We start from the raw sequence: 123,694 nt of genomic DNA, 5'->3' as shown, positions 1-123,694 counted from the left end.
ACATAAGGTATGGTAGAGATGCCCTCTTGTTTGCAAGGCTTTATGCCCTAATGAAACGAAAGGCTCGAAATAGTTGCCTTAATGACGAGTGTTCAACGTATGAACTGTTCCTTTATTTTTATTGGTTTTTGGAAGCGGCAAGACTGGTTTTAAAACAAGGTCCTTTACCTTATTTGGCGTTATAATAAAACATTTGAGGATTTGAGATTAAATTTACTTTCAGACAGTTTCAGACAGTTTAGGTTGTTGATTAAAGTTAGATAGTTTTCCGTAGATGAATAATTGGACTTAAATGATTAGTTGATTTGGTCGAAGTGTAATATTTCATTGGCAGATCCTTTTCTAGTTGTAACGTACGACAAGACTACTGACGGACGCGACAGGTCGGCAGTTAGTTTTCATCTTTTGTTCTCTAGTATTTTTTTATTTCCTTTCAATTTGGAATACATCATAGATTTCTTTTGTATAGATCTCCGATTAGTTACATTTTCTTATTTAATTAACTAATAATTTAATTTATTCCGGGCCTTTTTACTTTGAATTACAATTTCAGATTTTCTTTATTCAGTGTTAAATTTAGATTACCGTAACTGTGCAAGTCATCCAAGTTCTTACTACTCACACCAACACTAATTTTCTAAGCTTAACAACTTTTCCTAAGACACCAACTTTTTGAAAGGTCACCAGTACCCAGTAACAACGTTCTAGCAGGATTCTTACAGAGTTCTCACAGAGCTGGATATTCTTACAACATTCTAGCAGAAATGTTCCACCGTTCTAGCAGGATTCTGGCAGAACCAGTTCTGCTAGAATATTTCGTGACTGGGTAGAAGTTACCCAGTCACGGCGTTCTCACAGAATTCTAGCAGAGCGAAAATATTCTTACTAGAACTATGCCATCATCCTGCTAGAACTTTGCAAGAATTCTCAGAGAATTCTAGCTCAAATGCAATAACCGGTTCTAGCAGGAGCCGGCGAAATCAAACGGTTCTGTTAGAATCTTGCTAGAATTTTGCTAGAACTATTCTGACAGGCCTCCTGCTAGAATTCTGTAAGAATTTTGCTAGAATGTGATGGCAGAGATTTCTGTTAGAATCCTGCTAGATTTTTGCTAGATTTTTTAAGCAGAAAAAACCAAATAAATTTTTAGTAATTATCTCGGTAATTATATTTTTATTCAACATCGTTTTTTGTTATCACTCTTTTCACTTAGGGACTATCCATAAACCACGTGGACACTTTAGGGGGGGGGGGGTATGGCGATTGTCCACGCTCCATACGAAAAAGATTTTTTTTGTATGGACAATTGTCCACGAGGGGGGGGGGCGGGGGTTGAGATTACCAAAAAAAGTGTCCACGTGGTTTGTGGATGGACCCTTAACAAAATACACAGTACAAATCACGGTATTTTCCTTAAGTGCGATCCTTGAAGGTTCACTACTGGCTCCCATCGGTTCCGAGTGCGTGGCCATGCATCGGCGAGGGAATCAACCGACATACACCTGGGATGCTTGCGTCATAACCGAACAACCGCATTTTTGTATTTGTGCATGATCTGCGGAGAATCCATGGATTTCAGCCATCTTTGAAGATCCCTGGGCAACCAAATAAAAAGAACATAAGATTTAATGAAAACATTTCTGCGACTCGCCGCAATAGAACTATATTATAATTATTATAATAATAATTATTATAATTATATATAGAAGACGAAACCAAGCATGATCTCCAAAAAGTTGCACTTTTTTTAAATTTTGTTTGCACCAACTTACCAGAATCGCGAGAATACCTTGCTCATCCCAGGTTTTGGAAAGAAAGAAAGAAAGAAAGGAAAACACGCGGTTTTGGCGAAAATTTTGTTCGCAACCAACAGGATGGCGAAAAAATGTCTTGTCAGAACATTCCAGCAAAATTCTAGCAGAATTCTTACAGATTTCACTCTGCTAGAACATTCTAGTAAATTTCTAACAAAATTCTGACAGGCCTGCTAGAATCATTCTAGCAGGATTCTAGCAAACTATTTCTGCCAGAAAATCTCGTGACCGGGTAGAGCTGGGTTGACACCCTGTAGGTGTGTCACCCTGCATATCAATAATTTTAAATAAAAGCCTCTTTCATATACAACAACTTTTCCTCAGACATCATTTTGCTAGGTTGCTTTCTTATTACGTTAAAAAATAAGATTTCGAAATATGTAACGAAGTGTGAACGAAGTACTGGCAGTGTTGGCAAGAAATATCATTTTCAGCACTTATTTTGAAATGCCTCTTTTAAAAACTCTGTATCTTTTTTCAGAAGCAAGATAGAAGAACAGACAAACAGACGTGACACTCGAGTTCCGAACCATCGTCCTCCAGAAACCGAGCCAAAACCGATTGTTTCAAATGCAATTTAGCTTCGGCATCCACTCGCCCGGCGCTGATGGCGCTGCTGTAGAGACAGCTCGCCCGCCTTTTCTCAGTATGCGTGATGTGTTTATGTTTTGGCAAAGCTGAGCGTGAGCACGTGCGAGGCAGCAAATAAAAACAAAAATGTTGATGGGATTCTGGAGTGCTTCGAGAACCCGGATACAGGCTGACAAAATTGCGGGAAAGATTGGGACAGTATCGGCCATGGCCAGATGAGCGGATTACTAGGGAGGACGTATCTCTTACCCAAGTGCTAACCCGGTAATGCAAAACATCAAATGTGTCCACAATGTCGATGTGACCTGCTCAACTGGTGTTGGACTAAGTCGGGAATTACGAGTTTGAAGCATTGTTGAGCAGTTTCCGCGGATGTCACAGCAAAGCCGTGCTTGGCCCCTTTCCGTTTATTGCCAATATTCTTCGCTCATACCTCTTCCAGGTTGAGCAGATGATCGCGGAAAACTGCGACATTGTTCCGGTGGCTGCCGGAGATCACATTGTCCGACTTTTCCGACCACGAGAATGTTGTCTCCAAGACGATTGCAGTGGTAAAATCCTGAATGGAAGCCTCCTCCCGGAGCACGGTGGCGGTTGCGGATTTAGATGCGATCTAATATTTTGTGGCCACCTCTAGCAATATCGTGCGCACGAGATGGGCAAATTAGCTTTGGAACAATAGACGAATCCAGTTTGAAATGGCCGCTAGGTGGCCAATGGTGTTAGAAATGACAGCTTCCATGTATTTGAATATGGGAGCTCAGGAAAACTCAATTTTTAAGCAATAAAAGGATTATTTATGATAAAAGTATTGATGGATTAGGTGCACAAAATGTGTCTAGAATATTATTAAAATAAAAACCGTTCGAAAAATTTGCAATCGAGATAAGTACACCACTCGATTCAGCAGGAATTTTGGGCACCAAAAATATATAATTTTCATATGTTAAGTAATATATTTTAAAAGAAAATTAACAATAAGTATGAAAATCGAGACATTTAGTATGGGAGCTGTCAAATCTCTCACCATCAAAAAGCAGCGTTGAGCTTTCACTGGATTTGTCTATTTGGTTAGGATTTTTTGTCTTCTGGTTGGTCAAAAACAAAAACATCATTTCGATGGTGGCATTTGCTAGCACGTGGCTCGATTGTCTCACACATACAGTGACAGGTATATGACAGTACGTTTCTAAGTATAGGGTATGTTTAAGCTCTGTTTCGGCTGTTGCTCACCAGACAGCGCTGGCGTTACCGTGATTTGATGGATTTATTGAAGACGATGGATTTTGAAAATAATTTGTATGAAGAGTCTCGTCTGTTTGTCTGTGATAGAACCATACTTTCTTCGGCAAAGTATTAGAGGACATTCAGGGCTATACTTCTACGGTGATTGTTTTTAAATTGAGTGAAAAATTAAAATGATAAAAATAAAGACTTTGCCAACTTTGAAGAAGAGTGACAAAAACTTAAAATAAAATTTGTACCAGCCTTAGTTTCGGAGCAAAGTTTCCACCTCAATATTGCTGTTCGTATACAAAACCGGCTGCGTTTGTCTGTGACGTGGCGTCGCGACGCTTTGCTTCTCTTTCAAACTGCCGCTCGAGGGAGTCCCCGCATTACCGCCAAAGCTACCGCGTGTGAGCGAGACGGACAACATAGCGTGCGCTGTGCGCTAGAACGAGATGCAACGCATCTGTCAAGCCCACCTTGCTGCGCGTTACACAAACCTTGCCTCGTCCAACATCATCGCTGCGCGCGTCAAGATGTAAAGGTGGTGAAGGGTTTTTTTGGGGGAAATGTTATTTTTATTATATTTTGACATGAATTTTGGGGGAAATGTGAGATCTTTTCTCTAAGATTGTTCAAAACAATATTGTTCGATAATTTTTTGATATCAAACTTGCTTCTTCGAAAATTTTAACATGTTATTGACACGTTCGTTTTCACCTTTTGTTCTTGTCGCGCGACACGCAATCCTCGAAAAGCGCCGCGCAGGAGAACCCCGCAACTGTCAAAAAACGAAACTGAAAAGTCGCAGCAGTCCGTCAAGTCAGCGCGAGCACAAAAAAAAAAGAAAAGAAGTGACGAAAGCGAAACCGGGGCGTGAAAATTGATTTTTCGTGTGGCCGCTGTCAAACTCTCGCCGAAAAAGCAAGGACGGTTCCCCGTCGCGGATTAACGTCGTGAAACACCCGGATTGTGTGCGTGTGTGGTTCCTGAAGGAACGAAGGAAAAAGGAGCTTGCATACACGCACCGTTGAAGGGAAAAACTAAGAAGAAGAAGAAGTTCCCTGAAAAGAGTGAGCCAGGAATCCGAATTTTTGCCAGCAGCAGCAGCAGCAGTGTTTATTGTGTGTGTGTGCGTACGTGTGAGTGTGTGTATGTGTGAACGGTGAGCTCTTGTGTGCGGAGTTCGAGTGTTTTATCGATCCGTTCGGAAAAGAAAGGTTTTTAGCCCCGCACTCGGCCCGCGGAGCAGGACCCAGATTGAGGCCGTTTCCCGTGGGGAAGGCACACGAAGAAGATCCGGACCAGGGCCGGCAGGAAACGCGAACAAAACGCTAGCAACTTCCGACAGGGTCACCCTCGCCAGGACCAACGCTAAAAAGGGGAAAACGCAAATCAAAGCAAAATGTCCAAACAATTGCTGATCATCGAGCCAGCGCACGAGCTCAAATTCGTGGGTAAGTTCCAAAAACTGGAAGAAATTTCCATTTCCAACAGCCCACCATATTAGAGCTTCGTACGTGGACACACAATCGTGTGAGTGTGGAATTGTGTGAGTGTTACACGTTCCGTCCGACCGACCTCCGTCGAACCACCCTCCTCTCACCCTCCGGCCATTGCATTATTTATCAATCGGTCAAAATTTCACCCAACACTGCTGCCTGGGTACAAGTGCAATGTCTGTCGTAACGTAATAGATGCCACAATAGAAACGTGTGTGCAGTTTCGTGACTGAGGCGGTCTTTTAAAAGAGTCTTTTATTTGATACAAATATAAACCCTGGAATTTTAGAAGGGGGAAAGGGGAGATACATTTTGCATGAAATGCGTAGCAAGATTAAACTTCTCGTAAAGGGACATAAACATTCCTTCCCGGGATAGTGGAAAAAAAGGGAGATCGACTCCTGCATACTGATGCAGCGTCTTGCCCAGTGGCAGGTGTTGAAATGAGCAATATTGTTGGCCACACCATGTAGGAAAAGGGGAGACAGCGACTTGAGTTTTTTTTTAAAGTTTCAAATAACTTTGAATACTTTTTACTTCTGAAACTTTTTGTAAAACGGATTACTCAATTACAGCTCAGGTGTTTGTGTGTTCTCAGCAACGACATTTTATTTAAGTCTTGCTAACGTGTATCAAGCCTTGAGGCTCACAATGCTCACAACTAAAACTTCTCTAAAAGTTAATTTTTCAAACTGTTTTGAAGGCTGTACATTCGTCATATTATTCATTTCAATTTAAGGTTTTTTTTTCTATGTTTACAGTTACTGTAACGATTCAGAAATGTATTTGTTGTTCGAACTTTCGTGTTCCAACCCTCAAACCAACCTCGTTTCAACTATTCATCTTTGCGGTTAATTTTACGTAGTAGGCCTGGCGGCTTTAGAGTTTGGGATGTTTCAATGCGCTACCGCAAATAGAAGTGGGGTAAAGCGAGCATTGAAATTTAAGGCCCAACAACATTGAAAACGAAATTCTATACTCATTATTGCATTTGAAACGACTTTTGGAGCACTTAAAAATGTGTCATAAAGATCCGGAATTGTTTTTACTTTTTCTCATATCTTTTGCAAATACCTATTGTTAAAAATTGATATTTTTCAAATCCCAATATATTTGTGCACCAGTCTCCAACCCATAATCCCTTTGGTCGGGTATAAATAACACTTTTGAATTGATAGGGCTTTTTTTTTTCTTAACTTATTTTTATTAGGTCCTTTTAGGTGCTGTGACCAGGTTGGGACCGAGGATCAATAAAAAAATATATAATAACAAAAAAAAAACTCCTTAAATTCCATACTTGGAGATCATGTAACTGACGTTACTTGGTCCAAACGGGTCTTGCAGGTCTTGAACCTGCCGATGTACTCGGAGAAAATCCCCCACAGCTCGAATTGATAGGGCTGTCCGATCTTAAATTCAGGATTTTTAATTACTTTTTAATTGTTTTATAGCATAACTTTTGAAGTACTTAACTTCATAATTTTCAATACAATTTTCGTATCGACCTATCCGTCCGCAAGACGGATCGAATGAGTCCAAAACGGACACAATCGGTTAGTAGCCAGTGCCGAGATAATCGAGTGCATTTATTTCGATCCTGAAGGAGATATATGGCTAGGACAAACAAACTCGCAAACAAACAAACTTTTTGACAGTTTGCCTGCTTTGTTTGTTTGCAGAAACGTCAGCCTGCGAGTTTTCCGCAAAAAAAAAGTGAGTTTATAGTCTAATACCTCCTTGAGTACATATTTCTACGGGAAGGCGGGTATAAGAGATCATATTAAGAAGTTCATTTCTCGAGTGATTTTATAACCTTTCCTCAGTGAGGTGAAGAAGGCAAAAAGCGCAGGTGGTTATGATACAGACATAACCATTATGACAAAGAAGGTGGTTGGTACCTTCCTCACATTAATAAAGTCAATACATTCAGTAAAAATAGCAACATTCCCTCTTAACATGTTTAAAAAAATCAACTTTATTACTTATTTCTTTTGATAGGGTTCGCAGACCTTCACTATTTCTGACTCATCGGCAAGGTCAGATAAAAAACCTATCCAACGATAGTTCGCATGGAAGATTCAGACAATATTTCCATCACAATATCTGAAATCTGACCTCCAAAAAGTGCATAAATAACACATAAGTGCTGATAACTACATTTGAATGGTCTTTCGATTATCTAACTAACGATAGGTCGCATGATGGACCCGGAAATCATTTTTATTGAAATATCTGAAATCTGGCCTCCAAAAAGTGTATAAATAACACTTAAGTGCTGATAACTTTTGATGAGGTTGTCAGATCTTCAATGTTTTGGCCTCATTGGAAAGATCCTTTCTGAAAATGTATAACATGATAGGTTTTCTTGCAAAAATCACCCTTTTTTAATCTTCCGTACATACGCAAAAATCGTTTTTTTAGCATAACTTTTGAAGTACTTAATTAAACTTGCTGATTTTGAATAGAGACCTATGGGACCCCAAGACGGATCGAATGAGACCAATACGGTCAAAATCCGTTCATCCAGTCCGGAGATAATCGAGTGACATTTTTTTGTCCACCCACCTACACACATCCACACAGACATTTGCTAAGAACATGATTCTGAGTCGATATGTATACTTGAAGGTGGGTCTACGAGGTCAAATTAATAAGTTCATTTTTCGAGTGATTTTATTGCCTTTCCTCAGTAAGGTGAGGAAGGCAAAAATGTAGAGAGAGTGTGTAAGCAAAATCCTTAACAAACAAGTAAATCTGCAGAAATTTCAAGGGTTGGTATGAACACAAACTTAACCTATTTTCGAAATCAACCGATAAACATATGATTCGATAAATGTCACTCCAATGGAACATCCCTTGGGGCACCTGCAACTCCAAACTACCAATACACTCAACCCCCGGTAGTTCGCAATTCGCAATTCGCAATTTTCAGTGTAAGAACGGGCCTTGACCTATCTTATGCACTAGGTTCCCAACGAACACGCACTGCCCTTACACCTACATCTCACCCTTGCTCTGAGTCAGTACGAGCAGCACGCTAGAACACGCTTTGAGTGTTCGTGTCAGGCATGCACACCTTCTTTTCCGGTTACGCATTTTAACTCGGCCGGGGGTGGTACATTACGTAGGGTTTGATGTAAGTATAAGCGCCTAACCATTTATAGTGTGCCTAACAACTTTCATTAAAGCAAAAACTGTTTTATTTTTAGTTTGAATTCAAAAACTAGTTGTTATTTACTGTGTTTTGTTTTCTCCTGAAATCTTTCCTAGTGTTGAGTCGTGTTTATATGTTGCTATTTCTTTTGTCGCGGTGTTTTGTTACAATTTTTGGTCCTAAGCATTTTATAAAAGTTTTTCAAAAGTACAATAGTAATATTTGTGTTAATTCTTTGATCACTCCAAAAAATGAGTAAGGGCTCGAACCTCATTTGTTTGAAGAAAAGGGTAAAGATTGAAAACAATGGACAGTGAAAGAAATATACTATTTGAAGAATCAATAGTAAAAGAAAGATAGTAATTTATGAAGTAGATAAAGAAATTAACAATAATTAATAAATAGAGGTAAAAAACAAGCTTAGATTGTATTGAGGGCAATTTATAGGCCCAAATTTGAATATTGGCCCAAAATGAATATTGAATTATTCAAATAGACAAATAAAGAAAAGGCACATGATAAACAAAATTTACTGCCAAATTAAGGATTGATTGATTGATTGATTGATTGATTGATTGATTGATTGGTTGGGAAGGGGGAAAGCAGGGAAAGCAGAAAGTATGTTACAGCAGTATCAATTGGTAAAATAGAGTGAAAAAGCGTTGAGAAATAAGAGAATCAAATGAGTAAAATCGAAATGGAGGATAGTAAACAGAGCCGCGTTAGAAAATCAGTGAAACAAAATAAACAGAAGATAGGTGGTAGATGAAATGGAAAGAAGAGAAACCCCGTTGTGCGATGTTTCAGGTACATCCACAGCAGTTGACTCAACATACTGCGAATCAAAACAATACCGTCTACAATCACAAATTACTTCCCTTTCCCACATTGTCGCGCCCCTTTCTTTTAGCCGTCTCGACTTTGACCCACGGTGGTCAAAGGTTTACGATCCGTTTCCACAGGCCACCAGCTAGGTCATCATGAAAACCAAGCCAACGTGGAGGTAAGAAAATAGGACACTTGCAAGGAACCAGAGCTATACTGTCTTGATCAAGTATGATCTAACAGGACTACGGACGTAGTCAGTGACGCTCCTTCCAGGATGTTCCTCGCCTGAGCGTCAACTGAAGAGGTATCATCAGCATCATTCGCACTTGGCCTGCAATACACTCAACCCCCGGTAGTTGGTCACTTTTTCGTTTGACACTTTTTTAGTTTGTACCTGTCACTTTCTACACGGTGCTCACGTATACTATCAAAACAAATGTTTGGTAGTTTGTGTGTGAACTCCGTGTAAAAGGGGTGTCAAACTACAAAGTGACCCCGTTCGTATGACAACAGTTGGTGTCAAATTATCGGCGTTTGAGTGTTTATCGGGAGTTTTTTTTTTTGAAAAGGTCCTATCAACCAAATTTTCATTTTTTGCTTTTTGGGTGTTTTTGAATATCCCTGACTCAAGGCGGTTCTAAAAACACCCAAAAAGCAAAAATCGAAAATTTGGTTTATAGGACCTTTTCAAAAAAAACTCCAGATATGTTTGTTCCAAATTAATTTCAGTTTTTTGGGTCCACTGAAAACCAGGGTTGCCAGAGCAAATTTGAAAAAAAAATGATTTTTTTTTTGCCTTGAGGTCGAATTTTCATTTCCAACAAAATAAATATTTACTGAATTTTCGAATTTAAATTAAACTGTTCATTTCAATCAAAAAGTTAATCAAAATTGGCAGAAAATGAATAATCCGTCATAATCTGCCAAAATGTTGCACAGGTAATAATTAACCCTCTGCTGCCGAAATATTGTTTTAGGATTTTTTTTTATTTGTTTTACCCCTGTTCAGGAGGTTCTACGAGAAATTTTACTCTTGTTTTATGTTTTCTTGTTTGATTTTTAGTTTTTTTTAAATCTGCATTTATCTTGTTTGGTTTAGTTTGGTTTAGTATGTGGCTTATTCTACCCAGCTCGTATAACTACTTTTTGCCTTTTTTCGTGTTTTTACAGCCAGTTTTTAAATGTAAGCTTGTTTTTTACACTTTCTACTATAGAGTAGTATCATTATCGTTCTGCGTACAGTCACATTCTGGGACAGTACAAACATTACGGAATACTTAATTTTACGTGAAATAAACAAAAGTTATTTTTTGTTTCGAGCGTAATTTTTTTCAGTGATTAGTGTTAATTGTGGTAGCGCGCACGCCTTGCAGGATTATTCGTGTTTCGAGCGTCATTTTCTCCAGTGTTTTTCGTGCTTTAATAAAGATAACATTAATTGTTTTGTGATTTTTAAATCCCTTCCTATATCATCGTTGGTCAGAAGGCACGGTGTCGGGTAAATTGTGCAATTATTTTGCAAATAATGTGTTAAATTTTCACGGTAAAAAACTGATTTGTATAGAATCGTTTATCGAAAGACACACTGACATTTAGGATATACCAATAGTACGCTGGCCACGGGGACGCCCAGACTCGTTTTTGCATTTCCATCTCTTCCATTTTCGCCGTATCGCTGTTAAGATTCGATTGTGAGTAGCGGGACCTCGCGGTTACTCTGCATCGGTTTTTTCGTAGCCTTTTATTTGTTATGTTATTTTTCATAAGTCCTTCTTTTATCATCGTGGATCGGAAGGCACGCCGCCGGTTTAGTTCGTTTAAATTTCTGTTTTAATTTCATCAAAATCGTTTACGCAGTGTCCTGTTTTCTTTGCGTTCAAAATCGTTAATCGTAATAATTTATTCCAACTGTCAATTTTTGTATTAACTCATCAAACTATCCTTTTTTGAAGAGTAAAGCGTCTTTTATATAGTATTTTTGAAATTTGCTCGCGTTATTAGTTCAGTCCATACACAGAAAAAAAATCATGATAATATTACATCTGGGAAAGGGTATGTCTTGTATGTCAGAAAAAAGGTGTAATTATGCCTCTGGAAATGTGTAATTTTACCACCTTTTTTCCGCAGAACTTCCACAAACACAGCAATCACAAATGCACAAATGAAATCATGATGATTGCTAAAATAAAACTTAAGGCGCCACCACCACTACCTTCACCACAGTATCGGTGACGTTTGTCCCGAAAAAAAAACGAAGGTTGATGACGCCGTGCCAGACCGCGACAGCACGCGAGAAAGGCCAAAAAGTGAAAACAAAACATCAATTTCACAGACCTAGGATCTATTTTTACGATCATATTTTTGCACAGCCAACCCGATGCGGCACAGACAACGAGACCTTAATATCAAAATAATTAAAAAAAAGGCTTTGATTTTTGAAATGGCAGTTTTATTTTCTCATTGAGTTACAAAGGTTTATGTCGTTTTGTTTAGTTCTTCAGTCTGTAAAGGAACGTCTGGCGCTTTTCCGGTGATAGAACCAGAAAACCAGAAACCAAAATTTTTAAAGTATCCTCTACAACTATCTCAACCGCTTATCATAACCAATATAAATCATCGAAATGATTCGAAGATTGAAATCTGGCCTGAATCAAGTTCATTGTACACGGTTTCACTGCACAGCAACGTCGACGTCGTCGTGCTATCTTGACGCACCTGCCATTTTGACGTTCCGAGATAAACGCGTTTTAATGTTTGACCTTGAATAAACAAAAACGAAAGCACGCAATGTAAACAATGACAAACACGTTTTGTTTGGCTGACCATTCTGTGCATTGTCCCGAAGTTTGGTTGAAGTTTGTTGCTGGAGTCCCGAGTTATAATTACAAATGTTTACGGTAGTCTAACTTGTACGTGCGTCAAACGCGTTCTGACCTGAAATCCCTTTGGCCAGTTATCGCACTTACATCAATTTTCAGGGAGTGACAAGATAGCACGACAAAATCGAAACTTCTTTCATATATAATGCGCCAACAATGCACGGAGTATTTTTTTTGGTTTTTATTGAATATCTCAGGATTGAAATCGCTGAGCAGCACAAAATGCACGTGCGACTAGTTAGCACGACGGCGATGAAGTGTTGTAAAGTTTTACGCGTTTTCCTCAGCGAACCTGCAAATATGTTGTGCACTTGTTCGTCTTCGCTGGTTGTGGCCCACATTCTGAGCATTGCTGAATATCTTTTTCGTTATCTTGCGAGCTTGCAACCGTAGGTTGTTTGGCCTAACTTTCTGCTTCTCATTTTAAAACTTAATTTAAATTTTAAACTAAAAGAAAAATAAAACTTAATTTAATGGAAAAATAAACCCTGGGATTGGATTCTACAAAGTTTCAGGCTTCTAAAACCAACTTCTTTTACAAACGTGTAAAATCCACATTTGACGCAAGTGAAGTATTAACTGTAATAAACCGAAAACAATGTAAATTTGGAAGCTGTCATTTTGGAAGGTTGAATATTACCTCTTTTATGATGTAATTTTACCTCAATTTAGACTGAATAAGTGGCATTACACCAGAAAACAGGTAAAAATACACATTTCAAGAGGTAAAATTACACCTTTTTCTGACATACAAGATGTACCTTTTCCCAAATGTAATATTACCATGATTCTTTTTTTTGTGTATCATGAGTTTTGAGGGGGTTAGTAAAGGGGTATGAGGTCAGGATTCACGAGTGGCAGTGATGTGACCATGAGCATTTTGTTTATCGGTTGAAAAATTGAAATCATAGGCAGCCGGCTACGGAAAGATAAATAATTGATTATTAAAAAAATCTTTCTAATCGAACGCGTGCCAACCGAGCAGTAGTGCTACACAGTAAAAAATAATGTAAATTGGTGGTGGCGCCTTAAGTTTTATTTTAGCAATCATCATGATTTCATTTGTGCATTTGTGATTGCTGTGTTTGTGGAAGTTCTGCGGAAGAAAGGTTTGGCCAGCTGACCAAAAAGGGAAAAATGTCTAAGATTAAATTTATTTTAAAAAGTCTTTAGGAAAACCTAATTCATTCTTAATCAGCGAAAACAATACCACTTTAGATAATTTGCAAACCCCCAGCTTAAAATGACTCAGCCAAAAAAACCAACAAAACTCCCCACCGACGGGTTCGTGATATAAAAGTGATACCTTCGAGTCGGCCCAATAACTACGCCACGGATGACGCAATAAAGTAATTTATTTAGCGGTGGTGGTGGGTGCACTTGGGAATTATATGTTTTGCTCGCGGAGAGAGCGACGAGAGCCTTCAGGCACACGCAACCATTTGGAATTTCTTTCGATTCTAGTGCCGAAACTGTCGTTTTACAATATGTTTCAAGTAGTCGCGCGATGACCGGCTAACGTAACTAATCGTAATCTTTTTTCTATGCCAGTCTTCTTTTTTTTGGGGGTTGGTGGCTTATCATGAAATTGGTCGTTGCCATGCCAAGGGTGACAACTCTTTTAGAATATTATTTAAATTTTCGGAACAAATTGTTATTCCTTATTTTGTAATGGATGTTTGAAGTTCCGTTTTGAATGCACAGTCCAGACAACATTAAAACACTGATTTAAGTGCTAAAAAGTTCAACTTTTCAACACCTGTATCGAAAAGAAACACTGTTCGAAATCATCATAAAAAATATGTATTAATTTTTTTTAACAATGTAGATTTTGAAGTAAGGAAAAATTCAATAAAAATTGAAATAAAAATTTAAAAAATAATATGATACGCAAGCTAGTAAAAATCGCAAATCTAAAGATTCTAAGAATTGTAGTACAGTTCGTTCTCCATTCTCCGAAGTCCACGCCAAAACTTGCGCTTCGGATAATCGAATCACGAAATTGTTATTTTATATTTTCAAAATTTAGGTCACTAACTCATGACTAAATCATGACTAAATCATGACTCGATGTAATCTACAATGGAGCAGTTCTCTCAGATTTCGGTAATTCGATTTTTTTTTGTATTTTTTAATCCGACTGAAACTTTTTTGGTGGCTTCGGTATGCCCAAAGAAGCCATTCTGCATCATTAGTTTGTCCATATAATTTTCCATACAAATTTCGCAGCTGTCCATATAAAAATGATGTATGAAAATTCAAAAATCTGTATCTTTTGAAGGAATTTTTTGATCGATTTGGTGTCTTCGGCAAAGTTGTAGGTATGGATACGGACTACACTGGAAAAAAATGATACACGGTAAAAACAATCGGTGATTTTTTTATTTAACTTTTTAGCACTAAAACTTGATTTGCAAAAAAAAAACACTATTTTTATTTTTTTTTATTTTTTGATATATTTTAGAGGACATAAAATGCCAACTTTTCAGAAATTTCCAGGTTGTGCAAAAAATCATTGACCGAGTTATGAATTTTTTAATCAATACTTATTTTTTAAAATCAAATTTGCAATCAAAAAGTACTTTAGTAAAATTTTGATAAAGTGCACCGTTTTCAGGTTAAATCCATATTTAGGTGACTTTTTTGAAAATAGTCGCAGTTTTTCATTTATTTTAAATAAGTGCACATGTTTGCACACTTTTGAAAATTTTTTTTTTGAAAAGCTGAGAAAATTCTCTATATTTTGCTTCTTCGGACTTTGTTGATACGATCTTTAGTTGCTGAGACATTGCAATGCAAAGGTTTAAAAACAGGAAAATTGATGTTTTCTAAGTCTCACTCAAACAACCCACCATTTTTTATTGTCGATATCTCAGCAAGTAATGGTCCGATTTTCAATATTAATTTATGAAACATTTGTGAAATTTTCCGATTTTTTCGAAAACATTATTTTCAAAATTTTCAAATCAAGACTAACATTTCAAAAGGGCCAAACATTCAATATTACGCCCTTTTATCCTAGTCCTATATAAGCCATTTTTGTGTATATGGAGCTATTGTACTCGAAAATGACATTTGAGAAGGGCGTAAATTATTTAGATATTTTTGTATTCTGTAATTTAAAAATGACTGTATCTCGAAGCCGTTGCATCGTACCAAAAAGTGGTCAAAGACAAACTTGTAGGAAATTGGACGGGCTTTCTGAGAAAAAAAATACACTGATAGAAAAATACACGCCACAATTTTTATGTTTAAAAGAAGTTATGATTTTTTTTTCATTCAAAAATTTTGAGGAAATAGCCTAAAATGTTGCAAAAAGACTCACGAAAAATGCAGGATGGTATGTCTTTCCTAAAAAAATCATTTACTAAAACTTTTTTTTAAGTGACCTAAACGTCTAAATTAAAAAAAAAAACGATAGTTGGGAATCGATTCTCCAGACAATTTTACATAAATGTCTTCATATTGACCATTGTCCTAAGTCCAATCCTTGCGAAGTTACAGCGGTTTTAAAAATAAAAATGTTGAAAAAACTGCTTTTTTGGTGGTTTTTGGCATTTTCTATATGACAGACTTGGTTTTTCAGTCTCGTAAATATTTTTACCGGAAAGCTCCTCCAATTTCCCATAAGTTTGCCTTTGACAGCTTTTCAATTTGACTCGTTTTAATATTTACGTAAGATGATTTACTATCCAGATTTCTACCACACTGAAAAAATATTCTGTTTTCAGTTATGAGCAATGTAATTAAGCTTATATATATAAGCCCATGCATCCGATTGAAAAGCTGTCAAAGGCAAACTTTTGGGAAATTTGACGAGCTTTCCGGAAAAATATTTTCGAAACTGAAAAATCAAGTCTGTCATTTAGAAAGAGCCAAAAACCACCAAAATAGTAGTTAATGCAACAAGTTGCAAAAAAAAAGATTTTTTCAGCACGAGTCGTACATTTATCCAACGAGGTTCATCGAGTTGGATAAATACGACGAGTGCTGAAAAAATCAAGTTTTGCAACGAGTTCCATACAACATTTTTTGCATTTCTGAAAAACACCCATTGAGTGAAATTATAAGTCGAATTTTCATGTATTTTGTCTATAAAACGTTTAAATCAAAAAAATGTTGAAAAGTGTTACTTTTCGAAACAAGTACTGAAAAGTTCAACTTTTCATAAAAACATAAAAATTGAAAAATCCCATAGAAGTGGCGTGTATTTTTTTTTCAGTTTATTTTTTGACCACTTTTTGGTACGATGCAACGGCTTCGAGATACAGTCATTTTTAAATTACAGAATACAAAAATATCTAAATAATTTACGCCCTTCTCAAATGTCATTTTCGAGTACAATTGGCTCCATATACACAAAAATGGCTTATATAGGCCTAGGATAACATGTCTACAAAGTTTCATTGTAATCGGAGAGGGTCGGGTACAAAAGTACCAGAAAAATACCTGATTTGAGCTGGAATTGCTCTTTAAGAATTTAAGAATTTAAGAATTTAAGAATTTAAGAATTTAAGAATTTAAGAATTTAAGAATTTAAGAATTTAAGAATTTAAGAATTTAAGAATTTAAGAATTTAAGAATTTAAGAATTTAAGAATTTAAGAATTTAAGAATTTAAGAATTTAAGAATTTAAGAATTTAAGAATTTAAGAATTTAAGAATTTAAGAATTTAAGAATTTAAGAATTTAAGAATTTAAGAATTTAAGAATTTAAGAATTTAAGAATTTAAGAATTTAAGAATTTAAGAATTTAAGAATTTAAGAATTTAAGAATTTAAGAATTTAAGAATTTAAGAATTTAAGAATTTAAGAATTTAAGAATTTAAGAATTTAAGAATTTAAGAATTTAAGAATTTAAGAATTTAAGAATTTAAGAATTTAAGAATTTAAGAATTTAAGAATTTAAGAATTTAAGAATTTAAGAATTTAAGAATTTAAGAATTTAAGAATTTAAGAATTTAAGAATTTAAGAATTTAAGAATTTAAGAATTTAAGAATTTAAAATTTAAGAATTTAAGAATTTAAGAATTTAAGAATTTAAGAATTTAAGAATTTAAGAATTTAAGAATTTAAGAATTTAAGAATTTAAGAATTTAAGAATTTAAGAATTTAAGAATTTAAGAATTTAAGAATTTAAGAATTTAAGAATTTAAGAATTTAAGAATTTAAGAATTTAAGAATTTAAGAATTTAAGAATTTAAGAATTTAAGAATTTAAGAATTTAAGAATTTAAGAATTTAAGAATTTAAGAATTTAAGAATTTAAGAATTTAAGAATTTAAGAATTTAAGAATTTAAGAATTTAAGAATTTAAGAATTTAAGAATTTAAGAATTTAAGAATTTAAGAATTTAAGAATTTAAGAATTTAAGAATTTAAGAATTTAAGAATTTAAGAATTTAAGAATTTAAGAATTTAAGAATTTAAGAATTTAAGAATTTAAGAATTTAAGAATTTAAGAATTTAAGAATTTAGGAATTTAAGAATTTAAGAATTTAAGAATTTAAGAATTTAAGAATTTAAGAATTTAAGAATTTAAGAATTTAAGAATTTAAGAATTTAAGAATTTAAGAATTTAAGAATTTAAGAATTTAAGAATTTAAGAATTTAAGAATTTAAGAATTTAAGAATTTAAGAATTTAAGAATTTAAGAATTTAAGAATTTAAGAATTTAAGAATTTAAGAATTTAAGAATTTAAGAATTTAAGAATTTAAGAATTTAAGAATTTAAGAATTTAAGAATTTAAATTTAAGAATTTAAGAATTTAAGAATTTAAGAATTTAAGAATTTAAGAATTTAAGAATTTAAGAATTTAAGAATTTAAGAATTTAAGAATTTAAGAATTTAAGAATTTAAGAATTTAAGAATTTAAGAATTTAAGAATTTAAGAATTTAAGAATTTAAGAATTTAAGAATTTAAGAATTTAAGAATTTAAGAATTTAGGAATTTAAGAATTTAAGAATTTAAGAATTTAAGAATTTAAGAATTTAAGAATTTAAGAATTTAAGAATTTAAGAATTTAAGAATTTAAGAATTTAAGAATTTAAGAATTTAAGAATTTAAGAATTTAAGAATTTAAGAATTTAAGAATTTAAGAATTTAAGAATTTAAGAATTTAAGAATTTAAGAATTTAAGAATTTAAGAATATAAGAATTTTAGAATTTTAGAATTTTAGAATTTTTTTTTTTAATTCTAAAATTTTAGAATTTTAGAATTTTAGAATTTTAGAATTTTAGAATTTTAGAATTTTAGAATTTTAGAATTTTAGAATTTAAGAATTTAAAAATTAAGAATTTTAGAATTTTGGAATTGAAGGATTTAAGAATTACAAAAAATAAGAATAAAAAAAATCAAAAATTTGAGAATTTCTGAATGTCAGTTTTTTTTCATTTTTTTTTTTGATATTCAGATTTTTGATTTTTTTTTGTATTAAAATTTTGGAATTTTGGAACTTCTTAATTAGAGTTTTAATTTTCTTGATTTTTATTGAAATGCACGGGCTCAAAACAAACTGTTAACTGATTCTTGAAAAATTCAATTCGAAAGTTTTTTTTCTGATTTTTTGTTGCGACGTTTTATTTTTTCTAACCGTTACTTTATCTAACTTAATCGAATAAAAAAACATCCTGGAAAGTATACTGCAAAAAAAAATGCACCCGAAAAAACTTTAAAATGTATGACAAACAGAGCGACCACAATCTACAAGGGGAGGAAGGAGGCGTGGACATACCGTCCAAATGCATCGATTCTTTGAAAATTTGAAGAAGCACAAAATGGGCTCATGTTTCCACCCTGATCCCGATTTTAGTGCGCTTTTTTCGCGCAAAAAAAAGTACGAAGTCTCCTTCACTTTAATCAGGACTTTGTGTAATCTCATTTCAAATTTATGTGAGCTTCTTGTGATGGTGGTTGATGGTTGATGGTGGGTATCAATAGCTTCTGCCTTCCTATTTGCCAGCCCGCAGGTCCTCTATTAATGATGGTAAAGAATAAGAAGAGGCAAACAGAAAGATAGCGAAATATCGAAACCCGATGAGACGCTGTGACGACCTACGCGAATAAGAATAGGTGTGAGTGTGATGAAAATTGGAGGGAAACCATATCGATAAAGTTCGACTTTTTTTTTCTCTTTTTCGTATTTGCTTGTATGCAAGACTTGTGTTCTTGTTGGCCCTCAAGTTGATCCGCTTGATTGACGGGATGAAGGGTGGGGGAAGGTTCGATGTTGTGAGATGACTCTTGCTAATAATTTCCCTTGTCCAGATTATGACAACTAATACCAAATCCCCCTTTTCTTTCCAGGTCCATTCTGCACAGCGGTTTCGTCGTTTATGCGATTAACCAACCCGACCGAGCATGTCATCCTGTTTAAAATCAAAACCACGGCGCCTAAAAAGTACTGCGTACGTCCCAACTGTGGCATTCTGGAACCGAAAGACACTATTGAAATTACCAGTAAGTAGTCTTTTGAAATACTGTCCCGAAATAGAATTTGACGAGTTGATTCTGTTTTGCAGTCGTGTTGCAGCCGTTCATCTTCGAGGCGGCCGAAAAGAACAAGCACAAGTTCATGGTGCAGTCGATGATCATGCCGGAGGGGGACGTCCAGATCGACAGCGTCTGGAAGGACTGCAACCCGCAGAACCTGATGGACTCGAAGCTGCGGTGCGTGTTCGAGCTGCCCGAGGAGAAAGAGATGACGCTGTCGGAGATGGCCGAGCTGGGCGGGGCGAACAAGCGGGAAGCCACAGGTAAGACGCTGGGTGTCTTTCGATGCTGGGTTGAAACTGAGGTCGAGAAGGTCCCGGATTAGACCTACCAAATTTGTTGATTTTCAAGTAGATTCATCCATCAGTTTCGGTAATTCGGAAAGTGGAACTACAAGTCTCTCAACTTCAACAACTTCTTCAAAACACGACATCAAGATTGTCTTCGGCGACTTAAACGCTCAAGCTGGTCAAGAGGAGACGAGCGCCCACCAGCAGACGAATGAGAGCGGCCTACGACTCATCGGTTTCGCCACCTCCCGAAACATGGCCTCCTCTACAAGTACACCTGGAGATCACACAGATCGACCATGTTCTCATCGATGGTCGGCACTTCTCGGGCAGAATCAACGTCAGAACCCATCGTGGCGCGGACAGCGTCTTAACAAATCGCTGTCTCGAGGTGAATTCCCAGACGCATGAAAGAGAACCTTGGTGATTCCCAACCGAAAGATTCCTAAATCGAAGAATCCGGAAGACCATAGACTTATCAACATGTTGCCACTGTACGAGAAGGCCATGGAGACAATCGTAAAGGAACATTTGACGGCGTTCATTGATCGGACTGGTGTGCTGCTGAAGGAACAATCGGAACCATAACTCCTGAAGAACCTGTTTGCCGATGACACAGTTTTGTTAGTGATTGGTGACAGCTTCGATGAGTGCTTTGACACCATGGACGAAGAGCTAGTAGGACTCACGGACTTGTTGAAATGGAAGAAGCTGCAGCTGAACATCGCGAGGACGAAGTTTACGATGGAGAAGATGTCCATGAGCATGACACTAGAAGTGCTGACGATCTCAGATTGCAGAGCTGGAAAAAGGCATGCACGAAGAACTCGCTTTTTTTTACAACGGATTTAAACTCTGCAACCAGCTTCCAGAGAATGCAAAGACGACAAGTAACATCATGCGAGTTTGAACGAAGCTGCAAGGAGTTTGTACGGCAACGGCCGTTGGAGTAGAGGTGACCCACGATGGTAGTGTGACGAAGAGCGCGTTATGAACGGTTGGTCATCTTCATTATCGGTACGCTTTCGCATGGAATCACTCCGGGAGCAGCATATGATAAACCTGATCAAAAGTAATGCGATTTTGGGTGCGGTTTAACCCCTTGTGCTCATATGCTTGTGGAATAGCAAATGGTTCCAGTACGCGGAAGTGGAGTAAGATTACCGGACACTCTCGAAACACTTACGAAGAATTATCGAAAGAAATCTGCTCGTAAACCTTCCACGCTACAAAGACTGTGTATGGGTAAGACGTGGGCCATCCAAGGAAAACAGTGAGAGAAGTTCATATCGACAAGCAGAAACACAATAGAGCGGCTGGTAAGGATGGTATCGGAGCCAAACTCATTAAGACTGGTCCAAATTCGGGCTTTTTCGGGGCTACCCCCTGAAATCAAAACACGACCCATCACTAGGCTAAATTCTAAATTTGAGCTCATTCTGACCACGGAAATCCAATCGCATGAAGTTTGTATGGGATTTTTTTTTTCAAAATGTATGGAGAAAAGCAACTGTTTCAGTTTTTTGCCTGTGGAGGGCGCAATAGTCGTCCAATCATTATCAATTCGCAGATGTAGGACCTTCATTAAATTTAGAACAATTTTCCCGAAGACACCATATTTTAAAGGTTTGTTGCTAAAAGTAATCAGCTTCCGAAAATAACCATTTTTGAGCCATTTTGGAATTTAGCCTAGTCAATCTTTGATTGCAGGGGGTAGCCCCGAGGAAGCCCGAATTTGGACCCGGTTTCGTGGAAGGAAAATCGACGACGGACCAAATCTTTTTGCTACGCCAAATCCTCCAAAAATGTCGCGAATACCAGATTCCGACACACACCACCTGTTCATTGATTTCAAAGCCTCATACGATCCGGTCGCTCGCGAAGAGCTATGTAAGATCATGCACGAGAATGGCTTTCCCGATCTCTGTTTCGACATGGACATGGTAGGCAGAACGTTCGAGGAGGTGCCTAGAAGTAACGCTGAATTGAGGCTGGAAGCGGAGAAGGTTGGATGTGGCGAAGACGAAGTATCTGCTGGCAGGAGGAACCGAGTCCCTTAGAGCAGTTCTCTCAGATCGTCGGTCATTCGATTTTTGCCTTCCTCACCTTACTGAGGAAAAGCTATAAAATCACTCGAAAAACGAAATTCTTAATTTGACCTCCTAGACCCACCTTCATGTATACTTATCGATTCAGAATGACATTCTGAGCAAATGTCTGTGTGTGTGGTGGGATGTTGATCACAAAAAATTGCACTGGATTATCTCGGCACTGGCTGAACCGATTTGGACTGTATTGGTCTCATTCGATCCGTCTTGGGGTCCCATAAGTCGCTATTAAAAATTATAAAGTTTAGTAAAGTACTTAAGTTATGCAAAAAAAAAAACAATTCTAACAAAAGTCCGGAAGATTGTAAAAAGGGTGGTTTTTGTAAGGAACCCCGTCATATGGTGCACATTTTTAGAAAGGTATTCGAAAGACCTTTTCAACAAGTTCAAAAGATTGAATATCTGACAACCCCATCAAAAGTTATGCGCACTTAAGTGTTTTGCATGCACTTTTTAGAGGCCGGATCTCATATATTTCGATGAAAACGTTGTTCGAATCTATCATGCGACCTGTCGATGGATAGGTGATCAAAAGACCTTTCCAACGAGTTGAAAAGATTAAAGATCTGACAACCCTATCAAAAATTATAAGCACAAGAAAAAGAAAAAAAGGAAGAATTTAATAATTAAAAAATTTAAAAATTTAACCTTCCTGGGGTGTAAAGAAAAACTTACGTTAAAGGTGTTAAGGGGTCTATAGAGCAATTCTCTACGAAATCGGTCTTTTTTCTTCAATTTTATTTTTTGTATTTTTTAATCCGACTGAAACTTTTTTGGTGCCTTCGGTATGCCCAAAGAAGCCATTTTGCATCATTAGTTTGTCCATATAATTTTCCAAACAAATTTCGCAGCTGTCCATACAAAAATGATGTATGAAAATTCAAAAATCTATATCTTTTGAAGGAATTTTTTGATCGATTTGGTGTCTTCGGCAAAGTTGTAGGTATGGATACGGACAACACTGGAAAAAAATGATACGCGGTAAAAAAAAATTGGTGATTTTTTTTATTTAACTTGTTATCACTAAAATTTGATTTGCAAAAAAACACTATTTTTATTTTTTTTTATTTTTTGATATGTTTTAGAGGACATAAAATGCCAACTTTTCAGAAATTTCCAGGTTGTCCAAAAAACATTGACCGAGTTATGAATTTTTTAATCAATACTGATTTTTTCAAAAAATCGAAATATTGGTCGCAAAATTTTTTCAACTTCATTTTTCGATGTAAAATCAAATTTGCAATCAAAAAGTACTTTAGTAAAATTTTGATAAAGTGCACCGTTTTTAAGTTAAATCCATATTTAGGTGAATTTTTTGAAAATAGTCGCAGTTTTTCATTTTTTTAAATTAGTGCACATGAGAAAATTCTCTATAATTTGCTTCTTCAGACTTTGTTGATACGACCTTTAGTTGCTGAAATATTGCATCGAAAAGGTTTAAAAACAGGAAAATTGATGTTTTCTAAGTCTCACCCAAACAGCCCACCATTTTTTAATGTCGATATCTCAGCAACTAATGGTCCGATTTTCAATGTTAATATATGAAACATATCAAAACATATAAAAAAATTAAAAAAATTAAAAATAGTGTATTTTTGCAAATCAAATTTTAGTGATAAAAAGTTAAATAAAAAAATCACCAAATTTTTTAACCGTGTATCATTTTTTTCCAGTGTAGTCCGTATCCATACCTACAACTTTGCCGAAGACACCAAATCGATCAAAAAATTCCTTCAAAAGATACAGATTTTTGAATTTTCATACATCATTTTTATATGGACAGCTGCGAAATTTGTATGGAAAATTATATGGACAAACTAATGATGCAAAATGGCTTCTTTGGGCATACCGAAGGTACCAAAAAAGTTTCAGTCGGATTAAAAAATACAAAAAAAAATCGAATGACCGAAATCCTAGAGAACTGTTCTATATGACCCCGGAATTGGGTCCTAAAATGAAGCTTAGATTGCTGATATTATTGTTAACAGCGATAAAGTTTATTTTTCTGAGTACAATGACACTTTGTACGACCACAAAGAGTTTAAAATGGATTTATAAATCAATTTTGAAAAATTAACCTCGCGGTCCTTTTTGACAGAAAAGCTCCTACTTGACAGCTCGTCCAGTTGATCCATCGATAAAATGTTGTCTAGTCAAAAAAATTTTTTGCATTAAAATGAAAAAAAGTGATCAGAAATGGTTTTTAATCGTGTTTTTTACCGTTGTACATAAAAATGGACATAGGGCTTTAGTACCCAATTGAAAACGCTGGCAAAAATCCATTTTGCAACCGATTTTCGTTCTTTTGTTGGACGCAAATGAAAGGTATGGATGTCTAGAAAGGCACCTGTGCTATGCGAACCTGATTTGGCCACTTTGGTTCCTGGGAATCGATTCTAAAGGAACAAATTTTCCAGCAAACCGGCTCTCCGGAGTTTTATTATATTTAGCTATGGATTAATGCATAATAAACTATATATAACATCTAAAAATACGAGTCCTACGTCCCGGAACAGGTTGCATGCCATTTGGCTCATATCTGGCCACTTCGGATCCGGTTGCGGATACCCTAGAAGTGGCCAAATGGTTTTTTTTTTTTGGGTTTAGAACCACTGCGACCATTGAGTTGATCTATTGCGGTAAATGGCTATTTTGGTAAAAGCCTATCGTGCGACATATCAAACTTCATGAAATTACAAGCCATGCACACTGCAACCAGCCAAAATCCAACTGGACCTTATCTGGCCACTCCGGAACCGGTTCCGGATACCCTGGAAGTGGCCAAATGGATAATTTGGTAAAAGCCTATCGTGCGGCATATCAAACTTCATGGAATTACAAGCCACGCACACTGGAACCAGCAAAATGCCAAATGGACCATATCTGGCCACTCCGGAACCGGTTCCAGATACCCTGGAAGAGGCCAGATTGCTATTTTGGTAAAAACCTATCGTGCGACATATCAAACGTCATGGAATTACAAGCCATGTACACTGCACAGTGGTCCAGATCACAAAATTAAGTGGAAAATGGATTTTCCGAAAAATGGTTAAGTTTTGGAGCTTTGGTGTCTTCAGAAGAGTTGTTGCATATGGAAAGGCGCAACTTTTGGTTTGGTTGAAAATTAGGGTGGTTCACGATTAGGGTGATTTTGGAAATCTAACTTTACAGGAATATTTTTGGGAATTTTTTTCGTCTTCTAGAAAGTTGACGGGCTTGCCAATCCAAGCAACTTTGTCGAAGACACCAAAATTTTATCTCGTAATCTACGCCTTCTACGACCAAATTTATAGAAAGCATCTGAGCAAACCTTCAAAAATCAGTTTTTTTAACCTGGCAATTCAGGGTTTAGTTTTAGAGAAAAGTGGTATTCGGGGCACTTTTAGAGCTCTAAAAAACAAACATTTTTATTATCCAACAAGTCAATTTGGACTTAAGGGTCAAAAGTTACAGCGATTTTAAGGTAAAAAAGATGCAAATTTAAAACTTAAATATCTCGAAATGGCGCAAGCCAAATTTTAAGCACTAGGTTGCATTTGAAAGAGGAGATCTAGCACTACAAACGCTGAAAAAATCTCAGGGGTGTTTTTCTTTAAACTCGAGATATCTTCATTTGAAAAAGTCTAATTTTCAAGGGAAATCCTTATGGGACCATCCTAACGAATTTCGAAAATTGTCCAAATATTTGTTTTTCCATGTAATTTTGCCCGCTGAATCTGAATCTGCCCTCAGAATTGACCCAAAGTGTCGAAAAATCGATTTTTGGTCATATTTTGGGTTTAAATGATAATTTTACGTGGAAACACAAAATATGACCAAAAATCGATTTTTCGACACTTTGGGTCAATTCTGAGGGCAGATTCAGATTCAGCGGGCAAAATTACATGGAAAAACAAATATTTGGACAATTTTCGAAATTCGTTAGGGTGGTCCCATAAGGATTTCCCTTGAAAATTAGACTTTTTCAAATGAAGATATCTCGAGTTTAAAGAAAAACACCCCTGAGATTTTTTCAGCGTTTGTAGTGCTAGATCTCCTCTTTCAAATGCAACCTAGTGCTTAAAATTTGGCTTGCGCCATTTCGAGATATTTAAGTTTTAAATTTGCATCTTTTTTACCTTAAAATCGCTGTAACTTTTGACCCTTAAGTCCAAATTGACTTGTTGGATAATAAAAATGTTTGTTTTTTAGAGCTCTAAAAGTGCCCCGAATACCACTTTTCTCTAAAACTAAACCCTGAATTGCCAGGTTAAAAAAACTGATTTTTGAAGGTTTGCTCAGATGCTTTCTATAAATTTGGTCGTAGAAGGCGTAGATTACGAGATAAAATTTTGGTGTCTTCGACAAAGTTGCTTGGATTGGCAAGCCCGTCAACTTTCTAGAAGACGAAAAAAATTCCCAAAAATATTCCTGTAAAGTTAGATTTCCAAAATCACCCTAATCGTGAACCACCCTAATTTTCAACCAAACCAAAAGTTGCGCCTTTCCATATGCAACAACTCTTCTGAAGACACCAAAGCTCCAAAACTTAACCATTTTTCGGAAAATACATTTTCCACTTAATTTTGCGATCTGGACCACTGTGCACTGAAACCAACAAAAAGCCAACTGGATTGCAGATTTTGTCGCACGATAGGCTTTTACAAAAATATCAATCTCTCCACTTCCAGGATATCCGGAACTGGTTTTGGAGTGGCCAGATATGGTCCAGTTGGCTTTTTGCTGGTTGCAGTGTGCATGGCTTGTAATTTAATGAAGTTTGATATGTCGCACGATAGGCTTTTACCAAATTATCCATTTGGCCACTTCCAGGGCATCCGGAACCGGTTCCGGAGTGGCCAAATATGGTCCAATTGGCTTTTCGCTGGTTCCAGTGTGCATGGCTTGTAATTCCATAATTTAAGAATTTATGAATATAAGAATTTAAGAATTTGATTTTCTATTATTTTCTACTCCCTGATTTTTTGGCATATTTTTTGAGGGTGCAGTTAAAATTTCTATAGCCTTTTTATTTTTTTAAATCGATCATGAATTGCAGAAGGCGATACATTTGTGTTTTTTAAGATTATAATGTGGAATTGTCTCAGATTAGGTTTTAATTTGTCGGTTTCTCAGTAAAGCGGTGCGCTAGTTTTCAAAAAATTACTTTTTTTGAAACAATTGTATTTTTTTGGCTAAAATTGGTATAGAACGGTTAACGGCTAACAAATGTATTTGAAATCATTTCTAAAATTACCCAAAACTTATCGAATTTATAAGCATTTTTGTAAATGTAAAGCAGTCAACAAATGACCATTTTGAAAAGTGTTTCAGTTTATATTCGCTAAATCCTGATCTACAATGGCAAATTGCAGAATTTTGCTTTTGAAAACTTGATGATTGTTTTCGCAAGAGTTTGCGTAAGTTTGATTGTAGATGAAGTGTTTTGGAAAAAGTACAATGGATTTGTTTTTGGGACAACATGCACAGATAGAAATCTTATGAGCAAATCCTTACAATCACTCACCGATGCCTTCGTGCTCTTGTACTAAAAGAGCATCATTACCGGTGCGTTGCGGAAATTGTTGCTATTTTATTAACCCGTAACGCTTCTATTTTAGTTTAGTCACCCGGTCCCACACCGGTCGTTGCTAAATTGGGTTAGCAATTTACTACCCGGCAACCTTACCGGTGGCTGCTGTATGGCAGTTTCATGAAAATGATTCGAAATCATTGTTTGAAGATAACATAAAAGCTTTCACACATTAAATTATATGTTTTTATTGAAACAAAAAAAAACCATACTACAAAAACAGAAGGCGCCTTCCAGAACCACTTTGGATGCTTGTTGGCCAAATGGCCAGTCAACATGGAATCGGAATACCAGAAAAAGGGCCAACTTGATTATTTTTATGAAAACTTGTCATGTTGGATATTAAACTTTATGGAATTGAAAGATATGTAAATCTACGGTCATTCAGATGTTTGCTGACCCATTCTGGCCAATCTGGAACCGGTTACCGATGGCCCCTTGGGGACACTTTCGGAACATGAGAGAAACCCTATAATCCGACATTTCAAACTTCATGAAATTGAAAGATATGTCAATCTACGGTCATGCCGTTGTTCACTGACCCATTCTGGCCAATCTGGAACAGGTTACCGATGGCCCCTTGGGGACACTTCCGGAATATGAGAGAAATCCTATCATCCGACATATCAAACTTCATGAAATTGATAGTTATGTCAATCTACGGTCATGCCGTTGTTCACTAATCCATTCTGTCCATTCTGGAACCGGTTACCGGTGGCCTCTTGGGGACACTTCCAGAATATGAGAGAAATCCTATTATCCGACATATCATATTTTTTGGGAGAGATAGGGAAGAAGAAGAAAAAAGAAGAAAGCGGCATGACCGTAGATTGACATATCTTTCAATTTCATGAAGTTTGATACGTCGGATAATAGGATTTCTCTCATATTCTGGAAGTTTCCCAAAGGGGCCACTGGTAACCGGTTCAGGATTGGCCAAGATTGGTCAGCGATTAACGGCATGACCAAAGATTGGCATATCTATCAATTTCATGAAGTTTGATATGTCGGATAGTGGGGTTTCTCTCATATTCCGAGAGTGTCCCCAAGGGGCCACCGGTAACCGGTTACAGAATGGCCAGAATGGGTCAGCGAACAACAGCACGACCGTAAATTGACATATCTTTCAATTTCATAAAGTTTGATATGTCGATGTTTATTGACATATCTATCAATTTCATGAAGTTTGATATGTTAGATGATAGGGTTTCTCTCATATTCCGGAAGTATCCCCAAGGGGCCACCGGGAACCGGTTCCAAAATGGCCAGAATGGGTTAGCGAACAACGACATGACCGTAGATTGACATATCTATCAATTTCATGAAGTTTGATATGTCGGATGATAGGGTTTCTCTCATATTCCGGAAGTGTCCCCAAGGGGCCACCGGTAAACGGTTCCAGATTGGCCAGGATGGCTCAGCTAATAACGGCATTACCAAAGATGGACAAATCTTTCAATTTCATGGAGTTTGAAGTGCAACATGATGGGTTTTCACCAAAAAAGTCAAGTTAGTCGTTCATCGGGTACCCGGGAACCGGTTCCAGGTTACCCGGAAGTGGCCACTAACACTCCAGAGTGGTTCTGGCAATCGTGTATTGTATTTTTAGTAAGTTTTATGGATCAATTTCAACTATTGTGAGAGTATTTGTATAACATATATGTGTAAAACATTAAAACATGAACTTTTCGGATGTTCCGGATTTCCAGAACCGGTAGGTCACCTGGCCCTGATATTAATATTTGTGGTCAAAGTACAGGTAAATATCTGTCTAATGCAACCCGGAGCATCCTGATTGGTTGAAATTTGCCTGAGATACAGGTCGTCAAAGTTGGGGTCTCAAAAAGGTCTTTTTTCGGATGTAGCCGATTCCCGTGGCCACCGGTATCCAAATCCGGTTTTCCATGTCGGTTTCGAAAAGGGGACGTCCTAAGCTTTCATTTGTGACCAAAAGAACCGGAATCGGTCAAAAACTGGATTTATGACGATTTTTTAAAGTTTGGGGTCGAAAAGAACCCCAATACCTTATGTGGGAACCAGCAAAAACTTTCAGAAAGCCTAGAAGCATCCTCTCTGATGTAAAGGGAACTCCTTCCGGATGTTTTTGCCGGCTCTGACTGTCGGAAGTCCAAACAGCATCCTCCCTCTTGCGCAGGGAACTCTTTCCGGATGGTTACGAAACCAGCAAACATCATCCGGAAGGAGTTCCCTGCGCATGAGATGATGCTGCCGGATTTTTTTTTGCCAGCTCCGTGACCATCCGGAAGGAGTTCCCTGCACAAGAAGAAGGACGCTGTTTGGCCTTCCGAGTATTCAGAAAAATGGGAAAACCATTCTCATGAGCAGTCAATCCTTCAGTAGCCGGTTCCGTGGCCAGTAAACCAGGAATCCAGGCCATTTTTCACGATACTTACCGGATTTTCTATTGCCGCAATCCATCTCCTTCTTAATTTTTGCGCGCTTTGGTCTCTTCGACCGACAAAAGACGAAAAAAACACATAAACAACATTCGAACATAAAAACTGAACAAACTGTGTTTTGAACTTTGACAGTTCCAAGTTTTATTTGCGTTGCTAGCGCGTTGCTAGATTTGGTAACTCGCTCCCAACCGACGCGTTACGTTTTAGTTTAGCAATCCCTGTTAGACTGAAGTCCCGCGGTCGTGCGATTCGAAGCGTTATCTGCTCGAAGTCGATTGAGTCCTGCCATTTTCGAGCGTTTGTCGTGCGTTTTGATCGAATGTCAGAGAGGTGACATCTAGTGCGTGCAAAATTCTCAGCAGGCGTTGAAAAAAATAATGACAGATACGTTTTTATTGCGGATTCCAAGTCCAGTGAAAAATGGTGAATTGTACGTTGTGAAAAAGTTACAAAGTGAAAATTGTGTCCACAATCAGGAGCATGGCGGGACTTACCAGACATATAAATGAAAGAGGTACATTCCGATTATGCCTTTCATGCCACTTCAGTAAAATGAACCTGTTTCAGATAAAAATGAAAAATGCTGGCTCTGCCGCATGGGATCAACAACGGCCGCTGAGAACGAACCAAAGACGAGTTGCGAGCCCGGCAAGTGAACACCAAGAAACACAAAAGCCACCCCTGCTGAAATATTTTGGGATTGGCCAAATCAAATCTTATTAGAAAACTACTAAATGTGAACAACAATTGTTTAAACCTTGACAAGGATAATAAACAGTACGAGTTTGCTAATGGAATTTCTTTTAGTTGCATCAAATCAACCAAAAAATCCGAAACGAGAGCACCCGATAGTGGCAGGACAATCTAAACAACAAAGGCGCCCGAAAACGGCCCGACAACGGCCCGTCAACGTCGATTTTCTCAAACGTCGATTTCGACGATCGTCGGACAAAGTGTTGCATATACGCACGAAAAGGGCCCGAATTCCGTCGGACAAACCGTCGGAATTCGGTCCGTTTTGTCGAGCCGTCCGGCGGTTTTCGGGCCGTTGTCGGCCCGGTCCGTCTGTCAGGGTACTAACACGCGTTACAAAACCCTAAAACCGGCCTAATACTCACGCTGGTAAGGTTGCTCTAAGCTTACTGATTTTCCTAGAGAGCACTGTGTGGTATAGAAAAAATGTTGTCGATTTAGGAAAAAAAATGCATCTAAATCCAGAAAATTGTGAACACAAGATTTTCAAATTTCTACTAACACCATCCCTCTTTTAACCTTCGCTTCCAGACCCAGCCGTCCCCGACGACACACCAAAGAAAAACGTCTCCGGCGGCGGTGGCGGTTCCAACACATCCGACCAGTTGCTGCAGTCTAGCGGGGAAAAGGACAAATCATCCGGTGGAGGCGGCGCCGGCGGCATCGTGGAAGGAGGACCGTCTGATGCGCGGAAGATGCTCGAGGAGGCCGCCACCAACCTGCGCCACGAGAATCTGATCTTGAAGGTGGGTGGAACCTCGAATCGATCGATTGCGGTGTGGTGTGGAGTTTAATTTTGGTTTTTTTTTTCGCCGCACAGGAATCGCTTCTTCGCTTGCAGCTGGAGAAGGAAAACATCCGAAAGGAGTTTGCGGCGGAGTCCAAGTCGGCGTCGTCGCCCGGCGGAGCGTCGTCCGGCGAGTACGCGAACGTGTACAGACCGCCGGCGCTCGCCCAGCAGCAGCAGATCCCGATCATGTACGTCGCGGCGGCGATCGCGCTCGCCATCTTTGGCTTCATCCTGGGCAAGTTTGTGCTCTGAACGCTCGACGACGGCAATGGCGGCACCGGTGGCGGCAGCAACAATAGCAGCGGCGGCAATGATAATAAGCTCTAAACACACACACACAGACAGACAGACACACTTTAGACCGACCGACAAACAGCGGAAGCTGCTTTACGTTGACGTACTGTTTCAATCTGCATGGAGAAAGATGAAAAAAAACGAGGTTAAATTTTACAAACTAAGACGTGGTGGGGTGCGCGGTGGGGAGAATTCAAGGGACAAACACACACACACACACATTTTACTAATTAAACAAAAAAGAACATGTTAAAACTGAAGAATACCAATAAATAAGCTCTGTATGGTTCATAAACAAAAGAAGCAAACACAAAATATATACAAAAAAAAAAAACAATTGAGAATCAGTGTCACTCTCGGTGAAGAAACTCACAAACTCACTTTCGTGGAAGAAATAAAAATCATTGGAAAATAAACCTAGCATTCAAACTATTGGAGAAAAGAATCTGCTCTGGCAGCAGATTCCACGAAGCGAAGCCCACAAACAACATCAACAACAGTTGTTGCTAAAGAAAAACAAAAAAAACAAGAAGAAAGCAAAATTGTATTTATCCTAAGAACAACAAACAACCTAGAATTATGTTCGCTAGCGAGAGAGAGAGAGTGGAGAGGCAGGACGGAAGCGCATGATGTTACAGGAAATGAACAATTATTAGTTATCAATCTTCTTCTTGTTGCTGGTTCTAGTGAAAAACTGAAAGAGAGAAAAAAAAGTAAAAATAATACGCGAGACAGAGAGCAATCTTTCTTTACCATTAAATTCATTTTTAAAATGCCTAGCAAAAAGAGTAAAAAAAACTAATTCAAACACACGCAGTACGAAAATAAGGGGAAAAACCAAGTAAACTGTCGCTCGTAGAGGAATAGATTATTATTATTAACAAAAAAAATATATATATAATTCAACAAACACACACACACACACACACACTCGTAAGAATTCAATAACAAAAGAAAAATTGAGGCCCTCTCGAAACCAGGACGCGAAGAGTGGCGGTCGCGGCAGCGACCAGCAAAAATCAACCACACAGATTATTGAGAAAACAGAAAAGTAAACAACAAAAAAAAAATCAAGATTCATGTTCGATTGTGTCCCGTAGCAAGAGAGGAGGAAGAGAAACAGAAAGGGAGAGCAAATCCTAGCGAATAAGCATTAAACCGTAGAACAATGAATAAAGCAAACAAAACAAAAACAAAAAAGTACCCGTATTTGTTATGTTTATAGTTTTGACTAAAAAAAAGGTAAAAAGAACGCAAAATAGAGAAGCGAAAGAGAAATAAGTTCCCCCCGGAATGTTCCTTCCAGTTCGGTTCCGGAACGAAAGCATCATTAACAAACAATAACTATTGCTAACACATTCTTACACATTTGTTCTAAATTGTCTTGATCAAATTGCGATTTTGGGTTGAAGAAAACACGCGAAACCATGTTTGAAAAAAGAGCAACATTTTAACAATTTTCTCAAATTTCAAACGTAAAAAACCGCTTTGCGCAACTAGGAAAAAAAATGGAATTCAATCACTCAAAATTTGTAATTGTTTCGTAGAAAAAAAATCGATTGAAAATTCAACAAATTATATTTCTACCCACCACTTCTGCTAGTTATTTTCTTCTTATTTCCCCCCTCTCTTAGAAGATGTGTTACAAACAACAAACTAAAAAACCAGCGAAAAAATATGGTGTAGGTGTGCTGCTTAACGAAAACAAAATAATGAATGCAAACGAAGATTTTTCTTTCGGTTCTTCTCGGTTTCGGTTGTTGGAGCTTTCTCTTGTAGACTTGTAATATCGTAACGTGCATTGCAAACCTAACCCTACACTAACAGAAAAAAAAAACAAACAAAACATGCTGACACACACACACACACACATGCGTACATAGGACACAACCAGTGGTTATTTTGTTTTCTTTTTATCTCGTAAATAAATTATTATTTCCAACTCATACGGAAAAACGTGTTTTTTTACCGTTCCGGTGGTTAATCACGCCCGAAAGTGTCGTCCGTAAATAAGTTCCTCTTCTTTGGTGCGTTTTTTTTTTTATTTTTTCAACTGAAACTTCCAAACAACACGAACTTCTCACCAATTTGCGTCAAACTTTGTTCTAAGAAATTATTCTGTGGTTCCCGATCACGAATCCGAGGCCCATTCTTCGATATCTCGTGACGGAGTGGCATTTATTTTTTCCGACATTCAAAAAAAAAAAAGGCGTGGTCTTGGATAATTTGCGGTCTTTTTTTACTTCCCCGTCCAACGGAAGGCGTGATCAGACAAATCTCGTCTCGAAAAATGCCTCGACTGGGATCGTACCCTGGTCAACTGGGGTGAGAGGCAACCTCGCTTACCCCTACACCATCGGTTCTTGCTTTTATATTAGTTTTAAGTTTGCATCTAAAAACACTTTACACAAGTTGGTAGCATTTCTGAGTGTCAATAATTTTAAAGGGAATTTTGGCGAAGAATTCAAGAATGTACGAAAAATCCTGCTTCCGGACAACATTAATTATGATTTTGATTTTTATGCTATAATTGTGATTAAAATTTGTATTTCCTACATGATAGATAGGATTGATTCCAGATTAGGCCGTCCCAAAAAAAAAAAAAAAAATGAAAAGTTGTCAAATCTTTGGTGCTCACCCCTAGAATGATAGATTAGGATGTCAGGAACAATGTTTTCATACAACAAAAAATTCCCAAAAATGGTTTACAACTCGCGCGCGGAGCTTGAATGAAAAAAGTGCATTTTTCGAGTATTTTTCAGAAATGCGAGTAACAATCATACTAAAGTCATTCAAATTTGGTCGCCTTGGGCTTCAAGTTATACAGTAGTTGTTCGGTAACTGGGCTGAGAACGTAGCCCAGTCACCGAATGTTGCTCGTTAACTGGGCTGAACAGAAAATAACGAGGGGACCACCGATGCATAATATTTTCCAGATGAAATATAAAAATAAAAGTTACTCAAATTTATTTACAATGCTTACTTTTCATTTTTCTTTAATTGTAACTTGAAATGGAACAAAAGTTTGAAAAAAGTTTTTTTTATTTATTGAATATGATTTTTGTATCCATTAACCCCTCGGTCATTTTGGTTTGTTTTGGTTTTTTGACGTTTGTCTGCTTTTTAACTGGGCTACGGCCCAGTTATCGAGCGCCCAGTTAAAAAGCAGCCCAGTTAAACAACGCCCAGTTACCGAACAACTACTGTAGTTTAATGTCCCCTGAACAAATTCCTGTACAGACATAGTCCATCAAAGCTTGTGTTTGGGCATGGCATGGCGTTTTAGGGTGAAAAAATTGTATTTTTTAGCCAAAAAAAATTCAAAAATCACTCCTTAAAACGAGCCAAAAAAGCAGCCATAACTAATGCATTCAGCTTATAGGAAATTTTACGGAGATCATTTTGATTTTTTTAACATTCAATTTATGTCCACGCAAAGCCGAGATATTTGCATTTTAGTGAACAAAAAGTGTCGAATTTTCAAAATTCTTAGTATATAAGCGTTTTTAGCATAAAACATTGGCTACTATGATTACAAACGTGAAGGCATATATTTTGGAAATTTTTATTTTGCTCGCTCAAAAACGATATTTGTTAATAATATGTCATGAAAAAAACATGAGATTTTCTCACAATGTGACGTAAACGACATGTTTATAAGTACTGCTCTGTGCTCTTCTCGATGTGAACAAATAAAGCTCTAACGGGTAACTTTTTTTTGAAAAAATAAGTTTTTTTATAGATGAATTTGTTTCATTCGAATAAACATACATAAAAAAATCACGTTCACAGCTTGGAGATATGACTTTAATAAAATTAATTTTGATTTATGATTATTTGTCGTTTACGTCACATTGTGAGAAAATCTCATGTTTTTTCATGAAATGTTATTAACAAATATCGTTTTTGAGCGAGCAAAATAAAAATTTCCTTCTCGTTTGTAATCATAGTAGCCAATGGTTTATGCTAAAAACGCTTATATACCAAGAATTTTGAAAGTTCTACACTTTTTATTCACTAAAATGCAAATATCTCGGCTTTGCGTGGACATAAATTGAATGTCGAAAAAAGCCAGGGCCCCGGCGATGGCCTGATATGACCTACCGAACAACATTGGCAATATGGCGTCGTTTGTTTACAAACAATGAGATTGTTTGTGGACGAACCGAAAAATTTACTTTTTTGTAAAAAATTCTATATCCATTGTGCAATAACATTAAGTCTTACAAAACAGACAAAGTTTCGTTAAATTCTAGACCAAAATTTATTTTATTATTATTTTTCAATTTAAACCTATTTTTTCGCGATTCGGATCAATATTGCCCATCAAATCATCGTGGCTTTAGTGTATCTTTAGTTTTCACACCGATTCACTGTAGATTCGTGTTTAAATTTTGAAATTTAGCATAAATTAAAATAAGTTGCAAAATTCCCAACTTCAGCCATGTGCAACAACTTCCACATCACTCATGCGGGAAACCGATAATGGGGTAATTCATGCGTTCCAAACTGTCAAAATTCCAAAACGTCATTGCCAATCTTCGGTTCGCTGCTTTTGATCGTGTTTGAAGTTTCGGGCCGAGACTCTGGTTACTCGCATTTCTGAAAAATACTCGAAAAATGCACTTTTTTCATTCAAGCTCCGCGCGCGAGTTGTAAACCATTTTTGGGAATTTTTTGTTGTATGAAAACATTGTTCCTGACATCCTAATCTATCATTCTAGGGGTGAGCACCAAAGATTTGACAACTTTTCATTTTTTTTGGGACGGCCTATTCCAGATGGATACAATTGATTCGAGATATTTTTCGCAAAATAATGATTAAAAATATATACTAAAATATTAACTTGTTCAGGCCGTTGCAAATATTTTTCAAAGCTTTTGTTCTCTCGAAAACATAAAATTTTCGTCAATATATACTGTAGTATACTTAGAAATTTAGAAACTTATGATTGCAAAACAACTGGACAGATGTGTAATGCAATTTAAAACTCTCTTTTTTATTCACATGTTGACACCGTTGCCTACAATTTCAATTTTTTAACTTTTTTTTATTTCTTTGTCTTACCTCGACTTTGGTCAGAGTCTAAGGACATATAATTCAAAAAATATTTGCAACGGACTTATTCTTTTATTATTTTTGTTTTAATGAAAATAATGTATTGAAAAATAAGTACTACCTTGATTTGAACAAGGGGTTGGAAACTCTTAGATCTATAATTATTATGTTAACCAGTATATCAAAATATATGTTAGTATACTTATTATTTCCTTTAGCAATCGCAAGTATACTTACCAATATACTGAGAGTATCTTAATATACTAACAGTTTATTGCTGTTCGGTAAGTATACTAACAAGTATACTGGAATATCGTTAGTATACTCAGTATTTTTAAGTAATATTAGAGTTTCCAGCCCCTGGGATTTGAATAAATATTTTACATTCTGTGTTTTTAACATCGAGTTTAAAATAGTTACTAACCTGATTATTCATTCCGTTATTTAAGCATTGTAAGCATTGCAGTTTTTCGGCGTCCTATCTCGCCCAGCAAAATGAAGTCGATAAAGTAGTCGGTTTCGATGAGAAAAAGTGGAAAACGTGGTCTAAAAAATAGCGACGCCATCCCCCTATTGCCTTGGCGAGATTCCTACTAGAAACTAGGTGTTCGAAGGCTTGATTGTTGAGACAATTTGCAAACCTCTTTTTACACTTTAGCTTCCATCCACCCCGGGATTCGAACTAACGACCTTTGGATTGTGAGTCCATCTGCCTTCCAGCGACTCCACCGAGGCAGGACCCAGGGAGACGACTCCTACACCTGGACTGAGCTAACGACCTAATCTTCAGGTTAATCCGGAGCCAATATTTACTTCCCTTTCGGCGGAAGGCGTGGTCAGACAAATGGAGCCTAACATCACTGACGAACTGACGTGCCACGTGCCACCAAGAGCTCAAATTTGACCGCACATTCCCATCTTCCTTCTCACTCACCCTCAGCGATCAGCGATTGTCAAACACACGGTTTGACAGATGCGCTGCTGCTGCTGCTGAGAAGCTCTCTGAAGCAACATGTAAAAAGGGCGGAAATTATTCTTGATCTATTTTATTTTTGCAAAATCTTGGAAAAACGTATTTATTTCACAAATTATCCAATGTTAAATGATAGTTATGGTTAATTATTGTGTTGCCTTTTATGAATTATCAGTGTTAATGATGATTTAAGAATTTCAGTAGCATAATCAATCTCATTCAAATCAGCTCTTTTCACTTGTTGTTCCTGCATTTTTCGCAGCACGGGAACAGCTGCGGTGGCTAAATGACAAACTCGAATTTTGACATTCACTCAAAAAGAGAAAAGTAGGAAGAAAGAGAAGAAGCATTTGGTCAGAAATGAACGAGAAATTTGTTCCTGGTGGCACGTCAGTTCGTCAGTGCTAACATTTCAAAAGGGCACAAAACTTTTGTAAACAATAATGTATCCCTTTCACTCAAATGACAGTTTGCATAAGGTGTGAGAGGGATACACTCTTGTTTACAAAAGTTTTGTGCCCTAATGAAATGGAAAGCACGAAATTTCGTCTCGAAAAATGCATCCGGGACCGTCTGGGATCGAACCCAGGCCGACTGGGTGAGAGGCAATCACGCTTACCCCTACACCACGATTCCCGGCGGGCTGTAGTACCAGGTGCCTTTTTAACGAAGTTGGTTGAGACCAAAGCATTAAAAAAATTTAAATTAAATATAAATATTTTAAAATTTAAATCTGAATTTCTATAGAATCAAAAAGAAAATCCAAAAATTTAAATAAAAAATCAAGATTTTAATTTTTCTATTTCTAGAATTTATAACCCGCTACAACACATCCCAGCCTCTACCCAGTCAACTCAATCGGAATTCTGAAACGGAATTCAATTCGAATCGTTTACGTATTCCGTTTCAAACGCAACAACCGGTACGTACACGGAATCGGTTGTTGCTTTTGAAACGGAATACGTAAACGATTCGAATTGAATTCCGTTTCAGAATTCCGATTGAGTTAACTGAGTAGACGGGCTTCTACCTATGCAATCGCCAAAAATTCATTTTTGAATCAATTTTTGTTCTTTGAAAAGCACTGAGCAATTCTCTTCGAAATCGGTCTTTTTTCTTCAATTTTAATTTTTGTATTTTTTAATCCGACTGAAACTTATTTGGTGCCTTCGGTATGCCCAAAGAAGCCATTTTGCATCATTAGTTTGTCCACATAATTTTCCATACAAATTTGACAGCTGTCCATACAAAAATTATATGTGAAAATTCAAAAATCTGTATCTTTTGAAGGAATTTTTTGATCGAGTTGGTGTCTTCGGCAAAGTTGTAGGTATGGATGCGGACCACACTGGAAAAAAATAATACACGGTAAAAAAATTTGGTGATTTTTTTTATTGAACTTTTTATCACTAAAACTTGATTTGCAAAAAAAACACTATTTTTATTTTTTGATATGTTTTTGAGGACATAATATGCCAAATTTTCAGAAATTTCTAGGTTGTGCAAAAAATCATTGACCGAGTTATGAATTTTTAATCAATACTGATTTTTTCAAAATATCGAAATTTTGGTGGCAAAAATTTTTCAGCTTCATTTTTCGATGTAAAATTGAATTTGCAATCAAAAAGTACTTTAGTGAAATTTTGATAAAGTGCACCTTTTTCATGTTAAATCCATATTTAAGTGACTTTTTTGAAAAAAGTCGCAGTTTTTCATTTTTTAAAATTAGTGTGCATATGTTTGCCCACTTTTGAAAAAAATTTCAAAAAAGCCAAACATTCAATATTACGCCATTTTCAAATGTTATTCTTGGTTTAAAATTTTTGAAAATATTGTTTTCGAAAAGATCGAAAAATTTCACAAATGTTTCATATTTCAACATTGAAAATCGGACCATTAGTTGCTGAGATATCGACATTGAAAAATGGTGGGCTGTTTGGGTGAGACTTAGAAAACATCAGTTTTCCTGTTTTTAAACCTTTGCATTGCAATATACCAGCAACTAAAGGTCGTATCAACAGTGTCCCAAGAAGCAAAATATAGAGAATTTTCTCAGCTTTTCAAAAATATTTTTTTCAAAAGTGGGCAAACATGTGCACTAATCTTAAAAAATGAAAAACTGCGAGTCAAAAAAGTCACTTAAATATGGATTTAACATGAAAAAGGTGCACTTTATCAAAATTTCACTAAAGTACTTTTTGATTGCAAATTCAATTTTACATCGAAAAATGAAGCTGAAAAATTTTTGCCACCAAAATTTCGATATTTTGAAAAAATCAGTATTGATTAAAAATTCATAACTCGGTCAATGACTTTTTTGCACAACCTAGAAATTTCTAAAAAGTTGGCATTTTATGTCCTCTAAAACATATCAAAAAATAAAAAAAAATTAAAAATAGTGTTTTTTTGCAAATCAAGTTTTAGTGATAAAAAGTTAAATAAAAAAATCACCATTTTTTTACCGTGTATTATTTTTTTCCAGTGTGGTCCGCATCCATACCTACAACTTTGCCGAAGACACCAAATCGATCAAAAAATTCCTTCAAAAGATACAGATTTTTGAATTTTCATACATCATTTTTGTATGGCCAGCTGCCAAATTTGTATGGAAAATTATATGGACAAACTAATGATGCAAAATGGCTTCTTTGGGCATACCGAAGGCACCAAAAAAGTTTCAGTCGGATTAAAAAATACAAAAAAAATCGAACGACCGAAATCCTAGAGAACTGCTCACTGTAAAGAAGAAATCAGAGAATGAAAAAAAATAGGGTTGGATGTTTTACTGTGGGGGATGAAAAGAGAGAATGCGTAACGTGATTTTCGAATGATTCCACTTACTTACATCAAAAAAGTAGAAGGTGGTTCAAGCACAAGCGTGACTTTTCGCTTGCACTTGAATATGTTGCTGTGCGATTATTTTCAAGTTTGCTTGAGAAAAAGAATTGCGTCAGAGGTCGGTAAAGTTTTGCGAAGTCGGTTTGGAACAAAATATAAGCAAGAACTCAAGAAGTGCAGTGCACATTATTATATTTTTTTATTTTTCAAAAAAATAAAAAAATATAATAATTGAAATTACTAGCCTAGGTTTCATCATTTCCCGGGCAGACGGTAATAACAAAATTAATAATATTTCAATAACAAATCCTGTTAAAATAACGAAAAGTGTTATTATTTCACAAAAAATCAAATCAAACCATCCACATTAACGACCCCCGGGTTTTTTGTGGTCTCTATTGCAAGTTTCTGCTCGAACCTAGGAGTCCGAAGGCTCGAATGGGGAGAACACCCAAACCTCTTTTTACTCCAAGGAACCTTCCACCCCAGTGTTTGAACTGACGACCTTTGGATTGCGAGTCCAACCGCCGACTGCGAGTAGGCTTGGTTTGGTGTGTTGTTTGTACTTATGGCATGGAGACGACTCCTACACCTGGAATAACTTAACGGCCTAACAACCAAGGCCGGGACCGACATTTTACTTCCTCATCCGATGGAAGGTTGCAGCAGATGGGAATCGAACCCAGAATCATCCGCTTACAAAGCGGACAGCGTAACCATTCGGCCACGCACTTATCCTGAACTTCAATTTCAATAAGAAAAAATAATAACAGTTTCTGATAAAATAACAAAATTTGGTATTGAAGTGATATTATACTGAAAATGTTTAATAACACGTTAATAAGAGGAAATGTCATACATTTCAAAAACTCTCCTAATAACAAGATTTGTTATTCGTTTGGTATTCTGACTTAGAAATAAAATTACCATAAATCGCACAAATGGAAAAGTTTTGAAGTGTCCATTACACAATCTGTTATTATTTGTCCTTTTGTTAAATATGTTTAGATCTTTGGTATAATTTTGACCATTTTTTTTTTAAATATGTTTAGATCTTTGGAAAAAATATTAAAAAGTTGTTTTTTTTTTAATTATTTGATATACCCTCTAAGAGACTTTGCTGATATTGGCTAGAACTATGGGATAATTTTGACCATTTTCGTCGGGGTCATTATTTTAGCCATAAAATGGGGTCCTTAAGCTAAAATTATTCTAAAAAGTTGAAATTTTGAAAGTTGATTTTTTTAATTATTTGATATACCCCCTAAGGGACTTTACTGAAATTGGCTAGAACTATGGAATAATTTTGACCAATTTAATCGTGGTCATTTAAATTTCGTGGTCGGGGTCATTTAAATCGTGGTTTTCTAAATTTCTCTTTTTTAAACTATTTAATAAATTTTTATTGAGAAATAATTTCAAAACGTGTTTTTATCGTTGAACATAACAATTTACATGGGTCTTTAGGACTCTATTCATTCGATTTTTTCAACCTCAACGCCACTTCCCGTTACTTTGACCGTTTCTTGATTCGAAATTAATCCGGACTTGCATTCTTTCTTGTTCTACTGTACTGCCGTTCTACGCATAATTGTCCCATGTTCGAAAAAGTACAACTGAGAAAAACGCGATTGAAATTTTTCGATCGATTTTTGCGTTTCTACGCATAATTGTCCCGTGGGTCCCTTTTAGCTCTATATGTCCCTAATCACCCCGGTTATCGTTTTATCATCCTTATCCTCTTGCTATACAAAAGATAAACAAGATAAATTGCTTCGTAAAACTAATGATTTCGTGATAGAAAATACTTGGTGGGACAATTATGCGTAGAAGTACAACGATGGGACAAACAGACTTGGTGTTGTTTTTAATGAGTTTACGAACAAAGTACTAGATTTTATGTGTTTTTCTGAATGTTTACGTCAAACTGAACTTAAAAATGATAAAAAGTCAGAATCGTCCAAAAATGACATGGGACAATTATGCGTAGAACGGCAGTGTAGAAAAAAAAAAATCAAAACCACCACAATTTCACTAATAACAGTTTATTCACTTTAAATCATTAATCCCATGCCGGTTGCTGTTGACAGATCGTCGCGTTCTGTGATTTTGTTGTTGTTGTTTCAATTTCATTCCATCAACAGCGCACACACATAGATACATATATAGAGAATATATCAGAAATACTTAACAATTTATTGGATGGGTTGACCAAATAGACACTTCACGTTTCTTCTCGTTTTTTTTTCAGTTACGCTCGTATATATATTAAGAATCATGTTCAAGGTTTTGGATTTAAAGATTGAGAAAGAAAAATATTTTAAAAATACATACACATTTGATAAGGCTCGGCGTAAATTAAAGAAAGAAAAAAAAAACGAAGAAAATATCTTTTAAGTGGTTGTCAGTTTCGGCCGTACATTTACAAAACGCATTCAAAGTGCTTGTTTTTTTTTAATAATCACTGAAGAAAGCAGCACAACTTGGTGACAAACAGTTTGTTTTGTTTTATTGTTAAAGGAAAAGCCATGCATGCACGTGTGTGGTGCCATTTCGTAGAGCGATTAACCTTCCTGACCAAAGTCCTCCGTGAATTTGTCCAACTTTTTCATGTCCTCCTCGTTGACGGTCGGTTTGGTGCTGGTCAGCGACTTCAGGATGTCACTCTGAAAATTGGAAGGTGGTTTTGTTAGAGAGAGGTCTTGCCGGGAAGTCACACTAAACTCTTACCATCGTAACCGGCGGCACGCTCAGCTTGTCCCCGGGCACCTCCATCCAGGTCATTTCGATGGCACCCGATTCGCCCGGACTGCACGGCACCAGCAGATCGTCCACGGTCTGCTCCTTGTCCGCCGGAGAGGGGCCACTGATTCGCTTAAAGTGCGTCGCCGACTGGACCTTGCGCACCGGCTGCATCAGCGCGTCCCGGACCACGATCGAAATATCCGCCCCGGAGTACCCGTCCGTCTTGCCCGCCAACGTGCGGATGTTGTCCTCCGTCAGGCAGTGCGCCGTGTTGCCCAGGTGAATCTTAAACATGACCAACCGGGCGTGCTCGTCCGGCAGTGGGATGTAGATTCGCTTCTCGAAACGTCGCCGAATGGCCGAGTCCAAGATCCACGGCGTATTGGTCGCCCCCAACACCAGGATGCCCTCGGTGTCCGTGCCGACGCCCTGCATCTGCACCAGGAACTCCGTCTTGATGCGGCGCGCACTTTCGCTCTCGTTGTCCGACCGGGACGAGCACAGGGAGTCGACCTCGTCGATGAAGATGATGCTCGGCTTGTGGGCCCGGGCCAGCTCGAACAGATTTTTGACCAACTTTTCCGACTCGCCGAGCCACTTCGACACCAGATCCGAGCTGGACACGGAGAAGAAGGTCGAGTTGTTTGCTTCGGTGGCGACGGCCTTCGCCAGGTAGGATTTGCCCGTGCCGGGAGGCTGGAAAGGGGGAAGATGGGTTTGAGTGATGAGTTTGAGAAGAGCCATTGTAGCTCTGAAGTTTTACGGGAACGATCGACTCTGAATGTTGAAAGGAAGACATAGCTGCCAAAATGACGTAAACGCCACGAGACACTGGATTAGGCACACCATAGATAGCTGTTTCTTCAACAAGTGATTATAATAGGTCAAATGACTAAGTGCCGCTGAATTTTCGATAATTCTAGCTAATAAATTGCATATTTCGGGGCTATTTTTGCAAATGAATAGGTCTTATGATTACGCATGATTGCTCCGGACCCCATAACATCCCCATAAGCGTCCATACCTTTGATAGGTTTATTAGATCTTCAATATTCTAGGCTTATTTGAAAGGACTTTTAATTATCTAATTAATGAAAGGTCGCATGATGGATCTGGACATCATTTTCATCGAAATATCTGAGATACGGCTTCCAAAAGTTTCTAAAATATCACTTAGTAGGTGCTCATAACCACGGCGTGTTTTCTGGGCAACCTTATCTAATCTAATCTAATCGAACACAAGCGCAGCCAGTCCGAAGAAAGCATCCGGGAAGAACTTATGGTTAGATTACGCCTCAAGTTCTTTCTTGTCATTATTAATGATTGCAGTACTTTCGAGAACCCCCGAAATGTATTACACTCACTAAAGCGGCCCGGCCTACTGCGTTGCCTTAATCGCAAGAGACAGATTCTATGAACGGAACCCACATTTCATGGAATCATCAGGGGAAGAAGAAGAAGTGAGGACATACCGTACCAACCACTTCGAGTTATTTATAGAATATGGTGTGTAGTGTGTAGGGGAATCGTTGGGGAAGGGATTGTTGTATTATATAGTAAATGACCTTGTGACCAGGCCTGCAAAATGTTTCCAACCCAGCGTACACATGAAGCAAACCAAAATGTCAGTTCACTGCTAGCATGTGACTGTAAGCCTACTGTGTCCGTTCAACCACTGCCGCCTGACTCGTGTCGGTCGGCTGCTGGAGAATGAGAGACGTGAAAAAATGAGCTACAGTCACTCAATTCGTGTCGTATGACTGACTCGTAAAATCCTCTCTAAACACTATTTTAACTATTTTTAAACAATTGAATGGTTCTAGACTGTGCAAAACACTTAAAACAACCATAACTTGTATTCAAAATTACATTTCCACGCATAAATACCAATTTTTTGTGTAAAAACTTGTTTCTTTATGTGTGTGCGTGCAACGTCGAATGAGCGTTGGTCGTCTACTGCCTCGCATTGCAGCTGCTCAGTGCGCTAGGGCACTCACGACTGAGTCGGGTTTGTTTATGTCACGGTTTTTCGGTTCAGTGAATGGATCTGAAAAAATCGTGTATGCGTCGCCGATATTCGCGTCAGGACCCCTGACATTTTCAGCTCTGCTTGTGACATTATTTCACCACTACGGATTAATTCACTCAAGGGGTGTCAACCCCTCAGTGGCCGAGTGGCTAGAGCATCTGACTACCAATCTAAAGGTGTGAGTTCGAATCCCACCTGATTCCATGCGTTTTTTGTTCATATTCAAAGTTCAATTATAGTCGAATAATTTCAAGGAGACCAGTCGGGAATCGAACCCGGAACTTTCCGCTTATGAAGCGGGAGCCGTAGCCATTAAGCCACGGGCCGATCCTACGGCGTGTTTTCTGGGCAACCTTAAGGAGAAAAAATAGTCATCACTACTTTCAAAAGTGTCTTATAGGAAATTTTCTCAGCTTTCCAATGCTTCTAAGAGCGAAATGTTTCATCGGGAAATTTCTGAGATATCTCTTTTTTAAGTTTTTTCTTTTAAAATCCTTGATCATTTATTGGAAACTTTTAAATAACAGTCCAGGAAACTTGTCAAATGTTGTGTTTCATGTGTATTTTACTGACCAAAATGTGCAAAATAAGGCAAGAAATAGCTTTGTAGAAGGTTGCAAACCGCTAAATATTTTGAAAATTAAGTTTTAACCGATTTTTTGAATATGTGGGATTTATTCAAATAATGAAATAATAAAACCGTATTGAAATCTTATTTTTACAAGAACAAATAGATTATTACATAATTGTTGTGTACATATAACACCGGTCTGCTCTGATTCAGCTTGGAATTAGCTGATACAACCGGAATTTCTTCAGGTTTGAGATTGATAGGGTATTACAAGATTTTTATGAATAAATATCATATTTCCTTAATCAAACACTAACTAGTTACATGGATACAAAACATGTTTTTTACTCGAAATTATACTGCAAATTACTGTTGCTACCTTTAGGAGAAATACTTTTCATTAGTATGAAATGATTGTTTCAGTTTTTTTGTATTAAATGATCAAGGAATTAGCAATATTTTAGAAGTTTATAAGACTCTCATCTTCAATGTCATCTTAAAAAAATATATATGTCTTGATTTTTGTTCAAATAGTTTGGAAAGAAAGTTTCTGTTAGATTTATTTTTTTTTGTTAAACTACTATTTAATTTTTGTTCAAACAAAAATAAATGTTTGTGACAGTGTTTTAAGAATTCTGAATTGGAAGACTCGAGTTTTATTGTTACTTTTAAGTGCATTTTCTACAGAAAACATTTTATAAAATTTTATCTTTATTTTATACTCATGAAAATATGACTTGCTATAGTAATATGTAGTACATTTTCGATTTCAAATCATATTTGTATTTATGTTCCTGGTTAATATTTGCTTAAGAAAATATCAAATTTGTTCATTAAAATTCAATAAAACCATTAACAATCACAAACCTGCCAAAATTTCGGTTGAACAAGCTAAATCAGAGTAGACACGTGATATTTGTACACAAAAAATATGTAATTATCAAATAATTCTTGTAAAAATACATTTTTACACTGTTTATGATTTTAATTTCTGAATAAATCCCATATATTCAAAAACTTAGACAAAACATAATTTTCCAAATATTTAGCGGTTTGCAACCTTCTACAAAGTTGTTTCTTGTCTTACTCATCAAAATGTGCAAACATTTTTATGAGTAAATGACTCATGAAACACATCATTTGATAAGTTCCCTGGACTGTTATTTAAAAGTTTCCAATAAATAATAAAGGAATTTAAAACCAAAAAACTTAAAATAGAGATATCTCAGAAATTTCCCGATGAAACATTTCGCTTTAAGAAGCATTGGAAAGCTGAGAAAATTTCCTATAAGACACATTTGAAAGTGGCGATGACTATTTTTTCCTGATAAGGTTGTTCTAGAAAACACGCCGTGCATAGGGGAAGGTAGGGCAAGACGACCATATGGGGCAAGAGGAACAATCGCTCGTAAGGCCGTAATTTTTACAATTTTGATTATTTGCAGTATGAGGAATTGTTCTTCTTTCTTAACTTATTTTTATTAGGTCTTTTTAGGTGCTGTGACCAGGTTGGGACTGAGGATCAGTAAAACAATATATAATAACAAAAAAAAAAAACTCCTTAAATTCCATACTTGGAGATCATGTTACTGACGAGGGTTACTTGGTCCAAGCGGGTCTTGCAGGTCTTGAACCTGCCGATGTACTCGGAGAAAATTCCCCACAGCTCAGCCGAACTGTAGAGTACCTCCCCGGCTTCCTTCTCCGTGGCTCCACCGTCTCGGAGGCCACCTTGGCTGCTTCCTGCGGGACGAGGGCGATCCTTGGATTTTCCGTCTGGAACTGCGCCCGGCAGCGGAGGGAACTCCGCCAGCGTAAACGCCGGAACTGCTGGACTCTGCTTCTCCGCCTTCCTTGCCGGCGGTTTCGGTTTCGACGCCTGCTGGCGCCTCCGGATGAAGTCCGCACGCTTAGGGCAGCTGCGGTCCGTGGCTTCGTGGGCTCCAGAGCAGTTGGCACACCGCTTCGGCTCGGCTTCTTGGACTTTGCATTCGTCCGTCTTGTGGGGACCCCCACAGTTGTTGCACCTCCCTTTCAGGTGACAGTTCCTGGTTCCATGACCCAGCTGCAAGCAGTTCCTGCACTGGGTCACGTTCGGCCGTTTGTTCCGGTAGGCCTCCCACCGGATGATAGTGCTTGCCACAACCTTCATAGCAGAGAGCTTCTTCAGATTGGTGTATCCCTTGGGGAAGACCACAATGTACGGAATTTCGTCCACGGTGGACTTTTCCTTCCGCTTGATGGCATGCACCACCAGCGCGTCCAGCTTGAGATCCCTCTTCAGCAGGTACTTGACCTCGTCCGGTTTCAGTTCATCAGGAAAACCACGAAGAACCACCCGGTGATTTCGTTCGCTCCGCCGATCGTGGGTGTAGAATTCCACTTTCTTCTTCTTGAGTAGCTCTTGCAACTTGTCAAAATCTTTGACAGAGAAGCAGGTCACCTTGGTTCCAAATCGAGTTAGTTTGTAAATCGGTTTGAAACCTAATTTACAACTTTCCACTATCGCCACGAGCTTGTAAAAATCCGTGGTGTTCTTCACCACCAAAGGTGGTTGCTTTTGTTTACCTGCCGACTGGCCGACTGGGTGGAACCGCCGGGGCGTCCCCTCCTCCTGCTGGGCTGGCATTGTTGTTGTTTTTGTTATCCGCTAGCGGGCTGAACTTGTTGTTGTTGAGCAGGGTCTTCTCAACTTTTTCTCCTTCGATGCCGATTCCAGTGACCTCGCTGGACTTCTTCCGCTTCCGATTCCCACGGACGGGACGAAAATCTTCCTCCTTGGAGGATTCCTCCACCTCCATCTGTCAGAAACTTCCAAGCACGCGAGATGACAACACGAGCAAAACACGTCTTAACTTGTCGCTGGCTGGCGACTGAGTGTATGAGGAATTGTTGCTAGCAATGTAATTAGCTGATTGTACTACCACATACCGCCAAAACGACGTAAACGCCACGAGGCATAAGATTGAGTGAAGTTTTTTTCAAAATCTTTGTTTCCTTATAATATTTGGAAAGTACAAAATAAGGCTTAGGGTTCGTTTTAAGGCTCACTTTATCAAAATTCTATTTTTCCTAGATCAGTAGTGTCCCTACCAATGATTTGCACGTATTATAAAATATGATTTATGTTTTGGTTATTTTGTAGAGAGCTTTCAAAAAATCTTGTTTTGGTGGGGTAAGTGTACCATATGGATTTTTAGTATGAAAAATAAATACGAATTGCTGCAGCAACATGTTTTATTGTGAAAAAAATACATAAAAGTTCTTAAAAACTGATAAACAATTGTAAAAAAAATTGTCCATACACTATATAGTAATATCATGAAAATTTACTATTTATCATCTGAGTATTGCTTATTGCGAGATAAAATCACGTTTCTCCAACGCTGTGAGTGACAGGAGATTATTGCCGCCTAACTACCGCAGTGTAAAAATCAGCAAGTTGAAATGAAATTCTGCATTGATTTGGCTGTCAACTTGGTTTGTTTTGAATATTTTCCAAAAAGTCAGATGAAAACTCAAGGTAACCTTTGACAACAGCCAAAAGTTTGTTCGGCGGTTGTCATGCGGCTGTCATGCGACCATTGTCTTGCGGTCGTATCACCGCGCGTGAACTCTAATTATTAACGCCCGCAATAATAATATTTTTTTTCGTAAAAACGGTAAAATTTTTAGTAAAATATTAATTTTTAATCTAAAAATTAAAGAAACGTTTCAAATACATCTGATGTATCAAAGTGATAATAGTTCAATTGTTAGTAAATTAGCATGTTTTTTCATGCATTGTTCTTCTTGCCCCAACGGGTTGTTTGTCTTGCCCCACTAGTTTAGTAGACCGTACGAAAAATCTAAAAATTTAAAATCATTTTTTTACATAAAAAAAAAACAGATTTTTTTTAAAACTTGTTCTATCAAAGTCTCAGTCAAGACCTGAAATAAGATGATTCTAAAAAATCCGACAGATTTTTTAACGTTTTTAATGGGTTATAACGAGCATTTCCTTAGCTTGTTACACTTGCAACACTTTCCTCTAATTCCTATTTTGCGAGCCCATTTCCCATCATTTTGTTGGCACACACACATCCACACCCAAGATGAGAGCATAACCGCTTAACGAAAGTCGCCATCAATATCTTTTCACTAGCGCTAACGATTTCAAAGCGCTTAAGGTATAAAATTGCTTCCAACTACCGGTTACATGTTCTTTTGCACATTAATTAGTCACTCACTTGAAAAATAATCCCAAAACATGTAAATAATTAGCAAGCGCCATAAAAAAACAAACCAAGTCTTTTGACGTTTCAATTTTGAATAGGGTAATTCTCCGCCAACTCACACAGCAGTTGCCCCGACCCCTCTTCGATTTGCGTGAAACTTTGTCCTAAGGGGTAACTTTTGTCCCTGATCACGAATCCGTGGTCCGTTTTTTGATATCTCGTGACGGAGGGGCGGTACGACCCTTCCATTTTTGAACATGTGAAAAAAGAGGTGTTTTTCAATAATTTGCAGCCTGAAACGGTGATGAGATAGAAATTTGGTGTCAAAGGGACTTTTATGTAAAATTAGACGCCCGATTTGATGGCGTACTCAGAATTCGAAAAAACGTATTTTTCATCGAAAAAAACACTAAAAAAGTTTTAAAAATTCTCCCATTTTCCGTTACTCGACTGTAAAAAATTTTGGAACATGTCATTTTATGGGAAATTTAATGTACTTTTCGAATCTACATTGTCCCAGAAGGGTCATTTTTTCATCTAGAACAAAATTTTTCATTTTAAAATTTCGTGTTTTTTCTAACTTTGCAGGGTTATTTTTTAGAGTGCAGGGTTGTTACGGAAAAGTCGAGAAAAAATCCGCGCCAGATCCGCGCCGACCCCAAAACCCAATCCGCGCGAAATCCGCGCCATATAAAAAAAAATCGCGAAAAAAAATAAAAGGGTGTAACATAATGAATGAAATTTTAATCGAAAAAAGAATAATACAGAAGGCATTTGGATCAGTACCGTTGATCAGTTGTGGATTCATATCGCACCTGTACCAAATGGAATCTTTTTTGCCATTTCTGAAACAATATTAGCGTTTTTACAACACTTTAAATATCGTTGCTTTAAAAACAAATTCAGAAAAAATTAAATTCGAAAATTTTAAAAATTAAAGCCATAAAATAAATCACCAAATTATAAAATCTAGGTATTTAGTGCTTGATAATTCTCGCCAAAACTTTACTCTGGAAAATCGAAACACGAAATTTCTATTATTTCCTTCTCTAAATTTTTCTAAACTAAAATATGACTCCGAAAATGATCCGAACTAAGAAAATGGCAAAAAATAATTTAATAATTTAATAATTTAATAATTTGATAATTTAATAATTTAATAGTTTGATAATTTAATAATTTAATAATTTAATAATTTAATAATTTAATAATTTAATAATTTAATAATTTAATAATTTAATAATTTAATAATTTAATAATTTAATAATTTAATAATTTAATAATTTAATAATGAAATAATTTAATAATTAAATAATTTAATAATTTAAAAATTTAATAATTTAATAATTTTAATAATATAATAATATAATAATCAAATAATTTAATAATCTAATAATTTTAAAAAAAAATTATTTGATAACTTAAGAACTTTCCTTAAAAAATAAAAATAACAAAATCAATTGTAACATTTTCGTAATTTTTCAATTTAATAATTCGTACTTTTTAGGTTTTTAAGTCTGTAAGTTTTGACAATTTCAAATTATGAATTCTAATTTTTTTATTTTTTGAATATGTAAATTCTGAAATTTCAAATGGAACATTTCCATTCGAGCAGTTTTTGCTTTTTTGTACAATGTATTTTTTATGGAGCGAAATGTCAAAAACTGCTCGACTGTGGGTGCTCCATTGGGAGTAGAATCAATTCTACCTGAATCAGAGTGGTAACAGAAGTTTTGTTTTTTTAATAAACCAAAATTTAAAAATTTAAATTTTTATATTGAAAAACATAGAAAATCTAAAAAGTTTCATTGCTTCAAATTTTTAAAATTCTGTAATTTTTCGAATTTTGTTCTTTTGATTTTAATAAAATTTGATATTTATTTGAATTGTAAGGCAGATGTTTTAAAAATAATGAGTTGTAATGTTATGTTGAATTAATATAACAAATCTCCATACATTAAAAAAATCGCTTCTTGAAGATTATTTCGAAGTTTCATATTAAGAAAAAAACAATCAATAATTTTTTGAACAAAATTTTCTTCATTAACAACTTCTTAGAAACTGATATTTTCGCACTCAACGAAAAGAATTAATTTATTTAATTCCTAATAATATTTTTCTTTGTAATTTGAAAGAAATTCTATCGTTATCAATTATTTTGTTTATCAAATTGATATCCGCGCGAAATCCGCGCCTGAGCAAAATTAGCCAGCAAATCCGCGCCAGATCCGCGCGATACGCGCCATCCGCGCCATCCGCGCGATCCGCGCCGTCCGTAACAACCCTGAGAGTGTAACAATGTTCTACAAAGTTGTAGAGCAGACAATTACAAAAATTTTGATATATAGACATAAGGGGTTTGCTTATAAACATCACAAGTTATCACGATTTTACGAAAAAAAGTTTTAAAAAAGTTGGTCGTCATCGATCATGGCCGTTCATGGTCACCCGCGACAGACACGGACGACGAAACAAAGAGAAACGCAAAAAGTAACTTTTTCAAAACTTTTTTTCGTAAAATCGCGATAACTCGTGATGTTTATTAGCAAACCCCTTATGTCTATATATCAAAATTTTTGTAATTGTCTGCTCTACAACTTTGTAAAACATTGTTACACTCTAAAAAATAACCCTGCAAAGTTAGAAAAAACACGAAATTTTAAAATGAAAAATTTTGTTCTAAATGAAAAAATGACCCTTCTGGGACAATGTAGATTCGAAAAGTACATTAAATTTCCCATAAAATGACATGTTCCAAAATTTTTTACAGTCGAGTAACGGAAAATGGGAGAATTTTTAAAACTTTTTTAGTGTTTTTTTTCGATGAAAAATACGTTTTTTCGGAATTCTGAGTACGCCATCAAATCGGGACATAAAAGTCCCTTTGACACCAAATTTCTATCTCATCACCGTTTCAGGCTGCAAATTATTGAAAAACACCTCATTTTTCGCATGTTCAAAAATGGAAGGGGTCGTACCGCCCCTCCGTCACGAGATATCAAAAAACGGACCTCGGATTCGTGATCAGGGACAAAAGTTACCCCTTAGGACAAAGTTTCACGCAAATCGAAGAGGGGTCGGGGCAACTTTTCCCGATTTCGTGTGAGTTGGTAGAGAATTACCCAATACCCATTCCAATCGATGGGTCTCGTGGCGCAGGGGTAGCGGCTTCGGCTGCCGATCCCGATGATGCTATGAGACGCGGGTTCGATTCCCGCCTTATCCACTGAGCTTCTATCGGATGGTGAAGTAAAACGTCGGTCCCAGTTTCTCCTGTCTCGTCAGAGGCGCTGGAGCAGATATCCCACGTTAGAGGAAGGCCATGCCCCGGGGGGCGTAGTGCCAATAGTTTCGTTTTTCCAATCGAAACCGAGCGAGAAGCGAAGGAAAATAAAGAATAAAGGGTGGCCACCAACACCACCAGCAGCGCCTGTTAAAGTGAGCCAGTAATGCCAGGAAACCTTCTCTATAAATGCAACTTTTCGTGAGTGTTCGCTTAAAATTTCATCAATTTTGGCAGCACTAAGCAGACGCAAAAGAGCGCTGGAAGAAAAAAGAACGTAGCTAAAAATAGAGAAAAGGGCGTGGCCTAATGTATTTTCGTCTGATTAGAATGCATTTGGGAAATATTTTTTTAAATGCTTGTAAAAGGAATAGCATAACTTTTTAATAAAAGTGAAAATTAACTGAATTGTTTACAAAAAGTTGCTCTACTCGTTGGTGTGCTTGGTTCAAATAAATTTCAAGGAACACTCCAGATTATCCAGCATCATTCAAACACGACCGCTTATTAGGCTTAACATGGGTATTTTCCCCCTATAATACACCACATACAAACAACACAAACATAAAATAAGAGAAGTCATGTTTTTAGTGAAACAAATGTTGCTAAAAATGAACAACACGGAAAATAAAAATCTTCGAAAAAATGATCATTGAAGGGTTAAGTAAAATAAATATATTTCTCGATTAAATTTTCAAAAGATCCTATCTGCATAGCAAAAACCCATTACTTATCGGTTGTTTTGAAAATTTACTGTCGATTTTTATAAATTCATCGATAATGAATTTTCACGAATTGTCTGAAGAATCTATTTAAATTATTCTTTTTAAATTATTTTTTTTTACGTTTATTTTAGACCACTTAACTCTCTAACGCCCATGGTTACTCCAGAGCACCACTTATTTTTGTCTTCAAATTCAAATATTTCTGCAAATTGGTTCAATCTGCATTAGTTTATATAGAATGTTAACTTACAAACATAAAAATTCATCAAATTCGATGATGCAGTTGCAAGTAGTGTATAGAAACGTAAAAAAAATCTCGTTTTTGCTTAAAAAAAGTTTGCTGTTAGCACTGTTAGGCTTTTAAACTTTAAAAATATATATAAAAAAAACTTACACCCTTCTCAAATGTAGTTCTCGAGACCAACTATGTAGACATCAAAGTCTCATGGAAATCGGAGGTGGTTGCAATTGCTCTAAAGCATAACATAATGTAATATTTTAATTAAATTTGTAGATTTTTATAACAATAACTGTTACTAAATCTCTTGAATGTATGGTTCCGATGAATAAAATAAATAAAAAACATCTGAAAAAGACATTCTTGGGCAGATTTCTGTAAACCGTTTGCCAAACTCACCCCAAACAGCAGGATGCCCTTCCACGGAATGCGCTTCCCGGTGAACAGATGTGGAAACTTGATCGGCAGGATGACCGCCTCCTTGAGCGCTTCCTTCGCGCCCTCCAGTCCCGCCACGTCGGACCACTTTACGTGCGGCTTCTCCACCACGATCGCGCCCTCCAGCTTCGACTGCAGCTTCTTCTTCTCCGGATCGTCCGAGTCCGACTCGGAGCTGCTGTCGCCGCCGTTGTTCTTTTTGCCCTTGTCGTCCTTGGAACTGCCGCCGCTGCCACCGTCCTTGACCGGCTTTTTCTTGCCCTTCTTGAGGTACGCCTTCAGCTTTTCCGCCCGGTCCAGATACTGGAGGCACTTGGCCCGGATCGAGTCCTTTGCTTTGTCACCCTGGGCTTCATCTGCGTAAACGAGAAGTGAAATCGAAAGGTTAAACGGTTCGCCGACCCCCACCCAAGGCCAACTTACATTTGATGGCATGCAGAAAGTATTCCACTCCGTGCTCGTACAACCGTAGCGCTTCCTCGTAGTTCTTGTTGCGATCCTCCTCGGTGGCCTTCGTGACAATATCGATTGCCTTCTGCAGCGTCGATCCGGCGGCCATTTCGAGCGACAGGCCTAGAGAGGTGCGGCTGGAACGGAGAAAACACTTGCTTTTTGAGTGGCCAAAGATCCTGCTCCAGCGCAAGGAAAAAAAAATCTCCAAATTTGACAATTGCTAGAAAAAGACGATGACTAATCCGCTGCGAAGCAAAATTTGATTACATTCTGCGCTTCGGCGGACTGCGGAGCAATAATTCACTGACGTTCCTCTTTGAAGGACGGACGGAACGGAACGGAATGCGAAGAGGGAAATCCACAAAACGCAGAAACTTGTTCTACGCACAAAACACAACCGCGGAAACAGAGCCGAAAATGTTGAGATTTTTCATAATTAACTTAAATCCGAACAAATCTACCGCAAATCCTCACCTTCAACAGCAACGATCAACCGGAATAAGGCTGAAGCGACAAACACAGCTCGGAGAATCGGATCTTTTTCGGCAATTTTCACAACAAATCCGCGAGCGAAGAAAAATAAAATTCCTGCGATTTTCGAATGATGACAAATGGCTGCTGATGGACGGCCGAGGCTTTGTGTTGCTGTCACTTGACGGATGCACTGAGAAAAGAGCATGCACCGAAAAATCGTAATCATTTTTTTAAAACAAAAACGGCAAAAAAAAATAGGATTCGATGATTCTAAATATTTATTTTAAAGAGGTTTATTTATTTAAATTTTATTTTTATCAAGAGCAATAAGATGTTTATTTTATTTAATGATTTCAGCAAACTTCATTTAAAAATTTAAAACAGAAACTAAAAAGAAACAAAAATCTTGACAAAACTTAAAAAAAATGGATGCGGCAAAATTGCCCAGTCAAATCAATCCGAATTCTGAAACGGAATCTAACTAGAATCGTACACAAATTCCGTTTCAAACGCAACAACCGGTTCGAACACGGAACCGGTTGTTTCGTTTGAAACTAGGGGTTAATCACTTCGAGTATACTGCATACGCGTATCATACGCACATACTATTCTTATTGTCTGCATACCGTATTGACGATGTAGACCCCATATTCGTCGTATTTGAGGTCATATCTACCCAAACATCAGCGTGAATATTATACGCGCATAATACTCGCGCAGTATTCCTTGGCTGCATACCGTATCGACTCCAATATTGGAATATTGGCTTCATATTGGCGCAATATCAGAAGTGAATTGCCCTTTGGTTTGAAACGGAATTTGTATACGATTCTAAATAGATTCCGTTTCAGAATTCGGATTGAGTTAACTGGGTGGTGGCAAACAGTAAAGGTAAGAACAAGATTGTCCGTCAGGCCTGAACGCAAACGCAAAATTTTTTGCCTGTCATCATAGCCTGCCAGTCATCGACCATTGAACAAAGCAACCCCTCCAGATTGTTCGACTGACAGTTGATGGAAAAATCGAACTGGCACAGCGTTCTGCGTTCACCACTGCGTCGAACGGACAATTTTGCTCTTAGCTTAACACGCAGTAACATTTGATTTTCATGTACATATATCCAACAGGTCGAAAGAATGTAGGGTCGATGGACTTGAACTTTACTACCAAAAGAAATAAAAGGTATTTTTATTCAAAAATCAAATCAAATTGTTCGCTCAACAGCATTACTGCGAGATTCCTACTAGAAAATTGATGTCCGCAGGCTTGTAACGGTGAGGAATTCAAAAAAAAAGTTAAGAACCTACACTCCCATCCCCCGGGATTCGAACTGACGACCTTTGGATTGTGAGTCTAACTGCCGATCCGGTTTTTCCCCAAAGAGACGAATCCTACACCTGGATTGAGCTAACGACCTAACCTCTAGGTTAGACCGGGGCCAACATTGACCTCCCCATCTGACGGAAGGCGTCATTAGACAAAGCTCGTCTCGAAAAATGCCACCAGGGCCAACTGGGATCGAACCCAACCAAACTGGGTCGAGAGGCAACCACGCTTAGCACTACATCACCGGCCCCGGCAAAAAAAAATGATAAGATTATCCCAAGTCTCTACACAACAAATTATTTTTACTGAAATTCAGTTAAGTTTTACTTAATTTTCATCTACTGAAATTTCAGTAAACGATTCAGTAATTTATATTTAACTGAATTTTCCTCTGAATTATCAGTTAAGGGGTTACATACATGTAGAAAATCATAAAATTTCATATTACAGAAAATTCACTTAATTCACTAAAAAGATTATTTGCAATCACTCCTGAAAGTTTCATGAAGATATTTCGTGACTGAACTGAGTAAGAGACGAATTAAGTTCATAATTTTGCCATGCGCAAAGTGAACTGTCAAACTTTGTAAACGTTTTTCTCTAAACATCGAGTTGCTGACCGAATGACCAAGAAGGTTAAAGCTGCCAGAAATAAATAAATTAACAACAACAACCGAGTTGATTTACGGGTGCCACGATATCTCGAGATTGGATGGACCAAATTGGCTGAAACTTGGGGTGAAGACTCTCAAGACATTTTCCGTGTGCATGACGAAGCCCGATTTTAAAATTTTGCTTTTTTAAAAAATACAAAAATCAAAAACTGGCGATTTTTTATAAGAAAAATATAAAAATATTTTCATCTTTTTTTAGAATTAAGTTTTTGAAAATCGGCCTTCGTCATGCACACAGGACCGTTTAAACGAGTCTTCACCAAAATTTTGAACCGATTTGGTCAAAGCAGTGTTGAGATATCGTGGCACCCGTTTTTTGAAACTGCTAACTTAAAATAGTTATATCTCGGCAAAGGTATATCCAAACGTCTTCATATTTATTTTGTTAACAGATGAAATATATATTTTAATGCCCTGCAAAAAGATTAAAAAAATAGTTTAAATGTGAGCTCATACCAACCTCAGACATTTTTGACGATTTACATGTATGTAACCCACATGTAACCCCTTAATTGATATTTATATTTGGCAGATGATTTACTGAAATTTCAGTAAAACGGTTGTCAAAACAACTGAAATTTCAGCTAAAGAAACGTCAAATTATTTTGCTGAAAATTCAGTAATTTTCTTCTGGCAGTTTGACAGATCATTTGCTGGAGATTCAGCAATCGTTGCTGGTATTTCAGTAATCAAAATTTGATTTTGCTTGTCATTGAAATTGTTTCCAGTACCGTTATTTATACATTTATTTCATCAATCGTCCAGAACCTAAAAAAAGTGGTTAGCATCGAGGCATTTGTTATTAACATTTTTCTTACCTTGGATGCTAAAGATCACAATACAAAAAAACACAACATGAATCGTTTACTGAAATTTCAGTAAATGAAAATTCAGTAAAACTTTACTGAATTTCAGTAAAAATAATTTGGTGTGTACACTCAAACCCCGATGGTTTGACACCAACTGTTGTCAAACGAACGGGGTCACTTTTTAGTTTGACACCCCTTCTACACGGAGTTCACACATACTATCAAACGTTTATTTTGATAGTGTGCGTGAGCGCCGTGTAAAAAGTGACAGTTCGTCACTTTTTAGTTTGACTTTGACCAACCAACGGGGTACAAACTAAAAAGTGTCAAACGAAGAAGTGACCAACCACCGGGGGTTGAGTGTATAGCAATCCCCGGATAATGAAATATTCGGAAAATCGTGGAATTCGCAGAAAATAAAAAAAATGTCGAGATCCCAACTAATAAAGATTAAAAATCATGAATTAAAATAAAACTTTGGTAAAATCATACATAAAAAGCTAATAAGTTTAAAATCAGAAATTTAGGAAATAAAAAGAACAAATCTAGATTTTTATTTAAACAAAATTTTAATTTTTTGCTTTTTGGGGTTTTCAAAACCACTTTGAATCAGGGGTTAGAGGGGTGCGATTTCAACTTTGAATAATAATTGCAACGGTCTTATTGGTCCCCTGAAAAAAAAAAACATCAGGATTAGAGAGCGGATTCGTTATTCGGATAGAAGTGCATTCGAATGAGCGAATCTAAATTCGTTTATTGGAACGAATGACAACTGTCAAAAGCATGAAACCACGTGCTCGGAAATCGGCGAATTCAGTTTTGACGTCTGACTGCTTTCTAATTCGAATACGTTTGAATAAGCGAGGATTCAAATTAACGAATCCCCTCTGTACAAATACACTCAACCCCAGGTGGTTGGTCACTCTTTCGTTTGACACTTATTTAGTTTGTACCCCGTTGGTTGGTCAAAGTCAAACTGAAAAGTGACAACAGACAATCAGATACCATTTGCCTCTCAGTCGACCATCGGAATTGATATTCCGAGATTGTCCGCAAGGGTAATAATCTCCGGAACCTTTCTCAAAAAATGATTTACCTCTTCTGCATCCTAAGCTTTTTATGTTTTGTAAACACAGTAAACAGCCAACTTTTAAAACAGGCATTCAAACATTTCGTAACCAGCAAAACAACATCTCAGAAGAAAAAATGAGTAACTTTGAGTAACATTGAGTAACTTTGAGAAATTGAGTCACTCAGGTACTCACTGCCCTACCCCTTGCATTTAATCATTTATTGCCAAGTTTATTACATATTCAATCCTGCAACCCATAATCCCTATACTAATGACAACAGGGGATTGGGGACATTGGGGATTTCAAAAGAAGTTTTGTTTGTTCTGCTTAAAAATAATAACGAAATCAATGTTTTATTGAATATGGATGATCAAGTATCAATAAAAGCAACGTTTTTCATCGTTTGTTATCATTAAAACGCCTTCTTTTGCTTTTATATTATTGTACGATCAGTTCCTACCTGGACTCGGTCACATGAAACGACCGGCGACTCAGTGACCGACGAAATAGGCGGCGGGTCAGATGCGGGCATAAAAATGTCAAAATCTCTTACTTCCTCACTTCGTCTCACCATCCAGCTGCAGCTTTGTTGGCAAACAAACGGAGCACGCGGTCGCATGATGGCGGCGTCGAGCCAGAATTAGGGGTGATCATGTGATTAAGAATGAAAGTTTTTTCAAGAAAAATAATATTTTTCCGGCCGAATAAAAAAATTGCAAGCATGTTCAAACAATTATTCCTGATGTCGGAGAAGTGATAAAAAAGCTAAATTTTAATCCATAATTTTTCTATAAATTGAATTTTTTCACTCCAACTGGGAACCCCTAAGTCTATCCACGACCGTTTCCAATGACCGTGAGAAGATGCCAGAAAATCCAGCTACGAGCTAAATCCACAATAAAATGGGAATTGAAAAATGATGCTCAACATTCAAATGCGTTTTTCTCAAAATGCACGGTTTGTACATGATGCTTTTTGTAATGTTGGCGTCGATCTCGGCGTCGATATAAACTTGAACGATAAAAAGTGACCTTTAACATTCGGGAAGTCGCGTGTTTACAATTACAAGTACATGTTTTTGTTTATCAGCTGTCAAATTGTGCCGAGATTTCTAATACACGGTGGGAACGCTAGCTCAACTATTCGTCAGTTTATTGATAAAAATATCAAAACCTCCGTCAATAGATTAACGATTAATAAAAACATATGTTCTGTCCAACCCGAGGTCCAACCCCTAGCCTTTAACCCTTACCCGATTTGGCTCAAAATTTGCACAGTTACTTATTTTAACCTTAGTATCGAGCCAGGTGGAAGCTCCTACGATTTTCCAAAATTTTAATTTTTTTGTCACCCTACTGGACAGGTGTATAATGCATTTTTAAACACTTTTTCATTCAAATGTTGGAACCATGGCTCTTAAATTCAAATTAAATTTTAAATTTTCCCCTCAAGAAGGAACCGTCCATAAACCACGTGGACATTTTTTTTTAAATTTCATACACCTTTGTACCGTGAACAATCCATTAAATTTTTTTTTATTGAACTAGCTTCCAGTTTTTAAAAATCAGCCGAGGTTTTGGTCGCAGTACTTACATAACAATTATTTTATTTATTTTTTAAGTCTGTTCCAAGCGTGATAGGGATTGCGTCTGTTAGTTCAGAAAAGCAACAGTTAGAGGTGTCTTTTAAAACTCAGATCCGGAGCGTTGAACTTAGATTTATAAATAGCTTCGGATTCCATCAATTTTACCCAAAAATTGAAAAGAAGTTTAAAACACACCACCTTATTAATTTCATTCATAATTCAGGATCCCCGGAAAACCCAGGAACATAACCGGATGAACCTTTTCACGGTCAAAAGTTTAGAAATCGATATTATTATCAATCGATTAGAAGACTTCCGCACGCAATGCGGTGGGAATTTGTGCAACGGGTTGTCATCTGCCGTCCAGTTTGCACATTAACTGGCTTTCGATTCCGGCGCTTGTTCCGGCGGTGGTTTGGGTATAATTTGTCCCGCGCGCTCGTGGCCACCAATTTTGAAGCTCATCCCTTTCTTTATCCATGCGACTGACAACGTTGTGATTTGAATAGTATAGTTGTTACACCATAATTATTGTGTTACATGCATTTTAAACGGTATTGATTTATCCTTTTTAAAATGGGTTGACTGACGAAGGTGGCCACTCATTCGTTGGTTCGGCTTGGACGGAAGTGGATGTCATCGGAATGTTCCCTCGTAACGTGTACACGTTTCTGGACGAAGAGACCGGGTTTTGGAGTGGACGTTCGACTCCACCGGTTTACAACCCGAACCAGGGCGTCGGGGAGCTGCTGTGGCAGGTGCTGGGTCGTGCTCCGTGGAAGATAGCGCAGATAAGTGCCGATACGGGGGCTCGTGTAACGTACCAGGAGCTTCTGCTGCGAAGTGTTCGGGTGGCGCAGAACCTGGGCTCGATGGGGATCGAGGCAGGGGATTTGGTGACCTTGGTCGCGCGGAACAGCGAGAAGATCGCTCCGGTCGTGTTTGGCTGTTTGATGGCCGGCGTTCCGGTGAACACGTTGGATCCCAGCTTTCACCGGGAGGACTTTGCGCACATGTTTGGAACGACGAAGCCGGTGGCGGTGTTGTGCGAAGGGGATTTGGTGGAGGAGGTCGAGGCGGCTTTTGAGATGAGTGAGATTTCGCCGCAACTGATTGTGTTTGGTCCTAGGATCAACGGGTTTGCTCGCGTTGACGATCTGCTGGTTGAGACCGGATCGGAGGAGCACTACGTTCCGGCGAGGATCGAAGATCCGGCGAATCAGCTTGCGATCGTGCTTTGTTCATCCGGGACTACGGGGAAATCGAAGGGCGTCTGCTTGTCACATGGACTGTGCATCGCCAACATGGCTGCGGTCTGGAAATGCCGCGAGTCCGATCGGGTCCTCTGTCTGAGCTCTCTTTATTGGATTTCCGGGATAGGAACGCTGCTGACGGCAACGCTCGCCGGAGCAACTCGCGTCATCACGACTGATCGATTCAGTGCGGAAATGATGATCGATATAATCGAACAGTACCGTGTCACGGTGATCTTTTTCCCGCCGTCGCATGCGTTGGCCATTTTGAACGAACCTACCGTCGGAATGGCGGATTTCTCCAGCTTGCGGCTGGTTCTGTGCGGAGGAGGGCCGACGTCGGCGGATTTGAAGCGGTCGTTTGAGATGTATCTTTCGCGGGGGAAGTTTGTGGTGGTTTACGGGCTGTCGGAGCTGGGCGGGGCCGGAATGATGAGTGAGGTAGCCTACAAAGATGGTTCCGTGGGGGTGCTGACTAATGGTGTGGAGGCGAAACTTGTGGATGATGAGGATAACCTGGTTGAGATTGGTCAGGAAGGCGAACTGCACATCAGGGCACGTTTCGTGTTTATGGTAAGTGTAGAGTCGTAACCAGGACTCCTTGAGACACGACGTTCCGGACGCAGCACCATCGCTGCCGATCATTATCCTCCACATGTCCGCTTCCGTCGAGTTCCTGTACCGAGTTGCATTGTTAATTTGATTTGGTTAACCGCGGTGGATTTTCTTGAAATAATTCGAACTGTCAAAAATCCACCTAGTATCTACCGGTGGATACTTTTCTACCACAGTTTTTTGTGTGATCAATGTGGTAGATGCTTTGGTGGATTTTTGATAAATCAAATTAACAATACAACTCCGGATTCCGCCGGCCGGTTCCAGCACAATTGAATCACACTCAAACTTCCACGCCAAACGTTCACTCTCAACTTTCCACAGCATAAACATAAACACGCGCACACCGTGGCTCTTTTCATTCGCTGTCAAAACCAAGTGCACGCTTCAGTAAGGAATAGTCTGTTTCGGGTTATTATTACACTCAAAGTCAGAAGTATCCCTCAAAAGGGTACTTTCAATCCTCAAAAAGGATACTTTCTATCCTTTTTTAAAGTTCACCCGGCGTCACCCTTTTAAAAGGGTATGTCAAATTCCCCTTTTAAAGGGTGACGACGGGTGAACTTGAAAAAAAGGATACTTTTTACTTTGAGTGTACCCCGAGGTGTACCCTTTATTACCCGGTCATTATATTTGTATTAGGCATTTATTTACATTATTTTGAAAGACGAAGACCCTACAGCTCGCCCTACAGTAAGGTTTGAGCAGGATTTCTTTTTTAGGCACATTCTTTACATACTAAGTTCTCTTACGTTTTTCATCTTTATGTCTGATCCTAGTTTTTGTTAGTGTTTTCTCCTTGAAATTTTTATTGGCTCTTCGTTGCTTTTACACAGCACATGTTGCACGACATTGATGCAACACTTTAACGTCACTGGTTGTCGCATCACGTGTAAAAGAAACTCGAATGGACAGATGAGCCCCACTCAGGCTATGATATTTTGAACATTTGGTAAAACCGTAACCGATGACCGTTGATTACAAGGGGGCCTCTTCCGGAATTTGAACAGGAACCCTATCGTGTTGCATGTCAAACTTCATGAAATTTCAAATCAAATTCAAAAACACTAACCTTACTAAAATTCTCTGCAGGAGTACTTTGGCAACCCGGACGAAACGGCCGAAATGCTGGACGCGGGCGGCTGGCTGCACACGGGGGACATTGCGCGCGTCGACGAGGACGGCCTGTTTTACATCGTGGACCGCAAGAAGGACATTATCAAGTACGGCGGCTACCAGATATCGCCAACCGAGATCGAAACCGTCATCCTGAAGATGCCGGGCGTGGCGGCGGTTTGCGTGACGGGGATTCCCGTGCCCGGGCATGATCTGCCGGTGGCGCTGGTTATTCGGGCGCCCGAGTCCGGCGTTACGGAGGACGAGATCGAGCAGCAGGTGGAGAGGTCGATGGTGGACTTTAAGCGGCTGCGGGGTGGGGTATTTTTTGTGACGGCGTTCCCGATGACGCCGTCGGGAAAGATCTTGCGGCGCAAGTGCCGCGAGATTGCCGTCGAGCTGTACAGTGAGGCTAGTGAGGGTTGACGGGTGATGTTGTTGGGAAATTTGAGGAGAAAATAAATTTTGTAGCATGATTGTTTGATTCCGCCCAACACTATTTTTTAAGGGGACAAGGGAAAATCTCCACGATTAAAGTTGGACATTTTTGGGAAGCTATAAGTTCTAGGGGATAATTTCGGATAACAAACACTGCATTTATTTAAACTTATTGACTAAATTATAGGTTTATTCTTAATCTTTGTTAAGATTCGTTCTGTTTTCTGCGAAGCAACCCCGGTTGTTTGATTAGAGGAACAGTTTACCGCGAAACGGCGTTCCACGATTCACGGGAAGATATCAATCGAGCGTTCAGCTGTATATAATATAAGAAAAAAAAATCGGTAAACTTACAAAACTATCCCACCTGAAGCGATAACAATAATTTGTACCCCCGAAGGGAGCGAGGCGGTGACCCGGGGCCCCGCCGCCACCCTCCACCTTTGGCCACAGCTCCCCGGTTCACTAGTTCTCGAAGCGGATCTTCTTGTTCGGCGGCGGATCGTTAGCCTCTGGCTTATCACGGTTCTTGTGGTCGTACAGCCCAGCCCGGACGAAGCGCTTTGCCGCGCCCTGGTCCAGCTGCGGCCGGTTGTACTTGTGGTCGTAGATCTCCTTCTCGCGCAGCATCGCGGCCTTTATGCGTGCCAGCTCGTCCTTGATGCCGTGCTGCGACGAAACAAGCAAAGACACCCACCAAAGGGGTCATTTAACATTGCACAGACACAAACCAAGCCCGGCCACTCACCTTGTTCGGGTCCAACCCGATGATTTTGTGATACATCCAGTAAAGCGAGTTGATGCTGTACGACAGATGCAGATCGTACTTGACCTTTTCCTCCAGCGTGAAGCTCTCGTAGTTTTTATAGTCCTCCCGGGCCACGGCCAGGTTCTGCCGGATGCGCTCGATGCACTCCGACAGGTTTTCGTTTTTCCTGATGAAGGCCGTGTCGTTCTTCAGCTCGCCATAGTCAAAGTCCTCGTGCTCGACGACTTCCATTTTGTGCCGCGGGTGGGGCGTTCGGGCGGTGTATTCCGTCGGGGGCCACTCCTGCAAATTAAGAGGAACCGGTTTCAGCTCGTGCGGGACGTTTTAATTACCTATTTGAAGGCGAAATTCGGAGGCACTTGCCTGGCCACCTTCCGACCAAAATAAAAGTTATACCTAATTTTGACAGTTCTGATATGTTTTCATGCGGCAAAAACACGCGTTGTAATCTGGTACTGCAACAAGCTTTGACAGTGTGCGTGAGCACGCGGTGATGCTCGAACTTTGGATGACTTTATAATGTTATTTTTTGATTATTTTAGTTGATAAAGTTATCGTTTTAAACAGCAACCTTTGACGTTCTCAATTCGTCATTGTCGTGCCAACTTGTCGCACGTCGCTTTTTGACGTTCCGAGAAAAACGCGTTTTAATGTTAGACTTTTAATCAACAAAAAATAGAGCACGCAATGTAAACAATAACAAACACGTTTTGTTTGGTTGACCATTTTGTGTATTATCCTGAAATTTGGTCGCATTTTGTTGCTGGAGTTCCGAGTCATAATTACAAATGTTTACGGTAGTCTAGCACATCCTAGTGTCAAACGCGTTCTGACCTGAAATCCCTTTGCCCTTAGCGCACTTACATCAATTCAGGGTGTGTCAAGATTGCACAACAAGGTTGAAACTTCTTTGATATAAAAAGTGACAAAATGCACGGAGTTTTCCTAGGTTTTTACTGTTTTTATGAAATATCTCAGGATAGGAGTTTATTGCTTCCTCAATTCGATTTTTTGGGATCTATGCAGGCCAAAAGGTGAGGCATTGCGAGCTGTACAAAATAGCGTTCTTAACTCAATTTGGCCCAAAATTCACGTGCGACAAGCTAGCACGACAGCGATGAATTATTCTCAATTTTGAACTGAAAGCTTGTTTATTCAAAGTTTCACCTGAAAGCAAAGACATTTTTACATGAAACATGACCAGCAAAACGATGTAAATGGTTCAAAAAGGGTTTGTAAACAAACAGTTAGTTTGCAGTTGGTCAACTCCAGCACTTATTGCACTATTTTCTGAAACAAACTGAATCTTCATTGCTTTTCAGTAGAAAGAATATTCATAGATTGATCGAAAACCGATTGATATAGATGATTGATTATGATCAATATACATTTTTTTAATCATCTTAAAAGGATTAATATCACAGGACTCTAACCTTTTCCTTTCAGTTTCTTGTTAACTCATTGACACTTGTTTAGTGCAGTACTAGAATAATGTAAACAAGATGTGCCTACAAAAATCTATAAAGTTATTTAAACTTTGCTAAACTATTGCAAAACATCTGCAAAGTTAAAAGTGGAAGTGTTTCCAAAAACCCACAGTAAAGAAACATGTTTCAAGAGTCGTTCAAATACTACAAAGCGCGGGATCCGCCACCAAGCTTCGAGAACGTAATCGATACGGACAAGGATGGTGCTGGACTAGATTGCCGACTGCAGGTAAACAACCATGGGGTGTTCGGATATTACGTTATGCGCGCGTAACACGTGTTGGAACAGTGTCACGCGCACGTGTCAGGGTGTCAGGATAGAACACAGCTGAACAAAATGAAATTTAAATGAAGTCAAAAGTCCGATTTTTCTACCAGAAATTTTGACATTTCGACTAAAATGTTGTTTTGGGCTGACAAGCAGGCTTGGGTGCGTTTTTCGACCGATCTGAGCCCGGATTCGGATTCGAGAGACAATTTTCGAACGTATACGGCCTACCCGGAGGTCACGAAAATTCAAAATGGCGGCCTTGGAGCAATTTGGAAATAAAATTTGGTCCAAAATAGGGCTAAAAATCTCGGGTGCTCCGTAGGAAATGCCGATTTTGAGGGCGTTGCCGACATTTGGGGGTCTTGGGATGTTCTAGACTTTTGTTCGCGGTGTACAACGGTAAACACAGATCATTTTTGGTCCCCTTGGAACGAGCTGTCAAGTATGAATTTTTCTGTCAAGAAGGGCCTCGATGTTATTTTTTTAAAATTGATTTAAAAATCCATCTTAAATTCTTTGCGGTCGTATAAAGGATCATTGTACTCCGAAAAATAAGTTTTATCGTTTTGAACTATAACATCACAAATTTAAGCTTGATTTCAGAACCCAATAGAGTTATCTACGTGCGTATGTATTGCGTGTACGTACACGAAAAAAAGTGAGGTTAAATTTTGTACCAGCCAGCAAAACAAATGGTGTGCTAGTGTGTGTGAGATCGGGCTTAGATAGCTCTATAGAGTTATCTACGTGCGCATGTATTGCGTGTACGTACACAAAAAAAGTGAGGTTAAAATTTGTACCAGCCAGCAAAACAAATGGCTAGTGTGTGTGAGATCGGGCTTAGATAGCTCTATAGAGTTATCTAAGCACGCTCTCACGCAGACTAGCACACCATTTGATTTGCTGTTCGGTACAAAATTTAACCTCACTTTTTTCGTGTACGTACACGCAATACATGCGCACGTAGATAACTCTATTTGAGAAGTTCGGGAGTTGAAACATTTTTTTGTTTTAGAATTATTCGTCCACTGCCGGAAATAATGCCACCTTCCCAGGTCTGCTCGACAGCAGTTCCTGGCGTATATTCGAGCTGAAGAACAGGCCCGGACTAATCATCATCAAAAACCCCTTCACCAAACACTCCCAAAGATACTGGATGACGCGCTGTATCTGCGACTATCCGAAACATCCGAACCACACGAATCTTCCGGACGCCATCGTAGACAAGTACGCACTCCGCAGTGCGCGGGAACAATTCGACTGGTGGGCTACGGCCGCGACCATCGAAGATCCGGCCGACCGGAGGAAACTCCTGAAGGCGCTCCGTTGGACCACCCTGGGATACCACTACGATTGGACCAATAAAGTGTACGACGAATCCGCTCGGAATGCGTTCCCCGACGATTTGGCCGCCCTGTGTCGTCACTTTGCCCAGGTTCTGGGCTACGTCCGGTTCCGACCGGAAGCGGCCATCGTGAATTACTACCCCGTCGGGAGTACACTGGCCGGGCACACGGACCACTCCGAGAAGAATCTGGAGGCGCCGTTGTTTTCGTTTAGGTTAGAATGTTAGAATCTGTTTTGTTTACGATTTTTGAAGGTTATGTTTTGCAGCTTTGGCCAACCGGCCATCTTCCTGATCGGCGGTCACACCAAGGACGAGCGGCCAGACGCCCTGCTGCTCCGGAGTGGGGACGTTATCGTAATGACTCGGGAGGCCAGACTGTGCTACCACGCGGTTCCAAAAGTTTTCCACTGTCCGGAGTCGGAACGAAGTCAGCGCTGGGAGGCACCGGACGAGGTCGACCAACCGGAAGTGCAAACTGCCGACTGTCGGTCAACAGCGACGATGACCACGGGTGCTTTTGCTGATTACATTGGTAATAGCCGAATCAACATCAATATTAGACAAGTTTTAAATGAGGGAGAAAATCATTTGTAAACGAGGTCCCTCCCCCTCTTCCAGCCCTGGCTCAACTTGGTCCAGGGCGGAATCGCTTCCTGTTTTTTTGTTGTGTGTGGCTGGATTAAATTTTTAAAATTACCACCGGTTTAGTGAGAACGATAAAGTTTGTTCCGTTTGCTCCCTTTTTTGATCCGAAATTGCCCCGGAGTTTTTGCGGGATTCCCTCGAGTGCAAATAGGTACTATTCGGGGGACAACCATAAACAGCGTGATAAGTACATCAACTTCAAAATGGCTTCCTCCACTCAATTCAGCCTAAAATGCACGTGAAAGCAGAACAGAAAGGGAGAGAATTTGACAAATTCAAAACTACGCAACTTATGGGCGATCCCCCATAATGAGATGGTATTCTGTTTGGGTCTGCCGGCAGACTATCCGGTTCCGTTCGGGATGGATGGATAAGGCAAACTTTTACACTTCTTTTTTTTCGATTCGGCCATATTAGGAACCGAGTTTGCTCTCATTTGGTCGGCTCATTCAACATTGGCAAACTGGTGTGGTGTCCTGAGTGTGCGGAGTGGGGCATTCGCCGGTTCCGTAGATTAATTTCATATGCACTATGATTAGTAGAGGGTGGGTGGGGAGGGAAAAGTTTCTCACTTTTTGACTGCTCTTTCGCTTAGGCTGAAGAGCTTCGGTTCGGCATTAGATGAAGGATGAAGTTCAGAAAAGTGACTCTTTGTTAATAGGCAACGTTTTGGGGATTCTGAGGTTTAATAATGAAATATAGACTGTTTTGACACACGAAGTTCAAGTTTTGAAAAAAAAACCCTAAACCAACGGTCCTGCAAATTTCTGTGAAATGTACTATCATTGTACAGCAGACGTGCTACAATATAGCACATAAACGACGAGTTTGTTTAAACAAACAACAAAACAAAAATAAATAAAAAAACAAAAAAAACAACAAAATCAACAAAATCAACAAAATCAACAAAATCAACAAAATCAACAAAATCAACAAAATCAGCAAAATCAACAAAATCAACAAAATCAACAAAATCAACAAAATCAACAAAATCAACAAAATCAAAAAAATCAACAAAATCAACAAAATCAACAAAATCAACAAAATCAACAAAATCAACAAAATCAACTAAATCAGCAAAATCAACAAAATCAACAAAATCAACAAAATCAACAAAATCAACAAAATCAACAAAATCCACAAAATCAACAAAATCAACAAAATCAACAAAATCAACAAAATCAACAAAATCAACAAAATCAACAAAATCAACAAAATCAACAAAATCAACAAAATCAACAAAATCAACAAAATCAACAAAATCAACAAAATCAACAAAATCAACAAAATCAACAAAATCAACAAAATCAACAAAATCAACAAAATCAACAAAATCAACAAAATCAACAAAATCAACAAAATCAACAAAATCAACAAAATCAACAAAATCAACAAAATCAACAAAATCAACAAAATCAACAAAATCAACAAAATCAACAAAATCAACAAAATCAACAAAATCAACAAAATCAACAAAATCAACAAAATCAACAAAATCAACAAAATCAACAAAATCAACGAAATCAACGAAATCAACGAAATCAACGAAATCAACGAAATCAACGAAATCAACAAAATCAACAAAATCAACAAAATCAACAATATCAACAAAATCAACAAAATCAACAAAATCAACAAAATCAACAAAATCAACAAAATCAACAAAATCAACAAAATCAACAAAATCAACAAAATCAACAAAATCAACAAAATCAACAAAATCAACAAAATCAACAAAATCAACAAAATCAACAAAATCAACGAAATCAACGAAATCAACGAAATCAACGAAATCAACGAAATCAACAAAATCAACGAAATCAACGAAATCAACGAAATCAACGAAATCAACGAAATCAACGAAATCAACGAAATCAATGAAATCAACAATATCAACAAAATCAACGAAATCAACAAAATCAACAAAATCAACAAAATCAACAAAATCAACAAAATCAACAAAATCAACAAAATCAACAAAATCAACAAAATCCACAAAATCAACAAAATCAACAAAATCAACAAAATCAACAAAATCAACAAAATCAACAAAATCAACAAAATCAACAAAATCAACAAAATCAACAAAATCAACAAAATCAACAAAATCAACAAAATCAACAAAATCAACAAAATCAACAAAATCAACAAAATCAACAAAATCAACAAAATCAACAAAATCAACAAAATCAACAAAATCAACAAAATCAACAAAATCAACAAAATCAACAAAATCAACAAAATCAACAAAATCAACAAAATCAACAAAATCAACAAAATCAACAAAATCAACAAAATCAACAAAATCCACAAAATCAACAAAATCAACAAAATCAACAAAATCAACAAAATCAACAAAATCAACAAAATCAACAAAATCAACAAAATCAACAAAATCAAAAAAATCAACAAAATCAACAAAATCAACAAAATCAACAAAATCAACAAAATCAACAAAATCAACAAAATCAACAAAATCAACAAAATCAACAAAATCAACAAAATCAACAAAATCCACAAAATCAACAAAATCAACAAAATCAACAAAATCAACAAAATCAACAAAATCAACAAAATCAACAAAATCAACAAAATCAACTAAATCAACTAAATCAACTAAATCAACTAAATCAACTAAATCAACTAAATCAGCAAAATCAACAAAATCAACAAAATCAACAAAATCAACAAAATCAACAAAATCAACAAAATCAACAAAATCAACAAAATCAACAAAATCAACAAAATCAACAAAATCAACAAAATCAACAAAATCAACAAAATCAACAAAATCAACAAAATCAACAAAATCAACAAAATCAACAAAATCAACAAAATCAACAAAATCAACAAAATCAACAAAATCAACAAAATCAACAAAATCAACAAAATCAACAAAATCAACAAAATCAACAAAATCAACAAAATCAACAAAATCAACAAAATCAACAAAATCAACAAATCAATGTCAGCGATTGTCCTTGCTCCATACAAAAAAGATTTGTTTTGTATGGAAATCGTCCCCGAGGGGGGAAGAAGGGAGAGGGGGGGGGGGAGGGGGGGGAGTTTGAGATTTTAAAAATGTGTCCACGTGGTTTATGGATGTTCCCAAATCAACAAAACGAAAAATTAAGCAAAATTAAGCAAAATTAAGCAAAATTAAAACATTATATTAAACACATTGAACAAAAGGTAAATTTCCTTGTTGCTGCAAGTAATGTTGAATCACAGCAAATCTGTAATTGAAGCCCTCTACCGCCAACGCAGTTTCGCGGCATCTCTTCAAAGAACCACCGCCTTCTTTGATATTCCGTTAATACACACATACTTCAACTCCACTTCACCGTACTATTTTCTTTACACAGTGGCGCTTGCTCTAAACTAAACACTTTTCGCACACAGCCTCCTTGGTTTCCGCGCGCGAGTTCTTCTCAGAAATAAGCCGCCAAAGTTGTTCAAGCTCAGCCTTTTTCCGCGTTGAAGAGGCTTGCAATTTTTGCGTTTGCTGGCAATAGTGCGGCGTGTTTTGCTTCGTTGTTACATTTATGAGTGGCGTGTTCTTTCATGCTGCTGTTGCTTTTGCTGCTCTCGACTTTATGTAATTTCACTCCCACGTGTACCCCAGAATAGACTTCTTTCAACTTGGTGGTTGCTATTTTTTTCCTCCTTCAGCATCAGCATAAAGAAGTAGGTTCTTAGTCATGTTTGCCTTGGCTAATATTACGTTTACCCTCTTTTTCTTGAGGTACACACATTTTCCACCGTGTAACGAACAACAACAACTACTACGGCGAAGACTTGCGCCAAACAAGCAAGTTCAAACTTCCAGCCAAACCCAATACACGAACCGCAACAGCATAGACTTTTCCACATCCACCCGAATGAAATAGGTAAAATAAAAATGGAAGAACAAACATGATTACTTTCATCCTGCATGTATGCTGTGTACGCGAGTTCACTTGCAAATTCGGCTCCGAACATGACTGGCGGCATCTTGACTTTTATTAACATTTCTCTACCATTTTCGTTTCTTTTTTGCTGGTACACATAGTTCAAGTAGTTGTGCACACACCCATTATTGTGCAAGTACAAGATGCCGGTTCGTTTAATGTGAAATTCAAAAGAAAAGAAAAAGAATTGAAATAGACCCTTTGATCCGCCAAAAATTAAATCGCAGAAGGAACAGTCTGCATTGTTTTATGAAGTGGTCCAAATGAACAAAGGACTCGGAATAATGAGAAGGATCGTGCCTTGGCCAAATTTAATGACTTTGATTTCAATGCTCATCAGCTGTGTAATGGATCCGTTTCTTGGCGCTTTATTGAATTAAAACTCAGCGGGATGTATTAGGTAATTACTACAGTTTATCCAGCTCAAATAAGGGCGTTTAAGTTTTTTTCGTACCCTAGAAATGTGACTCGTTAACTCAGATGCATCTGCTTTTTTAGTTCTAGAAAAATTATACATGCATTCCTAGTTTTGTACAGTTTAGTAACATTTAGCGTTCAATGTCAGTAGCAGTGCTGTAAATTTTCAACTGGTCTGAACGAATTGACGTTTCTCTCCTACTCTCGATCTGTTTTCAAAAAGACTGTCAACTGCTCTATCTCATCCCAGGGATGAACTGACATTTCCGTATTAATACATTTGCAAGCTTTTTGAAACCTAATAAATTCCACGTCAGTCACGAAAACTCTGTCACATGACACGAACTCAGCACCAGTTTTCCATATAAAAAAAATTGAAAAGGGCGTACCTACAACACATTTCAAAATACGTTTTTTTTAATATAAATAAATGTAATTTTTGCTTCATCAGCATTTTTTCTTAATATATAATTTTTAAAAGCTTAATTTAAGAAACATGTATTCAATTGCTAAGTGCTTATTGTTCAACAATATTTCTGTTTAAGAAACGGGAACAGGTTGAGGATCTCAACTTGGGAAATTGTTTTTTTTTGTTAGTTTCGTTTTTGGACCTTTTGTTTTGTTAATGCTTCGGATCGAGCTGTCAGATTTACGTGCGCCTAAAATAGATGAGTTATAACATAGTGGTTGAAAACAAACACTGAGATAAAAATCTATGTCGTTTGAGTGCAAATTGACACAAAGACACTGAAAAATTGCAGCTCTGGTCAGTAGAAAACACATTCCACATTTTGACAGCAGCCGTGTCACAAGATAGCACACAAGAGACGAAATAGTGAGAAAAAGAAATTCGGATGGAAATAGGACCGAATCCAATTTGTCAAACGTATGAAAATTTCCCTAAAAAACAGAAACTTGTTGAATTTGAACTGAAGGACTATGCAATTTGATCATGAGTAATTCTCTGGAATTTGCGATATTTTCGAGATTTTTTTTTATGAAACTTCGTCCATGCATTCCCTTTGTCAAAAGATGCATTTTTGCATAATAAGATTTCCCACACAAGGCTCCATACAATTTTCGGGCTGGTCATATACCTAAAATGGGCAATAGAATTTTCGATAATTTCGAAGAAGGAATTTCTGATCAATTTGGTGTCTTTGGTAACGTTGTAGGTTATGATCAGAGAGCATTATTTTAATCCGTAACGCAAAAAATATGATGTTTTACCCCCTAACCCTCTTAAAAAACTAAATTTCTATGCATTTTATTAAAGTATGCAGCGAAAAATAAAGACGCAACTTTACCCAACCCAAACATGTATAGGTCATCGTTGAAATTTTCATGTTATCGCAGTTTTAGTTAAAAAGTTGAGTTTTTCCCATTTTTGTAATTTTCCCGTTTTTGCGCCCGGTGGGTCGAAAAAAAATCCAGTTTTTATGTTCAAAAAATCATATTTCATCTGTTAAAATAACAAAAAGTTTTATTATTTTATCCTGAACATCAACTTCAAGAAGAAAAAATAATAACAGTTTCTGATTTGGTATTGAAGTGATATTATATTGAAAATGTTTAATAACACGCTAATAAGAGGAAATGTTATACATTTCAAGAACTCTCCTAATATGTAACAAGATTTGTTATTCGTTTGGTATTCTAGAAATAAAATAGAAATAAAATTACCATAAATCGCACAAATGGAAAAGTTTTTAAGTGTCCATTACACAATCTGTTATTATTTTTCCTTTTGTTAAATATGTTAAGATCTTTGGTATAATTTTGTCGAATTTCGTCGGGGTCATTATTTTTAGCCATGAAATGGGGTCCTTAAGCTAAAAATATCGTAAAAAGTTGAAATTTTTAGAGTTGATTTTTTTTAATCATTTGATATACCCCCTAAGTGACTTTGTTTAAAATGTCTAATACTATGGGATAATTTTGACCAATTTCGTCATGGTTATTAATTTGACCATGAAATGGGGTCCTTAAGCTAAAATTATTCTAAAAAATTGAAATTTTGAATGTTGATTTTTTTTTAATTATTTGATATACACCATAAAGGACTTTGCTAATATTGGCTAGAACTATGGGATAATTTTGACCAATTTCGCCAGGGTAATTAATTTAACCATGAAATGGGGTCCTTAAGCTAAAATTATTCTAAAAAGTTGAAAATTTGAAAGTTGATTTTTTTTATTATAAGATATACCCCATAAAGGACTTTGCTAAAATTGGCTAGAACTATGGGATAATTTTGACCATTTTCATCGGGGTCATTATTTTAGCCATGAAATGGGGTCCTTAAGCTAAAGTTATTCTTAAGTTGAAATTTTGAAAGTTGATTTTTTTTTATTATTTGATATACCCCCTAAGGGACTTTACTAAAATTGGCTAGAACTATGGAATAATTTTGACCAATTTATTCGTGGTCATTTATTTGATCATGAAATGGGGTCCTTAAGCTTGAATTAATCTGATAAAATTAACTTTTGAAAGTTGTTTTTTTTTTTTTTTTTTAAGTTTGCTATATTCTCTAAGGGAATTGATTTATTTATTGAGAATCTTTGAAATGGGAATAACAAAAACTGTTATTATTTTCACAGAGAGAGGAAGTCGGAGCTGACGTTGAAGTTCGAGCTGGAGTGAGACCTCGGAGACGGCATCGGATTCAGCTAATTTTCAGCAACTTTCACTTGGAGTCGGAATCTGTGAGGTCGGGTATTTTTGGAGAGCTGATGTCGGCGTTGACGTCATATCCTGCATCCAGAGTTGAAGTTGTCTTCAAAGTATGGATTCAAAGTCGCTTGAAGGAACCCGACTCTGCAGCCCTGACTAGTACAAAAGAGTGATGGCAATGAGTGTCTTGCGAACCTTCGTGGTGAACGGACACTAGAGCTGCGGTATTTTTTACTACCTAAGCTCAGAGTTATTTCAAAACAAAATTCACAGTCTTTTTAAAGACTACCTGAGTTATTTTCCAAAATTCTAAACAGTCTTTTCAAGACTAACCCCGCCTGAAATTTTGTTGTATTTTACAAACGAAGCCATCTTTTAAGAGAACTTTGCTTGCAAAATGCGTCAAAACAAAGGTAAACGCAAATCTTCTGAAGATTTGGTCGTTACGTCGGTGAAGCGTTTGAACGCTAAACCGGCTAACGGAAACAGAAAAGAAAACAGCCTCTTCTGAGGTCTGATTCTGATTCTGAATGTGAGGTCAATCCTCCAATTCCATTGACAAACAGTTTCGGTGTTTTATCCGAAACTGATGACAAGAACCTTCTCCTCGTACTGAGCCTTCTGCCGTCGAGAAACGAGTAAAGGCTCCGCCAATTGTAGTGACTTCCGTCTCCGATTTGGCCAGCTTTCGAACGCAACTGAAGAATTGCAAGGAAACTTACAATTTGAAAGTTTCGTTCCAGCTTGGTCGAAGAGGAGAATGTCGCTTGTTGACGGAATCTTTACAAGATCACCAAACTTTTGTTGGTTATTTGAAAACCACAAACACAATTTCTACACGTATGAGACCAAGAATGCTCGGCCATTCAAGGCGGTCTTGAAAGGTCTCTCCAACGACTTGTCGGTGGATGAGATCAAAAACGAACTTAAGGTGTTGCTTGGCTTTGCCCCATCCCAAGTAATACCAATGAAGAAAAATCAAACGGGAATATTTCTCGCTTTGGTTTGACTTCACAATTTTATCTGATTCATTTCAACAGAAATGAAATCAACAATTTGAAACTTTTGGACAAAGTTCAGTTTTTGTTCCATGTACGGGTAAAGTGGGAGCATTTTAAGAAACATGGCGGTAATGGCCAGAATCTGACCCAGTGCCGGCGTTGCCAGGCATTCGGTCACGGTACTGATCATTGCGCCATGGTTCCAAAATGCATGGTTTGCGGGGATTCTTCTCACGACAAGGACAATTGTCCCGTGAAAGAAGTCACCCAATTTAAATGTGCAAATTGTGGTGGAAATCACAAATCAAATTTCTGGGATTGCCCCATCAGAAAAAGGTTTTGGATTCTCGTGCTAAGCATCAGCCGAAATCCAAACCGAAATTTTCTCAAAGTCAGGTTGTACCTGCATCTTTAAATCAAACGTTCGTGCTGTCTCACTCGAACAATTCTAGAAATACCCCTACCGTGGAAAAGTTAGGTAACAACAATGGCATTTCTTATGCTAACGTCGTTTCGGGTTCATCCACGAATTTTAAATCCTCTACCAATCTTTCTAAAATTGGGCAGGTACCTCAAATCTCATTTGAAAATTTTTCTGCTGGCAACGCTTTGGGATCTTCTGATCTCGGCGATGTTACGTTTGAAAAAATGACTTTTTTGCAAAACTCACTGTTTGGTTTGATTCAAACAATGAGTAATGCTACATCCATGATGGAAGCAATCCAGATTGGATTAAAATTTGCGAATGATGTTGTTCTTACCCTGAAGTTTAATCATGGATCTAAGTAATTCCATCAATATTATGAATTTTAATGCTCGCTCTTTAAAAGCGAAAGAAAATGAATTTTTCAACTTTTACGAGTTCATAACGTGCATGTTGCTGTTATAACCGAAACATTTTTAAAAACTGGCACTTATTTGAAAAGTGATCCAGATTATAAAGTTATAACTAATAACCGAATGAATCGAAATGGCGGTGGAGTTGCAATAGTTATCCACCGTAGTATGACTTATAGCACTTTACGTGACTTTAAGTTAAAAGTTATTGAAAGTTTGGGCATTGAACTTGAAACTTCTTTTGGGAAAATTATGATTGCAGCTGCATATTTGCCATTCCAATGCACTGGGGAAAATAAAAATTATTTCAAAGGGGATTTGAATAAACTTACTCGGCATAGATCTCGATTTTTGATCATCGGTGATTTTAATGCCAAACACCAATCTTGGAATAATTCAAAAGTAAATTCCAATGGTAAAATTCTGTTCAGAGATTGCACTTCTGGTCTTTATTCGGTTTTATACCCGAATGGGCCAACTTGCTTTTCTTCTGTTAGAAATCCATCAACAATTGATTTGGTTTTGACAAATCAAAGTCAGTATTGTGGTCCTTTAGTGACTCATGCTGATTTTGATTCTGATCACCTTCCAGTAACTTTTTCACTTTCTCATGAAGCAGTTACCAGACCCAATAGTTCTGTGTTTAATTACCACAAAGCTAATTGGGACAGGTATCAGCATCATATTGAGAATAATTTAAATCATGATTTTGTTTTAGAAACCAAAGCTGATATTGATTCAGCCTTGGAATCTTTAACTAATGCAATTTTGGATGCTAGGAATATTGCTATTCCTAAAGTCCAAGTCAAATTTGATTCTCCCATTATTGATGACGATCTTCAGCTTCTGATTCGTCTGAAAATGTTCGCCGAAGACAGTATCAACGTTCTCGTGATCCTGCACTGAAGCGAATTCAAAAGATTTGCAAAAGGTTATTGACCACAGATTCACTCTCCTGCGAAATGAAAAGTTCGCAAGAGATGTCGAACAAATTAAACCTTATTCCAAACCTTTTGAAACTTTCAAAGGTTCTTAAGAAACCTCAAAACCCATCCCTTCTTTAAAAGATGGTGATAATATTCTATTAACTAATGGGGAAAAAGCTCAAAAACTTGCTCAGCAGTTTGAGAGTGCTCATAATTTCAACTTGAATGTTTTGAGTCCTATTGAAAATCAAATTTCAATAGAATTTCAGAATATTGTTGAACAAGAATTTTCATCAGATGAAGTTTTTAATACGGATCTGAATGAAATAAAATCTATTATCAAAAAATTTAAAAATATGAAAGCCCCTGGTGAGGATGGCATTTTTTACATTTTAATTAAAAAATTACCAGAAGCAACTTTAAGTTGCTTAGTCAAAATTTTCAACAAATGTTTTGATTTGGCATATTTTCCCAGTAGTTGGAAAAATGCCAAAGTAATTCCGATTTTGAAACCGGATAAAAATCCTGCTGAAGCCTCAAGCTATCGGCCCATTAGTTTGCTTTCATCTATTAGTAAATTATTCGAAAGAATAATTCTTAATAGAATGATGACGCACATTAATGAAAATTCAATTTTCGCTGATGAGCAGTTTGGATTTCGCCTTGGGCATTCAACTACTCATCAGTTGTTGAGAGTTTCAAATTTAATTCGAAGCAACAAATCTGAGGGCTATTCTACTGGCGCTGCTCTTCTAGACATAGAAAAAGCATTTGACAGTGTTTGGCATAAAGGTTTGATTGCGAAATTGAAAAGGTTTAATTTTCCGATTTATATCGTGAAAATTATTCAAAATTATTTGACGGATCGTACTCTGCAGGTATGTTATCAGAATAGCAAATCTGATCAACTACCTGTACGTGCTGGCGTCCCTCAAGGAAGCATTTTGGGTCCAATTTTATACAATATTTTTACTTCTGACTTGCCTGATTTGCCCCCAGGATGTCAGAAATCACTTTTTGCTGATGACACAAGCATCTCCGCTAAAGGCAGAAGCCTTCGTGTCATCACAAGAAGATTACAAAAAAGCTTGGATATTTTCAATTCTTATTTGAAAGAATGGAAAATTACTCCAAATGCTGCAAAAACTCAACTTATTATTTTCCCTCACAAACCAAGGGCTGATTTTCTTAAACCAAAAGTCATCACATTATAAAGATGAATGAGGTAAATTTAAAGTGGGAGGATCAAGTGAAATATCTTGGACTTGGTTTTGACAAAAACCTTACTTACAAGGATCACATTGAAAGTATCCAGGTTAAATGTAACAAATATATTAAATGTTTGTATCCACTTATAAACAGGAATTCTAGACTTTGTCTCAAGAATAAACTGTTAATTTATAAACAAATTTTCAGACCTGCCATGCTTTATGCTGTGCCGATCTGGACAAGCTGTTGCTTAACCAGGAAGAAAAAACTTCAGAGGATTCAGAACAAAATTCTGAAAATGATTCTGAAACTTCCTCCTGGTTCAGCACCAGTGAACTTCATCAATTAGCCGAAGTTGACACTTTGGATGTTATGTCCAATAAGATAATTGATGCATTTCGACAAAAATCATTGCAGTCTTCAGCTGCATTGATCCGCTCTTTATATAGTTTATAAGTTAGTTTTAAGGTATCCCTTTTCCCTTTTGTACATGTAGGACCTCCTACATTTGAAATCACTGAATAGCGAAAGCTACAATATTTCATGAATAAATGAAAGTTGCTAGTATTTAAAATTGAGGTGAAAAGTCATCGTTTGTGATTGGACACTCAATAATATTTTAACTGAATGAATGTACATGGAAAAGAAATTAAAAAAAAAAAAAAAGAGTGATGGCAACTGCAGGTTTATTTGCAAACGGCAAATAAACCAAAACAATAACTTTTTTGTTATGGAGACATACAAGTTTAATAACAATTTTTGTTATTATGCTGCTCCACCTTTCCGCACAAAATAACAAATCTTGTTATTCCTTCATGATTCCTTCTGTGTTATTGGTTCCCGGGCGGAAAGTGAGTTGGTGGATATAACTTCGAACTATCTTGGCTTGTTTATTCGCATCTTGCTGTAAACTCCTCGAGTTATGACGACTTTTGAAACCGACTGCGTATCATGGAAAGTATATTCCATGATCATACTGCATTATCTACAGTTGATATTGAGGTGTTAGTGGTAGTTTTTTTGGACTTAGCGAAAATTTCGAAAATTTATTTTTTTCCAAAATTTTACCCGAACATCATGAAATGATTATTTTGACTTTATTTCAAATTTATGCTGGACTTAGAAAAATTAGCAGTCACTGACATAATTTTCAATTTCTGACACTTAGAATAATTTTCATGAGCTTATATTTTAAAGTTTGATTTTATTTATGCTGGACTTTGAAATTTTTGCGTATATTTTTTAATTCTTTACTTTTTACAGAAAAAGCATTTTTTTGGGACTTAGAAAATTTTCGGGAGTTTGGAAACATGATAAATTATTTTGATGTTTATTTTTGCTTTGAACCAAAATTTCAGAAAAATCGACGAAATTTCAGGAAATTTTTGTCCGATTTTTACAAAAACATCAGTTTGTTCCTAAAATAATGTCCCTAACAAAACGTCTTCATTGAAATTTTGAAATTCGAAAGTTGGTTTTTAATAATTATTGATATACCCCCTACAAAAATCGTTCCGGTACTTAGAAAATTTACGGGATCCATATCACGACAAGATTTTTGGTAGAATTTATTTGATTTTTTGAACTTAGCAAAATTATGGCTTTCGGCCAGTAAAATATTTTCAACACTTAGAAATTTTTCGAGATGGGGAAACCAAAAAAAAATTTGGGACTTAGAAAATTTTTGGGAGTTTGGAAACATGACAAATTATTTTGATGTTTATTTTTGCTTTGAACCAAATTTTCGGAAAAATCGTCGAAATTACAGGAAATTTTCGTCCGATTTTTACAAAAACATCAGTTTGTTCCTAAAATAATGTCCCTAACAAAACGTCTTCATTGAAATTTTGAAATTCGAGAGTCGGTTTTAATAATTATTGATATACCCCTACAAAAATCGTTCCGGCACTTAGAAAATTTACGGGATCCGTATCACGACAAGATTTTGGTAGAATTTATTAGATTTTCAGGACTTAGCGAAATTTTTGCTCTCAGCCAGTTGAATATTTTTCAACATTTTGAGAAATTATTTTGATAAGAAACATTACCAGGCTTTTGAAATTTTTGTGGATTTTGGACTTATGCAATTTTAGGAATATTTTCATAAACATTTATTTTTAATTAAAAAAATGGAAATAGAGACTTTGGATTTTTCGTGATTTGGAAAATTATTGTGACATTTCGGCAATTCAACGCTTTCTCCACAATTTTTTAATGAGTTTTTAAAGTAAAATAATTTTTCAACTTTGAAAAATCTTGTTTTGATGTAAGTGCGTATATTCCTGCAATATTACTCATATTTGTGAAGAGGAAGAAGGGGGGGGGGGTTGTCTGAATTGTGGCGGGGTGCATTAAAAACCAATAAAATTATTTTTGGGATCAAAATCTACTTTTTGAACTTGATATGATTTTTGGAAGATTTCAGTTGTTTGCTACTATAAACTCAAATTGATGTGGCATTGTTGGTCAAATAAACTCAACAAGATTTTTCGCAGATACGCCTCGAACAATTTATGTTCGTGGCCATGTTCGGTTATCTCTTAACCATACCCTGGGGTGAACTTGACTTGTTCGTGTTTTTACGAACATGGGTAGATTTTTCCAAGATGCAACTTTCTGCCCGGGTTTGTTATTGCAATAACAACATAATAACAGTTTAAGTTATTCTTCGAGCAAATCTTTGTTATTGATTTTTGTTATTTTAACAACTAATCCGATCATCCCAATAACATACTTCGATCTTCTCGCAATATCAAAAACTGACCTTCCCAAGTTATTTCCGTCTGCTCGGGATTCGCAATTTTTGGATCTGTTATGTAAAAAATTTTAAGGAATCGGGGGAAAATATTTTCAGATATGAGCTCTTTGGTCCCGAGGCCTTCAAATTAGCAAATGAATTTTCTATAGGACCTTTTCAAATATTCAGCTAGCTTTTTCCTTAAAAGCTCAACTAATAACCTTTCTTTTGAAACGTGGCGCTCTTGGTTCAGCCGTTCCGGAGATATGATTTTTTGAAAAATGTGCTTTTTGCGAAAATCGACGAAAAATGACATTTTTCGTACCACCCTATTTGGGATGGGAGCACCCTAATCGCCAAACAAAAAAAAAAAAAAAGGTCTTATTATTTGGGTCAAAGAACCCCAAATTTGAGCCAAATCTTTTGATTTGGAGACCTTCTGTTTGATGTGGAATGGCTGAAAAGTCACTTTGGCGCTAGTTAATAGAATCGTGAAAAATCTGGTTTTAAAAGAATGTGATCTCGGAGAAAAATATGTTTGAAATAGCGAGAGATTTTTCTATAATTTTCTTTTTTTTGACTTCATTGTTCGGTTTTCAATGTTAAAGAATGATTTTTTTCTTCCTCACCTCACTGAGGAAAGGCTATAAAATCAATCGAAAAATTAAATTCTTAATTTGACCTCCTGGACACACCCTCACGTATACATGAAGATTCAGAATCAAATTCTGGGCAAATGTCTGTGTGTGTGGTGGGATGTTGATCAACAAAGTTGCACTGGATTATCTCGGCACTGGCTCAACCGATTCTGTTTGTTTTGTTCTCATTCGATCCGTCTTGGGGTCCCATTAGTTGCTTTTGAAAACTATTAAGTTTAGTTAAGTACTTGAAAAGTTATGCTAAAAAAACGATTTTAACAAGAGTCCGGAAGATTGTTAAAAGGGTAGTTTTTGTATGAAAACCCGGCTTGTTATACATTTTTAGAAAGGTATTCAAAAGACCTTGCCAACGAGTCCAAATTGAAGATGTATCTATTTCGGAAATCATTACCCGCTAAATATGAGGAAGGCACCAACCACCTAAAAGTGGATTAAGTAACTTTTTTTTGTAAAATTGTCTGCTGTTTTTCAATAAAAAATAGTTGGAAATTCAATAATTTTATGGTCCAAGCTTCTGATAAATAAATATCTTAAAAAAAGCGAAATGCTTGGAGCTAAGGTATTAAAGATGTACAATTGTTTTATAGAAAAACTCTCATTTTCAGGTTGTTTTTTATGTTTAATTATATTACCGTTTTTTCAAACATCATCTAAATAAAAGAATCACTCGCCGGAATTTTCCCGGCAAAGCTCACCTCTTCAGGAAGCTTGCAAGGTAACCCCTCCTCCTGGAAAAAGATGGTGCTTTCTTCTATAGGTTGTTGACTCGCCTTCTCGCATCCTTAAAAGTACCGGAAAGTGCTCAAGATTTGCGCACGAAAAGGGGTTCAGCACGTAGGAAGTCATTAGCGAAAATCACGGAAAATGTCTTCCCAGTGAGGGGGAGGTGAAGTGGGGTTACTGGTAATTATGCAGCAGTTATTGTGTTGGAGCTGTAGGATGTTTGAGGGTGCTTTATTTTGCTGTTGAATTCAAATTTCAGACATGATGAAAAATAACGTAAAAAGCTTTGAAAAAGTAGAATTTTCACTGTAATTGTGTTCAAACAAATTTCTGTAAAGCCACTCCTCCAACTTTTTTTCTCTCTCAACAAAATGTCACCTTTTGTCTCATTCTCAACTCATCACTTTGACGAGTGATGATTACAGATTGTCGAGGGAAACAGATTGGTCGATGCAAAATAAATCGGCACTGGCAACGTATGTTGTGCGCTTGCAACACTGTCAGTTTTGCTGGGCGTAAAGGGCGGTTGGTGTCCTGCGCGTTTGGATCTGTCAAACATTGGCCAATCTGTTTCCCTTGACAATCTGTAGTGATGATGAACACAGAAGACATGTGTGTGAGGGTGCATTTTTGGTGAATGCACCGTGGCACAGTGGGTTCTACAAGTGCACTCTCCAGAGCCCTGCCCTCAACGCGGAACTACACACATAAAAATATTTCCGAATGTTACATCATTTATGATGTAACACTTTTGTACGTCATTAAACATTTAAATGCTATTTGATGTAAATTTGCAGCAAATTATACATGAATTATAAAACATGATTTATCGTGTGATTCAACCGTTTACGTCGAATCTCAAGTTTACATCAACTGAGCTTACATGTGATTCATTTTTATCCGAGTCGAGTAAATTCACATATTTTTTTCTGTGTACGAGGCTGTGGGTTGGTTCTTCTGGGGCCACGAAACAATGGACGAATGTTTCAGAGCACACTCCGGTGGCGAAAACTGCAAATAGCAGTCATTCCTGGGTGGGCACCGCCGCCGCAAAACAGGGACGGAACGGAACTAGCGAGTCCTGAAAAAGGGAGTAGGTTTGAAAGGAGCACGAAATCTTCACGTTCGTTATGGCGGGGCGTGTGGGGTTGGCTATGAGACGAAGTAAGAGTTTTATTGGATTTTTTTTTTTAATTTTAGTATCTCAAAAATGATCAAATCCAGAAGGCCACACACAGAAAAAAATCATGGTCATATTACATCTGGGAAGGGGTACATCTTTTATGTTAAAAAAGGTGTAATTTTACCTCTTGAAATGTGTTATTTTACCACTTTTCTGATGTAATCCCGAGCAGATGGAAAGAACTTGGGAAGGTCAGTTTTTGATATTGTGAGAAGATCGAAATATGTTATTGGGATGATCGGATTAGTTGTTAAAATAACAAAAATCAATAACAAAGATTTGCTCGAAGAATAACTTAAACTGTTATTATGTTGTTATTTCAATAACAAACCAATAACACAGAAGGAATCATGAAGGAATAACAAGATTTGTTATTTTGTGCGGAAAGGTGGAGGAGCACCATAATAACAAAAATTGTTATTGAGCTTGTATGTCTTGATAACAAAAAAAGTTATTGTTTTGGTTTATTTGCCATTTGCAAATAAACCTGCAGTTGCCATAACTCTTCTGTACTAGTCAGGGCTGCAGAGTCGGGTTCCTTCAAGCGACTTTGAATCCATACTTTGAAGACAACTCCGACTCTGGATGCAGAATATGACGTCAATGCCGACTTCAGCTCTCCAAAAATATCCGACTTCACAGATTCCGACTCAAAGTGAAAGTTTGCTGAAAATTAGTCGAATCCGATGCCGTCTCCGATGTCTCACTCCAGCTCGAACTTCAACGTCCGACTTCCTCGCTCTGTGAAAATAATAACAGTTTTTTGTTATTCACATTTCGAAAAATCTCAATATATAAATCAATTCCCTTAGAGAACATAACAAACTTAAAAAAAAATAACTTTCAAAAGTTAATTTTATCAGATTAATTCAAGCTTAAGGACCCCATTTCATGGCCAACATAATGACCCCGGCGAAAATGGTCATAATTATCCCATGGTTCTAGCCAATATTAGCAAAGTCCCTTAGGGGGTATATCTAATAATAAAAAAAAATTAGCTTTCAAATTTTCAACATTTTAAAATAATTTTAGCTTAAGGACCCTATTTCATGGTCAAATTAATGACCCTGATGAAATTGGTCAAAATTATCCATTTTACACAAAGTCCCTCAGGGGGTATATCAAATAATTTAAAAAAAATCAGCTCTCAAAATTTCAACTTTTTGGAATACTTTTAGCTTAAGGACCCCAATTTCATGGCAAAAAAATGACCCCGACGAAAAATGGTCAAAATTATACCAAAGATCTAAACATATTTAACAAAACAAAACATAATAACAGATTTTGTTATGGACACTTAAAAACTTTTCCATTTGTGCGATTTATGGTAATTTTATTTCTAAGTCTGAATACCAAACGAGTAACAAATCTTGTTATTAGGAGAGTTTTTGAAATGTATAACATTTCCTCTTATTAGCCTTTTATTTAGAGCGTCCAATTTCCCGGGGTTACAAAATTCCCGGGAAACGGGAAATTTTCAACAAGTTTCCCGGGAAATCCCGGGAATTCCCGGGAAATTTGAAATTCAACGAAAATCATTCTGATCCTGTTTCTAATCAATATTTTGCAACACATTTGTATAGAACAGCAACTTCAATGATCAAAATAAATGTTAGGATCAATTAATTGCTTGACTGCTTGTAAAAAAAATCATTCAGCTTTGAGAAAATATATAAATTTTATAATTTTTTAGGCTGTCTTTAAATCGTACCAAATCGAAAAAAATCAGAATTTTTTGTTGAGAAGTAGTATTTTTTTAATCAAATTGTTTGAACAGTGAAAATCTATGGCAACATACAATTGCTTTTAAATTTTTCTCAGTGACCATAAATTGAAATGAAAAAAAAAAAAAAATCATGCAGAAATATTGTTTATCATGGCAAATAACTTCTAACAGAATAAGTATTTTCTACATGTGAATAAATAGATAATCATTGAAATTGCCTTAAAAATCTAATTTCTGGCGCTTTTTAACTTGAAACACTATTTCATGAAACCACAACTCAAAGTTTTCAAATATATGAAGCGAGTTTTGAAAATATGGTTGCATTTTTTGGGTTGATTCCATATTATACGAATTTGTTTTTTAACGATTTTTCATGGTTTCATTTATGGTATGATTTTTGTTAAGTTAAGTTAAGTTAAGTGTAGAAGTGGTTGAAATTAATCGATATTTTCATATTTAACCCTGTTACGCCCTTGGTAGCTCACGTGCTTCATAAATTTATAACTTCAAGCTGTAATTTCTCGAATACTTTTAAACAAATTCGTCTCGCAGAACCCTTTTTGAAAAATTTAATTATGTCAATTCAAATTCAATTCAAAAATAAATATTATCTGAAGTAAACCTTGACATGTGATTTACAGACAAACTAATCAGTTCAATATGAACAGTAGATTGCAATGAATAAAATAAATCAAGTTTAATAATTATTATTTTTTTGTATAATTTCAATACAATGGTGCAGAAAGGTAGGAAAATGTATACTTCCGCTTGCATTTCGGGAATTCCCGGGAAATTTACAAATTTCCCGGGAAACGGGAAATATTTTTTTCCGGGAATTCCCGGGATTTCCCGGGAATTTTTTTCCCGGGACGGGAAATTGGACGCTCTACTTTTATTAAAACATTTTCAGTATAATATCAGTTCAATACAAAATCTTGTTATTTTATCAGAAACTGTTATTATTTTTTCTTCTTGAAGTTGAAGTCCAGGATAAAACAATAACACTTTTTGTTATTTTAACAGGATTTGTTATTGAAATATTATTAATTTTGTTATTACCGTCTGCCCGGGATGTCACATTTTTAGTCAAAATGGAGGTAAAATTACATCATAAAAGAGGTAATATTCAATCTTCCAAAATTACTGCTTGGGCTCGCAATCCACAGGTCATCGGTTCGAATCTCGCAGCGAGCGCTCAAAATTCTATGAGCTCAGGGTGACGAAGTCTTTGGAGCAAAACGGAAGTGACAAATGTTCAACATGACATGACCTACGATAATTTTATCCCGATTGTCCCGTCAACTGTTTGCATGCAAAACTGCATTCTACAGATGCTTCGTCTGACACGTGGAGAAGTGAGAGTGAAATGCACTGCTTCTGCTTCTGCTGCATAAGTGCATTCAGTGCATCCGAGTTTGAGTTTCGCGGGTTGGTTGCCCCTTAAGGTTCCATCATTACGGTTTTCGCCATCATCGCCGTCCTCTTGTTGTGCATTTTCCGAGGGGTTTTCCCACCCAGTTGCAGCGAGTGCAACAGCTCTTCTGCAACTGCACTGCTGTGAATGGTTGGGTTGCTTTGCATGCATGCAATTCAAGGACCTCTTTTCCGGCATTTCCATCAGGGCCAGGCGGGAACGGAGTCGGGTAAAAATGTGCTCAAATGGGTGCGCAAATATGTGAGACACATTCTATGCTCTGCGAACCCCTTTGCATTGTTGAGCGAATCTCTGAGATTTCAAGCATTGATTTGAATTTGTATTTGTTAATAATTTTTAAAATACAAAACAAACATTCAACAAATCCATTGATAACCTAAAAAATAAAAATGATTAGACAAATTAAAAAAATATCAAATTGTTTTCTTTTCTAGAGAACTCCTTTATAGTAACTACTCCTTGCTGTTGAACTGGGTAAATGAATGAATCCCTACATTTCCAGTGTAAAGAGGGCACACTCCATTCCGCTACCAGGAATGGAACACCATTTTTAGCGACTATAAGGCACACAATAAAAGGACTTTTCCAGTGAGGCAGTGAGTGACAATGGGGCTGGGCATTGTCGAGTTTTAGAAGCCATCATCGTAGGAGCGCGAAAGGAAATATTGCATGCTGATTGCAGTGTGTGCATTTCAAGAAAATGGTTGCCCTTTATTTGTTGATAAAAAATGGAATTTAGTTGTATTCTTCCACGACATAACTTGGCCATTATAGATTTAGAGTAGTTAAATTATATATACAAGACAAGGAACACAACTTCTTTTTCCTTGTCGGCGTGATACTTTACAATTTAATTTTTTTTTTGTAAAAATTGAAAATTAAAATTACAATTATTTTTGTTAATTTAACTTAAAGACTTAATATATCTAGTAAAAATCTAATACAAAACAGATTTGTCTGATGCTTTACTTTTCGAAAAGTTTTTCCACACAGTAAAAATGTGTAAATTTGGAAGGTTGAATATTACCTCTTTTATGAGGTAAATTTTACCTCAATTTATACTGAAAAAGTGACATTACACCAGAAAAGTGGTTCAATACTCATTTTCAGAGGTAACATTCCACACTTTTTGTGACGTAAAAGATGTACATATCTCGAGTGAGTTTTCAAAAAGCCGTAAGAGCCACAGTGACCTCCGACACTAAATTTCGTTTTTCTCCAAAATGAAACAAAATTTCATTTATTTTTAGTTTGAGGCACTTGAAGGACGTGTAGATGAACAATCTAAAGCATTTTTGATATTGGTTTTTCGAACCTAGGTCGAATACCGATGCAAAAAGGACTTTCTTTACCAATGGCTCTTACGGCTTTTTGAAAACTAATCCGAGATATGTACTCCTTCCCAGATGAAATTTTACCATGATTTTTTTTATTGTGCAATTAAGAGAATTTAAAAGAAGTTATGAATGCTAGAGAGCAATTCCATGTCAAATAGGGAATCGGTTGTACCGGAACATCTCATGTGTTATCCTACGCTTAGGTAAGCCATTTTTAAGTATCTGGAGCCAGTTTCACTCGATAATGACGTTTGAAAAGGGCGTAAGTGTTTTAAATAGTTTTTGTAATTCGTCATTTAAAAATTTTCGTATTTTGAAGCCGTTGCATTCTTTCAAAAAGTGGTCAAAGACAAACTTGTAGGAAATTTGACAGGCTTTCCGAAAAAAACACACTGAAAGAAAAAAACACGCCCTTTTTAAGAAATTTTGTGATTTTTATGTTTAAAGGCCAAATTACCTTCAAAGCTCATGATTTTAAAGTAAAAGTTAAAGCCGCTGTTTTAAAATAAAAATGATAAAAAAAAATGTATGGTGGTTATTGACAACTTTTATAAGACAGACTTGATTTTTCAGTCTCGTAAATATTGTTACCGAAAAGCTCGTCCAATTTTCCATAAGATTTTAAAAGTGTAATGTTTTCACATTATACTCCGCAATAGACCATTTTCTAAAGTACCTATAATTAGCAATTTATTTAACTTGTAGAAGGCGAATCGAGACTACAGTCTGAATAGGGACAGCAGTTTTTAGAGCACTTAAAGCTTTTAAATTTGGAAATGGATGTACACATTTTGTTGGTCTGAATCTGTTCTAACCGAAACCAACCAGAAAAATCAAAATATTGTGCAACAACTTGGTTAAAACGGCTGTCCCAATTCGCCCCATGTGTCCCGATTGACCCCAGTTTACGGTACATATTCTTTTCAGAAAAAATAGAAATTTTCTTCAAAGTTAAAATAAAGATTTTCAGATTTTCGAAATAAAGTTTTATTATTCAAAATGCCATGATAATTTAAAAATGTGATGGCTTCGGTGAAGATGTTTCTAGAAATACGAAATATAAGCTCGTTAGGTTTTCGAAAAATCTATAAATCGTGAAATGTTGTATTCGCAACCAATCTGGCTCAAACACCCCAGAAACGTCGCAGTTTGTCAAAAACTTTTAATCATAAAGCAAATATCAAACTCTAGACACTTTTGGTAAAAATATAAAATCAACAACGTATCGTCATTTATGTGATATCTTGTTACACGTCCTATCTGTTACAGCAGACGCGTGAAAAATCTTTTTACACAATTGACGATTTAATTGAAAATAGCTTCAAAAATTCAAGCACTCTCAATTTTTATTGAGAAAAAAACTATAAGCGTTTCAAAATTAATTAAAAGTCTATTAAATTTCGAGTTAGTAATTTTCGTTACTGAGTTGTTAGCAAAACTCTACAAACCTGCTTTAACATACTTATATTTTTTTCTGAATCGGTAAATTTTAGATTGGTGAACTATCTGTCAAAATGAACAAAAAAAATGCATTAGAGTGACAATAAAAAAACCGACATCAGGGACACCCCCTGGCTCGATTCTTTAGGTAAAAATAAGTAACTGCCAATTTTTAGCGAAATCGGATTAAGGGTCGCTTATAACCATCGAAAATGGTGAAAAAATCTTTAAATGCTAAAACGTCTTATTTAAATCGTTAATAACTCGTCGGGGTTAACTCGGATCGTTTTGCGGTCTTCTAAAAAGTTGTTTGTCATTTTACATAAGAATCTCACATTTGACAATGATCCGACACATTTAACGCCTCCTGTTGATGGAAATGTAAAAGTTTTGCTTTTCTCCATACATTTTTGCAAATATTCCTTTCGAGAAATTCTCTACAAAATCGGCCTATTTCGGCCATTTTTATTTTTTGTATTTTTTGATTTGGCTCAAACTTTTTCTGATCAATTGTGGGTATTTTTTAAGAATTTTGAGAAAAAACAGGTACACGGAAAAAAAATACCGATTTTTTCATTAACATTTTTTCACAAAAAAACTCAATTTCCCAAAATACTTATTATTTTTATTTTCAAGATTTTTTATATGTTTTAGGGGACAAAAACCCCGGAACTTTTGAGCTACAGAGGAGTATGGTAAAAAAATCTGTCGCCGAGTTATGAATTTATGAAAAAGCAGTGATTTTTGGAAAATATCGAAATTTTATGCCAAATAATTTTTTTACCTCGATTTTTATGTAAAATTGAATTTGCAATCGAAAAGCACTCCACAGATTTTTTGATCAAGGGCTCCGTTTTCAAGGTATAGCCACTGAAAATTTGATTTTAACTAAATATTTGCAGTTTTTCGATTTTTTTTAAAAAGTGACCATAAGTAATCATCTCTAATTTTTTTTAAAGTTCAGAAAATTTTCTATTAAATTGTCTATTAGACAATGAAGATTGGACATCGGGTTGCTGAGATACAGCGGCGTAAAGGAAAAGAAACACGAAAATTGAAGTTTTTTAAGTCTCACCCAAGCAACCCACCATTTTCTAATGTCGATATATCAGCAACTAATGGTCCGATTTTCAATGTTATAGCATGAAACGATCTTTTTAAAAACAATATTAAAAAAAAAATGAATCAAGACCAACATGTTAAAAGGGCCAAACATTCAAAACTACGTGGGTCATTCTCCGCCAACTCACACAGCAGTTGCCCCGACATCTCTTCGATTTGCGTGAAACTTTGCTCTAAGGGGTAATTTTGGTCCCTGATCACAAATCCGAGGTCCATTTTTCGATATTTCGTGACGGTGGTGTGGTACAACCCCTTTCATTTTTCTGGGTTTTTGACTAGGACACGTTTTTCAGTGATTTGTAGCTCGCAACCGTGAAGAGATAGAACTTTGGTGTCAAAGGGACTTTTGTGTAAAATTAAACGCCCGATTTGATGGCGTACTCAAAATTCCGAAAAAAACGTATTTTTCATCAAAAAAAAGTTAAAAATAGTTTTAAAATCGCTGCCATTTCCCGTTACTCAACTGTAAAAAATCGTGAGGCATGTCATTTTATGGGAAATTTAATGTACTTTTCGAATCTGAAATAACACAGAAGGGTAATTTTTTCATTTAGAACATTTTTTTTTCATTTTAAAATTACGTGTTTTTTCTAACTTTCCAGGGTTACATTTTGAAGTGTAACAATGTTCTGCAAAGTTGTAGAGCAGACAAAAACAAAAAAATGATATACAGACATAAGGGTTTTGCATGTATTCTTCAAGATTTATCAGAATTTTACAAAAAAAAGTTTTTTGAAAAAGTTATGACCATTTTTGACCAGTTTTTTGAATTTTTAACCCTTAAAATTCAATGGAGCGAGAATCAGATTTTTTTCAAATTTTTGTTTTTGTATGCTCTACAACTTTGTAGAACATTGTTACACTCTGAAATGTAACCCTGCAAAGTTAGAAAAAACACGTAATTTTAAAATGAAAATATTTGTTCTAAATGAAAAAATGACCCATCTGGGTTATTTCAGATTCGAAAAGTACATTAAATTTCCCATAAAATGACATGCCTCACGAATTTTTACAGTTGAGTAACGGGAAATGGCAGCGATTTTAAAACAATTTTTTAACTTGTTTTGATGAAAAATACGTTTTTCGGAATATTGAGTACGCCATCAAATCGGGCGTCTAATTTTGCACAAAAGTCACTTTGACACCAAATTACTATCTCTTCACGGTTGCGAGCTACAAATCACTGAAAAACGTGTCTTAGTTAAAAAAAACAGAAAAATGAAAGGGGTCGTACCGCCCCACGTACGTTTTTTTCGGAATTTTGAGTACGCCATCAAATCGGGCGTTTAATTTTACACAAAAGTCCCTTTGACACCAAAGTTCTATCTCTTCACGGTTGCGAGCTACAAATCACTGAAAAACGTGTCCTAGTCAAAAACCCAGAAAAATGAAAGGGGTTGTACCACACCACCGTCACGAAATATCGAAAAATGGACCTCGGATTTGTGATCAGGGACCAAAATTACCCCTTAGAGCAAAGTTTCACGCAAATCGAAGAGATGTCGGGGCAACTGCTGTGTGAGTTGACGGAGAATGACCCACGTCCTTTTTGCAAAAAAAAAATCGCTGCTCATTGTAACGCTTGTTATTTTCAGCCCTCGCAGTATTTATCCAACTCGGTGAACAACTCGTGCTAAAAAAATCTTCTTTTTGCATCTTGTTGCATAAACTGTATATATCAAGATTTGTTAATATTTATTTTTTTTAAATTTCATTTAAAATTACAACAATAGATAAAGGGAGGTAAAGGCCGTTTTTGAAGTTATTCAACTAAATCTGAACAAACATTATCGGATTTTATGTATCTTTTGGACTGAAAATTAGATAATAATTTTTTGAAATATAAAATTCAAATTAACAACAAAAATATAAGAAAATCAAATAAATAATTTTGCTTCATTTAAAACTGCTGGTAATATCAGCATAATGTAAAAGCACAGCCTCACTGCGTGCGCGACGACGTGCTCTGACTGTTGCATACCGCTAGGCGTTTTCATGTTTGGTTTGGACTAAAGCTTACGTATTTAATTTTTATGCTGTGTGTTTCGAAAATTCGTTATTTTTTATTCATGGGAAAATCATATTTATAACTCGACTGCTTCGCATTTTCACCGAAGACAAATTTGATTTGATATTTCTTGTTGTGCTCCACCAAGAATCTGCCAAGACATTTCGCGCGCGCTCTAGAAATGCCACTCTCCTCGGTGCATCCCTCAAGAAAACTCGAATAAATCATAACCATAGCTTCGAATTAATTACGGCAAAATTTTTGCGATCCATATCGGCTCGCCTCGGTTGGTACTCTGCCAATGAATGGTCCTCGAAAGCATATGCGCCCCAGCATCATTCATATGCGACTAATCTAATTTTATAAATTATTTTGTACAACTCTTTGGATTCGAGAAGCTCTGCCAGCACGATCTGGACCGCGCGCGTGTGTGTGTAGAGCACAAAAATAAAGATACACCAGCGAGCGAGGTTTTTCTCATTTATTTTTAAAACATATTTTGCTCGCAAATCTCGGGCTAATGCGATGCAGTTGTTTTTCTCGGCGGGCTGGAAAATCTGTATCTTTATTATATTTGGAAAAGCGAGAGAGATAGAGACTGAGTTAAGGATGTGCGAGCGTGGAAAATGGGGAAACGGTCGTGAAATGTAGAGTAAGTAGTTGCGTTTTCAGGATTTTGGAACATTACCAAAGGAGGGAAATGTTTGTAGCAAAATTGATGCTTTCATTTGAATTGACGATTAAACCCAATTTGGAAGCTTAAACTTGTTGAATCGTAATCGAATTTTGTAAGACATGAACAAGACTTGGCATCTTGAGCAAGACTTGGCGTTTTGAGCAAGACTTGGCGTCTTGTGCAAGACTAGGCGTCTTGTGCAAGACTTGGCATCTTGAGCAAGACTTGGCGTCTTGAGCAAGACTTGGCATCTTGAGTAAGACTTGGCGTCTAGAGCAAGACTTGGCGTTTTGAGCAAGACTTGGCGTCTTGTGCAAGACTTGGCGTCTTGAGCAAGACTTGGCGTCTTGAGCAAGACTTGGCGTCTTGAGCAAGACTTGGCGTTTTGAGCAAGACTTGGCGTCTTGCAAGACTTCGTTGCGTTTGCAAAGCTTGACGACTCACTTGGCAGACTTGGCAACTCAAACCAACCGCTCCCAACGAATCTCCCAATTATCGTAGTTCATTAGCAGAACTCACACTTCATTAGTTTTGAGCGTGTTCAACAATTCGGAAGGCGTTACAGATCGTGACAAAAAAAAGAAAAACGTTTCTCGTGCGAAGAGAAATTCACAATGATTGGAAATTTATTGCCCAGCTCGACCATTTTATCACTTCGTTCTAGGCCGGGGACGTTATCAGCCCAACTCAGCTCCGGACGTCCTCGCGTGGAACAAGTGGCCGGCCAACCGTTTTTTCCCCAGACGTTCCTTCGTTCGTTTACTTTTGTCACCATCTATTAGTCCATTTTTGGTGTGTGTGTGTGTGTGGTGGCGTTTTCTTTGCTATGCTCTGGCGGTGGTGGTCGTGTTTGATGAAGAATAATTGGGTATCCGCGTGGTGATGTGGCCACCGGGTGGCCGGATGAGGCCGGTTCGAGAATGGAACCCACGAAATTTATGGCTTTTCGTGGCTTTTTTGGGCTTGCTTTCTCTGAGGACGCGATGCGATATGATATGTAAGACGGAAAGAAGCTTACTGAGTAAATTAGGTCCGAAATTTGTCATTTCTTCACTCGACTGTTGCTTGCAACTGCTGATAGTGGTCAGAAAGAGTGTAGATTAAGTGGTGAATTAATTATCACAGTTGACATGCTAGATTACTAATTATTTTGATGATTGGAAGAAATTGAAGTCAAACCGAAAAAGAAAAGCAAGAATTGCTGTTGACTACTGGCAACTCTTTATACAAAAGATAATTTAAATTTGACTCTGCTATCTTTATTATGCTACTGTTATTAATCGAACAATACACCATAACCACCCTCCCCGAACAATGTGCTATAGCATAACTTAGTCGATCGCATCTTCGCGGCCCAAAAGTGCTGACCAAGCCCGGAGTAGCACTTCTATAACGTCCGCGCGATAATTCCAATAATTAGCATTCGCTCATTCAAAGCCCCTGAACCACCCCATTTGCGCCGGCATGGCTAAGCCGAGGTGAGCTAATCGCTAAATCAATATCGCGAGTCTTGGAAATTAATAATCACCATATTAAAGCGAGCTCCACACACTCAAAACGTCTGTGGAGTGAGGCATCCCGAAACTGCCTCGGAATAACCCTATAATCGAGCCACTTAAACCGATTCTGAAGCGCGCTGGCTACTTTGCATAAGATAGGATGAAGGTAGAGGAAAAAAAAAAGAGTCAGTGAGAAATCGATTTCAATATCATAATTAAGCTGAAAGCCTTCCCTCGGGGGAGGAGGTTTGGAACTGAATGGAACTCAACTTGCTTTCAGATAGTGAGGGCATGTTTTTTTCTCTCTCTTTTTTATTTTTTTCACCTGGATCTGAACTGGCCAAGATACCACGTGCAATGGAAAACATTCACAATGGGAGCCACCGAAATTATACGTTCGATTGACTAATCTCGCGCCAATAGAGGTTTCTACGTGCGCATGTATTGCGTGTACGTACACAAAAAAGATTGAGGTTAATTTTTGTCCGGCCAGCAAAATCAGATGGTGCGCTAGTGTGCGTACGCGAAACGTCATAAAGCTCTATAGCCAACCTGGTAAATCTATACGAGAAGGGTTGCCATTTTGCCAAATAAAAAAAAATCTTGAGAATGCAATGCAATTTTGAATTTTTGGTCAACATATTGTCAACGAAGACAACTTAAGGAAAAAAATGTATGTGATAGAAAGTTTTTTTTCCAATCAAATGAACTAATTTTTATGCGTTAATTTTTGTTGTTTTGGAATACTCTAAGACGGTTTCTTAAACAACAAAAAAATGTGAAAGGTTTGTTTGTTGTACCTTAAAAAAGAAATACTTACAAACTGTAAACATACTAATAATGCATTACGCATGTTGTAGATTTTGTTTATTTTTATTTTGACAACAAGGATTGAATTTTGAAAACTAATGATTGCAAACTGGCTGTACTGCTGTACAGTCATTCCTCATATTCGGAACAGTTTACAGATCTGCCAATGTTCAACAAATCATAGAAAATCGATAATTGAACATAATGATTTGCTTTTTCCTTCATTTGAAAGCTTTTCTTGCGATCTTTCGTTTGATGTATAGACCGGCTGTACATTTTTACGTTTTATATCAAGTTTTTAAAGAAAAACATTGACCCTTGAAATCCACAAATTCGGAAAACCTTTTTTCTTACGATGTAAATAAACTTTTTTTTTGTCTCCAGGAGTACATATGTTTTACATAAAATTACTTCACACTCTGAAACCAATAAAACTCAAGCTAAGTGATATTTTAAACATGGTCTGATAACATTTTTGTGAAAATATCAATTAAATTCAGGTGTTCCACAATTGTGGGAGACACAATGACATCCCACAATTATGGAACAGTCTTGTAATGAGATATTTTGTTCAAAAAGTTCTATTTTACTAGTGATATGTCCAAATGTGAATGTCCAAATAAAGGTCTTAAAAATATCAGGGATGACAGAAAAGCTGCATTTAGCATCCAATCAATAAATTACCACAAAAGTGTTCCGAATTTGTGGGTGTTCCGAATATGTGGGATGACTGTATAATACATTTTCTATGCCTATTTATTGAAAAGTTGAAATTCAGGCTTCTTATTTCAATTTTCATATTTTGTTTACCCTTCAACCTTCGCCAGAGCCGAAGGGCTAAAACTTTTAAAAATATTTGCATCGACGTTAAAATAAGGGGTTACATACATGTAAATCGTCAAAAAATGTCAGAGCATGGTTTGAGCACACACTTAAACTTTTTTTTAATCTTGTTTCAGGGCATTAAAATATACATTTTATTTTATTAACAAAACAAATTTGAAGACATTTTGTTGTATACTTGCCGAGATATAGAGTTTTGAAGTTAGCAGTTTCAAGAAACGGGTGCCACGATATCTCAAAGCAGTGGCTTTGACCAAATCGGCTCAAAATTTTGGGGAAGCCTTGTTAGACCTGTGGCAGTGCGTGGCCGAATGGTTACGCTGTCCGCTTTGTAAGCGGATGATTCTGGGTTCGATTCCCATCTGCTCCAACCTTCCATCGGATGAGGAAGTAAAATGTCGGTCCCGGCCTTGGTTGTTAGGCCGTTAAGTCATTCTAGGTGTAGGAGTTGTCTCCATGCCATAAGTACAAACAACACACCAAACCAAGCCTACTCCGGTGGAATCGCTGGGGGCGGTTGGACTCGCAATCCAAAGGTCGTCAGTTCAAACACTGGGGTGGAAGGTTCCTTGGAGTAAAAAGAGGTTTGGGTGTTCTCCCCATTCAAGCCTTCGGACTCCTAGGTTCGAGCAGAAACTTGCAATAGAGACCACAAAAGACCCGGGGGTCGTTAATGTGGATGGTTTGATTTGATTGTTAGACCTATCTCATGTGCGTGACGAAGGCCGATTTTCAAAAAAAAAAAAAAACAAAAAAAGCTATAATTTTTTTTATGTTTTTTTATATAAAAAATTGCCAGTTTGTGATTTTTTGATTTTTTTAATGTAAAATTTCAAAATTGAGCTTCGTCATGCAAACGGAATATGTCTTGCAGGTCTTCACCCCAAATTTCAGCCAATTTGGTCCATCCCATCTCGAGATATCGTGGCACCCGTGAATCAACTCAGTGTTTAGAGAAAAACGCGCACAAAATTTGACAGTTCGCTTTGCGCATGGCAAAATTTTAAACTTAAATCGTCTCTTACTCAGTTTAATTATTGAACATCTTCATGATATTTTTTAACGTAATTATAATTCCTCTCAATCTGAGTAATTGAAAATCATCTTCTAAGTTGATTTATTATTTTTTGTAATATGGGAATTTGTGATTCCTACATGTATGTAACCCCTTAAGGGATTAAACAACATATCTTCTGAACCATAGTACAGGATGGTGATAATCTGGTTTGGGAGATATTGTTTTTTGAAAATATCGTGTGGGTCTTTTTTTCAAAAGTTCCAATAAACCAAATTTTCAGTTTTTGCTTTTTGGCGGTTTCAAAAACACCAAAAAAGCAAAAACTGGAAATTTGGTTTATTGGACCTTAAAAAAAACTCCAGAAATATTGTTTGCCTTCCTAAAATACATTACATTTGGTTAAATTTTACCGTTTTCATGTTATAACTACCTAAAGGTATACAGTTTTGATTTCTTTTTTTTTTGCGTTTTAAAAATACAAACCAGTTTTCTTCAGGAATAATCAATTCATGGATTTTTTTGAATGCATTTTTCATGTTGATTTCAATACTAAGCATGTCTTGGGCCTGATGAAACATATTTTGAATGATTGTGAACTTTAAAAATATGTGGCATGGTTTATCTCTACGTTTTGACGAGTTGACTCTTTGTATTTTTTTTATTTGAATTAGACTGTGCCTTTTTTCAATTATGATTTATCAAACAAGCAAAATATTTTGCAAAAGTTTCTTTTCTTTTCGAACAAATAATTTCTGAGATATAATTTAATCTAATCTAACCTAATCATGCTGGAAAGTCTTGTGATTAGATTACGCCCCAAGCACTTTTCTTGTCAATGTTAATATTTGCAGTACATTCGAGTTACCTCGAAAATGAATAGCACAAATTGAAGCGGCCAGGCCTACTGCGTTGCATTAACCGCAGAGACAGATTCGGTGAATGGATCACATTTCACAGAATCATCAGGGGAGGAAAGATGCGTGGACATACGCTCCGCATCAGTTAGGTGTGGTGTGTAAGCGTAAGTTGGCAAATTGTTATATTTTTAGGGGGAATTGGAAATGGGGAAATTGGGGTTGGGGAATGGAAAATGGGAAAGGAGTAGGAAGGTTTATTTAATTTATAATATTATAATATAGGGGAATATAATGAAATATCAAATAATGATGGAAAGCTCTCAACAAGAAACAGCAAATCTTCAAAAACATAGCCAGGTTAATGACAGGACACAAGCCGGTCGGATGAAGTGGAAGTGTTCTTTTAACACCGAATATGTCCACTCCCAACAAATATTTCCGAATGTGTCGCTGGTTCTAATAAAGAAGTTACACTTACTTGAACAATAAATAATATTGAAGAGATAGCACTGTGTCACCAGTGAAAACTACAAAGCGGAACAGCATTTGAAAATTACCCTCTCCGATCCTGCTCAAAATTGGCAGGGCTGTTGATACTATCAAAACATGCAAGAATTCAAATAGGACCACCCCCTCCATTGCACAGTGGTCCGAAACCGAAATCTAGCGTGACAAAATTGATACCGGCCACACGTTAAGATTTAGAGCTTTGGTGTCTTCGGGACAAATAATCAGGGTCAATAGGGGCATCTTTTGGTATGGTGGACATTAGGGTGGTCCAAATTTTAGGGTGATTCAGAATTTTTATTTTGGCGGGATGACGAGATAGCGCTTTGGTGTCTTCAGAAAAGTTGTAGAAAACACCATTCTGAGCAACTTTTCTGAAGAGCACAAAGCTCTATCTTCAAACGGGAAGTTTCTAGATCCATTTTTGTAATTTAGGTTGAAGTGTTTATGAAAAAATGAGTTTTTTTGAATTTATCAACTCAGGCTTGTGTCGTAGCGAGTTGGTGTCTTCTATACATTTGTAGAACTTATCAAAACACACATTTATCTTCCAAGAAAGCAAAAATCGGACCTTTAAAACGAAAGTTATAGCCAAAACACGAAAAAGACGCCATTTTGAAATGTGAATAACTCGAAAGGTGGTAGAGTTTGACCTCGCTCTTAGAAGCATCTGAAAGTACACATTTTAGAGTACATTTGCTGAAAATATCTCGGAGGTCTTTTTGTTTAACTTATTTAATCTCAATTTGAAAATGAGCATTTTTAATCGTTTTTGCCCATAACTTTTGATAGAATTGACCAAAATTCATTTTTCAAGAATAAAAATGTTCATTTTGACAAGCTCTATAATTGTCTAGAAGGGCTCAAAAATGTACAAAATGATCTAGTGGTTGTAAAAGAAGAAACAAGTTTTGGCTGAAATATTTCAGGAATAAATTTAATTATTTTGTTGATTCCTGAAATATTTCAGCCAAAACTTGTTTCTTCTTTTACAACCACTAGATCATTTTGTACATTTTTGAGCCCTTCTAGACAATTATAGAGCTTGTCAAAATGAACATTTTTATTCTTGAAAAATGAATTTTGGTCAATTCTATCAAAAGTTATGGGCAAAAAACGATTAAAAAATGCTCATTTTCAAATTGAGATTAAATAAGTTAAACAAAAAAGACCTCCGAGATATTTTCAGCAAATGTACTCTAAAATGTGTACTTTCAGATGCTTCTAAGAGCGAGGTCAAACTCTACCACCTTTTCGAGTTATTCACATTTCAAAATGGCGTCTTTTTCGTCGTGTTTTGGCTATAACTTTCGTTTTAAAGGTCCGATTTTTGCTTTCTTGGAAGATAAATGTGTGTTTTGATAAGTTCTACAAATGTCTAGAAGACACCAACTCGCTACGACACAAGCCTGAGTTGATAAATTCAAAAAACTTATTTTTTCATAAACACTTCAACCTAAATTACAAAAATGACTCTAGAAACTTCCCGTTTGAAGATAGAGCTTTGTGCTCTTCAGCAAAGTTGCTCAGAATAGTGTTTTCTACAACTTTTCTGAAGACACCAAAGCGCTATCTCATCATCCCGCCAACATAAAAATTCTGAACCACCCTAAAATTTGGACCACCCTAATGTCCACCATACCAAAAGATGCCCCTATTGACCCTGATTATTTGTCCCGAAGACACCAAAGCTCTAAATCTTAACTTGTGGCTGGTATCAATTTTGTCACGCTAGATTTCGGTTTCGGACCACTGTGCATTGGACGTAGAATCCATTTCCGTGATAAAAATTTTGATTGATTTGTTTTGTCTACCTGTATTGCGCAATTGAAAACTTTAAACGGCTGTATCTCAAAACACCCCAACTTATTTTTTTTAATTTGACCTCACTATTGTATTTCCCGGCCAATTTTACATAAGAATCACTTATCGACAGAAATGAATATGCTTCGTTCCAGAGACATCTTTTTGAAAAAAATGCAGGGTTACTTTCCAATCATAAAATGATAAATTCATCATCATAATAAATTGCAAAAAAAAAAAAAAAAATGTTTTTCAACAATGGCAATATTTTCGAGCTGTTTCACAAATGAAATTAAGCACCTTCTTAAACTTTAGCTCAAACTTTAGAGTTTTATTTGAAAATGTGTGAAGGTCATTTTTTTAAACTAAAAAAAACAAAAAAAAACTTCCTAAATAATAATTGACTAATAATAATTCAGAGGTATTTTTTTTTGCTTTTGGCAACCCTTCTCTTCTCAACAATCGACTGCGCTTCCAATGTAAATCCCTATTGATCCACGGATTTTACATATTGCTGCGAACCATTCGGCTGAGGATTCCTCCCTCCGATTCAGATTACCGGCCGACCGGCCATTGGCTTCATATTTTCGAGTTCGCACTCCTCTAAACTATAAGCTCCATCACGCGGCGGCGGCGGCCAATGGCGAAATGCTGCTGCAGTGCCTAAAGTGGCAAATGGGCGTCCACTAGATCTGCTTTTTGTTATTAATTAAGATAAAGAGGACCGATCCTGCCGCCACCGTCCATCCCGACCCGGAACCTCAATCAACGGGTGGATGCTTCACAAACGGCGGAATCTTAAAAGCAACTGACCGCCCGAGATATGCAAATCGTCTCGACCGAAACCGGGAACCACAGAGGGCACCACACAGATTATGTACCCCGGTCATGATATTTCCCCCCTAATCGAAAAGATGTGTTTAGTCTTACAAAGTGGCGCACATTTATCATCGCGCGGTGGTGATTTATCAAACCGTGAGTGGTAATTGGGACAATGTTACATTTCTATTAGCGCGGTTGATATATTGACGGTGGTGCACCTCTTCACGAGGAGGTCCCGCGACGTGGTGCCAACCAAGCGAGGCAGGTGCTTTGGCCAGGTTGTGGGACACGATCGGAACCAGTTGAGGGGGAGATTTTACTTTGGGAAATTGGATTTGAAACTCTTTATCGACTTCTATGAGTGCATCACCGTTGCATCAATTCAGACATTGATTAAGATTTATAGCAAATATACGTTTTGGGCTACACCACGCAAAATGTTAAGGTTGGTGCGAGGTGCTTTGTCCACTTGAAGAAATCCACCTGTTGTTCCAAAACTGATGAAATCGTAGGAAAAGCAATCATATCGACGTCGTCGTGCTATCTTGTCGCACCCGCCATTTTGACGTTCCGAGAAAAACGCGTTTTAATGTTTGACCTTGAATATTCAAAAACGAGAGCACGCAATGTAAACAATAACAAACACGTTTTGTTTGGCTGACCATTATGTGGATTGTCCCGAAGTTTGGTTGAAGTTTGTTGCTGGAGTCCCGAGTTATAAATACAAATGTTTACGGTAGTCTAGCTTGTACGTGCGTCAAACGCGTTCTGACCTGAAATCCCTTTGGCCAGTTGTCGCACTTACATCAATTTTCATGGAGTGACAAGATAGCACGACAAGATTGAAACTACTTTCATATGTAAAGTGACTAAAATGCACGGAGTTTTTTCGGTTTTTGTTGAATATCTCAGGATTGAAATCGAATTTTGGGGATCTGTGAAGGTCAAAAGGTGAGGCATTGTTCTTAACTCAATTTGGTCCAAAATGCACGTACGACAAGTTAGCACGATGGCGACGAATATGGCATCATATCGCCTCCAAAGTTCACCTCTGTAAATTATTAATTGAAAACAAGTAAATCGTGGGCTCTCGACCAAAAAATGTCCCAAAATCCATGTCACACCAGATCGAGACACCCACGACCAGCCACGAGATTCACTTTTTGGCTGCGCAATAAATTTCAATATTTATATGAAAACGATAGGATTACAAGCAATAAAGTTTAGTTCCAGATAGCAGAGCTCACCTTCAGCTCACGATCGGCAGCAGTCATAAAATGAAATGCACTGGCACGAGACTGCAGCGAAAAAAAAGCTGTGCCCCCGCAAAATGCATCCTCGAAAAATGAGCAATAAAGTTTTTTTTTGAACATGCAGAAACCCAAACATGATGTGTGTGTAGCACCTTCTTGGACGAGGTGCGAACTTGTCGGAAACCAGTTCGATTTTCTTACCGTGAATTTAAATGAAATATTTTTTGGAATGGGAGTCATCTTCATAAATGTCAGGGTTGGTTTTTTTGTAGATTAATTGATTAATTTCTTGAAATTTTGAAAAGTGGGAAATATGAATTTGAATATTTGTAAAAATTACAAATCATATTTTTCATATTTTTCTATCTTTTGCTAAGCAAAATCAGAAACTGAAAATGATGAGTTTGAATATTTATAATTTCCCAAATTAATAAATTTCACAATGATTTGAGATTTTAGATTTTTTTTTTAATTTCATCACTGCTCCAAGACCTGGGCACATCTTTCTTCATGCTCTCTCCAACGCCAAATTGTAGGGAAAGTAACGCGATTTCCTGCGCGAGCAGCCTCTGCTGTCACAATAAATTATTATTTCTTCCCCTCGGTGGCCGCCACCACCCCTCTCCGGTCCGGGGTTCCTCATTGGGAAATTGGTCCGCGCACACACAGTTAGATCAAAAGTCGTGAATCTTCCCTCTTCAAGACGTTTGCGCGTAGGTGGGCTTCGAACTGAAACACAGGCCGGCAATTTATCGGCAACGAACCAACCGAGACTGCACAGACCGAGAGCTGTGCGACTATATTGTAAGATGTAGCCTTTCTAGCTGAAATTGAGGAGGAGTTAAATTTGTCTGAAGAATTGAGTGTTTTAATGAAATTTGTCAGCTCAACGGTGTTCAACCTTGAAGAACACAAAAACTAAATTTATTGAGGAAAATATTAGAAGAACCGAGTCACTCGAAAAATAATGTGTACACCCAAACAAAAAACCTGATGCAAACATCCCTTATAGCCAACAACCATTAAATTACCATTAATTATATGGTAAAAGTACGAAAAGAGAAGATATATGGTTATTGAACTAAGATTAGTTCGAATCCCTATAATTTTTACCATCTAAGATACTGGCGGTTAACAGTGATTAAAATTTTAAAATTTGGGCCAGATTCGTAAGAAAACTATTCATTACATGGTTTAATTTTACCTTTCATTTTATTTGATTTGAAAAGTGAGCCATACAACAAATTATCCAGAAATTGTTTTGAGTAGTCATATTTTAATCTAGCCACATAAAATTACTATTTGAGAAATGATAAGTCTCTTGTTGGCTGTATGGTAATCTAATGGTAACTTTTTAACTCGGATATTACTATCTCAAAGGTACTTTCAATCTTGGGAGCCTTCCCTCACTTGGGTGTAACAACTCCCAAATCTCTCAATTCACTTAACCTTTCACAGATCTGGACCCACCAGGGCTAACAATTAGCCACAACCGAAGACGTAACTCTCCTCGGGAAGTTTGATTGCGCCGGAGGTCTAGTTCGAAAGGTCCCTTTTCTCCACCAGTCTAGTGGCAGGTCAGAATAGAAGCCGGGCTCGCAGAAGCAAACAGCAATCAATACGAGGTTCATTAGCAGTGTGCGTTCCGGTTCATAAGTCAAATGATGATTGGGAATTGGGACGGCCAATCGCGGAGAGGGTTTGGGGGAAGGGTGAGGTTAGACAGCTGAAAGAGAGTCAGAGGGATTGGTAGTCGGCGTGGTCTTTCGTAGCTGGTAATTATATTTATTCTGATGATACGGTAGCTTGCGGGACGTGTCTAATCTTTGTGGCTCTGGCGTGCCTTCCGACAAAGGAGCCGCTCGTGCAAAATAGTGCTACTTGAGCGGGATCGGTTGAAGCGTAAAGCGTCTCATCTCTCATCTCTCATCTCTCATCTCTCATCTCTCATCTCTCATCTCTCATCTCTCATCTCTCATCTCTCATCTCTCATCTCTCATCTCTCATCTCTCATCTCTCATCTCTCATCTCTCATCTCTCATCTCTCATCTCTCATCTCTCATCTCTCATCTCTCATCTCTCATCTCTCATCTCTCATCTCTCATCTCTCATCTCTCATCTCTCATATCTCATCTCTCATCTCTCATCTCTCATCTCTCATATCTCATCTCTCATCTCTCATCTCTCATCTCTCATCTCTCATCTCTCATCTCTCATCTCTCATCTCTCATCTCTCATCTCTCATCTCCCGACACTCATAACTCATTTTAATGACCGCTCATAGCATTCTCAGCATTCTTCATCAATTGTTTTTCAATAATGAGCACTTGTGAGCCTTTTAGTGTGAGACATTCAATGTTTTTTTCAAGTTCGTCTCCAAATCAATACGATTTTAAATTTTCTGTCCCAAAATTGCCCAAAATTATACACTAAACTTCAACATTTCAAATGGCAGTGGACAAACGCACCCAGCATGGTAGGCCTAATTACTCTTTTCCCCTTTCCCGAAGAAGTGCCTGTTCCCGCAAGAGTGTTGCCGAAGCTATTCACCGGATAATGACAAAAATGTGCTCCAAAAACACGCAATCGAAAAACCAAAATAAAAGTTGAAATAATTGCGTCCCTTGAGTTGGCACACCGCCTGAGCCAGGACAATTTCGAGGAGTTTTTCTCATCAGGTGTGTAATTTTCTAATGGCCTTTCCTTGGCGGCAGCTTTGGTAAATTGATCCGGTTTTTAGTTGGTTCGTTTCGTTCTTAGACCTCCTCGGAATCCTTCTGGAGCAGAAGGCATCATCTCGTGCAAGCGCTCGGGGCCAAACACGTTTGCCTCTGCGATCCGGATCTGCGTGACGATGACATTGTTGTGCTGGCGGGATGCTGTGGGACCGCACTTGGACCCGTGGTAAATTTAATGAGTAGTTGAAGGTTTTTGATGGATTTTTGCGTTTTCTGAAATTTGCAGTTTTTGTTCTCCTCAATACCGACTTTAAAACGTCGGAATATTGTGAGATATTCAATAAAAAACTCCGTGCATTTCTGTCACTTTTCATATGAAAGAAGTTTCAATCTTGTCGTGCTATCTTGACACAACCTGAAAATTGATGTAAGTGCGACAACTGGCCAAAGGGATTTCAGGTCAGAACGCGTTTGACACAGGTACGAGCTCGACTACCGTAAACATTTTCAATTATAATTCGGGACTCCAGCAACCAAATTCATCCAAACTTCAGGACAATGCACAGAATGGTCAACCAAACAAAACGTATTTGTTATTGTTTACATTGCGTGCTCTGGTTTTTGTTCATTCAAGGTTAAACATTAAAACGCGTTTTTCTCGGAACGTCAAAAAGCGACGTACGACAAGTTAGCACGACGGCGTCGATTTGAGAGATGGGAGATGAGAAACGAGAAATGAGAAATGAGCAACGAGAAATTTGAAACGAAAAATGACGAATTCCAAATTCAAGATTCGAAACTAAAAACATTCCCATCACTGACAGCCAGTTCCATCTCCTGCAGCCTCCAATTATTACAGCAGTTGGTGCAGTTTTCTTGTTATTCTGACAAAATCGTGTTTATTGTACCCAAACAGATTCGTTTTGTTGCACTTGTGGTTGGTAATTGCAGAAGTCGCTCTTTTTCTTGTATGTTGCACAACGGTGACATTGAACTTGAAGAACAATTTCCGGCACGACATATGGTGAAGGTGAAATTTGTTTATTTGTTTGATTTGAAATCTTGCTCAACTCACAGCTGACGTTATTGAAAGAGACATGTTTTCAGATGATCCAATTGGGGTCGTTTCGGCTTGTTTGATCTGCTTATCGAGTTGTTTTCCAGCTGAATAAGGACTAATCAAATCAATTACGATGTGAATAATGATGAAACACAATCGAATTGTACAATCGTGTGGTGACAAAAGCCGTACTTCAAATATTTGCTTCGGTACCTCGGGGGGATCATCACGATAAAATGTGCATTATTTCCCAATATCGGTTGGGTGCCGATTTCATACCGTATTCAATTGAATGGAATTAAAAATTTAATCATATAAATTATAAATTTATTTTTTATGTACCCGCAGACGCACACATTTGGGCTCTTTTGTGCGGTGCAGCTCCCATTGAGTTCAGTTCATTTGCGAAATATAGCACCCTCCGTTTTTTTCTGTTCATACTCCCCATTCAATGACCTTTTTTTTTGGTATCCAATGGCCAATTCCGTTGCAATCCAATAGGTGGCAGCAGCAGCGGAGAGTCCAACAAAGCGAAACGAAACGGCAGACTGTATCAATGTGACATAAATGTTTAATTCGAAATTTGAAACAGAAAAAAACCCTCGTGTCCCTCGTGCGTACGGACCCTTTGTGTTGATCGGATGTTTGGTCAGGGAGAAAAAAATGGTTGGTTGGGGAGATATATTTATATTTCAAGTACGTCGTCTGGTGCTGATGCTGCGGAATTGAAATGTGCGGAACGTGTGAATTGTGGGGATGATTTTTCGGAACGGCTAAGCCTTCTGTTTGTGGCGGTGCCGAATAAAAAAGGGAATTAACAAACAAGACAAATGTGGAACAGACAATACAAATCTAGGAATATAAAAAAAAACCAACATCAACAAAATTGGAAAAAATTAACCAAACAAAACAATTCAAAAAAAGAAACAAGACATGAATTCGACAAAACATGGAAAAAGCAAATGGTAAAAATTTGAAAAGTTACAAAAGAACGAAGATACGAAAAGAAAAACAAAAGCTAACACTAAACAAAAAATAAAAACTATGAGACAAACACCAATCCAGTTGCTAACAAACCAAAAGGGGAAAACAATACAAAAATCAAAATTAAAAAAAAAACAGTTTAAAATAGAAATCAGAAATTACTTAGAAACTTAGAGTCAATAACAAACCAAGTGGATATGAAAATTTGCCAAAAATATATTTTTAAGCCAATTGAAAAAAACATCATACAGTCCAGACTCGATTATCCGAAGGCCTCGTAATAAAAAAAACGTTACTTAATCCACCTTTAGATGGTTGGTGCCTTCCTCTCATTTATATAGCAATTCCAGCTCAAATCAGGATTTTTTCTGGTACTTTTGTACCCGACCCTCTCCGATTTCAATGAAACTTTGTAGACATGTTATCCTAGGCCTATATAAGCCATTTTTGTGTATATTAAGCCAATAGTACTCGAAAATAACATTTGAGAAGGGCGTAAGATATTTAAATATTTTTGTATTTTGTAATTTAAAAATAACTGTATCTCGAAGCCATTGCGTCGTATCAAAAAGGGGTCAAAGACAAACTTGTAGGAAATTGGACGGGCTTTCTGAAAAAAATACACTGAAACAAAAATACACGCCACATCTATGAGATTTTTTGATTTTTAAGTCTAAAACTTAAATTTAAAGGTGATGTCATGATTTTTTTTTCGTTCAAAATTTTTGAGGAAATAGCCTAAGATGTTACAAAAAGACTCACGAAAAATGCAGGATGGTATGTCTCTCCTAAAAAATACAAAAATTTTACGCCCTTCTCAAATGTTATTATCGAGTACTATTGGCTCCATATACACAAAAATTGCTTACAGAGGCCTTAAATAACACGTCTACAAAGTTTCATTTAAATCGGAGAAGGTCGGGTACAAAAATGTGCTCAATATTTAACCAACCAAATTTTCAACCTTCCAAAAACACTTTGTTTCTGTTTACAGATATTAAGTTTTCATGTAAATATGTTTTCCATAATTCTTTCAAACACGCAAATCATTGACCTCAAACCCCCGCAAGAGGATAAAGGCTAATAAAATCTCATGTATGTAAAATCCATGAAAAATAAAGAAAACTTTTTTTTTTATTAAAATTACGACCTTTTTTCTATGAAGAATCATTAAAAGCCTGGACTAGGTTGGAGTTGAAAACAATAGTTTATTTTGACTTAAGGTGAGTTCCTTAGGGTGGCCGTCAAACACGTTAAAGAAAAAAGAATGAAAAAAATAAAAATAACATTATACAGGATTATACAGGAAAGCAAAAACTGTAAAGATAAAACAACTAACAAAAAGCTGTCAAATTAACTGAAAAGACAAGAAAAATGTAAATTAAGATTTAAATGGAAAAACGGTTCATAAATAAGAAAAAGGATTTTTGAAAAAAAAATAAGCAAAGAAGTAATTTAAATGAAACAACATATCAAAAATTACTAAAATCAATAAAAAGTAACAAAAAATAGAAGAAAAAATAACATTTAATTTCAAACTAAATTGCAATCATTTTATCTCGGGAATCGCACCAGAAGTGTCCTCGAAATGGCATCCTGCGAAACGGTGCAACGCAATATTTCCGATCCAGAAGTCGAGATGCCATCGAAACGCATTTCAGAATCATCATCATCACTGCGTGAGATAAAAAAAGAGCACATCCCCCTTCAGGTAAATGAGTTGCATGGCAACACAATGGCGACGCATCAGATCCGACAGTTGTTGGTCTTTTTTATGAGGTAATTCGGTACTTTTATTAACGCCCGCTTGAAACAGTTATAAAACTCGAACCGGGACTGCATTAAGCTGCGGGGGTGTGTGTGTGTGTGTAAAGTACTCTCCTGATGGTGAACTGGGCTGTCAGTTGCACACAAGTTGGGCTGCGACAACGAGCGATTGATTTCAGTTGTTGTGTAATTTACTGTTCAGAGGAGAGTGGTTTTGTAAGGGTAAAATTTAACCGAATAGCTTATTTTTGAATTTGTTTACAATTTTGAATAATCATTAAAGAGCACAAAAACTTTTCAAAAAGAGATACATTTTGTGACAAATTTCCCTACAAAAATGCATTCCAAATACCAGGTATAAACCATTTGTTCCTCCCAAAAGGCTTATGGTTACACACAACTGTCACAAAAAAAGAAGCCGCTCAAACAAACAAAAAAAATCCCAGAGCTGGATTAGAGTGATACCTGTGGATGCAAAAGTATTACAAATTGAAATGGGACTGACACCGACAGAGTGACAACAAGTGGACTGTTTGTAGATAAGGGTGGGTGAAGGCTTAATTGAAGGATTTTCCGGGGAATTTTTAACTGACACCGACCGGCTGGAGTCTGGATTTGTTACGTGACAGGTGGCATTAGTGGTACGTAACGGTTGTAAATCAGGATCAGAGTGTTTCTGACGATATGGTTTGACGTTGAAATGTGTTGCAACATAACTTTTTTGTATAATAATTTTATTATAGAAATTTGCACATAACATAATTTGTCATTGGTCTGATATTGGTTAAAGGCCAAAACAACTTTGGAATAACAATTTTTGTTATGGAAGAATAACTCCAACTGTTATTGGGAAGATCGGATTAGTTGTTAAAATAACAAAAAAATAATAACAAAGATTTGTTCGAAGAATAACTAAAAATGTTATAAGTCTGTTATTACAATAACAATCCAATAACCAAAAATTCATAACGACGAATAACAAATCTTGTTATAAATAACATAAAATGTTATTGGCTTAGTATTTTCAAATATCAAAAAATGTTATTCCCAAGTTATTTCCGTCTGCTCGGGTACAACTTACTCATTTGAACAGTATCACAAAGTTTTATTTCACTCTCAATTTATATTTCACATCTGATCATTTTTTTGGAAGCCTTGTTGTTTGCTATATTAGAAAAAATGAGTTACTCTAACAGGCAGATTCATATAAAAGGAACAATTCTTCAAGCTAACATCTTAATTAGACACAATTCCTCAGAACACCAGTGATAAACTATTTCATGAATGAAGCGATTAATCTTCGTCTTCACGCAACAGATGTATTCATTTTTCAACTCACTTTGCACCAGCCACCCCGTCAGCCAGCCAGCACTTTAAACAGTGCAAATGTCAAAGATCAAGCCGCGTTCCTCCCGTCTTAATGCAGCAAAATTTTTCACTGAGCCGGTGATAATTTGTAGCACAACGCTGTAGCAATTAATTTCCCAATTTTCACGTTTCTAGTCTTTTCATTTCCCCGCGTAGAAAACGCGCTTCAAGCGTCCCCCACGTCTTCGCTTAGTCTAATTCAAGTCAAATTAATTCAGGAATATTTTTCTACTCACTCCAACTCACATCGTGCTTAGCTGTTGGTTCATCCTCGCATCGTTGTTAGATTGGAGCGAGCAGAAAGAAGGCTTAAATGTTGAGATTAAAATCCAAAATATTCAAGAACCAGCTGAAGTTAGACGGAAACCGTGAGCTACGCATTTTCCACTTGTCTATAAATATCATTCCTGAAATTGTTTGGAGTTTCATTCTAGCTCGATGTTGGAAGTGATGGAGAGTTTTGCAATTTCAAGTTCTATTGAAAAAATGATTTAATTTCTTGAAACAAGGTGTTTTAAAAGTAACGAAAAGATTTTTAAAAAATAATTCGAAACAAACTCTACCTTCCTATTTTGTTATGGAACAGTCCAAAAGTAATTCCAAGAACCTTCGTGTTTGAGCAAAAAATAAACTATTACTCGTTGGTTTTAGCAGTTAGGTGACTTCTAATAAATTTGAATAGTTATTTGGAAACTTTTTGCCTTTTTTCAACAGTCTTTTTCAGTCTTGGTCCTCCGGTTGCTGAAATATAGCGAATATAAGAACACATTTTCTAATGCCAGTATCTCAGCAACTAATTGTGCAATTTTTAATGTTAAAAAATGAAATATTTGTTAAATTTTATGATTTTTTCGAAAAAAAATATTTTGAGTGTTTTGGAAACAAAACTAACATTTTAAGAGGGCCAAGAAATTAATATTATGCACATTTGAAATGCTAGTCTCGATAACAAAATATACCAAAAATTGTTTCAACAAGATCATAAAATTTAACAAATGTTTCAACATTGAAAATTGGACCATAAGTTGTTGAGATGTAGGAATTTAAAAAAATTGAAAATGTTTGGATGAGACTTAAAAAACTTAAATTTTCTTCTTTCTTTTTTTTTCGCTGTATTTCATAAACCAGAAATCCAATCATGAATGTCTCTTAGGCAATTTTATTGTAAATTTCCTGAACCTGTTAAAAAATGGAAATCATGGACATTATTTAAAATATTGGAAAACGGAATTTTTTAATTAAAATTAAACTTTTAGTGACTATATCTTGAAAACGTTGCACTTTATAAAAAAAATCTGTGAAGTACTTTTCGATTTTACATTAAAAGTTTTATGCTAAATTTATTTAAAAAAAAAAAAAATTCAAAAAAAAAACAATCTTGGCGGCAATCTTGGCGGCAATCTTGGCGGCAGCTTTCTCGATGGCTCAAAAGTAGCGGTTTTTTGTTCACTGAAACATATGAGCAGTTCTCTACGAAATCGATATTTTTTTTGAATTTTATTTTTTGTGTTTTTTAATCCGACTGAAACTTTTTCGGTGCCTTCTGTATGCCCAAAGAAGCCATTTTGCATCATTAGTTTGTCCATATAATTTTCCATACAAATTTGGCAGCTGTCCATACAAAAATGATATGTGAAAATTCAAAAATCTGTATCTTTTGAAGGAATTTTTTGATCGATTTGGAGTCTTCGGCAAAGTTGTAGGTACACATTTTGGATACGGACTACACTGGAAAAAAATGATACTCGGTAAAAAAATTTTGGTGATTTTTTATTCAACTTTTTGTTACTAAAACTTGATTTGCAAAAAAACATTATTTTTATTTTTTTTATTTTTTGATATGAGGACATCAAATGCCAACTTTTCAGAATTTCCAGGTTATTCAAAAAATCTTTGAGCGAGTTATGAATTTTTGAATCAATACTGATTTTTCAAAAAATCGTAAAATTGATCGCAAAAATTTTCCAACTTTTTTTTTGATGTAAAATCAAATTTGCAATCAAAAAGTACTTTAGTGAAATTTTGATAAAGTGCACCGTTTTCAAGTTAAATCCATTTCTAGGTGACTTTTTTGAAAATAGTCGCAGATTTTCATTTTTTTTAAATTAGTGCACATGTTTGCCCACCATTGAAAAAAAAAATTTTTGAAAAGCTGAGAAAATTTTCTATATTTTGCATTTTTGAACTTTGTTGATACGATCCTTAGTTGCTGAGATACAGCCGCTTTAAGAAAAAGAAACACGAAAATTGATGTTTTCTAAGTCCCACCCAAACAACACACCATTTTCTAATGTCGATATCTCAGCAACTAATTGTCCGATTTTCAATGTTAAAATATGAAACATTCGTAAAATTTTCCAATCTTTTAGAAAAAATATTTTCAAAATCTTTAAACCAAGACTAACATTTCAAAAGAGCCAAACATTCAATATTAATATTCAAAATTGAAAAATACTGATTTTGAGAAATTGTTTTTTTTTGTAAAAAAATTAATTGAAAAATCGGCAAAAAATGTTTGTGTGCCTATTTTTTCCTAAGTAGTTCTCATCAATACCTACAATTTTGCCGAAGACACCAAATCGATCAGAAAATTGCTTCAAAATTTAAATACAGATTTTCGAATATTATACGTACTATTTTTGTATGAACTGTTGCCAAAATTGTATGAAGCCTTGTATAGGCGAACCAATTACACAAAAGCTCTAGGTCATAGGGAAGAACCCCACAAAGTTTGAACCAAATAAAAAATATAAATAAAATCCATTTCCGGTTTTGGTGGAGAATGGCTCATGTTTCAGTTTAACATAACAAGCTTAACCAGACAAACTTTGTTTTGCCTTATTTTCGCTTGTTGACGTTTTTAGCTTTTTGCCTTCCTCACTGAGGTAAGGCTATAATTCTGCTCTAAAAATGAACTTTGTATAAAAACGTCGTAGACCCACCTTCATGCATACATATCGACTAAGAATCAAAAACTGAACAAATGTCTGTGTGTATGTGTGTGTGTATGTATGTATGTGACTTACAAACTAGCTCACGTTTCTCGGCACTGGCTGAACCGATTTGACCCGAACCTGTTGCATTCGTCTTGGTTTAGGGTCCCATAGATCGAGTTTTGTACAGATTGAAGTTTCGATAAGTAGTTCAAAAGTTATGTATAAAAATGTGTTTTCACATATATACGGATCTCACTTAAATGTATGTAAACTATGTCCGGGTCCATCATCCGACCCATCGTTAGTTGGGTTATCAAAAGACCTTTCCACGAGCCAAAAACATTGAAGATCTGGCAACTCTGTCTCGAGATATGGCCACTTAAGTGATACTGATGTACTTTTTGGATGCCGGATCTCACTTAAATGTATGTAAACTATGTCCGGATCCACCATCCAACCCATCGATGGTTAGGTTATCAAAAAACCTTTCCAACGAGTTTAAATTATTGAAGATCTGGCAACCCTGTCTCGAGATAAGGTCACTTAAGTGACATTTATGTACTTTTTTGAAGCTAGATCTCATTTAAATGTATGTAAACTATGTCCGGATCCACTATCCAGCCCATCGTTGGTTAGGTTAACAAAATACCTTTCCAACGAGTTCAAAACTTTGGAGATTTGGCAACCCTGTCTCGAGATATGTCCACTTAAGTGATATTGATGCACTTTTTTGAAGCCGGATCCCACTTAAATGTATGTAAACTATGTCCGGATCCACCATCCAACCCATCGTTGGTTAGGTTATCAAAAGACCTTTCTAACGAGTTCAAATCATTGAAGATCTGGCAACCCTGTCTCGAGGAATGGCCACTTAAGTGATATTTATGTACTTTTTTATTCCGGATCTAAAAAAGAGATGAAATTTTTGTACAATTCCATCATATCAGCCATTGTTAGTAATAAGTGAGGAAGGCTCCAACCGCATAGGTGGATTAGGTTAGTTTTTTTGCTAATTCAGCCCCCTGTGATCAAAATTTGATTTTACGTAACATTTCGCATACAATTTGAAAATTTTCCGGAATCGGTTTCGGAGTGGCTAAAGTTGTCACTTTTTGGCGTAAGTACCGTTAAGGTGGATTGACCTTATCTTAATTCAGTTCTGTAGTTAATTTTTAAATGGTCAGCACCGGCAGCTTCATAAAAATTATGGTAATATTAGATCTGAAAATGGTGACAATTTTTTTGTTAAAAAATGTGTACATTCTGCAAATTTCATTATTTCGGTTGAATTTCACTTTTTTATACATTATTTTGTAAAAAAATAATACAAAAAAGATGTTATATTCATCCATCAATATTTTCAATCTTCCAAAATTAAGCTTGTTTTTTTTTTACAAAAAAAAAAGAAAACACTTTAGCATCAACATTTAAAAAAAACCACAAAGAACAAAGTTCAATTTTGGAAGGTTGTAAATTTGGTTGGTTGAATTTTACCTTTTTGTGAGTAACTTTCCTAAAAAATGTTTGAAAAAGTTAAATTCAACAGTAACTTACCAGTTTCTGATGTAAAATACACGTTTTTTTTTTAAAACAAAATTTGTCATCATTCCCAAATATAATGTTAACATCATTTTTTCTGTCCATTAAAACCTATTACAACCACAGAAGTGACCCGCAACACTACAGTTCCGATACTCCAAAAAAGGATTTTATCTGTCAGTTGGCTTGGCATTCAAGCTCGCAACAATATTTATTCGGGGCCACACGGTTAAATTTTTCATTTTTTCCCGGAAAAATGTGACCTGTCCCACGTTTGAAGTGGCAAACTGGTACCGAAACTCATACATTACGTTGGGGAAAAAGGGGTCACCATCAGACACACAGAGATCGAGTTGAAAATTTAATCCCTCTTGGAAAATCCAGCACGTAAGCGATTTTTGACTGAATAAATATGGTCGATATGTGACTGTTTTTTTTGGTTCCTTTTCGGCCAGTGCTGCCAGATGAATATTTTATGGCGCGCTGCTGTGTGCGCGTGCACGTGCAAATTTGCACACACGCACGGAATGGCGACTTTTACACTTCAAAGGAATTTACAATAAATCGAATCTGCCTCACTGCGGTATGTCGGGAATCACGTAAGCCCTTTTTGCGTGAAATGGCGTGCCGGTGAGCTTGGTGGACAGTTTTTTGTTTGATGTGGTGAATTTTTTTATATTTGTGGTGAAAGTTTAAGTTCAAAGGCTTTTATAAAAATTACGAGAAATTTTGGTGTTTTGACAATTTGAGCACTTCGTCTTTTGAGTTTGACAAAATGGCAACCTAAGAATCAACTTTGAATGAAGATGGCAGCCCTGCAATTGTTTTGATTATCTTTTGCAGATTTCTTGATAAGCATGTACAAATTGCAATTTTTTTCCAGTAATTTCCCAGTAATTTAACTAAAAGTGACACATCATTTGCACTACTACCCAGTTGATCGGGTCAGAAAAATCATTTCTTGCCCAAAAGCGACATAAATCACTGTCAAAACAGCGAGTAACGATAAAACACCATCAAACAAGTGCAATGAATTGCATCGACTGCAGCCAGACGGATCCGATGGTCCGCGTTAGAAGGCCAATCCGGGATGGTTGCGAGATAATGTGGATGATGGGAGCAGCAGCCTGGCATCAGCAACACCAGAGATTGCGAACAAAAGAAAACAAGTGTTTTCATATGCAAATTGCAATCAATCAAATTGTGCCCATGTATCTGCCTGGCTACCGGCGCGGAGGGAACCCGAGCAGAAACAAATCATGAAAATTAAAAGTTCATACAAAAAACAACAAAAAATCACTCAACTCAACTCAACTCAACTCAACTCAACTCAACTCAACTCAACTCAACTCAACTCAACTCAACTCAACTCAACTCAACTCAACTCAACTCAACTCAACTCAACTCAACTCAACTCAACTCAACTCAACTCAACTCAACTCAACTCAACTCAACTCAACTCAACTCAACTCAACTCAACTCAACTCAACTCAACTCAACTCAACTCAACTCAACTCAACTCAACTCAACTCAACTCAACTCAACTCAACTCAACTCAAGCTCAACTCAACTCAACTCAACTCAACTCAACTCAACTCAACTCAACTCAACTCAACTCAACTCAACTCAACTCAACTCAACTCAACTCAACTCAACTCAACTCAACTCAACTCAACTCAACTCAACTCAACTCAACTCAACTCAACTCAACTCAACTCAACTCAACTCAACTCAACTCATTTCCTGCTCGGGATTGCCCCCAGCCATTCTTCAAACGTCTGACAAACGCAATTTAACGCGTTTCCAGACGCAGAAAAAGTCTGTTCTGTTGGAGTTGGGGTCGGTTGGTCATTTCCCCCCCTTCCGTTGAATTTGTTCGATGCGTCATCCGCGCCCGGACCCTTGTGTGCGATATGACGACGGCGACGCGCCAATCGAATTGAAACGTAGTGTGTAAAGCGAGTGCTTGTGCAAGTGCAAATTATAATTGAAAAATTATGCAATTATCGCCATAGTCGCTGATCGTTCCGCCGGATAACCGTTGAACCGAGGGGGTAGGTACAGCGGGGGCACCGCTGATTTGACAGCGATTGTTGTAACATGCATTTTGTTAAAAAAATACCAGTTCATCAGTTTTTACTATATATTTTAAAAGCGTTTATGTTTTGTTCATAATCGAAAGATTGTTTCCATTAATTTAATATTTTTTCGAACACTTCAAACAACACAAATCGCTTTGGACTCTTCAGCAAATTTTTGACAGTTACCTCTTTTTACTGATAGTCCCCTTTTGTTTCATCCATATTTAAATTTATTGTATGAAATAAACAGTATACAATAAAAAAACATTACAATTTATGGTTGTCAAACCAACGAAGTTGCACTGTGCCGGGTGAAAAGGGAAGTTTGCTCAGGCACGATTGGCGTGACGAGTGCAGCGCCTTTTATGGTGCACGTGGGTCAAGTGTGACTGTTCGCAACAGGACATGGTTTGTTGCATTTTGAAAGACCTAGGGTTTGAGTCAACAAATTGGGGAGGGGTTAGTTTGACAGTGAGAAAGTTTCAAGGGTACTTACAGGAAGCGAGTCAGTTTGTTCAACTTTCACGCTTTTCGTATTTTATAAGGGAGATTGTAAATAAAGTTTAATTTAATTTAATTTTGATTGAAAATATGGAAAATTTTGCTGATTCAGACATTTTTTAGACCACAAATCGCTTTCGAATCTTCGACAAAGTTTTGACAGTTCCCCCTTTCACCCCCCCTTCCCTTCACCGATTTCAAAATGCATTCAAGCTTTCTCTCGTTTTCATATCGCTGATTTTCGCACACTCTCAGAGACTCTCGAAAGGGGAGTGGGTATGTTGAAAGGGAGGGAGGCCATACACATTATCTAATTATTGATCAAAAGCAAATTTGCATATGAATATGAATCACTCTCATCGGGGTTCTCGCGTCGCGCGCAATCATTCGAATTGTGCTGCTCACAAAAGTGAGTGTGTGTGATTGTGCGCTTTTTTTGAGTGTTTGTGAAATTTCACCACCCCCCCGCCTCACCCTTTTTGTGTTTCGCGTGATCGGATTTGGTTGAGGGGGAGGGGCTTTTTTGGCACAAACGCCCGGGATAATTTGGGCTGGAAGTGTGATTTTATTGAATAATCACTGCATCGCATTATGCAGACGCCAACACGTGTGGGTTGTCGATAAGGGGAGCGGGATAATTTTATCAGCATGGTTTGGATGGATTTTGGAGAGGGATTTAAATGTTGGTTTTTTTGGGAGATATTTGACAGTTTAAAGGAATTTTGCTTTCAAATGTTAATTTTCAAAAAAAAAAAGCCAAAAGAAAGCAAAAAAGCAAAAAAGCAAAAAAGCAAAAACGCAAAAAAGCAAAAAAGCAAAAAAGCAAAAAAGCAAAAAAGCAAAAAAGCAAAAAAGCAAAAAAGCAAAAAAGCAAAAAAGCAAAAAAGCAAAAAAAAAAAAGCAAAAAAAAAAAAAAAGCAAAAAAGCAAAAAGCAAAAAAAAAAAAAAAAAAAAGCAAAAAAGCAAAAAGCAAAAAGCAAAAAGCAAAAGCAAAAAAAAAAAAAAGCAAAAGCAAAAAGCAAAAAGCAAAAAAGCAAAAGCAAAAAGCAAAAAAGCAAAAAGCAAAAAGCAAAAAGCAAAAAAAAAAAAGCAAAAAGCAAAAGCAAAAAAAAAAAAAAGCAAAAAGCAAAAAGCAAAAAGCAAAAAAAAAAAAGCAAAAAAAAAAAAAAAGCAAAAAGCAAAAAAAAAAAAAAAAAAAAGCAAAAAAGCAAAAAGCAAAAAAAAAAAAAAAAAAAACAAAAAAAAAAAAAAAAAAAAAAGCAAAAAAAAAAAAAAAAAAAAAAAAAAAGCAAAAAGCAAAAGCAAAAAAAAAAGCAAAAAGCAAAAAAAAAAAGCAAAAAAGCAAAAAAGCAAAAAGCAAAAAAAGCAAAAAAAGCAAAAAGCAAAAGCAAAAAAGCAAAAAAAAAAAGCAAAAAGCAAAAAGCAAAAAAAGCAAAAAGCAAAAAGCAAAAAAAAAAAAAAAAAAAAAAAAAAAAGCAAAAAGCAAAAAGCAAAAAGCAAAAAAGCAAAAAGCAAAAAAGCAAAAGCAAAAGCAAAAAAAAAAAAAAAAAAAAAAAAAAAAGCAAAAAAAAAAAAAAAAAAAAAAAAAAAAAAAAAAAAAAAAAAGCAAAAAGCAAAAAAAAAAAAAAGCAAAAAAAAAAAAAAAAAAGCAAAAAAGCAAAAGCAAAAAAGCAAAAAAAAAAAAAAGCAAAAAAGCAAAAAAAAAAAAGCAAAAAGCAAAAGCAAAAAAGCAAAAAAAAAAAGCAAAAAGCAAAAGCAAAAAGCAAAAAAAAAAAAAAAAAAAAAAGCAAAAAGCAAAAAGCAAAAAGCAAAAAACAAAAAAGCAAAAAGCAAAAAAAAAAAAGCAAAAAGCAAAAAAAAAAAAAAAAAAAAAAAAAAAAAAAAAAAAAAAAAAAAAAGCAAAAAAAAAAGCAAAAAGCAAAAAAAAAGCAAAAAGCAAAAAAAAAGCAAAAAGCAAAAAAGCAAAAAGCAAAAAAAAGCAAAAAAAGCAAAAAAAAAAAAAAAAGCAAAAAGCAAAAAAGCAAAAAAGCAAAAAAAGCAAAAAAGCAAAAAAAAAAAAGCAAAAAAGCAAAAAAAAAAACAAAAACAAAAAGCAAAAAACAAAAAAAAAAAAGCAAAAAACAAAAAACAAAAAAAAAAAAAAACAAAAAAGCAAAAAAGCAAAAAAGCAAAAAAGCAAAAAAGCAAAAAAGCAAAAAAGCAAAAAAGCAAAAAAGCAAAAAAGCAAAAAAGCAAAAAAGCAAAAAAGCAAAAAAGCAAAAAAGCAAAAAAGCAAAAGAGCAAAAAAGCAAAAAAACAAAAAAGCAAAAGAAAAATAGCAACAAAATCAATAAAATTAACAAAATCAACGAAATCAACGAAATCAACGAAATCAACGAAATCAACGAAATCAACGAAATCAACGAAATCAACGAAATCAACGAAATCAACGAAATCAACGTAATCAACAAAATCAACAAAATCAACAAAATCAACAAAATCAACAAAATCAACAAAATCAACAAAATCAACAAAATCAACAAAATCAACAAAATCAACAAAATCAACAAAAACAACAAAAACAACAAAAACAACAAAAACAACAAAATCAACAAAATCAACAAAATCAAAAAAATCAAAAAAATCAACAAAATCAACAAAATCAACAATATTAACAAAATCAACGAAATCAACAAAATCAACAAAATCAACAAAATAAACAAAAACAACAAAATCAACAAAAACAACAAAATCAACAAAAACAACAAAATCAACAAAATCAACAAAATCAACGAAATCAACAAAATCAACAAAATCAAAGGACAAAGGACAAAGGACAAAGGACAAAGGACAAAGGACAAAGGACAAAGGACAAAGGACAAAGGACAAAGGACAAAGGACAAAGGACAAAGGACAAAGGACAAAGGACAAAGGACAAAGGACAAAGGACAAAGGACAAAGGACAAAGGACAAAGGACAAAGGACAAAGGACAAAGGACAAAGGACAAAGGACAAAGGACAAAGGACAAAGGACAAAGGACAAAGGACAAAGGACAAAGGACAAAGGACAAAGGACAAAGGACAAAGGACAAAGGACAAAGGACAAAGGACAAAGGACAAAGGACAAAGGACAAAGGACAAAGGACAAAGGACAAAGGACAAAGGACAAAGGACTAAATTATTATTTATTTCAATTTCTAGTTTTTTTTAATGTTTTGCGTGTACAATTTTCACCTCATTCCAACCTGCAGCTTCCAAGAAAGCAACCAACCAGAGGATTCACATTCCAAGGACTCTCCTAGAGCTAAGAGAGCATACTAGCCATGGACTGCTCTGCTGGTCGACCCTCGTCGTCATCGTCATCTACATGGGCTGGCTGCTGCAACTGTTGGCCCTGCTGGAAAGCGCGCGCGCGGATAATAAGATTGTTATCATTTAGCCTAGATTTTGAAGGGTTTGTTTTTCATTATTGCACAGCTTTGTCGCTTTTGTTGGAACGGAGTATTGATTTTTCGAACCTGCCGGAGAAGGAGTCCTTAAGGGTTGACACTCGTTGATTCAACCGGCCAAGGATGCTGGTGGCGCTGTGCAGGCTATCAACTACTCTTGAAAAGATAAGTGGAATCTGTTGCACGTCGTAGCGCCGGGCTGGATAATGACTTTGGACAGAGATAACGAATCTTGTGTTTAAAGGTTGAGATTGAGTTTTGCTCTGGAAAGTGACTGGCGTTGGAAGGACGATTTGAAATTGAAGAGGCAAGATTTATGATCAAAGTTGGGAGCAAAACTAGGTCAAGAATGTTATGCCATTGGGTAGGTCAGTAGCGTGTACCTTCTTGAATCGATCAATTTTGTACAGAGTAAATTTTTTAATTTTAAAGAACTTTCTGTAAAAATGCTGCCAGAATTCTACAGGAGCCGTTCTTCAATCCTCAACCAACCTAAATTAATCAGGCTCGTTAGCGTTCTTATTACTAACATCATTCAGTCGGTCGACCATCAACCCCAGTTCTTCTTCCAACCGGGTCCGGGTATTCTGGCCCGATTCCGAACTGGATAACGACAACCGGTTGGTTTGCATTCCGTTAATTAGCCAATTTATATTTCCCGATTCCGCACAGAATCGGCCACCGGCAGCGTCGAAGCTCGATCAATGCTCAAT

The 123,694-nt window shown here is 36.7% G+C and overlaps 5 protein-coding genes across 6 annotated transcripts; 3 read left to right on the top strand and 2 right to left on the bottom strand.

Moving 5' to 3' along the window:
- Positions 1-4,398: 4,398 nt before the first annotated feature.
- On the top strand, positions 4,399-33,669 carry LOC6054308 (vesicle-associated membrane protein/synaptobrevin-binding protein). The gene is made up of 5 exons (XM_038256628.1): positions 4,399-5,089; positions 19,301-19,453; positions 19,516-19,749; positions 31,161-31,375; positions 31,450-33,669. Exons 1-5 carry the CDS (start codon positions 5,038-5,040, stop codon positions 31,669-31,671), a joined length of 876 nt encoding a protein of 291 aa, XP_038112556.1. The 5' UTR covers positions 4,399-5,037; the 3' UTR covers positions 31,672-33,669.
- An 8,943-nt stretch (positions 33,670-42,612) lies between these two features.
- On the bottom strand, positions 42,613-55,917 carry LOC6053774 (vacuolar protein sorting-associated protein 4). Its single transcript, XM_001869765.2, has 5 exons — positions 55,757-55,917; positions 55,253-55,416; positions 54,791-55,185; positions 43,314-44,024; positions 42,613-43,249 (listed from the first exon to the last, which is right to left on the bottom strand). The coding sequence occupies exons 2-5, from the start codon at positions 55,386-55,388 to the stop codon at positions 43,148-43,150; spliced, it is 1,344 nt and encodes a 447-aa protein (XP_001869800.2). The 5' UTR covers positions 55,389-55,416; positions 55,757-55,917; the 3' UTR covers positions 42,613-43,147.
- A 5,712-nt stretch (positions 55,918-61,629) lies between these two features.
- On the top strand, positions 61,630-64,701 carry LOC6053772 (4-coumarate--CoA ligase-like 5). The gene is made up of 2 exons (XM_001869766.2): positions 61,630-63,049; positions 64,184-64,701. Exons 1-2 carry the CDS (start codon positions 61,868-61,870, stop codon positions 64,631-64,633), a joined length of 1,632 nt encoding a protein of 543 aa, XP_001869801.2. The 5' UTR covers positions 61,630-61,867; the 3' UTR covers positions 64,634-64,701.
- Positions 64,702-64,807: 106 nt separating this feature from the next.
- On the bottom strand, positions 64,808-65,847 carry LOC6053773 (nuclear nucleic acid-binding protein C1D). Of its 2 annotated transcripts, none has more exons than XM_001869767.2 (3): positions 65,778-65,847; positions 65,394-65,696; positions 64,808-65,314 (listed from the first exon to the last, which is right to left on the bottom strand). In XM_001869767.2, exons 2-3 carry the CDS (start codon positions 65,643-65,645, stop codon positions 65,111-65,113), a joined length of 456 nt encoding a protein of 151 aa, XP_001869802.1. In that variant the 5' UTR covers positions 65,646-65,696; positions 65,778-65,847; the 3' UTR covers positions 64,808-65,110. The 2 variants fall into 2 exon arrangements, with proteins under 2 accessions (XP_001869802.1, XP_038104804.1); XM_038248876.1 differs by having other exon boundaries at positions 65,811-65,833.
- Positions 65,848-66,885: 1,038 nt separating this feature from the next.
- LOC6053771 (nucleic acid dioxygenase ALKBH1) lies at positions 66,886-69,241 on the top strand. The gene is made up of 3 exons (XM_038249659.1): positions 66,886-67,130; positions 68,188-68,732; positions 68,787-69,241. The coding sequence occupies exons 1-3, from the start codon at positions 67,023-67,025 to the stop codon at positions 69,112-69,114; spliced, it is 981 nt and encodes a 326-aa protein (XP_038105587.1). The 5' UTR covers positions 66,886-67,022; the 3' UTR covers positions 69,115-69,241.
- The last annotated feature ends 54,453 nt before the right edge of the window (positions 69,242-123,694 follow it).

The sequence above is a fragment of the Culex quinquefasciatus genome, chromosome 1, assembly GCF_015732765.1.
Source record: "Culex quinquefasciatus strain JHB chromosome 1, VPISU_Cqui_1.0_pri_paternal, whole genome shotgun sequence".
Classification (NCBI taxonomy): Eukaryota; Metazoa; Arthropoda; class Insecta; order Diptera; family Culicidae; genus Culex; species Culex quinquefasciatus.
Note: the sequence above shows the minus strand (reverse complement) of the source record. Positions and strands in the feature narration are given on the sequence as shown.

Bases quoted from the DNA above. Each gene is read 5' to 3' on its own strand.
- LOC6053773 (XM_001869767.2), bottom strand. From the start codon at position 65,645: ATGGAAGTCGTCGAGCACGAGGACTTTGACTATGGCGAGCTGAAGAAC. The intron at 65,315-65,393 runs GTGAGTGGCCGG...GTTTCGTCGCAG, and splicing joins TCGGGTTGGACCCGAACAAG to CACGGCATCAAGGACGAGCT.
- LOC6053771 (XM_038249659.1), top strand. From the start codon at position 67,023: ATGTTTCAAGAGTCGTTCAAATACTACAAAGCGCGGGATCCGCCACCA. The intron at 67,131-68,187 runs GTAAACAACCAT...TTTTTGTTTTAG, and splicing joins GACTAGATTGCCGACTGCAG to AATTATTCGTCCACTGCCGG. The intron at 68,733-68,786 runs GTTAGAATGTTA...TATGTTTTGCAG, and splicing joins GCGCCGTTGTTTTCGTTTAG to CTTTGGCCAACCGGCCATCT.
- LOC6053774 (XM_001869765.2), bottom strand. From the start codon at position 55,388: ATGGCCGCCGGATCGACGCTGCAGAAGGCAATCGATATTGTCACGAAG. The intron at 44,025-54,790 runs GTGAGTTTGGCA...CCCCCTTTCCAG, and splicing joins AGGGCATCCTGCTGTTTGGG to CCTCCCGGCACGGGCAAATC. The intron at 43,250-43,313 runs GTAAGAGTTTAG...TCCAATTTTCAG, and splicing joins GCGTGCCGCCGGTTACGATG to AGTGACATCCTGAAGTCGCT.
- LOC6054308 (XM_038256628.1), top strand. From the start codon at position 5,038: ATGTCCAAACAATTGCTGATCATCGAGCCAGCGCACGAGCTCAAATTC. The intron at 5,090-19,300 runs GTAAGTTCCAAA...TTTTCTTTCCAG, and splicing joins GCACGAGCTCAAATTCGTGG to GTCCATTCTGCACAGCGGTT. The intron at 19,454-19,515 runs GTAAGTAGTCTT...TCTGTTTTGCAG, and splicing joins AGACACTATTGAAATTACCA to TCGTGTTGCAGCCGTTCATC.
- LOC6053772 (XM_001869766.2), top strand. From the start codon at position 61,868: ATGTTCCCTCGTAACGTGTACACGTTTCTGGACGAAGAGACCGGGTTT. The intron at 63,050-64,183 runs GTAAGTGTAGAG...AATTCTCTGCAG, and splicing joins GGGCACGTTTCGTGTTTATG to GAGTACTTTGGCAACCCGGA.